Here is a 101,533-nt window from a genome sequence, read left to right as displayed (position 1 = left end):
TTTAAAATTATAAATTTAATACTTTTTTCAAATAAAAAATAATTTTAAAACACTTTAAAAAGCATAAAAAATACTTCATCAGAAGACGCATCTTTTCATTCATAATTGCTTGTAGACTTTACTCCTGTAGGCAAATATTTTAGTGTCTACATCGTGCATGTTAGGACTTGACGTGCCCTTGCATAATCGACTAATTTATCATAATGATTTTTAAATGCATGAAATGACACATATTTCACGTTCTCAAATCTTTTTTCTTTTTCTTTTTTTTATCTTTCTGATAATCATGTTATTAAATAACAGTCTTGAATTAAAAAAATTGCAAGTTACCGGATGAAATTTTAAAAATAGTTTAATTGTAAGAAAAATTAATTAGTTAAAATTAATTTAAGCTTTAATGGAAAGAAATTAAAGTCTAAAAATATTATTGTGATTTTAAAGAGTTAACTTGATCAATAGGAGCTTAATAGGATAAATATTAAAATTTAATGAGCAATTAAAAATTTGATTGAAGAATTCTAAAATCAATAACCAAACTGAAAAAAGATGCGTGAATGCAAGAGTTAAAATTAATTAAATCAGGAACCAAATTAAAAATAATTAAAAATTTAATGGTCAGTTGATAATTAAAATACACAAATAAGAAATCAAGAACCAAGATGAAAATGACACTAAACTTAAGGGTTGTTAATTTAGTTTGACAGGGATAAATTACATATAATTAAGAGTTTGATAGCAATTATGAGTGCAATTAAAAACAAATAAAAAAAATAACTAAATTGAAGTTTGTCAAATTCCAAATTAAAAAACCCTAATTTTAGGATCTAACTTAAACAATGCATCTTTAGGTCATTGTTTAGCTTTTATATATATATAATTTTGGTTGATCGGGTAAGCACTTTTAGATAACTGAATGCAGCGCTTTCGACTAGCTCTAAAGTTGTAATCACCACAATTCAACTAAGAAACACTTTCTTTATGAACTTAACAACATCTTGTTCTCTATCAATCATCACTATATTTTTAGATTTTGGGCTGACCGAGTTGACACTTACATACTAATGAATATGGAGCTACAAACCACTAAATTTAACAAGGTTGGATCCAAACAAAAGGTATACATGTCATCTACTAGCTTGATAGGATAACTTGATATCCTATGAATACTCCCTAAAAAATTAAAAAAAAAAAAGATACATAAAAGAAAGGAGAAAATCTTGATAATAAAACTAAATCTAAATGTTCATAAGTCTAACACAAAGATTTATTAAGTTTTGAAAAAGTAGTAAGTTGTTAGAGTCAAAAACTTTTCAAAGGGAAATAAGAAGGGAGTAGATGCTCTAAGTATATTTTTTAATCTAAAAGTAGTGTCCATACGGCATGCTTGAGGTGTTTTCAATTTTTTTTTTTTGTTCATATTTATGTTCACAAGCATGAAAATGAGGTTTAGAATATTTGACAAGTAGTGTTATGCTTACCTCTTTGTTTACTATAATTGTTTGATTATGTTTTCTAAAGCTTTTTTTGGATGTTTTAGATGTCTTCTGTTTTTTCAATAAAAAATAATATCGTTTTAGTTTTTGTTTAACTTAAACAATGCATGTTGAAGCAATGATGTTTTAACCTATATTTTCTAAGTCTATTCATGATCAAATTGGGTTTAAAAAACTAATTTTAAATCTAAATTTTGTGAAAATATAGGCTGTTTTAAGTTGATAGTTTTTGGATTTAAAACCCTTTACTTGATTTTAATGTTATTTGTTAGTTTTTTTTAATATTGAAACATGTTTGTTTAGGTAGTATAACTTCTTAGAATGAAGAAAGCATGTTTTAAATGTCGAAAATGCTAATTTTAAGGGCTTAACAGTATGTTGGGTTCTGGGCATTTTTCTAAATTGTTTGGCAATGTTCTTTGTGTTCTTAAAAAGATAATTGTCTTAGCTTTATGATTTAGACTAGTATTGATCCATTTCTTTACAAAGGACACTTTATTAGACTTGATTAGTCAATAATCTAGTGTTTATTTATATCAATAACAAGTTTTTTTTTTTTTTAGGTTTCAATCTTAAGATTTTGATTTTGAAATAAAGCTTACTTTGATAAAATTATATTGATTCATTCATTAATAATTAAAGTGAATACTGATCAAGTGTGTTTTAATTATACATAAGTTTTAGAAATTGAGGAATTGAGTGTAATTTATATAATGAATTATAATTCTAGACCTAGAAAAATCAAGTAGGGACTTTATTAAATAAATTTATAAAAATATCTTAAAATAATATGTGGGATATTATTCAGGGTACAAATTGATATTTTGTTATTTATAGAGTTTTTAAATTTTACTATAAATTGAATGTTATGCCTTTTATTTTCTATACAGAAATTACATAAGTTACATAACATTTAAAAAATGCATCAGAAAAAAAGTAAAAAGAAGTAGTAGTTAAAGAATATATCAATCTATTTTTTCTAAAAAAGTTTAAGAACTTTCTCACTAGTTGTTCATGTAGATTACTATTATGAGTTAAATACTTAGATGCCTAATGATTTGTAATAACATAATCTTAAAGCAATTATTTAAAGTTAAAAAAATATCTGATATTTAAATAATCTTTATATAAACCCAGAATAATATTAGATTTATCTAACAAAATCCTTGTAGTTCAAAAAAAAATTAAATTTATCATTTTTACTATATATATATATATATATATATATATAAATTTGACTCTAAATCTATTTTACGACTTCAATTAAACATGTACACTATGTTGTATCTCATGTTATAATCAAATGCTATCTTAAAATCATCCACTAATATACGTTTCAAATGTCTGTTCCTTCGATGACATTTCAGAGAAAAAAACAAAACAATTAAAGACTTTTTTTCTGGCCTAAAAGAGAAATTATACAAGTTCAATCACTTCACACAACATACATATCCACGTAGACATTATGTACCCCAACTAAGAAATTCTAATATTGAAATTTCAAACAAATAACACGTGTCCCGAGCCCCCCCATAGAGATAAGTGAAAGGTGTCGTTGCGTGACATGTGAAACAAGAGAATTTTGCCTGATCGAATATAGATTATTTCAATGTCAAAACAAAGACATCACTTCATGTGCAATGGACTCTTTTACCGTAACTCAGAAGAATTTAATATGAAATTAGAAATGATTTAATGTGTTTACAATAAATCCTTCCTTCTTAAAATGTTACGTTCATGTATAACGTGAAATGGCTTATATTCAAAGTAATCAAGTAAGGATTGATAGCATTCAATTATTATATAATTATACAAATAACTATATTTTTTTCATCTAACTCAACTAGTCATTTTATGTTTGTTTTTTAGAAATCATTAATTCAAATACTATAAATCTTAAAATTATTTAAAATTTATATAGTTATTAATTTTAAGACTTCAAAAAATTAGTTGAAATACACATAAATTAATTCAGATATCCACGATTATTAAAAAAAAACCCTATATTTTTTATATATATAAATAGATAAATTCATATACAAATAACTTATTTAAAAGATACTCAAAACTCTAAATAGCAAATAATCTACATTTAATTTATTTAACGTGAATAACCATTTTAAAATATAAAAGTAAATTTTATTTTTAATTAAATTATTTTTTATTTAAATTATGATTAGTTTTTATAACATGACTAGCACATGACATAAAAATCCATTTGAAAATAGGGTTATTGAGTATCATCAACCACTCATAATATAAATACAAACCTCAATTCAGACAAAACATAATTTATTTTTTTATAAAAAAACATTTTTTTTGTTGATTTTTCTTGGAATTCTTACCGGTTTAATAAAATTCTAACTATTTACTCTTTCAATAATAGCCCATGTCCTCCCTCATTTTACGCTGAAAAATACAGAGGAAGTTGTTTAAGGATATCTTTGACTTTTTCAAAAAAACATCTGCTGCTCCTTATTTTGTGGGATTTTGATCTCCCAGCACACATTGTATTAGACAAAGATTTATCTCCATCTAACATTATTTTTTTCTCTTGAACTACTCTGAAAATTAAATTAGATTTAATTAGTTTTAATAATTGGAGTCCTTTATCTGATGACTAATAAAAGAGCACATTTTTTCCAACCCACGTCAGGTCCCGTCCCTTACGACCCACTTCGAGCTCACGCTCCAAAGCAAATACGACCGTTGGTTATCTGACACGTGTATATTCATCTCCACTTACAACCTGAGGGTATGATTGGGAATGTGGTTGCTATTTAAAAAAATATGTGAATAATATTTTTTTATTTTTTAAAAATTATTTTTAAAATTAATATATCAAAATAATTTAAAAATATTAAAAATATATTAATTTAAAATAAAATAAAATAAAAAATTTCAAATTTTTAAAAAAATATTTTTAAAACGCAGTGCCAAACACCCTCTCAAGCTTATCCCATTTGAATCGGCAGCGATGCGTTTGACAGGTCATAGCTGAACTTTCCAGTGGAATAATTCCTGCATTATATTTGGTAAAGTAAGATTTTCATTAAAATCGATCTGACAGTTGTTTATGTTAGGAGCTGGAAATGTTAATTTATTTTTTAAAAAATTAAACATATATTGTTTTGAGAAAAATATTAATAATTTTTTTACCAAGTGATAATTTTTTTATCCATTTTTTTATAAAATTCAGATAGATTCTAAATAAATAAGGTCTCAGGTTCAGTTATTCAACTTATATGGTATGCGCTGTGCTTGATTTTCGATTTAATTATATTTTTAAAAAAATATATTTTTGTTTTATATTATCTTTTTAATATTTTTTATTATAAAAATTATACAATAACTCAAACATAAAGACAAATACAAACACACTCTTAATAAACATTATAAAAATCATGCTAAGCTTTTTATTTTCATATTGATCAATTAGGTCCACCCAATTAATCTAAGGCACTATTTGGTATAATAGTTGAACCATTATTTTTAAAAAAAAAATTACTTTAAATTAATTTTTTATATACGTTTTTAATCATATTAATATTAAAATAAATTTAAAAAATAAAAAATATATATTATTTTAATATATTTTAAAATAAAAACACCGATACTCTCCAGATTCACATAAAGTGGAATAGAGCATTCAGTATTATATTATATATCCTCTCCAGGATTCACGTGTGGACTAATGATAGTTATCATTATCATGGTGTCAGAAAGTTTAGTTGAAACATATTTTTAGGCATCCTTAACATATGCATGACTCATTTGTCCTCATCCTAATTGGCCGTGGTCAGTATAATGACCTCATTCCTTTTTGGTAGGAGGACCAGGTGGTGGTTTTTCTCAGCGTTTCGGCCAAGCAACCACCACCCTCTGAGTTATTTCATATTTCATCCCTGTATTTTTAATAAAATAACTGTTTAATATCTTCATCCCTGTATTTTTATGTTTTCATCCCTGTAATTTTCATAAAATAATATATATATATATATAGGTGGTAAATATTTTATATTAGAAAGATGAAAAAAATATATTTAAAGATAGTTTTCATCCTTGTACATGAGTGCTCATGTATGCTTGTACAAATACATGTAAGTAATTCTCCATTACAAATCCTCTCAATTATTAGGCAATTTCTTTGATTTAAAAAGATCATACTGAGTTTCCGAATATCCATATTTGATTGTGACATAATTGTTTTATTTTTTTTCATGACAATTTAATTTCTTCATCTAATATATTTTTTATTTCTAATTAAATTAGTCAAACTTTCATGCTATAAATAAAATTGGAAATGAAAGTAAAATGAGTGATCTAGAAATTTAAAAAATAATTAACAATCAATTTTAACCAAAAGAATAACTTATATTTTCAAAGTTAAAATGAGTATTTTTAAAGAATTTTTTGAATTAACTTTTTCGTCTACTGAAACTAATTTTTTTCTCTTATAAGGACTTTGATGATACATCTTCACATCGTGCATTAAAAAATATATTATTTAGATATTCTTTATCACCAAATCTATTTTTTAAGAAATATATTATTTAGATATTTTTTATCACCAAATCTATTTTTTAAGATTAAATGGTAGGGTGACAACTGACGAGATATACAGAGTCAGCACTCCAATTAATTAAACAAGAAATAGTAATCATCATATTAATTTGTATATATAATATTACTCATTGTTTTTTATATTTTATTAAACATTCCTTTTAATCACCAACATCACTTCCTTAATTTTTTCTTCCTCTTTCTGTACACCTCCTCGAGAACCATTGAATAAAGCTGCGGTTGTTTAACATCTGTTTTCATGTTTACAGTGCAATAAATACAGTAAAATGTTTTATAATAAATTAAATTATATTGTATATTGTGAAATTTATTAAAAAATTAAGTTTTAAATATAATTTTTGAGAAGTAGTTTTTATATATATATATATATAAACATTAACTATAATTTTTACAAAATATATATTTAAATCCAACTAATTATAATTAACCATATTTTTTTAATTCACAACCACAAAGCTACCTCAAAAATAAATATATTATAAATTAGTGAATAAAATATGTTGGTGGCACGTGATTCTTTATGGACAGTCAAATTTTTAACAATGTAAAAAAAATATTAAGAGATAAAAAAAATTAAGACACGAGTTACCTAACTAAATGTTAATTTAAATAATATAAATAACAATATAACAATAATAACAAAAAAATATAAATAAAAACAACAATATGAATTCATCTAGAATATAAAAAACCCAATATTTAATGTTAAAACTGAAAAAAATAGCAAAAAAAAAAAAGTTAAACTAAGTGAACTCACAAATTCTATATCAATGAATCCAACACATTAAAGCTTTACCATCCTTCATCTAGAATTATGAAATGCATGCATTTTAAATGAATATACAAAATGATGTACAAATCCCAAGAAATTAAAACTTTACCATCCTTAATCTACACCACATGGATTTAACATGATATATATTATTTACAATTTACTATTTTAAAGATTATATTAAGACTTAGCCCACATATTTTTAATTACATGACATAAACAGAAATTGCAAATTCTGCGTAAATACAAAAACAATGCATATTTAATTAACATTTTTTAGAACCAACAATTGCATTTTACACTCATACAATTTCATAAGATAGCAACCTTGAATACAATAACTTATCTTCTAGGAATCTCATACTTCTACAGTAAAATTCTTTATTACTCAAAGTAAACCATTTTCTTGTCATTTCATCATTATGATATGCTTAGTCACCAAAGTGGCTAATAATTTCCTTAGACCAATAATCTCAACTAAGGGACAATTTTGTAATATATATCCAAACCATCAATTCTAATATAGGTTTAACACTTTAATAATCTCTTGTGAAGGGCTTAATATCGTTACCATGCTGTGTATTTATTTCTTTAACTTTCACTCTTCAAATCATAAGTACATATAATTTTAAAATTATAATTAACTTCAAAATTATAATTATCAAATCTATTTGATAAGTACATATAGTTTTTAATTCAAGTTTAGAATCTTATCTTCCAGACTTTTATTACTTTCCTTGTTATAATTTTATTTCACTTACTAATACTTTACATTTATAATCTTAAATTTTTTAAAAATTACATATTTAATCACAATGGTTTACATATTTGTTTATATATATAATGTTTTTACTAGGTAACTAATTTAATTTTAAAGGATGAAATTATGAAAAAATATTACTTTTAAAAACTTGTAAAAGAAAAAAAAATAGCAATAAAAAATAAGGATCAAGCTTGATAGAAAAAAAAAACTTCATTAAGGATGAAATTATAAAATAAGCTAAAAATAATCACAAACAAAACAAATAACAATAAAACAAAAATAAAAAAAAAAGATGAAATTAAAAAATATTTATAATTTTAAGACCCAAGCGTGTTTTACTTTGTTTTTAAATGACTCGAGGCATAAATATCACGAGGAAAAAAATGTTGATATATGAAAAAAAATAAGGGAAATGACAAGAAATTTAGGGTTAAAAATATCATATAAAAGATAAATAAAAAAAGCCTAATTACTAATAATATAAAATGTTAAATGATAAAACTGAAAAAAAATCAACTTTAAAAAAGAGAAACGAACTAAAAAAAATTAGATGAACCATCTAAATCTAGATAAATGTCTAAAACTCACAACCCATTAAATTTTAGATCCAAGCCGAATCAAGAAGCTCATTTTCTAACCAATTTAATACTAATTATTTAAAGTAAATCTAACAAAAAGTAACAATTAAAAAAAACCCAAGAAAGTTCGGCCATTATTAAAATTAGTGGAAAATTCTAGAGAATAAATTAAATTAGAAAAATTATATCAAAAAAATAAATAGCATTAAAAAGAATGAGAACAAAACTTAAAAGAAAAACCCAATAAAGAACGATAAATAAAAAGACATAAGATAATCAAGTATTTTTTAAGATCAGTAAAAAATTCTACATAGAAAGAAAGCTAAAAAAAAAGGAACTCAATCTTTAATTGAATAAACACTATAGGATAAATTAGGAAAAAATTAGCTTAGAAAAAAAAAACTAAGAAAACCCGAAAAAATCATAAACTTAATTAAATCTTTAAAACTTGCAACCCATACAACCCTAGATCTGGGTTCAATTAAGAAGTTTATTATGAAACAATTTAAAAATAATAATTTTAAAAACTTGTCAAAACAAAAAATTTGGCAATCAAAAAAATTAGGATTAAATTTAATAGGAAAAAAAATACCAAAGTGTGAAATTATAAAACATGATTTCAAATAAAAAAATAAGAACCAAATTTAAAAGATTAAAATTTTTTAAGAGGGATAAAATTGAAAAGACATGTAAATTTTATAAATTATTCAAGATACAAAATTATAATAAAAAGAAAATAGACCAAATATGAAGAATCAACAAATTAAATGATTGTTATTAAATTTTTAAGAAACCATTACAAAAATCTAGATAAGAAGAGATAGAGAAAAAGAGGGAAAGAAATATCTGATGCCAAACTATTGTGAATCTTGAAATATATGCTACCTCATTGAGTTAGAGATGCCAAGATATTTCAAATGTAACCTCGAAAGGTAGCATTTGATCAAGCACTGCCTAAACAGAGCGGGGGTTATCCACATATTGACATGTGTATAACACATGTCAATTATTTTTTTAATAAAAAAAAAAATATTTAATAAATGTAATTGAAAAAAATGTTCATGATTACTCTTAAATTTTACAATAAAAACAATATAAAATGATAAATAAAAAAATTAGTCTTGGATGAAAATTTTGTTGGTTTTATTTTTAAAAGCATCAAAGTAATTACAATATTATATAAAATTAAAAATACAAAAATATACTTCAGTAATAGTAATAGACATTAAGTTGTTTTATTATAGGGTTAAATGAGTACTTTTACTATATAAAATAAAATAAAATAATTAATTTTACTTCATATAATTTATTAAAGATAATTGTATCATTTTGAAAAAATCATTTTGCTCCCATAACTAGTTCACAAGATTTTGCAAAGGACAATAATAAATTTTCATATAAGAGACTATTTATTTTTGTTTATAATTGTATTTATGTATGTTTTAAAAATACTTTTAGCTTAAAAAATATCAAATTAATATATTTTTAATATTTTAATTATTTTAATATATTAATATTAAAAATAAAAAAAATATTTTTAATATTTTTTTAAACAAAATGTATTTTTAAAAAACATACTTCATCAAAATATAAAAAAACACATCAATTAGAAAAAAAATTAGGTAAGGCGTCCAGATGCACCCCCCCTGGACACATTGAACAAAGGTATCAAAAGGAGGCTAAATTCAATTAAAAAAAAAAAATAGGACTGCCACCTCAGTTTCAGCAAAAATAAATAGAAACAGCAACGCGTTAGATGGGAGTTATGTTCTTCTAAAGTAAGATTGCATGACTTCCTATTTTGTGTAATATTACCAAAAAAAAAAAACTATTTTGTGTTATAAACTTTAAACTTCTTGGTTCTCGCTGCTCACCACCATCATCCACAGGGAGAGAGAGAGATGGCTACAGGGACAGAAGTGGTGAGTGATCATGGACATGGATGCTGCAAGAAAGGACCAGGTTATGCTAGCCCACTTGAAGCCATGTCTGGTCCAAGAGAGTCACTTATTTATGTCACTTGTGTTTACGCTGGTAATTGTTGTTGTTGTTAACTTTATTTATTTTCTTTCCCATTATTTGTTTTAGTTGTGGCCTTTGTGTGCTTGATTCTTTTTCTTTGGAGTTTCTTGAAATTTCCTTCTTGATGGATGAGAGTGGTTTTCTTGGTTTCTTTTTTCTGGGAAAATTTTGTTGTGACTTTAGATCTTGATAAGCAGTGTATATCTTCATACTGTCACCAAAATTTCTGTTCTTTGTGATTTTTCGCCCTTTAACTTTCTTGGATATGATCTCTGATCAAGTTAATTTATGGAGCTTTGTGCATATAATTGGTGAAACTTCAATTTTGGTGGGGTCAAAAGAATATTATTGTGAACCTTTCTTGTTCACAGTTGCTTTTGTTTATAGACATAGAAAGTGAGCTATAGGGATACTGGGAATTTATTTGCCTGTTCATTTTCATCAAAGATTTCCTCCAGTACCTGGGATATGCTGGTCCATCATATGATGTAGAAATACATTTCCTCCAGGGAATGCTCTGCTGCTGCTGCTTAAGTAAACATGATTATGGTTTGGACTTAAGTTTTTGGTCTAGGAAAGTAATATCTCCTATTAATGAAAATGATTTTGCTTAGTGCATGCTTACAACATTTTCTTTACAAGAAATATGGGAACACTATAATTCTATATGTTAATGGACTTTCTTTACAAGAAATATGGGAACACTATAATTCTATATGTTAATGCACTTTTATATATTACTTTTGAAAACACTACAAGTTTAGTTTTATACAATAAACCACAGATTTTAGCAGAATATTGTGAGATGTAGGCCTATATTCTTGATATGCATGACTTAACAACTTGATATTTACATTTCTAACGTATGCCTCTTAAAGCTGCTTCCTTTATTGATGGATCAATTTTAAATGAATTAATGTTCCCGAGTTATATCTTAACTCCTTGTCTAACGTATGCCTCTTAAAGCTGCTTCCTTTATTGATGGATCAATTTTAAATGAATTAATGTTCCCGAGTTATATCTTAACTCCTTAATATTATCATTCTTGACAAGCTCATGGAAAATAAGTGATGATAAGGAATATAATTTTTTAAATATCTATACAGGAACGGGAATAGAGAAGCCGGATTATCTAGCCACAGTGGATGTAGATCCCAACTCACCCAATTATTCGAAAGTTATCCACAGGCTACCTATGCCAAACTTAGGAGATGAACTACATCATTCAGGGTGGAATTCTTGCAGCTCTTGTCATGGAGATCCATCAGCAGCCAGGCGTTATCTGATCCTTCCTTCCTTGATGTAAGATACTGCAGTTTATTTTATATTTTCGAATTTTAATCTGGACAAGAAGAGAGTTGCATTGTAGAAAACTAGGAACTATGCACGTAGTTTTGGCATTGAACCAACAAACACAAGTACTAACATTGTTATTGGAGGGTGCTTTCACGGTATAAAATCAAAACAAATATAAGAATTGATTCTTAGGTTAAAAAATTAGCCATGCTGTTTAAGAATTACCAAAGCTAGAGTTGGGTCGTGAGCACTCATGAGTGCGTTGAAGTTTTGAAGATTTCATTTCAAAAATGTCATGTAAAAATCATCAATCATTTAACTTTTTAAACCAAACACTCAATAAGTTTCTTGTGCAATCTATTTCCAACAGATCTGGTCGCATATATGCAATTGACACACTAAAAGATCCAAGGGCTCCCTCATTGCATAAAGTTGTTGAGCCTGCGGATATTGTAAATAAGACAGGATTAGCGTATCCACACACATCTCATTGCCTTGCTTCTGGAGATGTCATGGTATCATGCCTTGGAGATAAAGATGGAAAGGCAGAGGGAAATGGATTTCTTCTACTTGATTCAGAATTCAACGTAAAGGGGAGGTATTTGTCCATGCCCCTAACCTAAGCAGCTTCCTCTTCAACTCTTTTGCTTTGGTTAACGCAGATGTTTGGTTTGATTCACTTAATTCACTCTACTGGTACTAAATAACTAAAAAAAATGTTTTCCAGACACATGAAATGGGGTTGATTATGTATCAACTTTACCTTTAATGTTCTTCAAAGCGTGCTGAGATGCAAATTTCACTGAAGAGTAAGAAAAATGTGATTTTTGTAACCTTTAAATCATCTTCATGATCATTAGGTGGGAGAAACCAGGGCACAGTCCGACATTTGGTTATGATTTCTGGTACCAACCTCGACACAACATAATGATTAGCTCATCATGGGGAGCTCCTGCAGCCTTCACTAAAGGCTTCAATCCGCAACATGTTTCAGATGGTCTTTATGGGAGGCATTTGCATGTCTACAGTTGGCCTAATGGTGAACTGAAACAGACATTGGATCTTGGCAGTACTGGACTCCTGCCCTTGGAGGTGATTTCTCTAGATCAATATGTTGATTCCTATGATTTAGATACGGCCAACGTTTCTTTGCTTATGATGCATGCACAGACTTTCTTTTGTTTATTTATTGTCATCATCGATGCAAGGCATCGTGACTCTTCAAATAAAATATCTGATATATCCCTGTTTGACTGATTTGCAGATAAGGTTCCTTCACAATCCTTCTAAAGATACAGGGTTTGTTGGGTGTGCCTTAACAAGTAACATGGTACGATTTTTCAAGACCCATGATGAATCATGGAGCCATGAGGTATGCAAATGGTAGATAAGATGCTTGTTTTCCTTGTGGATAGCATTGCTATTTGTTGGATAATGACATTCTAAAATGACTCCATTGCCAAAATACTTGGCGATCCCCATTTGTCTTTTCAGTTGGCAATATCAGTGAAACCATTGAAGGTGCAAAACTGGATTCTTCCAGAAATGCCAGGGCTTATAACTGATTTTCTCTTATCTCTTGACGATCGGTTTCTATATTTTGTCAACTGGCTGCATGGAGATGTCAGACAGTACAACATTGAGGACCCCAAAAATCCTGTCCTGAAAGGGCAAGTCTGGGTTGGGGGGCTGATCCAAAAAGGAAGCCCAGTAGTTGCTGAGGGTGAAGATGGAAAAACCTGGCAGTATGATGTTCCAGAAATCCAGGTTTGTATGATCATTGTAAATCTAAAGTACTAACAACACCTATATCTAAATTGTCCTACTAAAAAGTCTAAACTGCTTTACTATTATTTTTATATTTCAGCTGACAATACTGTAATAATGGATTCTAGTTTAAATGCATGTTAATCTGATTATCCTTCCATACTAGAATGCATTTGGCCCATCCCTCACGTATCACACAGCCCTTGGAATACTTTCCACACCAAGAGCTCATGTCAGATATGCGCATTTGCCAGGAAGCAAATAGTCATATCATCTGGTATGGAAAATTTAGAACCAACAAAGGCTGATATGCCTTTTAGGCATACTTTCTTGTCAAAGAGATGGAACTGCTACGTTTCTGGACATCAAGACGCACCAAGCCTACAACTACCGTGTCCATGCATTGATGATGCTACATTTTTCCACTGGACCAATTGTGCAGTGGGAGTTAATTAACTGGGAATGTGGAATGAAAAACAATTCCCCCCCCTCAATTTGTCGTGTATGATTCTGGCTCATAAAAACACTTACGAAATAATGTTTTAGTTTTGTATATCTTCCCTAGAGCTTGTTTGTATCTCTGCCAAAGAGTCAACCTTAACTTGCATTGTTGTACAGATTGATAAGTTTCATAATTTCTGTTCAGGGACATCGATTGAGAGGAGGGCCTCAAATGATTCAGCTGAGTCTAGACGGGAAGCGGCTTTATGTCACCAACTCACTTTTCAGTACCTGGGATCGTCAGTTTTATCCAGAAGTCGTGGAGAAAGGATCTCATATGTTACAGATAGATGTTGACACTGAGAAAGGTGGTCTTGCAATAAATCCAAACTATTTTGTAGACTTTGCATCTGAACCTGATGGACCTTCCCTAGCCCATGAGATGAGATACCCAGGAGGTGACTGCACATCAGATATATGGATCTAAGCATCCTGAATGGTTTGGCAGTGAGGGGTTACCTGAGAACAGACCTGAGGAAGTGATAATATCAATGAGTAAATTTCAATGGCATGTTGTGGCACAAAGAGATGGAACTGCTACGTTTCTGGACATCAAGACGCACCAAGCCTAACCGTGTCCATGCATTGATGATGCTACATTTTTCCACTGGACCAATTGTGCAGTGGGAGTTAATTAACTGGGAATGTGGAATGAAAAACAATTCCCCCCCCTCAATTTGTCGTGTATGATTCTGGCTCATAAAAACACTTACGAAATAATGTTTTAGTTTTGTATATCTTCCCTAGAGCTTGTTTGTATCTCTGCCAAAGAGTATTGTGGTATAGATTGATAAGTTTCATAATTTCTGTTCAGGGACATCGATTGAGAGGAGGGCCTCAAATGATTCAGCTGAGTCTAGACGGGAAGCGGCTTTATGTCACCAACTCACTTTTCAGTACCTGGGATCGTCAGTTTTATCCAGAAGTCGTGGAGAAAGGATCTCATATGTTACAGATAGATGTTGACACTGAGAAAGGTCGTCTTGCAATAAATCCAAACTATTTTGTAGACTTTGCATCTGAACCTGATGGACCTTCCCTAGCCCATGAGATGAGATACCCCGGAGGTGACTGCACATCAGATATATGGATCTAAGCATCCTGAATGGTTTGGCAGCGAGGGGTTACCTAAGAACAAACCTGAGGAAGTGATAATATCAATGTGTAAATCTCAATGGCATGTTGTGGCACTTACTCTTTGATGGATGAGTAACTTCGTTCCTTTTAATGCTTTAATCCATCGTTTAATATCAAATGATAATTGCAGATTCATAATCAACATGAACTTATGCCTGATCCGGCCAGCATGGCCCTTTTTGGGTTTGCTCCCCCTAGATTCTTTGCTAGTTTTTGTGCTTATAAATCTCATTGGTCTTTCTGCCCTTGGCTACTGGCCTCCATCTGCTGTACCCCTCAATATCGTCTAATAGAACTGTCTCTCATTCATCAGAAAACGGGTTCCATTTTATCAGCTAAGATTGTAATCAATTCTTTGATTATATACATGACCAATTAAACAGAAATCATAACGTCCATGGTCTTAGAACTTCATAATTTTCACATATTTGAGAGATTGAAATCCTGAAAATAATTTATTGATGATAAAGTTTGGAAATCAAGAATACTTTGATTTCCTGCAAGATTGCAGCACTTGCCTACTTGCTAGCATGTGGCTTCAAATCTTCCTTGGCTGGTTTCTTGAGTAAAAATATGTTGTTTTCTTTCTTTTATCAAAGTCAAGACTCAAGACATAAGTATCTGTAGGGATTTGAGACAAAACAAAAGAAAGATGACAGAAAGTTATTGGTGGGATCAGAATGCTTTAGGTTCACGCGAATTTGATTAGCAGCACCTAGATAAAATAAGTAGCGAGTACACAATAATTGAAAAATGTCTTGATAGAGACAGCTGAGCTAAGCAGCACCTAGATAAAATGGAAGCATAGTGGAAGAAAACTTGCGATCAAGGAATGGAAACAAAGAGGAACTGTAACATTTATTCCTTACAACTTTTTCTCGCAGCCTTCTTATTAGTTCTAGTCCGGGTAGAACCGAGCTCCCAGTTTAGACTTGCTGCTATGCAAGCAAGTACTGAAAAAGTGCAATACAGTGGTTCCATGGTAGAATGTAGTGATGAAATGGCAGAGGAAGAATTGTCAATGGAGTCAGAGACAAGTCGAAGAATTGTTAGAGCTGTCAGACTTACTCCTGGAGTTTTGAGGTCCGATTTACCATTCTGTGGCAAGGTTAAGAGAGGTGAACCCTATAAAGGCAGCTGCCTACCTCCACCATCAAACAATTACAACAGAGGGTGCAACAAGTACTACAAGTGTAGGTCATGATTAGTATTGCATAGTGTGTGATAATGTGGAGGGCAATTTCCTCTTCAGGAACTTTATTTTCTCAATAATTGCGTGTCATTAAGGTCTATTTTTATGTTCTTAAGATTTGCAATCAAAATAAAATTGATTCGCAGGACTGGATTCCTATGCATCATCACACCACTGTTGAAATCAAATACATCTTGTTCAACTGTTGCAATCATTGCTAGTGATAAAACTGCATCATTTTTATTTTTTTCTCCAATTCTCCTGTCCAAGGATATGATCTCTAGTGCTTAATAAATATTATCTGTTTGGGCCGGTCAAGCATGGATTGATGGTGGTTCGAACAGGAGTATACATTCTCCGATGACTCCACCTGGAAAATGACAGCCATTTACTTCAGCAATGAGTCTAACCTGGGCCATTTCTTCTTGAATACTCTACTGTTGGTCTTCAACACACACCTCACAAGCTGATCTTAGAACAAAAAAGTCTAAATTTGCTTAGCAATGAATGGTGGTAAATGTTCACCTCTTGATATTGACAGGAAATACAGGAGGCTGTTTCAACCTTTTTATCTACACTTTCCATTTTTATGGCCATTTTTCCAATTCAGAATTGATTTTCTTACACTTCTTCTTTGGCTCTCATCTGCGACCGATGATCATATGTGCTAGCTAGCTAGATTGAAAAGTTTCTCAATTTTCAGCCGAAGCATTTGGGGTGAGGAAAAAAAAAGAAGACGAACTACTAGAAAATGAAACCAAAAATAAAAAATAAAAAATAAAAAAACGGAATCAAGGAAAAAGACGGATTAAAAAACCCCAAAAGAAATTCTGATTCATCTCGGGTGGGTTTCAAACTTCTGAAATCATCCAACTCAATCGAACCGATTGTATTTGAACCCTAAACCAATATCAAGTATAAAAGGCCAATTTATCAGTATTTGATGATACAGTGAAAGCCTGCATAGAATCTGATGCACTCCATGCATACAGCATTCTTGCCGATAACTATATTTTTTTACAAGAGGAATCGTGGGTCTTGCATTGGTTTCTTTGCTGATTGGTTTTGGTACTGTATTTTGCCTATTGGTTTCTTTCCAGATTAATAATTGGAGGCATGACTTCCGAATTGGTGATGATTAAAATAAAAATAAATAGGGTGACTGTAATTTGTTTTTTACATAAATAAAAACCCGAAAAGGCCCATAAAAGGCACAAACAAGCCCAATCATTGAAACATAGTTGTAAGCTGTTCGTGGAGCAAATTATTCAGCGTGATTCCTTTATTGAAATAAGCAAGACTCGACATCGAATGAAACAAAAAGGTGGCTGACATTTTAACATTGAGGAGATTGGGTGTATTAATATTAATTCAGTATTAAGAATAAAACTAAAAGTTGTGCAGTAAACATCGATTCCCCATACTTAGTGTTTTTTTATATATATATATTTTGATTTTTTTCTTTGATTATTGATTTTTTTAAAATTTAGTTGTTATAAGATGTGTTTATAAAGATTTAAAATTCATAATTTATTTTAATTTATTTTTTATATAGTTATTATGATATCAAAAAAAATTATCCTTGCATCAAGTTAGTATCATAAAAAATATTACAGCCTCGTTGTATAATCTATTTTAAAATTAAAAAAATAATTTTAAAAAAACTAAATTATTAAACTTTGTAAAATCAATGACTCGATTTGTGAATTTGATGAGGTAACTCCAGTTGCCTCGATTCACTGGTTTAGTGGTGGTTTTTCTTTTAATTAATCGAACTTCATTGTGTTACCATCTATTTTTATTTTTATCATATAGTTAAAAAAATGATTTTGAAAAAAAAAATATATTATTAAATTTTAGAAAGTCTATGGGTCTATTGATGAGTTTTGCAAGTTTAACTTTTTTTTATTATAACGTTTGATATTAGATTGATTGATAATTAAGTTTTATAATTTGTTTCCTTTCGCTTTCTATGAGGTTATCATAGTCTTAAAAAAAAGTCTCAATATTGATTTGACGGTCGATTTTGTAATCGTTTATTTTCATTATCATATCTTTAAATAAAAAATAGTTTAGAAAAAAAACAAGTTATTAATTCTAATGGAGTCCATTACCCAATTTGTAGGTTTGACATGTTGACTCGGGTTACACAATTCACGGGTTTAACAAGTTTACTCGTGAAAATTGATGTTTTTTTTTTAATTTTTGGTCCTCTAATTTTATTAATTGATTTTTTTGTTTTTCTTTAATATTAGATTGGTTGGGAAATAAAGTTCACAGTTTATGTTTTACTACTTTCTATAAGGTTATCACAATCTCAAATAAATATTTTTCTTAGGGTTGATACTCGATTTTGCAAGCATTTAATTTTATCATGAAATTAAATAAAAATAATTTAAAAAAAATAAAATTATTAAATCCATTGAAGTCCATGACTCAGGTCATAAGGGGACTGAAGTAGATCTAATTTGGTACTATCTCAATATTAAAAAAAATTATTGTTTTAAAGTTTTTTTAAAAGCTATATCATATTTTTATAAGTCATCGAAGTTGTCTTTGGACCCATTAAATTGAATGATTTGCTTTGAATTAGCTTTTACACAGTTTAATTCAAAACTCGAGTTAGTTAAAGAGCCAAATTGATAGATTTCAAGATTGAATCACTTGATTGGATTTAATGATACTATCAAAAAAATCTTAATACTCTTAATATTTTTTTTGAAGTATATAAAAAGAATAGTCTGATCCATAACATGGAGCGCAGACGAACATGCTAGTAGAAACTATTTCATGTGGGAAAATTATTATACACTTGCCTTTGTGTGATGTAGATTATAATAGTTAAATTATGTTTTTCTCTCAATTAAAAAAGCATAGAACTAGTCATGAAGTGTAAAATAGTCTTTTCATGTGATCTATCTATTATTCTAGAATTTTTTAGGGGTTATCTTGATCTTTTCATAATTTTTTAAATAATTAAATTACTAAATTACCCTTAAAAGAAAAAAAAACATAACTTTGGCTTAAGAGATTCTTCTATTATTCATTTTTCTATACATAGTGTGTGAAACAAAAACTTAGACTTGATTTTAGGGGCATATTATTTATTTCACATTGTTTTTTTTTTTACAATAATCAAGTGATCTCCGAAGTGATTTAGTAATTTAATTAAAAAAAATTTAAAAAAATATTGAAACATTTCACAAACATGCCAATAAATAAGCCACCCTGTCATCTTCGAATGGCACTTGCAATGACTTATAAAGGTGAAAAATAAGTATTTTTAGTGTTTTTTATCATGATGGCTTAAATATTTTTAGACGATGCATGTTAGTATATGACATCCAGTTTTGCATTGAATGACATTTTTTTTCTCTTTCTGCCTTAGATTTTGTGTCTAATCTTGCAACATTTCACATTAGCCCTTTAGTTTGTTTGGTTCTTAGGATTTTATCCTTATTTCTTTTAAAAAAATTTTGTTCATTGTAATTAATTTATAAAATCGAATTTTATTTTTTATTTTATCCTCTATTTTTTTTTAATTTGATATTTGGTCTCCATTCTTATTATTTCTATTTATTTTATTTAGGATGGTTTTTAAATTATTTTTTTCAAATTTCATCCTCTTTTATTATATTTACATATCATATTTTATCTATATTTTTTTTATAATTTTTTTCCCTTGAAAAGTTTTTTAAATTGATATATATATTTTTAATTTCATTATTTAACATTAAATTAAACTTTTTGATTAACGTCAGGTCTAGGATTTATGAGATTATAAATTTGAAAGCTTGACTATGTTTAGGAGATTCATTATTAAGTACTTAATTCGATTAAAAATTATGTTTAGTAATTTATTTATTTATTTTGCTTTATATAGGATTTCTCATTGATTTTAAAGATTACTTGGGTTATACTGGTTCTTTTTATTCATTATTCTTTTTTAGATTTATTTAAAAAAAATTATTAAATTAAATTTATTATTCACTATATATAATGGTCTAGTATGTCACCATCTCCATTTTGTTTTTTATGGTTTTTTAAAGTTTAAACAAAAAATATCCAATCTACAGTGTAGTGCAAGGTAAAATTTTAATTTTTTTTGTTTGTAAGTTTATTTTTTTAGTTTTATTATAATATTTAATTTATTTGAAAAATGGAATATGTTAATTTTTTTGGCTTTTTATATTATTTTTTACTAATTTTAAAAATAAATCAGGTTATCTCATGTCTTTTTATTTTCTATTTTTTATTAAAATTTTTAATTATATCATTAAATTAACCCGATTTAATTGATTCAGCTAAATAAATAACTTGAGTCTCGGGTTTTCTTTTCTTCTTTGAATACATAGGCATCACCTAAGTTTTTTTTTTTGTTAATGTCAGAACCAATTTGATCCAAGTCGCGGCATATCATGTGTTATAAATTTAAGTTTGTTCAAGTTATTTGTTTATTAATTTGTTTTTATTTTAGACCTGGAATAATTAGTTAGATTTGGATTTTATAGGAATTATCATGAGTTCATATCCTAGATCATATATTTTAAAAATATTTCATCCATTAGACATTAAATTCTTAATGTTGTAACCCTTTTATTCTTTTTAAGGTTATAAAAAAAAATGCGAAACTATAGCATTATAAACAAGTCAGTTTGGCACAAAGGGCTAATCACAAGTTTCCGGTCAAATGTTATTATGGCCTTCCAAGATCGTTGGCAATACAGGTTCAATGGCCTCTGCTCTGATTTTACCAAGCTGAAGCTCCAATCCACACCTCATTTCAATGTCTCTCAACTTAACCAGCCTACGAAAATGATCGGCAGATTGTTCCTTTTTTCACCACCTTTCACTCCTGCAAAACCTAATCCCATATCCATGGCAGATAGAACTAAAGAGGGGAGATGCAGGCGACAGCTACTAAACTGAAGGCTTCTTCCTTCGCCATTTCTCCTCAACTCTTCTGATTTCCATCAACAAAGGATTCTGTTTTCTTTCCTTATTTCTTGATCATTATATCTCAATCTTCGCATCATTAGCCAGTAGTCATTTTGTGCTTATTTATTACTATTGGAGTTATTTATTTATTTGCCACTTGCAAGCGTCCAGGTTAGTGGCTTATCGATCTCGATAGAAACCAATTCCTTGTGGAATTTGGATGCATAATTAAGCCTAGCTTGTCCTAATCAGTCTCCTAACCTATTTTTTAATCCAATTCCCAACATGTTTCCAAAATAATAGAAAGAATAAAAAGATTAGAAAGTGAAACATGGGCGAGCTAATATAATAGAAGACTATATAAATGAAAAAAGAAAAATAAACAGAGATCAAATAAAAAATACAAAAAGAACCATCATTTCAAAGGAGATTACATAAAATATTTTAATTTTAATTTTAATTTTTTTCCTCAGAATTTACCCATAAGAGATAAACTAGACTATAATGTTATTTGTTATTATAATAACAGTTATTTTTTAAATATTTTATTTTAAAAATACATCAATAATATTTTTTTAAAAAATTATTTTTGATATCAATATATAAGATAATCTAAAATTACTTTAAAAAATAAATTTCAAAAAAACTATTTTTGCACTAAAAAATAAAGTTTATATTGTTTTTTTCCGCTTAGATTTTGCAGTCTGTGGTAAATAGAAAGAAAAACAAGACAAAGTGAAGAAGAAAGACTTTTCTAAAGATTTATTAACAGAAGCTCTTGTCGCGTGGCCCTACATCGTTTTCAGTTCTCTTCACAACTAAATTAAGGTGCAAAGAGTTTCTCAAGCAGCATTAGAGAAGTATATTTTCACAATCGAGAAATTCCCAGTTATTCGTTGGAGGATTAGCCACTGTGCCTCCTGTTTCTTGGACGTTTGTGTTGGGAATTCCGACCGATGATGTTCTGATACTTGTTCATAGGAGAGCCAAGCACACTGACACAATATTTAACGTGGTTCGGCAAAACCGCCTATATCCACGGGAGAAGTCAATATATTTAGAGATAGAGAAAGAATACAAAACAAATACATGGAGGAGGAGGATTACACCCTCTCATACTCAACTCTCAACTCTCTTTGCTGCACTTGCAGCTGCTGCAATGGCAGTAAGGTTGCTGCCATTGCAGCTCTCTCTTCCTCTCTACTATCTTCACATTTTCATAATTCTCTTCACTCATTTTGCTCTCTTGCATATGCCTCTATTTATAGGTATTCATGGAGGCTTTTCTTCAACAAAGATGGCTGCCAACCTTTGACATCTTGGATGAGTGCACATGGTTGGTGCAATAGCAAATGGTTGTTGTATATTAATGGCAACCAACCTAACAATCACCCCCTTTGCCATTCATGTGGGGCAACTGTCCTCATTCTTCTTCAACACAAGCTTGCATCTTGCAGCTCTTCCAAGCTTTCCATTTTGAGAGCTTTTGTAGCCAAGTTTACAGGTACTTGCCAAACCTTTCAATCATCAGAGTCACCTAAGCACACCTTTTCTCACACAAAAGGATCACTATAACCAGATAGTCTGCCACATCACATCTGAATAGTGTTAACGCTTGTCTCTGGAACAACATTCCCCTTCGAGCGTATCAACCACGCTCAGTCCGGAATGATTCCTCAAGCCTCACATCAAGGCTTACAACACCCCCTCAAACGGATATTTCAAGTGCGACAGTCATTATCTGAGTATCTCAATATGATTACAAGCTCACCACTCTTCCAAGAGTCTACTCATCCAGGAGTTGCGTCTGCCCTCTGTTCCACCCTAGGAACCACGCCTTACTTCTCCATGAGTCTCTCGCTCTTAGTCTCAAGAGTCCAGGTAGCTTTCCACCTTTAACCATGGGGGCAGCCCATAAAAGGTTGATCCATATCTGTCTTCATACTCTGAGTATTACAATGTCATTACCGAGCTCACCACCTTGACAAGAGTCAACTTGTTCCCGGAACCTGCGCATGCCCTCTGCTCCTTCATAGCAGCCACGTCTTAATGCTCCACAAGTCATCCACTTATTGTCCAAGGCAAATGTCTTCTAGCTCATTGATCTTTAGCATAGGGGCAATATCCATGAAAGTCAATCCTGTATTTGTCTCCATACTCATCATAGCCCTTTTATTGACTATCCATCTGTCCACTCATACCTAGCCATCACATTGGCTCTGGGGCGTTCTGAACTGGGCTCCTTCCACGGCCCTCACACCTTCTCCTGAGGTGTCTCCGCTCGTCGTCATACGGCGGTCTGATTATGGGCTCATCTCATAGCCCTCACACCTTCACTTTAAGGTGTCTTCGCCTTTTATAGGCATTCGCATCCTCCTTCAGCTAAGATGCTTCAAAGTGGCTCCATAAATTCTTTGCCACTAATTATATAGAGAGAGAAAGTTGCGGTATACTCCTCGCAATCCTCCACCTCAATTTCTATGTTTGGAGCTTCTACGCCTTTTCTGCTTAACAGCTCCACCCGCACCAACTCCCTTTGGTGTCTTCGCCTTTCATCATAGGCGGTCGCCTTTTATCACAGGCGTTTGCACCCCCTCAATTAGGTGCATCTGCAACAGCTCATCCTTCCATCCTTGCATGCATTGAAAGGTCCTCGCTTGTTGCCTTTATCAAGAGCACAAGAGACTTTTTGTTGTACAACTTTTTCATAGTCTCTGCTCTGAGCTTCATCTGGGAACTCTTCTTCTCCTTGCACCTGTTGTCTCATTATAGTACCTCGTTGGATCCTCCGGGTACTCCTACACAATCTTCATGTGCTCTCGTGCAATTTTGATTCTCCAGATTTCTCCTTATTCATTGCTTATTTTTGACAGTAGCTCATCCTATCACAACATCTATCCAAGTTTAAATAGGGTGCCAATCTTTATCCCTTTGCTGTATTTCTCTTCCATTATCAGGGTCTTCATCAATTCTCCCCTCGAGAAATTATAGTCACCGAATCTAACTTCCTTGGAGAAATCACCACTCCATCAGATCCTTGATCATACGGAACCCAACTGTTCCTTTGTGCCGTCATCCTGCTAGTCTTCAACAGTTTCATAACAAACTGTCACATATACGAAAATAGTATCGTATGGATAATCCTTCCACTAAGCAAGTTCCCAGGAAAGATTGGAGGGGTCACAACGGTCCCGCTTAAAACCCAATCTCCTAGCCAGAACTTCTTAGGCCATATCTAGCCATCGTATTATCTTTTCGTATATACAACCATTTGCTAGCTTTGTTGCGGCTTTCCTTTACAAGTGATCTGGGGTATCCTGGTTTTATACCTGATTTCTCAATATCTGGCGAGACTACCAGTGCTCAGATTCGTCAAGATTGGTCTTCATCAAATTTCACTCTCCACCTCAAATTGTTCAAATGATCGGGTGTCTAGAGTGTCCTAATTTTAACTTCCCTCAAGGCAATTAAAATTCCCCACATAATAGTTCAACACATGTAATTGGGCAAACATGTGTGATTTCTTCTTCTTCAGCTCCATCGACCACCATGATGACCATCAGATGCCTCCTAATCGGGCAATCTCTCTTTAATAATTCATCACTGCCTTTTATGATCTCAATCTCAACGATCGGACCATACCATTGCATCCGAAACGATCAAATTAGCTGGAAACAAGTTTGAAATCATCCAAATCGCACTTTAGACGGCTAAGATTTGATCAAAACAATTCTGGCCTGATAAACGACCCAGATTCAATCTCAAAACCGGTTGCATGTAGACTCTGCCACACAGGATCAAAATCCAGGGAGCTGACGTGGCTGTAATGACGTGTCATCCACGTAGGACATATATGTCAACCAAATCTGACATGGCAGTTTGACTGGTCAAAGTGCTGATATGCCTGATGACTGTGCAGGACTGCTGACGTGTCTAATGACGTGGCAGTTTGACTGGTCAGGGTGCTGATATGTCAGGTGACGTGTCTGATGACTGTGCAGAACTGCTGACGTGGCTGATGACATGGACAGTCACCCCGCCGGCGCGTGTGACGGTTTCCGACGTCCGATTTCGACGCGGTTTTCACCAGTGGCTTCGTCTCTTCCTCCTCTACACAGTGGTATGGTCAAAACACAATTTTGACAACTTTCATTTTTGAGCAAAATCAAACACCACTTTAAACCGAACGCTCTGATACCAATTGTTAGGAATTCTGACCGATGATGTTCTAATACTTGCTCATAGGAGAGCCAAGCACACTGACACAATATTTAACGTGGTTCGGCAAAATCGCCTACATCCACGGGAGAAGTCAATATATTTAGAGATAGAGAAAGAATACAAAACAAATACATGGAGGAGGAGGATTACACCCTCTCATACTCAACTCTCAACTCTCTTTGCTGCACTTGCAGCTGCTGCAATGGCAGCAAGGCTGCTGCCATTGCAGCTCTCTCTTCCTCTCTACTATCTTCACATTTACCACCTTTGTTGAAGAAAAGCCTCCATGAATGCCTATAAATAGAGGCATATGCAAGAGAGCAAAATGAGTGAAGAGACATTCATGGAGGCTTTTCTTCAACAAAGGTGGTTGCCAACCTTTGACATCTTGGATGAGTGCACATGGTTGGTGCAATAGCAAATGGTTGTTGCACATTAATGGCAACCAACCTAACAGTTTGCAAGGAGAATGGAAATCCTGAAACTTTATTTAGACAAGGAATGTTCGAGTTCTTTAGTTCCTAATCAAGACAATGGACAATTAAAGAGTGTAGAAACAAAATAAAAGGGATTCTTCAAAGCATGTGGATAGACAAAAGTGAAGGTGGTATTGGACCCAAGAACCATGGACGAACCTGCAACTGTAGCAAATTTACTGAGAGAGGATGGATTGATGAATCTTGTAGCATTCTAAGGACTAGAGGCTTTGGGGTATCATAATATTTGTATTCATCCCTAATCTTAGAGTAGATTGTTACTCTTTGCTTTTTACCGTAATCATAACAACGAATTCTTCCTATAAAAGCTTGGGTTGATTGAATTTTCTATATTAGATAATTCTTGATTGTCATGTAAAAGTGAGATAAAATCAGTTTAGTTATATGTCTAAAAAAAAATCATTTTATGGTCTTGTATTTAAGAATTGAAAGGTTCCACTTCAGTATAGACCCATTAAAAAACACAAAATAAGATTACGAGGTTCCTTATCATGTAAGAGAGAAAAACTAAATTAAACTAAACTAACCGATTTGGTTTGAATTAATTTTTAATTTAGTCTTAATCAAAAATTTTAGAAATTAAAAAGATATTTCTGTTGGGTTTTTAGTGCAAAATGAACCGAAACCAGTTTTGAACGCCCCTAAATATAATCACACTTGACTTCCACTAAGTAAATGTGAAACCAGAATGAGTTCAGATAGCTAAATTCAATGACATAGTAAAATATGTATACCAAGTTGAAACTAACACATGAAAAAATCGATAAAATGCGACACCATCATAGCTAGGTTTGGTGAAGTGCGGTCCCTCATTCCTTCGGCTTATCCCTAATGCGTCCTCCACTAACTAGCTTTACAGGAAGGAAAATTATTCCCATTTCAATGCATCACCCTATACTTAAGTGCTTGGAACTGCAAACAAAGACAAGCACTAGCACTAGACCAAAAAAAAAATGGAACGGAAGTGCTTCCCTCATTTCTGTTTCCTTCTTGTGATCTTGAGCCTCGTAATATTGCAGCTCGGCGACAAGGTGGCGTCGAAAACGAATGGATGCAATGGTTCGATAGCAGAATGCGATGAAGAATACGAGTTCTTGATGCCATCTCATATTAGTAAAAGGTATCTTGAAGAGAAGAGTAAGTATATATCACCTGGTACTTTAAAGCCAGACCAGCCAGTTTGTAATGGTGGTGGTAGTGGTCAGTCTTATAGTAGTAGTTGTCTTCCACCTCCATCTAATTCTCCTTCTCGCGGTTGTTCCAAGTACTATCGTTGCAGGTCTGATGATTGATGATCCAAAGCTTTTGTTTTCGTTTTCGTTTTTGTTTGATCTATCATAAACTTTAATGAAAATTTTAGACCCTATTTAAGATCCAATTAAACTTCATGTTTATATTGTTCATAGGGGCAAGAGGACTAATTAAATGCAACAACTTTCAGTTCTTAGAAAACAAGAAAGATGGCTCTTTATAGGATTTTTCGATCCTTCTGTTTTACTCTATCCCTGCGTATCAAGATTTATCTCTTTTAGCACAACACCCAAAATAGTTGTGGGCCCTTTTTCGAAGCCTATATCCAACGTCTTGTGGGCTCAGGCTAACACCCTGCTTAGAAGTTGAGGGCGCGCCCTGCCCCGAGCCCAGGTGCTGGGTGAACACCGAGCCCTTTTTTTGGATCCGAACGATGTTCTCGAGCCCAGTCTCAAGGGGTATGTTTGGTGCACTTGAACCGTTGCCTCTTTTTTACACCCGATATTTATTTGAAAACTTTTTTAGAGCTCACATGTAATATATATATTATTTTTAATAGAAAGTAACTCAAAATATTATAAAAATAAAATTATTATTTAGTTTTTTTATTTATAAAAGACAATATTCACGAGATATAAATACATTATAAATTTTTCAAACTCAAAATTTATAATTTCTTTATTCTCAACACTTTATAAAATTATTAACTTAAATATAAAAAAAAATTATATTTATCAAAAATAATTTTTTATATGTTCCAATCATGTTAACTCATTAGACATCACCTGTTACCGGTTAATTACCTGAGTTTTTTATATCATTTTATCAAACATATTAGCTAAAACAAAATAAATCAAATTATTTAAATTAAAAAATTAATCAATTATTAAATATAATAAATCACATTTCTAGGCCTATTGTAAAACTATCATTTGCGTTCAAAATGAAAATAAAAAATTAAGATTGAGTTTCTTTTTCATTTTAAACCCAGAGGATAGGATGAAACATAATTTATAATTTTTTTTTCATATATGAGTGGTGTATACACAAGCTAGTGATACCTAGAGTTCAATCTCGATAAGATTTATGAAAATTTTATATTTTTTTTTCTTGAACTTCCATAGGAAGATGGGGTAATATGTTGCTATTAAACTTAGTGAACTCGCCTCCTAGCTGAGGTTGTATTAAATAGAAGTTAATTTAGAGTTAATCTGATTAACTTTTTAAAAAGTCAACTTGGGTATTAAAAAGAAATCAATTTGATTAATTTGTGATGCTAGTAATCTAATTAATGATGCTACTAATCTAATTAAAGCTCTATTTAATTTTAAAAAAATAATATTATTTTGATATTTATATTAAAAAAAATTATTAATATAAGTTACCAATTAGTAATTGATTTCCATGTTGGGTTTATATATATATATATATATATAATTGGTAAGTCAGTTATTATTTTTGAAGCTAGAATAACAAATCAACTTGGTGGTGATATGGATAGAACAAGATGAACTAGCTTTCAAATGTTCAGCCGCAAAGCCTAAAACTAAGTCTCTTTTTGGTCCTTTGTCAATGAGAATGAGAGGTTTTCTGTAGCATTTTTATTAAAGAAAAAACTAAATGGGATCATGCTTTCACCATGGATGCTTAAAGAGTGCAATTATATTTCTACTCTCTATAATAACAACCAATAAAATGAAGATTGTGGAGTAAAATAGTCTTTTCATTAAATTAAATTAGTATTATCAAATTGGATGGAAGTAAATGTGTTTTTTATAATTTTGACTTGATTATCTTTAAAATAAAAAACAATAAAATAACACATAAAAGTGTTTTAGTCTTTTTACTTTTTTTCAAAGCAATAAAATGACTAAAGCATTTCTAAAAAAAGAATTTAGATATTTTTTTATATTTTGATCATCATGATATTTTTGTTATAATGAAGTGTATGGAGAAACAATTTAATATTTTAATTAATATTAATATTATTAAAATAAATAGTTGATATGTGCATTGCACGCCTTAACCACATGAGCAATGTTCGGTCACTTTAGATTGCGCGTGCTGCCCTTTCATACTTGGACAGTGTATATACATAATAGACCTCTAGTTTGGCATAAGAGACATTTATTCTTTCTATTTTGTTTTCTTTTTAGTTTATTTCTCACACCAAATTTTTTAATTTTTCAAATCAACCTTTTAATTTTATTTTTTTTGGATTTGATCTCTATTTTTTTTTATTATTATTTATTTTATATGGGATAATTTATAAATTTTTTATTATTTTATAATTTCATCATTCTTCAATTTCTTCATCTATCATATTTGATTTTTATTTTTTTAATTATAACTTTTATTTATTTATTTTGTTTTCACTTTCATCTCTTATTACTTTATTTCATTTAGTTTTTTATCTGATTTTTTTGTTATTCTTTTTATTATTATTTTTTTAATTTTATATAATTGAAAGTTTTTATTTTTTATTTTTATTGGTTTGTCTTCTATAAAGTAACCTGGTCTCATAAATCAGGTTACAAGTTTTAAAAATTAGCTTTAATTGATTTTGATTTTATTTTAGATTTTATTTTATATATAATTTCATCTTTTGACAATAAATTATTAAGTCTTTAGCTTTATGGTTTCTAATGTTATCTTTTTTATGGGGTCTTTAATCTTTTATCTAAGGTTTCTAAGTAGTCGAGTTAACTCCAATAAACTTAAGGTTCTTATTTAGTATTTTTTTAATTTATTTTTTTAATTTCATCTTTTTTTATTTAGTTTTATGAGATTTTACCTCTATTTTTTATTTATTTCTTTTGCATGGGATTGTTTTGAATAAATTCAGGGTTTTTGTTTTTTTTTTAAATTTATTTTTTTTCAACTTGTCATAGCTTTTTATTTGCTAATAATTAAAATTCAAATTTTTTATGAGATTATTTTTTTAATTCAATTTTTTACTTTGTTATCAAATAAAATGATTGAATATTTTTAATAATAAAGAATATATTTTTTAATATTAGCAAGCATTTTTTTTAATAATTATAGTTTGTTTTTATAATTATATTAGTAAATTAAGCAATCATATTTAACCTATTCAAATAAATAATATGGGTCCAATTTGTTTTCTCTTTTAAAAGCACTATCATCATTTGAATATTATTTTACATTAAAAAAATTTGACCTAATCGTAGTATAGTGTTTTAACTGTTATTTGTATTGAGTGCTATTATAATTCTTTGTTTTGTAATGTAACTTTATGTTTATGATGCAGTCTAACTGTTATTATTGATACACTATTAGGCAGTTTATGTTACGCTCCTGGCCTATATATTTTTTTATTATATAAAAATATAACGATGAAAGTTTTTTTTTTTAAAAAGTCATGAGGTTAATAAATTCAATTAATTTAATGAAATGATATTATAAAAATATATTTATATAATATTCATTAAATATATTTATACAATATTCATATGACATCTCAGCTTTAATTTTTAAACCAGAAAGGAGAAAGTTTAGGAAATGCTTATGTTTTTAAATAAGTAAGAGAAATTCAATAACCTAGTTAAATCTTGATTAATTTAATAATATCATAAAAATATAAGGCAATAATAATAAAACAATAATAAAAAAATGATGAATAACAAAATAAAAAACATAAAACAAAATAAATTTCTATTCCTATTAACTTTTCAAATTGCATGAATAAAATAAAATAAATATTATATAAGATTTCACATATTAAAAATCTTATAAGAAATCAATTTAAAAATAAATAAAAACAAATTCAATTTATGTCAAATGTTTTAAAAAAACTTATAAATGAATCGTATTAACTTCCTAAAAAATTTAAACACATCCTCTATCATAAAAAAAATAATTGCAATATAAAAAAGGTTAAATAAGCATAAAAAAATTATAGAGAAGGGCTATTAATTAAATAATATATCAAAAAAATTATTTTAAACAATTCATGTAAAATAAAGTATCAATTAAGAAAATTATTTTCTTAATAAAAAAATTAGATTAGATACCATTAAGCCTAGTGCCACCTATAAGCATCAATAAATTTATTTTTTATGTTATGATTCAGTCTTATGATTCTTGTCACAAATTCTAAAGGTCAAATCAAGTTGACTATAGTTATTATTATTTTTTTAATGATTCCAGCTATTATTATTGAGTTCATTAGAAATTGATATTTTATTTTTTAAATTCTTTTGTGAATATGAATTTTTTTTAATTTTTCCCTTCAAATCAATATTTGATTATATTTAAGATTTGGTTCTTAATGTTTTGATTCTAATTTAGTCTTTTAATCAAATTTTAATTTATTTTCAATTCATCCTTATATTGATTTTTTATTTTTTTTAAGATTCGGTCCACATTCTCTTGATTTTTATATTGGATTCATTTGTTAATTTGATTTGTTTTTTTAATTTTGCCCTTCAATTCAAAAAAATTGTTTATCCTCTCAAATTATTTTTCAAATGAAGTTTTTATTTTTTTAATTGCTATTTTTTATCCTTCATTTATTTATTTATATCTACATGATCCTACTAGGAGGTCTTGACAATCTTATTTTATTTTACTAGTGTTTTGTTTTTTAATATTTTTTTTCATTGTTTTTTTTTTTTAAGATTTCATCCTTCTATATTTTTATTCATGGGAATTGAAGATTATTATTTTTTATTATTTCTCTTTCTATGATGTCAAGCCATGAATTTGTTCTTTGTTCTTTAAAATATAATGACAATACTTTAACATCATATTTTACATTGTAATAAAATCAATTCAACAAAACACAGGTCATTTTTCTAGATTTGACTTCTAATCTGGGTACCAAGGCTAACTCTAATCGACGAAAGCCCAAGACTAAGGATGTCATCAGCAGGAAAACAGTGGCCTCTTCTAATTAACAGTATGTTTGTGACAACAACTCTTGGACATGAAGGATCAACCCTAAATTGGAATGGATTTCATAAATTGGCATAGCATTATCTCGATGTGCTTCAACCTAAATATTCAGCCAAAAAATTCAACATGCTCTAAAGATTATGCACCGATAACATTTAATGCTTTAAGAAATTATAGGAATAAACTACTACTTAATTCTCAAAAACCTAGATGGATGATAACAGATAAATGTATTCTCATATCCAGATGATCATGGCATCTCGATTGTTTGTAAATTCAATAATCTTTGTATGTTGAATATTCTTAATACATTTATATGGGTTGCTTCATCGTGAATTCCACAACTAGGTCGAATCTGAGACCTCTAGGAACAATACTCAAGCTATCATTTTTTGAATAACAACCAGGCTATCATTTGGAGGAACAATGCCCTTATTAATCCTCCATGACAAATTTTTCACTTTAAGAAGGATTAATAATTCCCAAATTTACTCCATTAGAAATCCTTGGGATCCTAATGGTTTTGAGTCCTTTTCTTTGAAGTTCTTCAAAAAAGTTATGTGATAAACACTTCGAGCTAAGCACATAATTTGTTGCCATCCCATGCAAGTTGATCTACAGTTCTTTTAAGACTCAAGTGGGATTCTAGGTCGCATCAAATGGTGTAACAAGGAGTTAAGTAAAGGAACATCTCATGCATGCAATATCCAATGCAACATATGATATATCTATTGCAATGCATGTAATTAATGGGAAAAAACTCATGAATGAATTGAAAGATATATATATCTTATGGGATAAATACAACACGAGACGAAAAAACCATTTAGAGAAACAGATGATCGATTGATGATCATCCTATTATTAGCATGAAAGTTTGAAAAAGTAAGAATTTATACAAGGAGGTTGGCCTTGAATTGGCATTGCCTTAGAACTAGCTTATAATATTATTCACTAGCTAGCTAGCTCCTCTCCCTAGCCGTGCCTGCATCGATTTTCTTCTTTGCAACCTCTTCCTGGAGCGACTGGATGGAGGCATTGGGGATTCTTTTCTGGGTCACAACGTGGAAGCCCTTCGTAACTTGTGTATTTTGGTTCGTTTGTAATGGTATTTGCTACATCTCCTGCAACAAACGTAGTCATCAAGAGCATTAAAACACCAAAAGCCATCAATCCTTTGGACATTGACATTGTTAAATTATGATGAGAGCAGACATACACAAATGTTGTTCTTTTAAGAATATTGATTCGGTGACAATAAAAAGCAAGGTCTGGCATATATATATATATATTGATTCGGTGACAATAAAAAGCAAGGTCTGGCATATATATATATATATATATATATATATATATATATATATAGCATATGCATGGAGTGTTTGCCATTTATGGCACAATTTCTTGCGGATACTAAAAATAGTTAATTCTCTTTGCCTTTCAGATAGTGTTATCCCTGATATCATGGAGAATTGAACAATATTTGGCAAACTTTCCTTAACTATCACTCAAATCACTTTGACCAAATTGGCCATATAATTTTAATATAATAAAAGTGAGCAGCTCAACAACAAGGGCATTTGGTCTAGTGGTATGATTCTCGCTTTGGGTGCGAGAGGTCCCGAGTTCGATTCTCGGAATGCCCCCTCTACCAGGTTTTCCTTTTTTATCCAGAAGGCAGTGAGATTTTAGATATACTATCCCAAGACTGTTAGTATACCGCTACCATCGCACGCACGTTGAGAGTTTTGACAAATTGCTATCTTTGGGTCTCAACTCGACCGATCTGCTCCCAGTCCCAGCAGTAAAGAATATATTTTAAATCTTAACACATTAAAATAATTATAAAACATAAAAAAAAATTAATTTGAAGCTAAAAAAAATTCAAAACATAATTAAACCGCAATATCAAATAAAAGTGAGCCCTGATATTAACTTCCTGGCCAGGGATCGGGAAACATAAGTACTTATATCCAAAATGTGAGTTCATTCAAAACGTCCAGTTTTAAACACTTGTATATAACCTCAAGATTTATCAGTATCATATTTTAGCACAAAGGACTCGTCAATAAAGCAGCATATAATCCCAAGCTGGAATACAAATGCTAAATTATAAGAGCAGCCCAAATATTGACAACCATGAAACAAAGATGTCCAGCCAGATTCCCAGTTCGTTAAATTTTAAGCAAAATAACTGCAATTCTTGGACAAAGTTCAGCAAAATTTCATTGCAACTATCTATGGTCAGCTATGCTAGACTTGACATACAATCTCAGAAGATTTAAATAAAAAGTTTGTGCAGTGCAGAGAGCAAATGTGATGGCCACATAATTTAGCATCGACAAATATCTCCAGCCATGTTCTTAGAATACCAGGTATCATTTATTGAATTTGATACCCACATATGGGAGCTCAAATGGCCACATCTTGCATTAGACATTGAGAGCTTAATTGGAGGTCTTGGTCTGCTAAATTGAGAGCTTCCACACTTCGCGGACATTAGACGATCCATCTGCAACTTCAGCAACAAGACTTGCAGCCATAGCACCTGATTAAAAAAGAATTGCTATCTACTGAGATATTGCCATATACAAAACCTCCATGGGTGTATCTTTACGTTAAAGCATGAGAGAACATGAGGCGACAAGAATGACAGACAACAAAGGCAACATGCATTTACATAATTCAGGGTTAAATTTTATGTAGAAACAATTTAAAATAAGGATGGTAGTACATGAAACAGCTAAAAAGGAGATACTGCATGAGCACAGAATTGGGGTGGAGCGACAGGGGGAGAATCAATCACAACTGCACGGACTCAACTATTGTACAATCATCTTGAAAGGACTAGCTCACCATCTTTTTCTACAATAGACAGAAATTGTCGTGTTCCTCCACCTACTCCAAAATAGTGCTTTTTGGCTGCCATATATACAACTCCATCAGGATGGCTCAAGCACTGCAAATGAACACTTTCAGAGCTCAAAACTATTAAGTTCGTGACAGAAAAGAGAGAATAACCAGTAACACGATCAAGCAATACCTTCTTTATAAGGCCGAAGAGATTGTGTTGAGCAGAGATTGAATAGATTGTCTCTGCCATCAAAACAATATCATAACCAGAATGTGGACTATGCCCTGAGCTGCAACTAAGGTCGTCCTCTTTTTTGTTAGCATGAGGAAGACATTGATGGACTTGGCTCCAGTCACCGGCAAAGAAACGTAGTTCTCCTTCAGTATCAGAACTTGCATCTTCTGATGTAGAAGGGCTCAATTTTTCTGAAAGATTGGCATTTACATTGGGAATGGTGAGACATTGAAGGACTTCAGCATTGAAATCCTGGAAATGTACAGCACTAGCACCCTGATTCAGCAGAACAAGAAGCTCAAGAACGACATCGATTTTTCAGATCAGGAACTTCATCTAAAATAGTGATGTAAAAGATGCAAAAACTTACCTCAAGGAACGCAAAGATCCCAGGAAGTCCATGGCCACACCCAAGCTGAAACAAGTGCAGAGACTCAGGAAGAAGAAACAAGTAAAGAGAGATGATGTAATAAAAGAAATATGTCTCATAACATTTCACAATCTTCGTTCATGATAACCAAAAAGTTCTCCCTTCATAATATTCTCAGCTAAATCTTGACAAGAACAACAGTAAATTCCCTTAAAATTGCAAGCTTACAGACTAAAACCTATAGTTTGAGGCGAAGTTCTGCAGCTCCCTGGCTTTGCATAGCTTTACAGTTCACATTTAAAACAAAAATAAGCCCTGGAACCATATCTCACTATTAAATTGATAGAATAGATGACACAAAAGATCAACAGCTAAAATCTACTGACAGGAACCCAAAATGCATAAAGTTCCAACAATAAAAGTAGCAGCAATTCGACTCATGCAGCGACAAGGGTTAGATTTAAAGCAGTCAACAACAACGAACTCTAGCCAAACCATAGTATCAGCATATTGAAGCAATGCAAAATAGCATAGAATCACCTGAAAATTATGTTCCCACCTCTAAAACTCGCTTTCCACTAAACGATAAATGGCCTTTTTGAACCTCTGCTTGAAGAGCTTTAATAAGGTCTAGTGAACCCTCCCAAAGCTTTAACCCCCCTGCATCCCAAAAAACAAAACGTATCATAAACAAAAGCAGAAAGCATAAAAACAAAAAAAGAATACAATAAATCAAGTAAATGCAACAAAAAAGAATCAATCTTTGCAAACCTTCATATACACCAGGTACTAAATCTGAGTTAGGCAACCCAAAAACCTCTTTGGTACTAACCCTTCCCTACAAAAAAAACAAAACCCAAAAATTAATTTGCTCACAACTCACTTTAATCAAATCAAAATCCAAACTTTCATTCTCTATCAAGCACACCTAACAATAAGCAGGTTTCGAAAAATAATAGAAGCTTTCCAACACGAGCAAAAAAACTGACCTTGAGTAAAGTAAGACCATCTTCTAAGTTAACCGGCTCCACAGAGCATTTAACATTCAAAGAAACCTGTAAAAATCATACTCAAGTCAATCAGTATGTATTAATGTATTGATGGATGGAAGGATGTACTTATGGATAGATGGGTGATACCTCAGAGGAGAGAACTTCGACTGGAGGAGGAGGGGGGGGGAGAGGAGGCTCTGTAGAAGAATCAAAGAACCCTGACACTGCGGATGATGAAGAGAATAACTGAAAGGTTGAGTTCGTGGCCATTTTTTCTTGGGATCTTCCTGCTTTTTGAGCTCTCCCTCACTAGGAGTTGCAGGGACCAGGGAAACTGCAAGCGTTGGGGTTTATGGTTTTGGACTTGCAGGCTGTTACTAAGCTCGTTTAATGGTTTGGGCTAGTGGACAAATCGTAGTTGTGGTCCATGGACTATAGTACGCCATTAAGGTTAATTATTAAATTGCCTAAATCTACTATATTTATATAGAAATATGTTCTTAGAGTTATTTAAAAATAAATTTAATATCTAAATTGGTTTGAGAAAAATTTTAAATCAAAATTAGATTTACTCTTATGATTCTTATTGCCATGAATTTACTTTCATCTTATTATTTCATATTTAAAATTAAAAAATATATAACAAAAAAATTACATAATATTTCAAATGGCCATAATAGAGAATTTAAGTATATCAAATTAAAGAATATCTTGATATGTATATATAATTGATATTTTCATGATTTTTTCTTCACAAAATCTTAACAAAATAGGACAGAATAATAAGAAAATAAAGAGTTTTAGTGATTAAAGGAAGATTTTGTGGTGTTTTTATGGGTTTAAGTTTGAAAAAAAGGAAGAGTGGGGTGGTAAAAAGAAATTGAAGAACAAAGAGGAATCAAAGCCTTCCATTGTTATATTTTCTTTTTTGTAGCATTACGAGGTAAAGAATTCTAATCTAAGCTAATTTAAAAGTTTTGTTATGTATTTGTGAGAATTTAGTACTGATGTTCATTATGGAAAACTTGAATTATAAGAAAAAAATTATTTGAATTGGTTATTTGATGCTTGAAACATGTTAACATGTGTGGAATGATGAGTAAAGTGTTGACCAAGAAATATAGAAGAGAAAACATGCATTCCTTAGGGAAGGAAGTTTCTGGTAAGGTTTAGAATATGGCTTTAAATTTGTTTGATTTAATTGTTATAAATTTTAGATAGAATTGTATTAGGATAGGTATAAAATAACTAGGTAATGCTTGGATTGTGAAAAATTTTAAAAAAGATGTCCTCCCCTTGTACTCTCATTCAGCCAAGAAAGATTATATAGGGAACTTGAATTGATTGGTTAAATTGACATGTTGAAATGTGTTATTTAGATGTTAAATAGATGAGTAATGTATTAATTGCAAAAAAAAAAAAGGAGAAAAAACGCATGCAGTCCTTAAGAAAAGAGGTTTTGGCCACATGCTAAGGAAGAAAAAAATGGAATGGAGTTTTTAATTTAATTGATGTTGAATTATGTTTAGATATACTAAAAATAAAGGGTAAAGTAGGAATGAAGTGTTAATTATGATAAATTTGAATTAAGCCATGTATCTTTTTCTTTTTTTCATAATAAGTTTGGGCAAGACTCAAAAGAAAAAAATAATAGATTGGAGGAATAAATTGTTGTATAGATTGTTATGAAATTTAGATAATAACGTGTGTGATTGATCAATTAATGATTTAATGATTGATTCATTAATGATTCAATGAAATTTAGATAATAATGTGTATGATGTGTGAGGAATTTAAGAAACTTGAAAGAATTTCTTTCTTTTTTAATTTTTGAAAGGGTAAAAAGAATGATGGATGGGATTCTTTTAGTTGTTGTAGAAAAAATTATATTATAATATGTTTAGTGAAATATACAATGTATAAATTATGTGCCAAATTGCTTGGAATTTGTAAATGAAAATATGTTTTCTTGGGAGGTGGATTCAACCTATGTAATATAAAGTCATAATATTTGATTTAACCAAATTAATGAGAACACTTTGCATAAATGTGTAAATTGATGAGTTTGTTTAGGGTAAGGGATTTTATTGTAAAGAAAATTCATATTTCTTTTATATGAGATGTGTAGCCAACTTTTAATAAAAGTAAAGAAAAGGAAGAGGAAGAGGGATTTGATTTAAGTGAAGAAAATATATGTAATCTTACCTACATGATTTAAAATAGTATATTAAATAACATGTTAATGAAGAATATTTAAGCAAGAAAACCATGTGTTTTCCTTATCATTGATTTGAGACTTGGGTTTGAAATGAAAATTGAAAATGAAATTGGATTTCTATAATAATTAAATTATATATGATGTATTACTTTTGTTGATATTGGAGAGGCCACAAGATCTAGTAAGTAGTAGGGGATTTTTGCTATCTTGCAATCATTTATTATGTTTAAATTCATGATGTTGAATAATTATAATTTATTTAATTAAATTATGTTATTATATTAACTCTAACATGAATATTGAAAAAGTAAAAATTGACTAGATATCTAAAATGAAACTAGTGGTATCAATAAGTCTAGCAACGGAGATTGATAATTGACTAAATTCTTGGAATATGACTAGTGATATCAATATGTCTAATAATCAAAATTAATACTTAACTAGTCATCTTGAATAAAACTATTAGTATTAGTATTAGTATATTTAATGACTAGGATTAATATTTAACTAGTTATCCTAGATAAAATTAATGACGTCTATATAGTTAACAACCATGAAATTAATTGATTGGTTATCTAAGTGGTGTCAATAATATTAGTACAACTGATAGCATGGTTATTAAATTTGAAAAAATTCTTTAGAGAAAATATAAGCAGTAATTTATAATTGTTTAGAAATAAAAAGTAAAAAGCAGGTTATATGAATTACATAAATTAATTGTGTGGGTTATTTAAAATATATATTATGTTAATTATTAGATATATCATAACTTCATGCAAAGTAGAAGATAATGTTAGTAAATCTTTTGTTTTGGGAGGTGAAGAAGTAAACTTATACCTTTAATCTATTTTGCAATGTAAAATTTGGGATTAATTTTGTCATATAAACTATAATAGGATTTATGATACATGTAATATTGTTATTAATATTTACTTATAAAACCCTTACAATATTATGGGTTTGTTTTTATATATACACACACGCATATATATATATATATATATATATATTTATATATATATATATATTTAAGAGTGCATAAATTTATTTATAATGAATTTTACAGACTATTTATTTTATTTATCTTAATTGTTACATTGTTGAGATTGCTATAAAAATACAAAGTGAGAATTGTTAGGATCGATATATTCTATTATGGTGACATGATGATATAAATGAAGTATGGGATAGTTAAATCTTATGGCTATAATGATTGCAATATTTTATTGGTTGTGTTGTTGATATCTTGATATTGATATTTTAGAGAAAGCTTATCAAAATCATGTTAGAATTATTTTTATTTTTTTGAGTTTTTCACGTAATTGAAATGCCAATTATGTTGAATTTATGTTCAAAATTTAGGATTGTTACATAAATCATATTTAATTTAAAAAATAAAATTATTAAACATAGTTTGATTCGGTCTAACTCGGTAAGTCGATTTAAAATTAAGTTTGAGTTGAATTTGAAAATAATTTAATAAAAATTGATCCAATTAAATTTTTAGTAATCTAGTAAGTTAACTTGCAACTTGATCAATCTAGTCAAAACTTGATTTGATTTTAAAAAAAATTAAAACAATATTCTTTAACCATGTTTCTTTTAAAGAGAGAAAATTGACTTTATTTTGAATTATCGGGACAAAACCATATAACCAGCAACCAAACGAGTGAAGAGTCATCGCCGGGTTTAATTACTTTGCTGACAGTAGAGAGTGAAAAGGGATTAGTGCAACTTCATTGTCGGATGCTTACATTGGTTGGAAGTTGGGACTTCAAATCCAGCCGTAGATTGGTGGTCGTAGTAGAATGTGCAGTCTCCTTACCAAGGACTCTTTGGTCCAAAAGGATCATAATGTTTGCAACAATCAGATTATTTTAATTTGAAGCAGTGAATTATACATCAATTACATGTGGATACATGAAAAATAGTTTGAAAATGGCCGAGTAACCTTACAAAACAAGAACGGCAGGAAGAGTCGTCTTTGTGGATAGATCTGTGTCTAGGATAGGTCTCGCAGAGCAGGGCTGGGCTCGTGTCCTTACTTTAGCTTTTAGCTGCTGGGTTCAATGCCTCTTGTTCTACACCTATAAGCTTCCTGGGCCCAGTAGCATCGGCCTGTGTCCGAATTAGACAAATCAATTTCATAAATTTTCTTAAAACATGCAAAAGGAGAATAATCCGCCTCAAATTACGGGAAGATGAAGGAAGAAAGACAAAGTCTCTTTCAATACACAAGTGCCCATTGGGAGAAAGTTCTTGTCCCAAAAACACCATGGTTTCCCCCAAATCTGCCATGTTACATGCTTCCAAGTTTAAGTCTTCGGCAAAACTTTCACCCATCGAGCTTTGAAAGTTACGATCCAAAAAAACAATCACGCCAATATCAAACTAAAAGTATTTGGGAGTATGATAGTATTTTTTTTCTTTCTAAATAACTATAATTACAAGGGAGCAAGCCATGGAGTCACTCGTTATAGACTACAATTACGATGCCTACCATTCTATTCTATTTTTTTGGTCAGGTTATTCAGGACCAGCTTTCACCTACACTATTAAATCTGGATTTTAGACCGATCATCTACTCTGTATTTACGGGGCACTGTATCTGGGAAAATTCTCACATGCACGGTTGAATTTTTTTTCCGGTTGATTTACAGCCTGCGGACCTACCTGTGTATTTGGGAAAATTCTCACGCGGGCGTACAATATTTACTTTGACCACACCATGACATTATTGAGTGGAGGAGGGTCTTGTGTACCAGACAATGGTCATTATTTATTTATTTTTTTTGGGGCCAATTCATTGCCTTGGTCGATGGAGATATCACATGACATGAAATATCATGGGTCCCTCACCTGGCGTCGGCAAGCCTTCATAAAAGAGACAAGTGAAAGTAGCATTAAATAATGATGATTAGTGATAAAGAAGATCAAGTCTGATCTGCTCAAGAGGGCAAAAAAGATCGTTCAATGGCAAGGCGGAGAAAATGCAAACAGTCCAATGACATTAAATAATGATTAATTATCATACCATATGCAAGAAACAGTGAGGAACCATATGGAATCTTGAGTAAATGAGTACGTATTTAAGCATGCTTGCTTGATAGCCATTGCTAAAGAACATGGACTAATAAATTCATATTACAATGAATTGAAACTCCTTCAAGTTTCTCCTTCATACCCAGAAAATGTATACTTGAAATCATCCCCATCTGCAAAACCAGCACTAGGATCACCCCCATCTCTAATTACCTTCCTAACTACATCTATTCTATCAAGAATTCCCTTAACTGCTAAATCAAATGCATCTTCAAAGGTCTCCAATCTTGACCTTGGATCTGCATATATTATGCTTGGAATGAGCCTTATAACCTCCTCCCTCATAGACATAACTCTTTCCTCAGGAATTCGGAGCAGCGTCTCATTGATGCCAGCTTTCCAATCTTTAACATCTTTCACTGGTATAAACACGGAGTATTTGCTGTAATTCTGTGGTAAATGCCATTTATATTGGGCGTAGGCAGTACCCGGATGGAAAAAAACTGGAATGCACCCTGCTAAAATGGCATCAAATATCGATCGCCTAGTGTATGAATCCCCTGCAGGTTGCAAGCAATAAACTGAATTTTGAAACAACCTCATCACATTGGCTGGATTATCACAAGTGATGGCACCATTAACACCGTAACTACACTCTAGCAATTTGCACAAATTCTTTGAAGCTTGGCATTCCTCAATGATCCTGCCCCGGACCGAATCTTGTAGATCAGGCCTTGGAGCGCCAGCAAATGAGAATAAGTAAGGCCTTTTTTGCCTTCTCATTTTGTCTTGCCATTGAAGTACCTCACTGTCTTTTGAGGGATGAAAACAAGTTGGATATGGTATAGCATAATCATTGTTCCAGGAACTAGACTCAATTGACAACATTGACATGTTGTTAGATTCCGGTAAGAACCTAAGCTTGCTGCCCCAGTCAGATTCGTTATCAGTTTGTCTCCTAAAATCCCATGAAATCCTCCCAACAACCAAGAAATGGTCTCTACCCCACATTTTTTTCCACTCAGGTTGTGAAACCATCCACTTGACAAAATCAAAAGAAGATTGATCTCTTATTGATGCTTTAACACCCCAAAGATATCTACCAACATCAAGACCAGCATAAAACGGTACATAAATAGCTGATGCAAGTGAAGAATCATTGGTTAAGCACTTGTACTGCTTCATTTTGTTGTGGAAAATAACTGCTAACAAGAACTGATTTGTTGCGTACCAACTTTTGTTTAACAAAACCCCTTCAAAATTCTCTACCTCGTGACCAAGACCAGAGTTAACCAGGTAAGGACACATATTACGCTCAGTCCCAACAGTGATTGACTCGCAATTCTCAATCAATTCTTGGTTGAACCGCCTAGGAAGATCATGAATATAAATGTACTCACCTGAACAAGAATCTGCAACTGGTTTCTCTTTCACACTTTGCTGATCTTTACTAGGTTGTCTGGTGATAAAATCTGTTCTGTTCGGTCTAATGAGGGTTTCATTGAGACTAGTAGTGAACTGAAGGGATTCTGATTTCTGGGTGGTGATTGAATTTTCATAATTACTGACCAAAACAGCAGTGACCCCATCTTGGTTTCCAGTTAAAGCTGAATAATCAAAGCAGAGCAAAACAAAGCATAAAACAAAGGAGATGAGAATGACCAACCAGAGTTGATTGTTGCAGCACTTTCTGATTATTGGCTTCTCCATCATCTTCACATAATGCATCAAACAATAGCAGAAAAAACTAGGTGGGAATCTAAGAAACTGGTGAAGAAAGTATCCCTTTTGTCAATCAAAGTGCATAATTTAAGCTAGTGAAGTGGACGAGAAGGCAAGAACATTGAGGTTAAAAGAAAGATCTCAGCTTGCGCGATGGCTGGTGGGTAGTCTCTTTGGATTTGTGCTTAACTCTTTTGATGGAGGGAGCAAACGTCCGTTACTTTGTAGGTGAATTAAAGACAAGAAATGGGGCACCGTTATATTTTTTTTATTGCCATTTGCCATGCAATAACTTTTGAAGCATCAAATTCAAGGCAGTGAATCAGAAGAGCTTCAAGTTCTTGGTTAACTGTTCTCCCAGAACTTCGTTCAAAGAATCAAGACAAAAACTCTGGTTTGCTCCTTTTCTTTTAAATTAAGCAATGGTAATTGGTAGGTTTGCTACATGAATCTTGTGATTGGAGAGGAGAAGAAGAGAAAGTGAACAGGGGATTCAACTTTAAGTTGTGACTGGCAATGCTTTGGCTTTCTATTTATTTCTTTATCCAGGGTTGTTGAGTTAACCAAATAGGACTCCAATCTATTTTATTTAATGTGCTTTGTTTTATTCTTTTATTTGGGGGAATTACGGGGCCCTATGTGCCGAGTGATTGTAGGTTCTTCCATTAATTTTTGCACAAAATCATAGATTGGTGGCACATGTAATCAGTTTATTATTTTTTTAATTTGACGGTTACATATTAGAATGTATTCTTGCGTACAATAAAATTAAATATACATGTATATTCCCACAAATATAAAGTGTTGGGAGAAAATTCTAAAATTAAATTAAATATAGATTTTATGAAAAACAAAATATAAAGCTTAAGTCTTAATTTATGCAATTATTTCATCTCCTAAATTTTTAGGATTTTACATTTTGATTCTAGATTTTAATTTCTTTATATTTTAATCCTTGAATGTTAAAATAAAATATATATAGAGAGAAAAAAGATCCATCAAGTACATTCCAATCATAAAAATAATTATTTTTTATATTAATATATTTGTTTTGCAAAGAGAAGTTTCATGGAGATAATTTGAATTTTTATTTTTATTGTCATAAAAATAGATAAAGGGCTGCAAATGTATTTTTATTTGATTTAATTGAGATTGAAGGGTTTTTTAAGTTTAAAATTTTAAAAGTAAAAATAAGTTAAAAATGAGTTTTTTAAATAGTTGAAAGTGAGTTTTTATGATAGAATAACTTGTAACTCACTTTCAATTTTAACTACAGTAAATAATTGAAATTTAAATTGAAAGGTGAATAGTGTGCTTAGACAAAAAACAAATCATCCCTGCTAATACAAAATTCAAGCAATTAAACTGTTTCCCACCAATATATATGTGTGTGTGTAAAAGAGAGAGAAAGAGAAAGTTAGGCACACGAATCTAGTAATCCAAACCCATATATAGGCATACTTTTTTTAAGCCACTGATGTGGGCATGTCTTTTTCGTACCTAAGTGAACATGACTTGTTTGTTGAACAATTTTTAAACGTTTTATTTCTCTTATTTTTTTAAATAGTATAAAATTAGTTTTGAATAGATTTACTAAAATAATATTTAAAAAATTATGTCATAGTTTTTAAGGATATTTTAAAAAATATGGTAATATTAATAATTATTTTGGAATAGTTATATATCAACTTAATATGCATAGCTTTTTTTTTTAAAAAAAAAATATGCATTAATATTTAACAAGAATAGGATATCCAAATTAAGAGAGAGAGTTCCTTCCAAGTTTATAAGAATTTAATTTTTATTTTTTTTGGTATAGTGAAAAGAAAAAAAAACTATAATCCTCTAAGATAAACAAAACCTAGAGAATCAGATAACAACAAATAACAAACTCCCAAATAAGAGTTCTTTTAAATACATAAATCAGAGTCACTTTTTGATGCAAACTTAGTCATATAATCAACACATGAATTAGCTTCGCACAAAATATGAAGTAAATGAATTTTTCAATTTCATGCCGAGAGTTTTTATGTCAAAAATAACAACTCAGAACAAGTGATACTTGTTAAAATTATATTGAATCAATCGAATAGAATATGTAGAATCAGAGTTGTATCTGACCTTTTTGAAACCTCTATCTCATGCCACCAATAAACCATATTTAATTCCTAATAGTTCTGGAAGTAGATTAAAACCAAAACTTTTATAACCCGTAAAACCCATTAATCATCTCTTTCCAAAATTTCGTAAGAGACCCTAAAATTCAGTCCTCCCCGGGTTCCTAAAAGAGTTGTCATCCACATCCAGTTTAATAAAAAAAATTTCAAGTTTAAGCCATGAGATAGTAGTGGAGTGCCTACTCACCATATTTGGATTATTCCAGGCATCACAACACACATCTTTTAAAATGTGAATTTAATATAACAAACAGTTATCCCCCAAATACTCCTTCCCAAAAGCTAAAATATTTCTCCTCCTTCAAATCCACTAGAGACCAGACAAGAATAGCAAGAAAATGTTCGATAAGACAAATCTTTGAACCCATTCTATCACATTTAAAACACCAAAACCCTTGCCGATTTATGAGATCTAATTCAAGCCAAATACTCATGGCAAACACATAATTTCTAATACAATGTAAAATATCCTCGTCCTCCTTGTTACAACCACCATAGATTGAAAATGAGAAAATATTGCGTTTAAACTACCATAAATTAGTGGAAAGGCTATTATAAAATAATTGCCAAATAAACGTCTTGATTTTTTCTAAAACCTTCAATTTCCAAATCCAAGTCCACCTTACACCTGAAAGAAGATTTCTAGCTTCGAACAAAAGCCAAGAATAAGTTGAAGTGAGATTATACATACAATTCATGTTGGCAGACCATACAATGCAATCCTCTAGCCTTGAACAAGATGGAATTAGTACCACCTTGATTTTCTATTTGACTAAATTTGGAATATGTGCAGCTAGTACATAAGAGTTCCACTTTCCACCATACCATAAATCTGAAACTTTAAAATCTGAATCAATAATATGTATTATATCCACTTCTGACCCTATTATGTCGTCCTGCATCCAAAGGTCAAACCATAAAGATAAATCCTCATTACCTTCTCTGTAAATGAACCCACCAAGAAGAAAATTAAATGCCTTATACAAAGACTGTTATGTAATAGAAACATTTCGAGACACAGTATAAATATTTAGCAAACTGGGATGTTGAAGATACTTATGCCTTAATATTGATATCCACGATTTCCTTCCTTCATTTATGATTTGTCAAGCTCACTTACCTAAAAAAGCCACATTAGCCAATCTTGCCTCCCTAATACCCAATCCACCATAATTTTCTTGTGAGGATACAATATTCTAATTCACCAAATGAATTCCCCGACTTGAAATATATCCTTCCCACATGAGATTTCACACCATTTTATCAATTTCCAAGCAAACCTATGGAAGCTAGATTTGTTGCATAGAGTAAGTAGGGATTGCCGCCAAAACCAATTTTACTAAGGTAACCTTTCTAGCCTTATTCAGTAAACAACATTTCCAAGCTGCAAGCTTAGATTGAATCCTCTATATAATGAAATTTAGATTTGACTTCTTAACCCTACCCTGAATTAGAAGGAAGCCAAGGTACTTACCAAGATTGTTAGCAAACTTAATATTAGAGATTTGTGAGAGGTCATGCTTCACCCTTATGCTAAAATTGTTGGAAAACATTACTCTTGATTTGTTAAAATTCACCCTTAGACCTGAAGCACTACAGAAAGTTGTGAGAACATTAACAAGCATACACATTTATACACTGGTACCTTTAGTAAATGAAAGGACATCATCCGTAAAAAGCAGATGAGAGATACCTGGGATGCCCTTAGAGACATGAATTGGCAACCAGGTTTTATCAGATACTTTTTTATTAATAAGACAAGCAAGCTTCTCCATACACATCACAAATAAGTAAGGCAAAAGTGGGTTTCATTGATATAATCCCTTTATTGGTGAAAACACTGGCAATTTCAAACCATTCCAAAGGAGAGAATTTGAAAAGGACTAAACACAAAACATTATCAACTTAATAGTACCTATCGGGAGTCCAAAGTCTTCTAGGATGGATTTTAAAAAAATCCTAATTAATCTTATCATATGCCTTTTCAAGATCAATTTTAGCTACCAAGATCCCATGTCTATTTTTAGTCTTGTGCATATGATGCAAAACTTTCTGATTGATTAAAACATTATCAATAGTACTATGATCTATTATGAAGCTGCTCTAAAGAGGGCCAATAAAATTATCAAGATAGGGTCGCAGACTATTTACCAAGACCTTGGTAATAAGCTTATAAATAACATTACATAAGCTTATAGGATGAAACTGCTTGAAGTTGGAAGGATTCTCCTATTTTGAAATCAGAACCATAAACATTTCTGAAATCTTTCTGCTAAAATTACCTTACTCAAAAGCAGTATGGATTAACCTCTAGATGTCGTCTCCTACTACATCCCAATGAGTTTTAAAGAAGAAAGGCTAGAAACCATCTATACTAGATGTTTTAAAAGGCTTCATACTAAAGAGAGCTACAAACACTTCATCTTTAGTAACCAGTTTCATTAAATCAGCCACTTCAAGATTACAAAGCTTTGGAACTGCAATCTCATCCAAAGCTGAAATATCCACTACATTATCATAACTAAAAAGATATTTGAAGAAATTAATGGCCTCAACCTGTAACTTAGCATCATCTGAACACCAAGAGCCATCAGGGAGAAAAAAGTCATAAAACATGTCTCTTTGCCTTCTAATATAAGTAAGCGTATGGAAATTAAGACTTGAAATTCTTACTCAAACCATAATATGATTAATAACAGCAGAGGAGGCAATGAAATCAGCAGTCCACTTTTGCACTGTCAGATGTTGGTCAAAGATCATCCATGGACCCCCGTTAATGACCCTCTCCTGATCCTCCACAATATCAAACTTGACCATGAAATAGTCGTTCCTAATATCTATGAGCTTAAACCCTCCTAACAATTTTCAAGTAGATTTTAATCGACTCTGCATTTGAAAGTAACCAACATCTTTTCCCAGCAATTTGATTACTAAAGAATCATGCCAAGGATAACAAAGATCGTTAAAGATGGAGTCATCTATCAAAATCTTAAGCAGCAATCTGTTGCGATTCTCATGCTCAATCCACACCAGCTTTCTATCTATCAAATTCATTCTTTCTCTCATAGGATGTGGAATCTTGTTACTCAAAACTTTATCTTTGAAAAAACTTTTTTTAAAATTATGAGGTTTGTATGGAATGGAGTCCGCTATGATATTACCCTCAGCAAACTTAGCATTCATGTTTGGTCAATTGTCTTAAGGATTTGATTTCGAGGATGCCTAATATAATACAATCTAAAAAAATTGAGTATATAATTTTAAGTTTCTACCCATTAATTATTTTTTCTATATAAATTTTTATATTTTTAAGTATGTAACAATTAATATAAAAAATCTAATCCTAAAAGAAAAACATATCTGTCTATTATTTTTTTTACCATTTATTCATTTTTTATGATGCTTTTTTTAGTTAGGTTCAAATGCATTTTTTTTAAATATTTTTTATATAGTAATTTTTTTATGATACATAATGAGTAATCAATAATATCTTATTAATTATTATTTTAGATTTATTTTGAAAAGAAATATACAAAAGAGAGAAAATAAAATGTAGAACCATAAAAAACAATAAAAATATCTATATCTAAACTTTCTCTCTTATAGATTTTTTTTAAGAATGGTTTTTTTATATAAAAAAAAATTGATATAATACAACTAGTTAATTCTCAAATATTATAATATTATTTGATGATTTTATAACTATGTATGATTTTAATTTTAATTTTATAACAATTTAAGATTTGAACTTTAGATATTGGGGTGGAGAGCAGATTGGTTTAACAAAACTAAACTGAAATTTTTTTTTCATTTTATTATCTGTTATAAGCTATTTATTACTTTTTATTTTTATTAAACTTGAAGTAGGTTTTTTTAAAAAAGAAAAAATTAATTAACATGGGTTGACTTATATGAATTTTTTATATATATAATCATGATCTTTTTCTTTGTTGTTTTTTAAAGGAAAAACAAAACTCATTTTATAATTTAATGGGGAGATGCTATTTAGAAAAGAAAAATTGATAATATAGTTTATTAAATAGTATAAATATTTTTTTTATTTATCTTTACTCAAATGATAAAAACCTTTTTAAAAAAGTTAATTGTATTTTAGTATATTTGATAAAAAACTTGATATGACTAGGTTGACTTGACATATTTAAAAACAATCTAAATGATTTTCAATCAACCTAATATTAAATCATAAAATTAAAAAAATAATTAAAAAATAACTTGATTCATTCAGAATCATGACATGACTAATAAAATCAGAATAATCTTATAAAAAATAAAAAAATATATAGATTTTTAAAAAAAATTAGTGAAAAAAATTGATATTCTTACTAGAACTATAGGAATTGTATTTTTATAAAATAAATAATAATAAAATAACATTTTGTTTAGTACAATGTTTGAAATGTATAAAATAAACATTAAAAAATTAAAATAATATATTTTTTAATTTTCCATTTAGCATCTTCAAAACAAAAATACTAAAATAAGTACTCAAAAAACTGACGTGTCACATTAAAAACATCTACTAACGAACTGGACAACAACAAGAATAACATAGGCTCCACTTTCTCCAAATACATTCCCAAAATTCAACACGTACTCGTCTTGTCTTCGACAGAACAATCAAAATGGAAGCAGGACCCTCGTCAGCTACCACAGGAGGTGGTGGTGGAGGAGGAGGACCGGCGCCGTTCTTGGTAAAGACATATGACATGGTGGATGATTCATCGACCGACGAGATCGTGTCTTGGAGTTCGAATAAAAACAGCTTTGTTGTTTGGAACCCTCCAGAATTCGCCAGATTGTTGCTCCCTACCTTTTTCAAGCACAATAATTTCTCTAGCTTTATCAGACAATTAAACACCTATGTGAGTGCTCTAAAGTTTGTTTCCTTTTTGGTTTTGTTGTTACAAGTTTGAATCTTTGTGGCAAATGAGTCGTCGAAGGGTTTTTTCTAAATTGAAATTCTTGATATCATGATAGAATGAATATTGGTAGTGAAGAAATTTTTTTCTTTAGAGCCTTTTTAAGTGTAGAAATGGTTGATCATTTTGTTGGGGAGTTGATCATTTTTAAGTGCAGGGTTTGGGTTTAGAGGCTGGCCGCGGATTGAGGAAATGGTTTGATGGGATGGGGAGATTTAGAAATGGAAGAATCAATAATCCTTATTGGAAGATAGATTAGTGAATACTTGTAATCTGAGTATAGATTAGTGACTACTTGTAGTCTGAGTATCTATTTTAGATGCAGGAGCCCTTGGCATAATCAAAGCGTCTGTGATCTGGTTTAATATTGAATGAATGTGTAACGACGGAATCAGCTCGTTTATCAGATGCTAAAATACTAGTTTGCTGTGTTGGCTCAGTCATTCCCAATATGGCTGGGTTTTGGTACAGAACATGTATTTGGAAAGAATGGTTGTGAATTATTTGATAAAAATAAGTAAATGACTGGCAGGAAATATTGGTGGGTAATGGATTAACTTAACGATGTTTGATTTTAGTGAAATTTGCAAATTTCTACATGTTATGCATTTTATAATTGTCAGTAATGAAGGAAGAGCCTTTATATTCAAAGATGGAATGCAATTTTGTTGTTGTAGGCAATGATGGTTGGGTCTCAAATGGATTGTCATAGAAAAGAATTCGTATTGTTTTCATGCTCTCTTTTATGTATGGGTTTGAAAGTTTAACGATGTTTGATTTTAGCGAAATTTGCAAATTTCTAGATGTTATGCATGTTCTAATTGTCAGCTATGAAGGAAGAGCCTTAATAATCGAAGATGGAATGCAAATTTGTCCTTGTAAGCAATGATAGTTGGGTCTGAAATGGATTGTCATAGTGAAGAATTCGTCTTGTTTTCATGCTCTCTATTTTACCTTTGGATTTAAAAGTTTCTCATCACTTGTTGCTTCACAAAACACTTCTCGGACTGTGTGCAAACTGCCTTATACATTGTTAACAGCTCTTCAGTTGGAATAACATCAATCGTGTATGCTTTTTGGTAAGAGAAATTTCCCATTTTCTAAGGTATTATCTAAATTAGAGGGGAGACTGTATTGGGTTTAATTAGCTTATTGTCTATATGTAGAGGATTTTGTTTTTTAAAGCCAACTTAACTTAGCATGGCATAATTTCTGTTGCCAGGGATTTAGAAAGATTGATCCTGAGAGATGGGAATTTGCCAATGAAGATTTTGTGAAAGATCAAAAGCACCTGCTTAAGAATATCCACCGAAGAAAACCAATCCACAGTCATAGTCAACCTCAAGGTTCTTTAGTGGATCCAGAAAGAGCTGCATATGAGGAAGAAATAGAAAAGCTTGCACGTGATAAAGCTAAACTCAAGGCAAGTATTCTAAGGTTTGAACAGCAGCGGTCATCTGCAAAGCTACAGGTGGAAGATCTAACACAGAAGATAGATACTATGCAGCAGAGGCAGGAAAAGCTGCTGTCGTTCTTAGAGAAGGCTGTTCAAAACCCTACTTTTGTTGAACACCTTGCTCGCAAGATTGAAGCTATGGATTTTTCAGCCTATAGCAAGAAGAGACGATTGCCCCAAGTTGATCACCCAATGCCAATTGCAGAAAATAGTCTTGTGGAAAACCACAGTAGTTCTAGACCTGAGTCGAATGTCATCCATCAAGATTTCCCAGATAAGTTGAGACTGGAATTGTCACCAGCTGTTTCAGATAGTAATTTGGTTTCACACAGCACACAGAGCTCCAATGAAGATGGGGGAAGCCCACAAAGAAAAATATCTGAAGGGAATCCAAAAGATGCACTGACTAGGACATCAGGTTTGCTATTGGCACCTGAAACATTAGAACTTTCAGACACAGGGGCATCGTATGCATTTAAAGTGAATCCAGCTGTCCCAAAAGACATACCAGCAAATGGGAGCCCAGCACTACATTCACTGCAGTCGAATTTGATTTCTAATGAAGAAGTTGACGGTCATATTTCCTGTCAGCTAAATCTTAGTCTGGCATCTTCTCCTTTGCAAGTCAACAAAAATCCTTATTTAACTAGGATACCTCAACTAGGCCAGGAAATTGGCAAATCTCCAGAATCAAGGTTTAATGAGAGTAACAAAGATTCTGATATCCGAGCTAGTCAGAACAACATAAATCTGGGTAACGAGGGCAGAGTTTTATCCTCCTCCCAGGAGACCCCAAGTAACAATCAAGCACCTCCATCAGCTCCAGTTAGAGTGAATGATGTTTTCTGGGAACAGTTCCTAACTGAAAGGCCCGGCTATTCTGATAATGAAGAGGCAAGTTCTAATTACAGAGCAAACCCATATGATGAGCGAGAAAGAAGGATAGGTTTCGGAGCGCCAAGAAATGCTAAAAACATGGAGCAGCTCTCTCTGTGAGCATCGCAATTGTCTTAGAGCCTAGCAAAAGGTTCGCAGAGGTTTCTCTCAGTACCTTTGGTGCTCTCATAAAATTACCATTGGCAACATCAGAATATAACTTGACATGAAACCATCTATTTGGTTTGAATAATATAATGTTGACGCTTGACATGCCACTAGTAATTTTAGATGCTATTACTGTTCACCGGTCCACCCTTCTAATAGATTGCTTTCATTTGGCGTGCTGATGTGGGAAAATTGAATTTTATGGGTGTAGCATGGTGCAGATTTAAATGGTGGGATGGTAGGCAATGGCTGATCCTTACTGTTGGTTTGAAATTGTCTTCTACTTCCATTAACCAATAGCACATTCCACATGTTCTTTCCCTTTTTCGTGCTTGATGCCCTAAAGCTATAATGACAATAACACGCTTGTTCTATGACTTTGGCGCCTGTGTTAGTTTTAAAAGCGATTTGGTATTGTACACTGTGTTGGTGGTCAAAACCTTACACTTTCAGTCACATGTTTTAAATTGTGCTGCTGATTACATCCTTCACGAAACAAAACTTTCTGAAATACAAGTATTGGTGGTCAAATTCAGTGAAAACTAACCATAATACCTGAAAAATAAGTCCATCCCTCCCTCCCTCCCTATATTGACTTCCAAAAACAGTGATACTCTGGTATTTACGATACTCTGGTATTTACAATCTCACATTTGCTTACGAATACTCTTTTATAGTTTGACAAAACCCTATTTCCCTTCAACTCTAAGCAAACAAGTTGCTGTTATATCCCTCTCAATTGATTTTCTTTTTCCCTTTTTCGTGAAAGGTGAGGCACCAAACACCTAATTTTTTTTCACTAATATCACATTGCAGGTTACACCTAACTTCGTTTTCTTCTCGGTCCTCTCCATTATTAAAGGCCTCTCTTTGTGAATCTAACACTTGTGCAGCGAAGCACTCCCACATTTACATTTTGCAAACAAAACAGGTCACCACTACTGGTAAACAACATTGAAAAAATGGAACGATTACAACACCTCTTGATCTCATTGTATCTGCTTATTCTCTCCATCAATTTAACCACAACCACAGCTCAATCACCTGCGCCCGCTCCTGCACCACCCGGCCCCACTAATGTCATCAAAATACTCAAAAAGGCTGGCCACTTCAAGACCTTCATCCGCCTCTTGAAATCCACTCAATTGGATAGCAATCTAAACTCCCAACTTGGCAACACAAACAATGGCTTGACCATCTTTGCTCCAAGCGATAGTGCATTTTCAGCCCTTAAAACAGGCACTCTCCGCACCTTAACTGATCAAGAGAAGGTCGAGTTGATGCAGTTTCACATTGTCCCTATGTTCATCTCATCTTCCCAATTTGATACCGTGAGTAGCCCTTTAAAAACACACGCTGGATCTGGTGCTAGGTTTCAGCTTAACGTTACCGCCAGTGGGAACTCCTTGAACATATCTACAGGACTTACCAACACCACCATTTCTGACACTGTATACACGGACACCAATCTTGCTATATATCAGGTTGACAAGGTGCTACTTCCTTTGGATATATTTACCCCTAAACCTCCACCACCGGCACCGGCACCGGCACCAAAGCTTAAAGCAGAGTCAGAGAGCCCTGATGATGGTGTTTCTAAGAAGGATATTTCTAGCGCTGTAAGTTTTATCATGTATCATGATACGGTGTTCTTTATAGTTGGTACTGTTGTTGCAATATCGTTTTCTTTGTGACCAGAAAAAGCCTAGGAACCATGTGATAAGGACAGCTTGTCCTGGATTTGGTCCTCGTAGTTGACATAAGAACTTGTTGCCTGAAAAAGAGTGAAAAAAAGAGCGGGAGTTCTCTATATGTTATTACAGGAAACCTTCGAAAGCTAGATGCCTCAAGTTGCTGCTTGTCATAAAGAAAGTTGGTATCACTTCTATAAGTTCATTGATTTATTCAAAATCTCTTTGTCTAGTACTTTCGTTGGTGGTGTGAACGTGGGTGCTGCCATTGCCATCTTCTAAACTTTTCTACAAATGTGATGATGTTACACGCTGAAAGATAAGTTCCATATACACTGTTAGGTACGTGTTCAATCCCCCAGCTGGGAATCCTTAATGGTATGCAATGATAGCCTCCCCAATGCAATTGCCCACCTAGAGAAACTAAATTTAGTGGGTTGTTGATCCTTCTGTTAAAGGTAGTGTCATGGCTTCACATGCACGCGCAAAAAAAAACAAGAAAACCCTAATATGGACGGCAAGTATTGAGGATATCGTTGAAGAAAAAGGCCCAAATTACATAATCCAATCATGCCACCTTAACAATTGCATTACAACTGTTTTGGATGTTCAGTTTTTTACTTCAACCTCTATAGAGAACCATCTATACCTCCTCTGTGCAGAACTCTTGTCATGGAGCAATCATATGAAGAAAAAAGACCAGAAAGGGGCCAATGAATTGAGTTGCCTCAATCCTATAAAGTGGGGCAGTTAACACATAAATTCATATATGTGGAAGCCCTAGAAACCATAGAAATTCTATATTGAATGTGACTTGTCACAATGATAGAACGTTGATCCATGTGAAGAAGCTAGTCCTATTCGTAAAATCCTGCATTGCCATAATCAATCGTATATATAACATACAAAGCTTGAGTATAAGCTCTTCAAATGTGCCTTTAGTTGGCTATAGGATGGACAAGATGCGGGCGAACTTCTTAAACCTTGCAGAGTGTACTTAAGAAAATCAGAATTTTAAACTCGTCGTCCTCTTCACGGTGGTATGTTCAAAAACACGTTTTGAGAACTTTGATTTTTGAGTTTGGATCAAACACCCTTTTTTTCAAGAACTTTCAAGAACAAGCTCTGATACCAGTTGTTAGGTGATCCAAACATTCAAACACACACAAATTTACGTGGTTCGGCAACTTGCCTACTTCACGGAGCTACTGGTTTGTATTAATCAAGCTCAAAAGCAATACAAACAAGAAAACAAGGAGGAGGAGAAAACTTATCTACTCAACTCAACTCTCACCCTTAGCTCTCTCTCTGTGTTTCTCTCTATCTCGTGGTGATCATCAGCTATCAAGCAAAGTATTAAAGAGTGAACAAGATAGCAAATATAAAACATGTTAGTATCAAACATTAAAGTCCATATTAAGTTTACATTATACTTATTCTTACACCATTAGTGTAACCTTTTCACCTTGACATAATTAACTTAGCTAGACATAATGAAAGAAAGCAAAATAGATAAACAAAATAAGAACATAAAAGTTAACTAAGTAAAGGAAAGGAAATGAAAGGCATAAACTTAATATTAATGAAAACAAAGCATAAAAAATACAAAGAGAGAAAGGAAGAGCATGATCTTGATCTGGAAATCAAGATGCCTAAATGCATGGCAAATGCCTCCTTTTATAGGCCAAAAATGGGAACTATTGATTTGATGACTAATTGATAAGTGGGTGACCAACTTTTGACTTGGTGACAATCCTTATCTTCTCTTGTCTGCCCAAAACGTCATTGATAACGTCAAAATTGGAGCCAGTTGTAAACATGAAAGTTGTAGGCAATTGTCTCAGCTTTCTTGTGTAAAAATTTCAGCTCATTTGGACTTCTAGAACTCCAGATATGGCCAAAATACCGAATAGTGCTCGGGCTGGAAGACAGATTCGGGCTTCTTTGTTGTTGCTACAATTTGGACTTGATAATGGCCTTTTTAGATCTTGGGCTCCATATGAAAGTTGTAGGCCTATGTCTTACCTTTCCATCCATATAAATTGGACCTAAATCTGAGATCTGTAGCTCCAGATATGACCCAATTACCGAACAGTGTTCCGGTTTGGATTGCACCGACATCTCTTTTCTAAGTTTGGCCATCTCTTTATCCTTGCAATTTAAGTTCTTCAAGTCATCAATCAATCCTTTCATTTATGTGATAGGCCTGCATTAAAAATAGACATTTACCATAAATTATAGGTATCTTATATTATTAGATACATTATTATAAAACATATTTTAGTTAAGGAGTTATTGATACTTCAAGTGCAAAATGATGATATAAAACCATGATAAAAATGCACTTTTAAGTACTAATCACACCCCCCAACCAGCTTATTACTAGTCCCTAGTAATCAAAGCGTTAAAATAGAAAACAAATTTGCAAATTTCACAAAGCAAGGTATTCATCATTTAACTTCCATTAGTCTATCCAGATAAACAAACTCTCATTAAATTTATATATCTGCTCAATACCTCTTAACAAGATATTAATAAACCTTTCTTTTGTGCTCAATGTATCAACACATAATTATGGGGCTTTTCTTGGAAGAAAACAAAATTTTTGTTCTAATGTTTAAGGTTAACTTCCTTGGGTTGGGATTACTATTTTTGTCTTTTTTTTTTTTTTTAACTCTATATACATATACTTTAAAAACATCATGCATCTTTAACCCATGTAATGAGCTTTCAGCTAATGACTCCCAGACCAGTTGGTCTTAGGGCATTAGGTGTTAAGACACCCCTACGAGCTTAGTAACTCGGGTCGCAGATACTGATATGTAGATAGTGCAATGTTTGATTCCCTTAAGCTTTTCTCCTCAACCCATGTAACAAGCGTTGGGCCAATAGCTCCCAAGTCAGTTGACTTTAGGGTATTAGGTGTTAAAACACCCCTTCGGGCTTAATTGCTTAGGTTAGGGAGGCTACGAAACCAAACTTATCTACATTTTTATTATCATCATTTTTTTTTCTTTTTTTCTTTTTTTTTTTTTTTTTTTTTTTTTTTTTTTTTTTTTTTTTTTTTTTTTTTTTTTTTTTCTTTTTAATTATATACAATCCCTTTCCCTTAGTTGTTACCTTTAACAAAAGAACATAAATAATGTAATAATCCAATATGCAACCCACAATCATATGTTAAAGTGTGTGTGTGTAAATTAAGGTTTAAAAATACATGTTAAATAAGTATATGAGCAGAATTAAGTGGTAACAATACGAGAGTTTGTAAACCTGAATATTTCAGGAAGTATTATAATAGACCTTGTTAAGAATGGTTACTAAGATGCGTCTCAAGAGTCACTTTAACAAAAGAACTCCTTTACTCTGCCATCCTAGTAACAACAATTATGCACATGCTTTATGAAATGAAAAACAATTTTTTTTTTATCAACTACTACCCTCTCCCCCCAACCAAAACGAGACATTGTCCTCAATGTTCTAAGGTAGAAAGATAGAGTATAGAAGATATCACCTGAAATAACGAACACTGACAAACCTGAAACACACTGAAACAAATATAAGAAACAACAAAACACAATAATAAAACCAAGCATGTGTATGTACAGGTAGTTGTGATTGTGGCTCACATCTTCCCTTGGTTTTACGTCCAAGAACGGCTTAAACGCCCTCTATGGGTCGGGGATAGGCTTCCCATCCAGTTTTCTTAAAAACTGGCAAACAGGGTCTTTTTTAGTCAGATTCCCAAGACTAAGTCTATCATGTTCTTTATGAAATAGTGGCCATAAATCATGAATTGCACGATGCACATCTCCACTAGGATGCGTCTCAAGAGTCAATAGAAGATTATCTAAAGACTCCTTACTCAGGCCATCCTTAATGAATTGTATTTTATCTTCACGGTTTATAGATACCATTCCTAAAGAACGACATTGTGTATTACAAGTCCATCTAGCACATCGATGACAGACTTCTAGTCGTTTTGCACGACGTTTCTTTGCAAAAGTGCTTTTACCTGTTCCAGGCATGTGTGAAATGAAGTTAGAGGACTCACCTGATAATCGGACCTTTGCTTCAATCAACCAACGAATATCTTCAGGAATTCCATGATTCATTAATAATCTCAATCTTGCACATCTAGCACGGTAAATTTTTGTAATCGCATTCTGAGGCAGAGCGGGAAAATACTTTTTCAATTTTTCAAGATTAGTGTCCATTTTCAAATGAGAATTGGAAGAGAGATTCAAAGAATTGCACAAATATATACACAAATATCAGTTATTGTGGGAAACTGAAAGAACCGACTTAAGTCACGGAGTACCGTTGTCTGCCATTTGACCGGGGTGAGAGAAACTAGCAAAAATCACTCGAAAAGAAACACAAAAAAGAAAATGTGAGAAAAACAAAATAATCAACCTTTATCTACAAGATCATTCAAACCAGCTGATTCATTTTCACTAGGAAAATTATCAAAGTAAGCTTTCAAACAATGTCCATTTTCCTTAAAATCATTGTCATTCATTGAATTCTCAATATCACAGGCCCCATAAGGATTGCTCCATCTTGATCTTAGCTCTTTAGGGAATGCATAGAGTTGAGAATCATAAAACAAAACTTTTTGACAAGTGTCAATTTTTTGACAATTTTCACAAGTTTTGCAGAATGCATGTGTGTCCTTGAACATGGTGGGCCAATAAAATCCATTTTGAAAGATTTTTGTAGCTGTCTTTTTTGACAAGAAATAACTTCCACATGCTTCACAATGACAAAGTTTAATGACACTACTTACCTCATTGTCGGGAATGAATCTTTGAAATATTTGATCAGGACAATATTTGAATAAGTTAGGGTCATCACAATAAAAGCTCTTCACTTCATTCAAAAACTTTTCTTTGTCTTGGGTACTCCAATCAGCTGGCAAATCTCCTAAAGCAAGAAAATTAATATTTTTATCATACCAAGGCATTGGACTAAGAGAAAGTAAGGATTCGTTAGGAAAGTAATCATCGATTGGTGTGATGTCAGATGTCGAATCTGTTGTCATTGTTGACAAAAGATTCGCATCAACATTTTCTATGCGTTTTTCATCCGTGATTTCTTCCTCAGAATAAATCATTTGCAAATCTTCAGTTTTATCCAATTCATTTTTACTTAAAGTAGATTCAAGTTGATCATAAACTAATTCCTCAATATGATCTACTTCTTGTAAATCATTATCATCTCCAGGTTGCTTGCAAATGTTGAAAATATTCATCTCCAATGTCATGTTTCCAAATGATAGCTTCATCAGTCCATTCCTACAATTAATCAATGCGTTAGAGGTTGCAAGAAACGGACGTCCTAAAATAACAGGAAATGAATTACATGTTTCAACAGGTTCTGTGTCCAAGACAATAAAATCCACAGGATAAATGAATTTATCGACTTGTACTAACACATCTTCAATTATTCCTCTAGGCACTTTTACAGATCTATCGGCAAGTAAAAGAGATATAGAAGTTGGTTTTAACTCACCTAGATTGAGACTCTGAAAAACTGAATATGGAAGTAAATTCACACTAGCACCAAGATCAAGTAAGGCTCTTTCAATTTTATGCTTTCCAATAAAGCAGGAAATTGTAGGACAGTCAGGGTCTTTATATTTCAAAGCATTGTTGTTTTGAAGAATAGCACTTACTTGTTCCGCTAGAAAGGCTTTCTTTTTCACATTCAGTTTCCTCTTCACAGTGCATAGATATTTCAAAAATTTAGCATAGGAAGGAACCTGTTTAATAGCATCCAGCAAAGGTATATTGATCCTTACCTGTTTGAAAATTTCATAAATTTCAGAATTGTGATTGACTTTCCTTTGTTTGGTCATGACTTGAGGAAATGGAAGTGCTGGCGGTGAGTCAGTCATTTCTTTGCAATTTTCAGATTCATCCCCTTCCTTACCCTCAGAGATTGACTCATCATCTTTCTCATAAGGTTCAAGAGCGGGTTTTCCAATAACCTTACCACTGCGCAGAGTAGTGACTGATTTGACTTGATCCATCTGTTGGCTTCCGGAACTACTTGCATTTGCATTGTATTGCCCTTTGGGATTTTGTTGTGTTTGAGATGGAAACTTACCTTTCTCTTGGAAACTAAGAGCAGATGTTAATTTAGCAAGAGTATCTTTAAAATCTGTCATGTTTTGAACAAGTTGAGTATTAATTGTCTCTTGCTTTTCAATGAATGCATGCAATGTTTCCTCAAGATTTCTTCTAGGAGGTGGAGCATAAGGAGGTGCATATCCATGAGAATTTTGGAAATTATAGTGTGCTTGAAACGGTGGTTGTGAAGTTTGTGCATTGTTGTTCTCACTCTTCCAATTGAAATTTGGGTGATTCCTCCAACCAGGGTTGTATGTTTGGGAGTATGGGTTATGGTTGGCCCTTTGAAAACTGTTTAAAGCATGGGCTTGTTCATGGAGACATTCCTTAAAAGAAGGCAAGGTTGGACAGTTACTGGTTGAGTGTTCATTTGTTTCACAGATTTGACACACAATATTTTCAACAGATTTTAATTGACCACTCTTTTTCAATTCTAGTGCCTCAACTTTTCTAGCTAAAGATGCAAACTTGGCTTGAAGGTCATGATCTTCCCTAAGGTTGTACATACCTCCATTAGATGTATGAGGTTGAGTTTTACTCGGTGCCTCACAAGTACCCGCGGTGTCCCAATTTTGAGCATTTTCAGCTAACAAGTCTAAGTACTCCATTGCTTCATCAGGGTCTTTATCTTTAAAAGTTCCATTATACATCAATTAGGTGTTAACCCTTCATAGAAATGTGAAACCAATCTCCATGTTTCAAAACCATGATGAGGGCAAGTACTAAGCAAGTCTCGATACCTATCCCAACATTGGTAAAATGTTTCTCCTGGTTTTTGAGTGAAAGTGGTGATTTGTCTCTTGAAAGAGTTTGTTCTATGAGATGGGAAAAACTTCTTTAAAAATTGTTGTTGCATTTCATCCCAAGCACGAATGGATCCTGGTCTTAAATTTTGTAGCCATGTTTTAGCTTTATCTTTTAATGAAAAAGGGAAAAGCTTTAATCTGATGGTGCTCATGCTACAATTTAAGTTATTATATGTGTTGCACACCTCCTCAAATTCCCTTAAATGCAAGTATGGATTTTCCAATTCCAAACCATGAAAAGAAGGTAAAAGTTGAATAATACCTGGTTTAAAATTAAAATGAGATGCATTAGGAGGAAAAACTATGCATGATGGTGCACTTGTTCTTGTGGGATTCATGTGGTCTCTAAGTGTTCTAGCACGGTTATTCTCATTATTTTCATTATGAAGTGATTGATTATCTTCTTCAGCCATATTTTCTGAAAATGATGAGGATACCCTACAAAGTCTACCACTTGATGTACGTGACCACACTCTCATGCACGTGTAGCAATAAAATAAAAAAGAAGAAGAAAGCAAAAGAAGGAGGAAGAAAACAAAATAAAAAGAAACAAAGTTATATACCAGAAAAGTGAAAAGAGAAAATAAAATAAATACTATAATTTATACAAGAACTTACCTCCCCGGCAACGGCGCCAAAAACTTGACACGACTAAAAGATTGATGTCTTCTCCCAAGTGCAGGAGTGTCGAAGTAATAAATAACCCGGCAAGACCGGGGTCGAACCACAGGGAGGTTATTTGTACAAATTATAAATAACAATAATACAACAACAATAACAATAACAATAACAACAATAACAATAATAACAATAATAATAATAATAATAATAATAATAATAATAATAATAATAATAATAACAATAGTAATAATAGTAATACTACTAATACTAATAATAATAATAGTAGTAGTAGTAGTAGTAGTAGTAGTAATAATAATAATAATAAAGAAAGAGAAGAAGAAGAAGATGACGAGAACTTGGAGATGGAAAATTAATGTAAGGATTAAACAATAATAATAACAAATGTCAAGGTTAGAGGTTCCACTAATGGTATATCAAACAAGTATAATATAAACTCTTATTATTGAATTGGAAGCCACACACAAAGGAGGTTCCAATCAGATTATATATTGTTAACATGATTACATTAGTCATCTTATTCAATTAATGCTAATACTTGTAAATCTCGTCAAGCATTCATGATTATAACTTATGTTAACAACAAATCAAGTTCCTTTCATAGCTCAGGTGTCGGTTATACCATACATTATGGGCTATGAAAGTGCCAAGCATTTGTTGTACCAAGTGTTATACAACATAAATCAAGATTAGTCATTTAACAAGCAAAGTATTAAAGAGTGAACAAGATAACAAATATAAAACATGTTAGCATCAAACATTAAAGTCCATATTAAGTTTACATTATACTTATTCTTACACCATTAGTGTAACCTTTTCACCTTGACATAACTAACTTAGCTAGACATAATGAAAGAAAGCAAAATAGATAAACAAAATAAGAACATAAAAGTTAACTAAGTAAAGGAAAGGAAATGAAAGGCATAAACTTGATATTAATGAAAGCAAAGCATAAACATTACAAAAAATACAAAGAGAGAAAGGAAGAGCATGATCTTGATCTGGAAACCAAGATGCCTAAATGCATGGCAAATGCCTCCTTTTATAGGCCAAAAATGGGAACTATTGATTTGATGACTAATTGATAAGTGGGTGGCCAACTTTTGACTTGGTGACAATCCTTATCTTCTCTTGTCTGCCCAAAACGTCATTGATAACGTCAAAATTGGAGCCAGTTGCAAACATGAAAGTTGTAGGCAATTGTCTCAGCTTTCTTGTGTAAACAATTCAGCTCATTTGGACTTCTAGAACTCTAGATATGGCCAAAATACCGAACAGTGCTCGGGCTGGAAGACAGATTCGGGCTTCTTTGTTGTTGCTACAATTTGGACTTGATAATGGCCTTTTTAGATCTTGGGCTCCATATGAAAGTTGTAGGCCTATGTCTTACCTTTCCATCCATATAAATTGGACCTAAATCTGAGATCTTTAACTCCAGATATGACCCAATTATCGAACAGTGTTCCGGTTTGGATTGCACCGATACCTCTTTTCTAAGTTTGGCCATCTCTTTATCCTTGCAATTTAAGTTCTTCAAGTCATCAATCAATCTTTTCATTTATGTGATAGGCCTGCATTAAAAATAGATATTTACCATAAATTATAGGTATCTTATATTATTAGATACATTATTATAAAACATATTTAAGTTAAGGAGTTATTGATACTTCAAGTGCAAAATGATGATATAAAACCATGATAAAAATGTCATTTTAAGTACTAATCACAACTCAACTCTCACCCTTAACTCTCTCTCTGTGTTTCTCTCTATCTCGTGGTGATCATCAGCTATCAATGACACTCTCTATTTATAGCTGATGTGGGAGACAAGCTTCTTCTTTAGTCAACAATGATGGGCAACAATTTCTTTGGTTAGGCACCCACCATGCAACCACCATTGATTTTAGCCATGTCTAACATGGCTGCCACCAACCATGTTGTGTCCACACCCAACAATCTCCCACTTGGACACAAATGGCGTTAGATCTGTCTTTTAATCTTTAAGACCAACTGAAGCTTTACACAGCTTCAGTTTATCAAGAGTGACTCCTTTGGTTAACATGTCGGCTGGATTCTTGCTTCCACAGATCTTTTCAAGTAACAGTTGTTCATCGTCGAGCAATTGCCTGATGAAGTGATATTTGATCTGTATGTGCTTTGTTCTGGAGTGAAATGCTGGATTCTTGGCAAGGAAGATTGCACTCTGACTGTCACTATACAAAGTACCTTTTCCATGCATCTTGCCCAATTCTTGCAAGAAACTCTGTAGCCATACTATCTCTTTTGCAGATTCTGAAACTGCAACATATTCAGCTTCTGTCGTTGAAAGAGCAACTATCTTTTGCAAGGTAGAACTCTAAGAAACAGCAGTGCCTCCTAGAGTGTATATATAACCTGTAGTACTCTTTCTGCTATCAACATCTCTTGCTAGATCAGCATCTACAAAGCCTTCAAGTTTCAAACCGCCAGCTGTGAAAGTAAGACATGTCTCCGATGAGCCTTTTAAGTACCTCATGATCCATTTCACTGCCTCCCAATGCTGCTTTCCAGGATTGCTCATATATCGGCTTACAACTCCCACTGCATGGGCAATATCTGGTCTAGTACAGACCATGGCATACATCAAGGAGCCGATAGCTGAGGCGTATGGAATCTGGTCCATGTATCCACGTTCTAGCTCAGTTTTTGGTGACTAGTCTCTACTGAGCTTGAAATGATTCCCCAGAGGTGTACATACTGGCTTAGCATTATCCATACTAAACCTGCTGAGAACCTTCTTGACATACTTTGCCTGTGAAAGCTTTAGTATGCCTTTGTCTTTGTCTCTAATGATTCTCATGCCAAGTATTTGTTTAGCAGCTCCCAGATCCTTCATTTCAAACTGTTTTGACAATTGTTGCTTTAGCTTGTCAATCTCTTCCATGCTGGATCCTGCAATTAACATATCATCCATATATAATAGTAAAATGATATAGGAGTTGTCAAAATGTTTGACATAGCAACAGTGATTAGCCTGACATTTTGTGTATCCCGTACTACACATGAAGTTATCAAACTTCTTGTACCACTGTCTTGGAGCTTGCTTCAAACCATATAGGCTCTTCTTTAGTTTGCAAACTTGACTCTCCTTTCCTGGTATTGCAAACCCCTCTGGTTGTTGCATGTAAATGTCTTCCTCCAATTCTCCATGAAGAAATGTTGTTTTTACATCTAATTGTTCAAGATGTAAATTTTTTGCAGCTACTATCCCTAGAACAACTCTGATTGTTGTAAGCTTCACAACTGGAGAAAATATCTCAGAATAGTCGATCCCCTTCTTTTGCTGAAACCCTTTTACAACAAGTCTTGCTTTGAACCGTTTGCTTCCGTCATGCTCGGTCTTTACTCTGTAAACCCACTTGTTTTGCAAGGCCTTCTTTCCTTCAGGCAGTTTGGTTAACTCCCAAGTCTTGTTCTTCAACAATGACTCCATCTCGTCCTTCATGGCGAACTCCCACTTGCTCGAGTTTCCATCTTGTAAGGATTCTTCATAAGTTAATGGTTCACCACCATCTGTCAGCAAGATATAATTCAGTAGAAGTGTGAACCGTTGTGGAGGCTTTATAGTCCTTGAAGACCTGCGAACAGCTGGTTCACTTGTCTCTGCACTATCTTGTGTAGAAGTGGTGGGTACTGAAGTGCTTGAACTGTCTTGTATGAACTCTTGAGTGGTAACATCAGGAAGCCCTTCTAATTGTATGAATTCAGATTTCTGTGGACTCGTATCTGAATCAGTTATCTCTAGTTCTGTACTTGATTTGTCTTTGTACAAAACTTTCTCGTTGAAGATCACGTTCCTGCTTCTGATAATCTTCCTGTTCTGATCATCCCAAAAACGAAATCCAAATTCTTCATCTCCATAGCCAATAAAGAAACATTTCTTTGATTTGGCATCCAGCTTGTTGCGAGCATCAGAGTCTACATGCACATAGGAAACACACCCAAAGACCTTTAGGTGAGAAAGCTGTACTTCTTTTCCTCTCCAGACTTCCTCGGGCAGTCTGAACTCCAAAGGAACTGATGGTCCACGGTTGATCAAGTAAACTGCAGTATGAACTGCATCAGCCCAGAATGTTTGAGGTAACCCAGAATGCAACCTCATGCTTCTAGCTCGTTCATTGATGGTCCTGTTCATCCGTTCAACAATGCCATTCTGTTGTGGTGTGCCTGGAACTGTCTTTTCCATTCTGATACCGTTGACAACGCAATACTCCTTGAAACCTCCATCAATGTATTCTCCTCCATTATCAGATCGTAAGCATTTCAACTTCAAACCTGATTCAATTTCAACCATAGCCTTCCATTTCTTGAATGTGTCAAACACATCAGATTTATTTTTCAGAAAGTAGACCCATACCTTTCTGCTGAAGTCGTCAATAAAAGTCACATAGTACCGAGAACCTCCAAGAGATGCTACAGGAGCTGGTCCCCATAAATCTGTGTGCACCAGTTCTAGCTTTCTTGGTCTTAAGATCCTGTCAACCTTTAAGAAACTGAGCTTATTCTGTTTTCCGAGAACACAACTTTCACAAATGTCTAGATCAACATTTTTTAACTCTGGCAGCTTTCCCTTTGACTGAAGTATCTTCATCCCCTTTTGACTCATATGGCCGAGTCTGCAATGCCATAGCTGTGCCTGATTTTCTGCTTCAGTAGAGGCAATTATATCTGCTGATCTTGTGGTCATATACAGGGTGCCTGTTTTCTTTCCACGAGCCAAAACCATTGCTCCCTTTGATACCTTCCACATTCCTCCACAAAAAAGGATTGAATGACCACTATCATCAAGTTGTCCGACCGAGATCAGCTTCTTCTTTAGTCCAGGAACATGCCTTACATTTTACAAGTTCCATATAGATCCATTCATTGTCTTGATTTGCACATCTCCTATACCCACAATATCCAATGGTTGTCCATCGGCCAGATAGACTACCCCGTGATCTCCAGCAATATAGTTTTGCATCATTTCATGGTGTGGTGTACAGTGAAATGAAGCTCCAGAATCAAGAACCCAATCATCAATAGGACTATGTACAGCAAGAATCAAAGCATCTTGTACCTCGTCTGTAGTGGCGTTTGCAGAATCAACTTCAGGTTTCTTCGGTTTTGTGCAACTCCTCATGAAATGACCAGGTTTGCCACAATTCCAACATTCAACCTGCTTCCTAGGTCCAAACTTGCTTTTGCTTCTGTACCTGGATTTTGATCTGCCTTTGGATAAGCCTCTATCTTGTCTCCTTCCTCGAGTGTTGATGTTGAAAGCTGAACCTGAACTTGAGCTTTCACCCGAGTCTTTCCTTCGTACTTCTTCAGCTAAAATCAGGTCTCGGATGTCATCATATTTTAATTTGGATTTTCCAGCTGAGTTGCTTACGACTGTTCTCATACCTTCCCAACTGCTTGGAAGTGAGCTAGCAAAATAAGTGCTCAGATCTCATCATCAAACTCAATTTCAACAGATGACAATTGATTTGTGATGGTGTTGAAATTATTAAGATGTTGTGTAACAGAGGTGCTTTCTGTCATCTTCAGGTTGAACAGCTTCTTCATCAAGTGCACTTTGTTATTTGCTGATGGCTTCTCATACATCCCAGACAAGGCTTCCATCAATCTTGCTGTGGATCTCTCTTTTGTAACATTATGAGCAACTCTTCTTGACAATGATAGCCGGATAATGCCCAAGACTTGTCTATCAAGTATTTGCCAATCTTCTTCTGACATGTTTTCTGGCTTGCTCCCCAACAGAGGAAGATGAAGTTTCTTCCCATATAGATAATCTTCAATTTGCATTTTCCAATATCCATAATCAGTTCCATCAAATTTTTCAATTCCTGCAGCCTTTATTTCATCAGCCATTTTTACTCTTTCTCGGATTTGAATCTCAAAAATTTGACCTTACAGATGTGTCCGGAATGGCCAAAAATGCTGGAAACGACACTAAGATCACCCAAATCGGACTTCGGATGGCTCCGATTTAAACAATCAAAAAATTGAGATAACTGGACGCTGCAGATGAAGCCACGTGGCAGGAGGAATAGTCGCTGCGCCACACCAGATCAAAACCCAGTTGTGCTGACGTGGCTAGATGACGTGTCAGACACGTAGGCAATGTGGGGTCCACCCAATCTGACGTGGCAGTGGTGACGTGTCTGGTGACGTGGCTGATGACCGTGTCGACCGGCTGATGTGGTAGGTGAGTTGGGCTACTGGCTGTGTCGAACGGCCGACGTGTCTGCTGACGTGGCAGAGTCGGGTTGCAGGAAACGGCAAGGAAGACGCGTGAAGCGTGTACGGCGCTTCTGTGCGCGTGGACAGTACTGGTGGTGGCGCGTGCGGGCATGCAGGACGTCGGATTTTCGCCGGGTTTTCACCAGTGGATTCCTCTCGTCGTCCTCTTCACGGTAGTATGTTCAAAAACACGTTTTGAGAACTTTTATTTTTGAGTTTGGATCAAACACCCTCTTTTTCAAGAACTTTCAAGAACAAGCTCTGATACCAGTTGTTAGGTGATCCAAACATTCAAACACACACAAATTTACGTGGTTCGGCAACTTGCCTACTTCACGGAGCTACTGGTTTGTATTAATCAAGCTCAAAAGCAATACAAACAAGAAAACAAGGAGGAGGAGAAAACTTATCTACTCAACTCAACTCTCACCCTTAGCTCTCTCTCTGTGTTTCTCTCTATCTCGTGGTGATCATCAGCTATCAATGGCACTCTCTATTTATAGCTGATGTGGGAGACAAGCTTCTTCTTTAGTCAACAATGGTGGGCAACAATTTCTTTGGTTAGGCACCCACCATGCAACCACCATTGACTTTAGCCATGTCTAACATGGCTGCCACCAACCATTTTGTGTCCACACCCAACAATCTCGACACTTGTAATAAAGAAGGGATGGAAAAAAATAATAATTAATACAATAACTTAATAACTCATGCTTTTTTTCAAATTAGTTGTTATTTTTTATATTAGATCATTAAAATTATAAAAAATATTAATTTAACATTAAAAAAAAAAACCTGTAGAATCTGCACATCCAGATACATTTTCCTAGAACTGAGATGCGCTGAGGCCCAAGCAAACATTTGACTCTACGGCAGTGCAAGGGCAGTTCCAGACAGTCTAAACTTGTTCCCAGAAGTAAAATAATATTTAAAAAATTATGCCATAGTTTTTAAGGATATTTTAAAAAATATGGTAATATTAATAATTATTTTGGAATAGTTATATATCAACTTAATATGCATAGCTTTTTTTTTTAAAAAAAAAAATATGCATTAATATTTAACAAGAATAGGATATCAAAATTAAGAGAGAGAGAGAGTTCCTTCCAAGTTTATAAGAATTTGATTTTCTTTTTGGTATAGTGAAAAGAAAAAAAAATTATAATCCTCTAAAATAAACAAAACCTAGAGAATCAGATAACAACAAATAGCAAACTCTCGAATAAGGGTTCTCCTAAATACATAAAGCAGAGTCACTTTTTGATGCAAACTTAGTCATATAGTTAACACATGAATTAGCTTCACACAAAATATGAAGTAAACAAATTTTTCAATTTCATGCCGGGAGTTTTTATGTCAAAAATAACAACTCAGAACAAGTGATACTTGTTAAAATCATATTGAATCAATCGAATAAAATATGTAGAATCAAAGTTGTATATGACCTTTTTGAAACCTCTATCTCATGCCACTAATAAACCATATTTAATTCCTAGTAGTTCTGGAAGTAGATTAAAACCAAAACTTCTATAACCCGTAAAACTCATTAATCATCACCTTTCAAAATTTCATAAAAGACCCTAAAATCCAGTCCTCCCCGGGTTCCTAAAAGAGTTGTCATCCACATCCAGTTTAATAAATTATTTTTCAAGCTTAAGCCATGAGATAGTAGTGGAGTGCCTACTCACCATATTTGGATTATTCCAAGCATCACAACACACATCTTTTAAAATGTGAATTTAATATAACAAACAGTTATCCCTCAAATACTCCTTCCCAAAAGCTAAAATATTTCTCCTCCTTCAAATCCACCAGAGACTAGACAAGAATAGCAAGAAAATGTTCGATAAGACAAATCTTTGAACCCATTCTATCACATTTAGAACACCAGAACCCTTGCCGATTTATGAGATCTAATTCAAGCTAAATACTCATGGCAAACACATAATTTCTAATACAATGTAAAATGTCCTCGTCCTCCTTGTTACAACCACCATAGATTGGAAATGAGAAAATATTGTGTTTAAACTACAATAAATTAGTGGTAAGGTTATTATAAAATAATTGCTAAATAAACATCTTGATTTTTTCTAAAACCTTCAATTTCCAAATCCAAGTCCACCTTACATCTAAAAGAAGATTTCTAGCTTCGAACAAAAGCCAAGAATAAGTTGAAGTGGGATTATACATACCATTCATATTGGCAGACCATACAATGCAATCCTCTAGCTTGGGACAAAATGGAATTGGTACCACCTTGATTTTCTATTTTACTAAATTTGAAATATGTGCATCTAGTACATAAGAGTTTCATTTTCCACCATACCATAAATCTGAAACTTTAAATCTGAATCAATAATATGTATTATATTCACTTCTGACCCTATTATGTCGTTCTGCATCCAAAGGTCAAACCATAAAGATAAATCCTCATTACCTTCTCTGTAAATGAACCCACCACGAAGAAAATTAAATGTCTTATACAAAGAGTGTCATGTAATAGAAACATTTCGAGACACAGTATAAGTATTTAGCAAACTGGGATGTTGAAGATACTTATGCCTTAATATTGATATCCACGATTTCCTTCCTTCATTTATGATTTGCCAAGCTCACTTACCCAAAAAAGCCACATTAGCCAATCTTGCCTCCCTAATACCCAATCCACCATAATTTCCTTGTGAGGATACAATATTCCAATTCACCAAATGAATTCCTCGACTTGAAATATATCATTCCCATACGAGATTTCACACCTTTTTATCAATTTCCAAGCAAACCTATGGAAGCTAGATTTGTTATATAGAGTAAGTAGGGATTGCTGCCAAAACCAATTTTACTAAGGTAACCTTTCTAGCCTTATTCAGTAAACAACATTTCCAAGCTGCAAACTTAGATTGAATACTCTATATAATGAAATTTAGATTTGACTTCTTAACCCTACCCTGAATTAAAGGGAAGCCAAGGTATTTACCAAGATTGCTAACAAACTTAATATTAGAGATTTGTGAGAGGTCATGCTTCACCCTTATGCTAACATTGTTGGAAAACATTACTCTTGATTTGTTAGAATTCACCCTTAGACCTGAAGCACTACAGAAAGTTGTGAGAACATTAACAAGCATACACATATATACACTGGTACCTTTAGTAAATGAAAGGACATCATCCGCAAAAAGCAGATGAAAGATACCTGGGATGCCTTTAGAGACATGAATTGGCAACCAAGTTTTATCATATACTTTTTTATTAATAAGGCAAGCAAGCTTCTCTATACACATCACAAATAAGTAAGGCAAAAGTGGATTTCATTGATATAATCCCCTTATTGGTGAAAACACTGGCAATTTCAAACCATTCCAAAGAAGAGAATTTGAAAAGGACTAAACACAAAATATTATCAACTTAATAGTACCTATCGGGAGTCCAAAGTCTTCTAAGATGGATTTTAAAAAATCCCAATTAATCTTATCATATGCCTTTTCAAGATCAATTTTAGCTACCAAGATCCCATGTTTATTTTTAGTCTTGTGCATATGATGCAGAACTTTCTGATTGATTAAAACATTATCAATAGTACTGCAATCTATTGTGAAGCTGCTCTAAAGAGGGCCAATAAGATCATCAAGATAGGATCGCAGACTGTTTACTAAGACCTTGATAATAAGCTTATAAATAACATTACATAAGCTTATAGGATGAAACTGCTTAAAGTCAGAAGGATTCTCCTATTTTGAAATCAGAACCATAAACATTTCTGAAATCTTTCTGTTAAAATTACCTTACTCAAAAGCAGTCTGGATTAACCTCTAGATGTCGTCTCCTGCTACATCCCAATGAGTTTTAAAGAAGAAAGGCTAGAAACCATCTATACTCGGTGTTTTAAAAGGCTTCATACTAAAGAGAGCTGCAAACACTTCATTTTTAGTAACCAGTTTCATTAAATTAGCCACTCCAAGATTACAAAGCTTTGGAACTTCAATCTCATCCAAAGCTGAAATATCCACTACATTATCATAACTAAAAAGATATTTGAAGAAATTAATGGCCTCAACCTGTAACTTAGCATCATCTGAACACCAAGAGCCATCAGGAAGAAAAAATCATAAAACATATTTCTTTGCCTTCTAATATAAGTAAGCGTATGGAAATTAAGGCTTGAAGAATTCTTACCAAATTAAGGCTTAAAATTCTTACCCGAACCATAATATGATTAATAATAGCAGAGGAGGCAATGAAATCAGTAGTCCATTTTTGCATTGTCAGATGGTGGTTAAAGATCATCCATGAACCCCCGTTATTGACCCTATCCCGATCCTCCACAATATCAAACTTGACCATGAAATAGTCGTTTCTAATATCCATGAGCTCAAACCCTCCTAACAATTTCCAAGCAGATTTTAATCGACTCTGCATTTGAAAGTAACCAACATCCTTTCCTAGCAATTTGATTACTAAAGAATCATGCCAAGAATAACAAAGATCGTTAAAGATGCAGTCATTTATCAAAATCTTAGGCAGCAATCTGTTTTGATTCTCATGCTGAATCTGCATCTGCTTTCTATCTATCAAATTCATTCTTTCTCTTATAGGATGTGGAATCTTGTTACTCAAAACTTTATCTTTGAAAAAATCTTTTTTAAGATTACGAGGTTTGTATGGAATGAAGTCCACTAGAATATTACCCTTCACAAACTTAGCATTAATGTTTGGTCAATTGTCTTAAGGATTTGATTTTGAGAATGCCTAATATAATACAATCTAAAAAAATTGAGTTTATAATTTTAAGTTTCTACCCATTAATTATTTTTTATATATAAATTTTTATATTTTTAAGTATGTAACAATTAATATAAAAAATCTAATCCTAAAAGAAAAACATATTAGTCTATTATTTTTTTTACCATTTATTCATTTTTTATTATGCTTTTTTTAGTTAGGTTCAAATGCATTTTTTTAAAATATTTTTTTATATAGTAATTTTTTTATGATACATAATGAGTAATCAATAATATCTTATTAATTATTATTTTAGATTTATTTTGAAAAGAAATATACAAAAGAGAGAAAATAAAATGTAGAACCATAAAAAACAATAAAAATATCTATATCTAAACTTTCTCTCTTATAGATTTTTTTTAAGAATGGTTTTTTTATAAAAAAATTGATATAATACAACTAGTTAATTCTTAAATATTATAATATTATTCGATGATTTTATAACTATGTATGATTTTAATTTTAATTTTATAACTATTTAAGATTTTAACTTTAGATATTGGGGTGGAGAGCAGATTGGTTTAACAAAACCAAACTGAAAATTATTATTATTTATTTTATCATCTATTATAAGTTATTTATTACTTTTTATTTTTATTAAACTTGAAGTAGGTTTTTTTGAAAAAGAAAAATTAATTAACATGGGTTGACTTATATGAATTTTATATATATATAATCATGATCTTTTTCTTTGTTGTTTTTTAAAGGAAAAACAAAACTCATTTTATAATTTAATGGGGAGATGCTATTTAGAAAAGAAAAATTGATAATATAGTTTATTAAATAGTATAAATATTTTTTTTATTTATCTTCACTCAAATGATAAAAACCTTTTTAAAAAAGTTAATTGTATTTTAGTATATTTGATAAAAAAAACTTGATATGATTCGATTGACTTGCCAGATTTAAAAACAATCTAAATGATTTTCAATCAACCTAATACTAAGTCATAAAATTAAAAAAATAATTAAAAAATAACTTGATTTAACCCCCAGTAAACTCGTCAGAATCATGACATGACTAATAAAATCAAAATAATTTTATAAAAAGTAAAAAAATATATAGGTTTTAAAAAAAATGAAAAAAACTAGTGAAAAAAATTGATATTCTTACTAGAACTATAGGAATTGTATTTTTATAAAATAAATAATAATAAAATAACATTTTGTTTAGTACAATGTTTGAAATGTATAAAATAAACATTAAAAAATTAAAATAATATATTTTTTAATTTTTCATTTAGCATCTTCAAAACAAAAATACTAAAATAAGTCCAAAAACTGACGTGTCACATTAAAAACATGTACTAACGAACTGGACAACAACAAGAATAACATAGGCTCCACTTTCTCCAAATACATTCCCAAAATTCAACACGTACTCGTCTTGTCTTCGACAGAACAATCAAAATGGAAGCAGGAACATCGTCAGCTACCACAGGAGGCGGTGGTGGAGGAGGAGGACCGGCGCCGTTCTTGGTAAAGACATATGACATGGTGGATGATTCATCGACCGACGAGATCGTGTCTTGGAGTTCGAATAAAAACAGCTTTGTTGTTTGGAACCCTCCAGAATTCGCCAGATTGTTGCTCCCTACCTTTTTCAAGCACAATAATTTCTCTAGCTTTATCAGACAATTAAACACCTATGTGAGTGCTCTAAAGTTTGTTTCCTTTTTGGTTTTGTTATTACAAGTTTGAATCTTTGTGGCAAATGAGTCGTCGAAGGGTTTTTTCTAAATTGAAATTCTTGATATCATGGTAGAATGAATTTTGGTAGTGAAGAAATTTTTTTCTTTAGAGCCTTTTTAAGTGTAGAAATGGTTGATCATTTTGTTGGGGAGTTGATCATTTTTAAGTGCAGGGTTTGGGTTTAGAGGCTGGCCGCGGATTGAGGAAATGGTTTGATGGGATGGTGAGATTTAGAAATGGAAGAATCAATAATCCTTATTGGAAGATAGATTAGTGAATACTTGTAATCTGAGTATAGATTAGTGACTACTTGTAGTCTGAGTATCTATTTTAGATGCAGGAGCCCTTGGCATAATCAAAGCGTCTCTGATCTGGTTTAATATTGAATGAATGAATGAATGTGTAACGACGGAATCAGCTCGTTTATCAGATGCTAAAATACTAGTTTGCTGTATTGGCTCAGTCATTCCCAATATGGCTGGGTTTTGGGACAGAACATGTATTTGGAAAGAATGGTTGTGAATTATTTGATAAAAATAAGTAAATGACTGGCAGGAAATATTGGTGGGTAATGGATTAACTTAACGATGTTTGATTTTAGTGAAATTTGCAAATTTCTACATGTTATGCATTTTATAATTGTCAGTAATGAAGGAAGAGCCTTTATATTCAAAGATGGAATGCAACTTTGTTGTTGTAGGCAATGATGGTTGGGTCTCAAATGGATTGTCATAGAAAAGAATTCGTATTGTTTTCTATGAAGGAAGAGCCTTAATAATCGAAGATGGAATGCAAATTTGTCCTTGTAAGCAATGATAGTTGGGTCTGAAATGGATTGTCATAGTGAAGAATTCGTATTGTTTTCATGCTCTCTATTTTACCTTTGGATTTAAAAGTTTCTCATCACTTGTTGCTTCACAAAACACTTCTCGGACTGTGTGCAAACTGCCTTATACATTGTTAACAGCTCTTCAGTTGGAATAACATCAATCGTGTATGCTTTTTGGTAAGAGAAATTTCCCATTTTCTAAGGTATTATCTAAATTAGAGGGGAGACTGTATTGGGTTTAATTAGCTTATTGTCTATATGTAGAGGATTTTGTTTTTTAAAGCCAACTTAACTTAGCATGGCATAATTTCTGTTGCCAGGGATTTAGAAAGATTGATCCTGAGAGATGGGAATTTGCCAATGAAGATTTTGTGAAAGATCAAAAGCACCTGCTTAAGAATATCCACCGAAGAAAACCAATCCACAGTCATAGTCAACCTCAAGGTTCTTTAGTGGATCCAGAAAGAGCTGCATATGAGGAAGAAATAGAAAAGCTTGCACGTGATAAAGCTAAACTCAAGGCAAGTATTCTAAGGTTTGAACAGCAGCGGTCATCTGCAAAGCTACAGGTGGAAGATCTAACACAGAAGATAGATACTATGCAGCAGAGGCAGGAAAAGCTGCTGTCGTTCTTAGAGAAGGCTGTTCAAAACCCTACTTTTGTTGAACACCTTGCTCGCAAGATTGAAGCTATGGATTTTTCAGCCTATAGCAAGAAGAGACGATTGCCCCAAGTTGATCACCCAATGCCAATTGCAGAAAATAGTCTTGTGGAAAACCACAGTAGTTCTAGACCTGAGTCGAATGTCATCCATCAAGATTTCCCAGATAAGTTGAGACTGGAATTGTCACCAGCTGTTTCAGATATTAATTTGGTTTCACACAGCACACAGAGCTCCAATGAAGATGGGGGAAGCCCACAAAGAAAAATATCTGAAGGGAATCCAAAAGATGCACTGACTAGGACATCAGGTTTGCTATTGGCACCTGAAACGTTAGAACTTTCAGACACAGGGGCATCGTATGCATTTAAAGTGAATCCAGCTGTCCCAAAAGACATACCAGCAAATGGGAGCCCAGCACTACATTCACTGCAGTCGAATTTGACTTCTAATGAAGAAGTTGACGGTCATATTTCCTGTCAGCTAAATCTTAGTCTGGCATCTTCTCCTTTGCAAGTCAACAAAAATCCTTATTTAACTAGGATACCTCAACTAGGCCAGGAAATTGGCAAATCTCCAGAATCAAGGTTTAATGAGAGTAACAAAGATTCTGATATCCGAGCTAGTCAGAACAACATAAATCTGGGTAACGAGGGCAGAGTTTTATCCTCCTCCCAGGAGACCCCAAGTAACAATCAAGCACCTCCATCAGCTCCAGTTAGAGTGAATGATGTTTTCTGGGAACAGTTCCTAACTGAAAGGCCCGGCTATTCTGATAATGAAGAGGCAAGTTCTAATTACAGAGCAAACCCATATGATGAGCGAGAAAGAAGGATAGGTTTCGGAGCGCCAAGAAATGCTAAAAACATGGAGCAGCTCTCTCTGTGAGCATCGCAATTGTCTTAGAGCCTAGCAAAAGGTTCGCAGAGGTTTCTCTCAGTACCTTTGGTGCTCTCATAAAATTACCATTGGCAACATGAGAATATAACTTGACATGAAACCATCTATTTGGTTTGAATAATATAATGTTGACGCTTGACATGCCACTAGTAATTTTAGATGCTATTACTGTTCATACCGCTCCACCCTTCTAATAGATTGCATTCATTTGGCGTGCTGATGTGGGAAAATTGAATTTTATGGGTGTAGCATGGTGCAGATTTAAATGGTGGGATAGTAGGCAATGGCTGATCCTTACTGTTGGTTTGAAATTGTCTTCTACTTCCATTAACCAGTAGCACATTCCACATGTTCTTTCCCCTTTTCGTGCTTGATGCCCTAAAGCTATAATGACAATAACACGCTTGTTCTATATGACTTTGGCGCCTGTGTTAGTTTTAAAAGCGATTTGGTATTGTACACTGTTGGTGGTCAAAACCTTACACTTTCAGTCACATGTTTTAAATTCTGCTGCTGATTACATACTTCATGAAACAAAACTTTCTGAAATACAAGTATTGGTGGTCAAATTCAATGAAAACTAACCATAATACCTGAAAAATAAACTTAGTCCATCCCTCCCTCCCTCCCTCCCTATATTGACTTCCAAAAACAGTGATACTCTGGTATTTACGATACTCTGGTATTTACAATCTCACATTTGCTTACGAATACTCTTTTATAGATTGACAAAACCCTATTTCCCTTCAACTCTAAGCAAACAAGTTGCTGTTATATCCCTCTCAATTGATTTTCTTTTTCCCTTTTTCGTGAAAGGTGAGGCACCAAACACCTAATTTTTTTTTACTAATATGACATTGCAGGTTACACCTAACTACGTTTTCTTCTCGGTCCTCTCCATTATTAAAGGCCTCTCTTTGTGAATCTAACACTTGTGCAGCGAAGCACTCCCACATTTACATTTTGCAAACAAAACAGGTCACCACTACTGGTAAACAACATTGAAAAAATGGAACGATTACAACACCTCTTGATCTCATTGTATCTGCTTATTCTCTCCATCAATTTAACCACAACCACAGCTCAATCACCTGCGCCCGCTCCTGCACCACCCGGCCCCACTAATGTCATCAAAATACTCAAAAAGGCTGGCCACTTCAAGACCTTCATCCGCCTCTTGAAATCCACTCAATTGGACAGCAATCTAAACTCCCAACTTGGCAACACAAACAATGGTTTGACCATCTTTGCTCCAAGCGATAGTGCATTTTCAGCCCTTAAAACAGGCACTCTCCGCACCTTAACTGATCAAGAGAAGGTCGAGTTGATGCAGTTTCACATTGTCCCTATGTTCATCTCATCTTCCCAATTTGATACCGTGAGTAGCCCTTTAAAAACACACGCTGGATCTGGTGCTAGGTTTCAGCTTAACGTTACCGCCAGTGGGAACTCCTTGAACATATCTACAGGACTTACCAACACCACCATTTCTGACACTGTATACACGGACACCAATCTTGCTATATATCAGGTTGACAAGGTGCTACTTCCTTTGGATATATTTACCCCTAAACCTCCACCACCGGCACCGGCACCGGCACCAAAGCTTAAAGCAGAGTCAGAGAGCCCTGATGATGGTGTTTCTAAGAAGGATATTTCTAGCGCTGTAAGTTTTATCATGTATCATGATACGGTGTTCTTTATAGTTGGTACTGTTGTTGCAATATCGTTTTCTTTGTGACCAGAAAAAGCCTAGGAACCATGTGATAAGGACAGCTTGTCCTGGATTTGGTCCTCGTAGTTGACATAAAAACTTGTTGCCTGAAAAAGAGTGAAAAAAAGAGCGGGAGTTCTCTATATGTTATTACAGGAAACCTTCGAAAGCTAGATGCCTCAAGTTGCTGCTTGTCATAAAGAAAGTTGGTATCACTTCTATAAGTTCATTGATTTATTCAAAATCTCTTTGTCTAGTACTTTCGTTGGTGGTGTGAACGTGGGTGCTGCCATTGCCATCTTCTAAACTTTTCTACAAATGTGATGATGTTACCCGCTGAAAGATAAGTTCCATATACACTGTTAGGTACGTGTTCAATCCCCCAGCTGGGAATCCTTAATGGTATGCAATGATAGCCTCCCCAATGCAATTGCCCACCTAGAGAAACTAAATTTAGTGGGTTGTTGATCCTTCTGTTAAAGGTAGTGTCATGGCTTCACATGCACGCGCAAAAAAAAACAAGAAAACCCTAATATGGACGGCAAGTATTGAGGATATCGTTGAAGAAAAAGGCCCAAATTACATAATCCAATCATGCCACCTTAACAATTGCATTACAACTGTTTTGGATGTTCAGTTTTTTACTCCAACCTCTATAGAGAACCATCTATACCTCCTCTGTGCAGAACTCTTGTCATGGAGCAATCATATGAAGAAAAATAGACCAGAAAGGGGCCAATGAATTGAGTTGCCTCAATCCTATAAAGTGGGGCAGTTAACACATAAATTCATATATATGGAAGCCCTAGAAACCATAGAAATTCTATATTGAATGTGACTTGTCACAATGATAGAACGTTGATCCATGTGAAGAAGCTAGTCCTATTCGTAAAATCCTGCATTGCCATAATCAATCGTATATATAACATACAAAGCTTGAGTATAAGCTCTTCAAATGTGCCTTTAGTTGGCTATAGGATGCGGGCGAACTTCTTAAACCTTGCAGAGTGTACTTAAGAAAATCAGAATTTTAAACTTTAACATGGTCGGGTTTTTAGTCGAAGTTAGTTATCTCGACACTTGTAATAAAGAAGGAAAAGAAAAAAATAATAATTAATGCAATAACTTAATAACTCATGCTTTTTTTCAATTCAGTTGTTATTTTTTATATTAGATCATTAAAACTATAAAAAAATATTAATTTAACATTAAAAAAAAAAAAACCTGTAGAATCTGCACATCCAGATACATTTTCCTAGAACTGAGATGCGCTGAGGCCCAAGCAAACATTTGACTCTACGGCAGTGCAAGGGCAGTTCCAGGCAGTCAAAACTTGTTCCCAGAAGAATTATAGCTGCTGAGAGGGTTCACTATATTGACTACAAACTTTTGCAATAAAGTTTACTGAAGGGGTGACGGTGGCTTGGTCCCTCTCATTATACCCTTTACCCCCACTAACTAAATAATAGCCAAGTAGCTGGCATCACAGAGGAATAATGTTTTTGATTTATGATAATGATTATTTTTTAATATATTTTTTATTTAAAAATATATTATAGTAATATATTTTTATTTTTTATTTTTTTAATATTAATATTAATATAACAAAAGCATTTGAAAATATAAAAAAACAAAAATAAAAATAATTTTTTTTTTTAAATACTTGTATGTCTGTGACCCTGAGTCATAGGCACATGTCTTGAATCAATCAAATCATCTACTCAGTAGAATTTACTGGGTTCATTTGCCTCATCAGAGCTTTGAACGAAACTACTTGAAACTTCACGAGTTATTTTTTTACTAACTCAGGCAAAAGAATATTTTAAAAAATTAAAGTTTAACAAATCACCAATAACAACAACACTTATAATTGGAAGTGGCATGTGCAATTTTATTAAATTGTTAAATGACCTAAGAGAAATTACAATGAAAAGAAAGTAAAAGGAAAGGAAGAGCAAAATCTAAAGACACATAAAGATTTTAATAATGATATTATGTTATTGTTTAAAACATTTTAATAAGATAAATTTAATAATATTAAAAAAATTATTAATAATAATCAAATATAAGAGCAGCTTAAGAATAAAGAAGCCCATCATCTTTGTGTAATTCATGTAATAAATTTTAGTTATAATTAATAATTATTTTATGCAATTAAATTTATTTTATTAAGATATTTTAATGTTAATGGTGGTGTATAATTGCTAGAACTTCAATGTGAAGCCTAGAGTTTTTTTCCCTTCTTACAGTGTATTGCTATATTTTTCTACTTGCTAGCCCTATTTGTTTTAAAATAAAATGTATATTTGTTTATGTATTTTAAAAGTGTTTTTAAAAAAATTTAAAGATTTTTTATTTTTAGTGTTTTCTAATCATTTTAATGTGCTAATATCAAAAATAATTTTTTTAAATAAAAAAATCATTGCAATGTATCTTGATATAAAAAATTATTTAAAAATGACCACAACAACACTACTAAACAAGTTTAAAGAGTTAGTCCAAGAATGTTGTTGTTAGTTTGATGCTCATCAAGGGCTCTCGTTTGATATTAATTCTTTAATTTGATTTTAATGGTAAGACATTCATAAGTTATCTCCGTTTAATAAAATGAAATGTTGTGGCTCAATCAACTCAAAGTTACGTTTGTAGATCAGTCCAATTTTTTAATCAAAACAACATCTATTCAAATTTAAATAAAAAAGAGAGCAACATTTCAGTTTTTTTCTAAAAGACAAACAACATTGTTTTTTTCTTTTTAAATTCAAATTGAAATAAAACTTGATCTAGATTAATCTCTAAATCAGTGAGTATCCGAATTAACTTACAAGATTGAATTTTATAATTATAATATTTTATGTATTAATATTATTCGGTATCGACTAAGTTTTTTGCCCGCACTACATGGCAATTTTTTTTTTTGTCTAAAAAATGTTAAGACATTAAAAAGTAAAAAACAAATAATGCATAATGGTCGAAATACTTTTAGAATATTTAAATTATAACATATTGAATGACATATTTTTTACATAAAATATTAAGATGGCAACACATTAAATCAATCCAAGACAACAATAGTTAACCTATAAAAATCATGATTAAGTGTGAGATCATGATAAAACAATGAAACTCACATCAAAACAAATTGAAAGGTCCAATTATAATAAATCAAATATTGAAGGCTGAAAGCAAAAGGAATTTAAAAAAATAACAAAAAAGTGACTCAGGTAAACTTATATCGATGATCGATATAACACTGCGACCAAGCCCAAATTTTTTTGGACTTAAGAAGAACAAAGTTAAAATGATGCTAGGATTTCTAAAAAAATAAAAGAAATTCAATTGACTGAGTTGAATAAAATAAGTTAACTTAATAGCATAAAAAACCCTAATTTAATATTTCAAAATTGGGACCATCGAATCTCAAATCCAAGTACAATCAAGAAGCTAAATTATCAACCCAAATAATAATAAATAAATAAAAACAATAACAACCCTTATTAAGCTCGTGACCCAAGTTATTTGACCAGAAGCACCAAATTTAGAAATCCTTAATGCTCAATTTTTAACTAATTAAATGTTGAACTATGAAATTGAAAAAGAAAAAATCATTCATACAAAAGGATAAATTTTTAGTAATTATAAACTAAAAAAGACTTGAGTCAACTCAGGTCAATACCCAAAACTCGCAAGTTAGTTTATGAGACCAGGTAACCCGAGAAAAAGGAAAACAAAGAAAACCATGAAGCTTACTTTGTTAAAAAAAAAAAAGAAGAAGAAAAAGAGAAATCAATGTTAAGCAATGAGATCAAAAAATAAAATAAGTAAAAAAAAATCGATATCAACCCATGTTAGTTTATAAAACTTGTGACTCGAGCTATTTGATCAGGAAATACCAAACCTTAAAAACCTACAAAGCTCAATATTCAATAAATCAAATGTTAAATGTTAAAATTATACACACACACAAAATGCCAAAAACAAATAGCAATTAAATGAATGAGGATGAATTTTAATGGGGAAAAAAAAACAAATGAGAGGATGGATAATTTCAGATTGAAGGGTTGAATTGAGAAGAAAAACTAAATTTACAAAATAATTAAAAGAAGAAATCACTAAAAGAATAAGAACTAAATTAAAAAAATAAAAATTAGTTTCTTTTTATCAAAATACAAGATTGAAAGTAATTGAATGTTCACTAAAGGGACAAGAAAAAAAACTAGGAAATAAAAAGGAATTATGACTAAAATTGAAGAAACAAAAAATAATAAATATAGATTGAATAATGAATGTTTTTTTTTTAAATGAAAACCTACAGAAGGGCCAAGGAAAAAATTACAAATAAAAAAATAAGGATCAACACTTAAATACATGTAACTAAAAAGACTACCCTGAAATTTTAAATGAGCAATGCAAATTTCAAGGAATGAGAGAGAAAGGAAAAAAAAAACATTATTAGTATTATCTTGCTGAAAAATAGCTTACACGCGTCATCGCATGAGTAAAAGGAAGCAGTAGGAAATGCAATGACATGGCAAAAAATGATTTTTAACCATCAGAATTAGTTGTATGTATCACCAGAAGATATCGGAGCAGCTAACACATGCATCAATAACTTTTTTATTTTTTTTATTTTAGTTATCAAATTAACACATTATCCCTAGCACCAAATAATTATTATGAAAAAACTTTTATGAAATGATGTAAAAGCCCCTAAAGCCATGCTTTGAGAATTTTGATTCTAAGTTCAATTGGATCATTACATTGTGCTTAGAAAAATCAAGAAATCAAGAAGCTCCTAGGGCATATGGAAGTGTTCTTTTTTTTTTTTGTACTTTTAAGGTTATCAAGTTATTTACAGTGAAAAAAAAGAGAAAAGACCAAGATGCCCCTTAACAAATGTAAAATTACAAATAAACCCTATGAAATATTATTTTACCTTCTAAGACCAGTTCTATTGATTCTTTTATCAAGGGTAAAATTATCAATTTACTATTATAATCCATAATAAATTTAAGTGTATATACAAAGGTTTTCTACATCTTTTAGTTTCTTGTAATTTACATGAAAATTTTAGCCTATTTTTTTTTCTTGAATTCAAAAAATCTAAAATACCAAGACTAGGAATAAACAAATTCACCACATAGGAAAGTATTTTTTTTAAAGTGTTTTTTATAAAAAAAAATATAAATTATTTTTTGATATTTGGTAGTGTAATAGAAAATAAATTGAAAAATACTTTCTAATGTTTAACTATGTCATGAAAAATAAGCTGAAAAATAACTTATTAATATTTTATTTTTTCAAGTTTATTAAAAGAATGGAGATCAAATTTAACAAATAAAAAAGTTAAAGAAGGATGAAATTAAAAAAATATAATTTCATAAATTATTTCAAATAGTAATCAAATTAATAAAAATCAAATTTGACAGACAAAAAATATTAAAGAGAATAAAATTAAAAAAATTCATAAATTATTTCAAATAAAATAAATAGCAATAAAATAAATAGGGATCAAATCCAATAAATAAAAAATCTCAATTAAAAAAATAATAAGAAAAAAATAAAATAGATTATATTCATAATGAAATTATAGTAGATTTAATGAAATAATAAAACTAGCATTGTAATTCACATGGTTTTTTTTACAATGCATTAATAATCAAATGCACATAAATATAATTGTAAAATAAAAAATTACTATATGTTCTTTTTAGTTTTTTTATTATCAACATTAATTTCAACTATATTTTTAACTAAATATATTGGATATTATTTTTTCTTAACAATAACTTCAACCACAATTTTAATCAAACCAATCATAACTAAAAATAATTTTTTTATCTTATTTTTTAAATCATAACTACAAAAATTATCATAATACTAGACATATATAAAATTACAATTCCAAACAAGCCCTCCTGAACTTTCAAGCTATCACAGCAACAATGGACCTTAATTGTCAAGTGGTCAGTGATGAAGATCTCCTATGCAGGATAAACTGACATCATATGTCAGTGGAAGCCCCATCAACTTTGCTCAACACTTGTGAAGGGAACTATTTGAATGTCTTGTCCTATGTAATGACCCATCCATCCACATGAAATCTCACTTTCACACGCCTCCACAGGAAAATTTAACCCAGAAGAAAACATTAACTCCAACCAATTCAAGAAAACCAAAAAGAAATGTCCGAACTCCAGCTTTTCCCTCATACTCCCACACTACTCTACCTTTCACTGCTTTTCCTCCTCGCCCTTTTCACAATTTGCAATGCTGATTCAGTTTCAGGCCTCAATTCACTGAAAACCAGTGAGATTGATGTCATTGTCGGTAAGGGTTGCTCAGAGAAAATTGGAGAGTGCTTTGAAGAGCCAGAAATGGAGTCAGAGATCAGCAGGCGAGCGTTGCTGATGCAAAAGAAGTACATAAGTTATGAGACACTGAGGAGGGACTTGGTTCCCTGTGATAAACCAGGAGCATCATACTATGACTGTAATGCTAGACAGGCTCATCCTTATAGCAGAGGCTGTGAGGTCATTACAAGGTGTGCAAGAAGCATCAAGGACATTAAAAATTAGAAGAAAATAGTATAATTGACATGATCTTGTGGAATTGGTAATGAGCTACTGCATTTCTTGATTTTGTATCCCTTTGGGATTTTCTAGTCTGTATATGTAAATTCAAGAGAATCATGTTTTGATCTGCTATATTAATGAAATTCTTAGCCTAGTTTTTGGCAGATCTGGGGTGTCTTTTTATACATTATTTAGTTGATGCCTATTTTGGGGAGTTTGAGGATGTCATGCCTTTGGAAATCTCAGCATTCTTCTACGGAAGATTTGAGGTTATCTTTCTTTTCATTAACTAGTCACTGGTTTACCCTTTTAGTGCATCATTTTTGTACCAATTAAAGAAATGAAAGGTTGTGAAGCAAAAGCTTAATATTGGAAATGATCATAAACCAGACCCTTCTTTTCTTTTTTCCAGATATGTTATTAGAGGCAAAGTAAATGGAATTTCTATATTTCTACCTCAATATCCATCCACCTTACTAGATGGATTGTGAGAAACCAAGGAATGAAAGGTTGAGTTTTGCCAAGATTCAAGGATTACCACAGGAAGATGATGTGTTGAGAAGTATTGCATCAATAGACGAGATGAAAAACTGATTTCAAACTTTAGGGCTTGTCAATCTTACATCCGCTGCAATCTCACCATGTTCTTCTGCCCAAACACTCAGGCTATGAGGAGACCCCACCCAACAACTTCTTATTTAGATGAAGTTCTATGCTTAGACGCATGTTTTGCCGTAATTGACCTCCTGAGGTGGAACTAGGATAACCTAATGACTAATGCAGATGCCATCATGCTATTCTCTACCATTCCAAACTACCTTAGCAGCAGCCCCCATAATCTTGCACTACATTTGCTAGTTACTGGCACCATAAATACTCCAAGAAAACTTTGATTTGAGAAAGCAATCACCATATGATGCCCTGCTGCTTTGTACTTTTTTTCCGTACCTTTTTCTCTTTCCTTCTTTGCACAGTGCATCTGCATAGCAGTCCATAGGCTTCATGTGTCCCAGGTGAGTGTTCTCTATAATTTATGTATTTTTGTCATATGTAATATGCGTGATAAAAAAAAATTGAAAAATCAATTAAACTAAAAAAATTAAAAAAAAATTAATTGAGAAAAAAAACTATATTAATAGATTAGAAAATAAAAAAATAAAATTGATTTGGTTTCAATTTCAAAAGTTTAAAAATCGAACCGAACCGATTTAGTTTCAAGTTTTAGCCCCACTTCAAATTTAGATATAAAAAGTTTATTTTTTTATTGAGTCCTTATTTTTTTAATTTTATTTTTTCCCACGGCCAACCATCCCCTCCCTCCTTGGTCTGCTTACCTTTCCCCCATATGCCCCTTCCCTCTCTTCCATCTTCTCTTTTATTTTTTAGTTCTATGTGGTTAGAGATGGAAAACCCAATTATTTTTTCATTGTTTACTTGCTCGTATTCATTGAGAAAATAGATCCATTGAGAAAATAGATCCAGGTTTTAAATGTTGTTTTTAATGGATTTTTTGAATTGTTTGTGAATAGATAAAAGAATACTCCAAAAATCTGCTTTGGTTTCACAACTTGGTTTAATATTGAATTTCTCATCAATATTGTGTGTATGAAGATGTTTGTTCATTGGACTCACAAATAAAGAACAACTTGGCTTTTAAGTAGGGAAAACATTTTCTTGTTATCTTTTGTTTTTTTTACTTGTTTTCTAACTAAAGTTTTACTTGGAAATTATTTATTTGTTTTGTTATAGTTTAACAATAAACTTTGTTTGAAATTCTAATTTAACCGTTGATAATTACCTAACTAGCAACTTAGCATTAGCTTTCTTTGGTAGTCTACTTCAATTTATTTAAGTAAGTGCATGCCAAATGAAGCAACAACAACAACAATTACAAAGTGATCAGCTTGAACCTAAAACATGCTGAGAAAAACTCAAGTCCATTAAAAAAAATTAATTAAATGGAAACAAGTTTAGTCAGTTTTGAAAAAAAAAACCAAACCGAACTGAAATGGTCAATTTAAACTGGTTAGTTGGTTCGGTTCGGTTTAAAAATTCAAAAATATAAATTTTGGTTTGGTTAATTTTTTTAGTTTAAAACTAAATCAGAAAAAAAAAATGATCACCCTTAAACTAAAAATCAAAGGATAAAACCAAAAAAAATAAAATAAAAATCATGATTAAAGAAATGAGAACTAAATTTTTTTGTTAAATTTCAAAATTCATTGATTTTATTTGTTATATATATATATATATATATATCGATCCAAATAACCCTAGTTAACTTACTCGACTTGTGACCCAAAAGCTGCTTGGGGTAAACTCCCAGGCCTAGTCTAAAAATCATAATCAAAAGAATAAGGATCTAATTTTTTCATTAAATTCTTTTTAATTTTTTAAAAAAACACATGGAATTTATTTTTTAAAACTTTTGACCAAAATAATGTCGTTTTTACATATTTTTAGAATAAAACATTTGTTGCCCCGATAATCATGGTCAACCCACCCGACCTATGACCCTGAACTTGCCCAAGGCCAACCTCAGAGCTAGGTTTAAAAACTGACACGACTAAAAGATTGATGTCTTCTCCCAAGTGTAGGAGTGTCGAAGTAATAAATAACCCGGCAAGACCGGGGTCGAACCACAGGGAGGTTAATTGTACAAATTATAGACAATAATTATAAAACAACAATAAAAACAACAGTAATAATAATAATAATAATAATAATAATAATAATAATACTAGTAGTAGTAGTAGTAGTAATAATAATAATAATAATAATAATAAAGAAAGAGAAGAAGAAGAGAAGATGATGATGAGAACTTGGAGATGGAATATTAATGTAAGGATTTAAACAATAATAATAACAAATGTCAAGGTTAGAGGTTCCACTAATGGTATATCAAACAAGTATAGTATAAACTCTTGTTATTGAATTGGAAACCACATACAAAGGAGGTTCCAATCAGATTATATATTGCTAACATGATTACATTAGTCATCTTATTCAATTAATGCTAATACTTGTAAATCTCGTCAAGCATTCATGATTATAACTTATGTTAACAACAAATCAAGTTCCTTTCATAGCTCAGGTGTCGGTTATACCATACATTATGGGCTATGAAAGTGCCAAGCATTTGTTGTACCAAGTGTTATACAACATAAATCAAGATTAGTCATTTAACAAGCAAAGTATTAAAGAGTGAATAAGATAACAAATATAAAACATGTTAGTATCAAACATTAAATTCCATATTAAGTTTACATTATACTTATTCTTACACCATTAGTGTAACCTTTTCACCTTGACATAATTAACTTAGCTAGACATAATGAAAGAAAGCAAAATAAATAAACAAAATAAGAACATAAAAGTTAACTAAGTAAATGAAAGGAAATGAAATGCATAAACTTGATATTAATGAAAGCAAAGCATAAACATTACAAAAAATACAAAGAGAGAAAGGAAGAGCATGATCTTGATCTGGAAACCAAGATGCCTAAATGCATGGCAAATGCCTCCTTTTATAGGCCAAAATTGGGAACTATTGATTTGATGACTAATTGATAAGTGGGTGGCCAACTTTTGACTTGGTGACAATCCTTATCTTCTCTTGTCTGCCCAAAATGTCATTGATAACGTCAAAACTGGAGCCAGTTGCAAACATGAAAGTTGTAGGCAATTCAGCTTATTTGGACTTCTAGAACTCCAGATATGGCCAAAATACCGAACAGTGCTCGGGCTGGAAGACAGATTCGGGCTTCTTTGTTGTTGCTACAATTTGGACTTGATAATGGTCTTTTTAGATCTTGGGCTCCATATGAAAGTTGTAGGCCTATGTCTTACCTTTCCATCCATATAAATTGGACCTAAATTTGAGATATATAGCTCTATATATGACCCAATTACCAAACAGTGTTCCGGTTTGGATTGCACCGACATCTCTTTTCTAAGTTTGGCCATCTCTTTATCCTTGCAATTTAAGTTCTTCAAGTCATCAATCAATCCTTTCATTTATGTGATAGGCCTGCATTAAAAATAGACATTTACCACAAATTAAAGGTATCTTATATTATTAGATATATTATTATAAAACATGCTTTGGTTAAGGAGTTATTGATACTTCAAGTGCAAAATGATGATATAAAACCATGATAAAAATACACTTTTAAGTACTAATCAAAAACCATAATTAAGAAAATAAGGAAACAACTTCTTTGTAATTTTTTAGGCTAAGTTGATCTAGGTAATCTTAATCAACCCACTTTATCTATGATCCAGGACTTGCCCGAGGTTAACCCCTGGGTCAAGTTTAAAAACTAGGATTGAAAAAAAAGGATCAAACTTGATATTAAAATCAAATAAAATCAAACAATGAGGGATGAATCTAGAAAAAAAATTCAATCAAGAAAATAAATGAAACCAAAAGAAATTATAATGAAAAGAATGGGGACCAAATTAAAAAAAAAAATCAAGTATGCAATTGGAAAGAAAATCAATTAAAAGAAGAATGAAAAGCAAAATAAATATCAATTAAAATAAAGATGACCAAATGTAGCATAAAAATAAAATAAAATAAAATGATAAATAATGAAATTGAAAAAAAATCATAAAAAGAATTTAAATCAAATACAGAACAATAAAAAATATGAGGATCCCAATTGAAATAATACAAAGATTAGGATATTTTTTAACTTTTAGTGGATAAAAAAGAGAGAAAACACGGTGTAGAAAAGGAAATTTAGCCACTACCTAACAACGACACTTATGACAACACGCATCGGTTAAGAAGAAGCTCCGCCCCAAGACCCTTCACCTAGGATGACGATTGGGTATTTTTGGATACTGGAAGTGTCATGCGCTGCCCAAATAGCATGGACAACCTCCACACGCCGGCATGTTCTTATCACACGCCAACAACCTTTTTTATATAAATATCAAAACACTTCTAACCCCGTATAAAATTTACAAAAAAAAAAATAGAGTGCAAAAGACACTAATACCTCTAAAGTTAAAAGAATTTTTTTAAAATTCAAGGATATTTTAGTAATCTCACTATGCTAAAAAAAGAAAACACTGAAAAAATCACTCTCCCAAAGCAAACTAAAATTATGCTTCTACTGGTATTTAGGATTTTATACAGTGCAATCAAAAAAGAAAAAGGCATACATGCCCCTTACCAATTCTACAATACCAAACATATCCCGTGTAAAAATTTAAAAATACCCTTTAAGTTAGCCTTCGTGTCTCTCTCTTCTAAGAACAATCTAGTAAATTTATTATGTGAATCCACAGTTAATTATGAGAAGGGCTACAAGAAAACACTTAAGTGTTTTTAGTATTGTTTTTGTAATAAATCCATCGATAGAAACTAGATTGATGGATCATGTAAAGCTGCAGGCCATACCAAATTCTTTTTATCATGTGAAAAAATATTTAGTCAATAGTAGCACTTTTAAATTAGTGAAATCTGAAAGTCAGGTTAAACCTCGATTAATTCGATAATATAATAAAAATAGGTATCAACAACAACAAAAAATAAAAATTGGGTCGAGTCACGTTAGGTTAACACACAAAACTTGTGATCTTGTACATGAGGTCGGGATGATCCCGTAGAGTAATCAAACTGGAAAAAAAAAAATCAATCATAAAAAAGATATGAAAAAAAAAATCTAAGCAAAGTCGGTCCAATTTTTTAAACTCATGACCTGAAAAGTTAACAAAATCTCGATAAATAAAATGATGAGGAATGAAATTGAAAAAAAAATTAAAAAAATAAAAACAAAACAAATAGCAATCAAAAGAATCTGAACTAAATCTAATATAAAATAAAAATGAACTAAGATATTAAGGAATGCAATTGAAGAAATAATTCAATTAAGAGAAAGATATAAAATATTAAGGGATGTAATAAAAAATTAATTTAATTAAAAAAATAATTAAAAAAAATTAATAATCAAAGGAATAAGGACTAAATCTAAAAGGCAAAAAAATCAAATGAGGGTTAAATTGAAAGAAAATTTCAATACAATTCAATAGGTTATTTAAAATTAAATGAAAAATGGTAATAAAAAATAGTGACTAAATCTGTTATAACTCATTTTTGGGTTATTTTTAAATTTATTTTTTTCATCCTGAAATAAAAAGGAACACAACACGGTACCGTTTTGAATGTCACTATGCTGCTGCTTCTTCCAACACACAAAGGCAAGGAAAGAAAAGGTTTTTTCCCCTGTATTTTCTAGCTCACTGACCTAAAAAAACCGACAAGACCCACATCCCTTGAACTGCCAAGATAAAAATGTAGAGGAGACAAGTCCTGCGGGCAACTCTAGGCTGCTGCCTAGTGGCCGCTAAGCCACCCTACCCCTGTGCCATGACTGGATAGGGGCAGTAACCTTTTATCCCTCTTTTCACCCTTATAAATAGTATAGGAGAGAGACAAAGAGGAGGGGGGTTTTGGATAGAAGATTTTGGACGAGGAGAGATTGTTTGAGAACTAGAATGGCAAAAATATAGAGAAAAAGTGGGAAGGAAGAATTGTTTGAGATACAGAGGAAGGAGAAAGAATAAATAAAAAGATAGAGAAGGGAAAGCATGACCGGGAAAAAGAGAGAAACAGAAGCAAAACATGAAAGAAATAACAAGGGAAAATAGAAAAGAGAAAACAGAGAAGAGAAAAAGAAAGACAACCATCATCTCCACCAGCACTGCCAGAGAACAGAAGGAGAAGAATAAAAAAACAGAGGGAAGGAGCAGAGATAACAGAAAGCAGCAAGGAAGAAGAAAAAAACAGAAACTAGGAGCAACTATTGTCTGCCACCACGAGAACACCATCGAGAACAGCCACCAACATCATTGTTAGCCACCAGCACCATTAGGTCAACTTCCTTCTTCTTTTTCTTTTTGTTCTTCTTATTTTTCTGCTCTCAATCTCTACTGTTCTGCAAAATGAATAGTGGGGAGTTGCCCCAATGTTCAATGTCCAACCCTATCCAAAAAAATTCAAAAAAAACCAAAAAATTCTTTCCAAAAAATTTTATGATTTTCCCGTATATTTTCTATCCATTTTGATTAATATCAGTTTGTATTTTTATACCATAAAGATACCATTCCAATTTAGAATACCTAATTTTCATCAAAACATTGCAAAAATTATAAAACAAAAAAATCTTGTTTTCATACATACAACCAAGTCTCTCAAAGATAAAAATAAAAAAAAAATTCATATTGTATTTTCATATAACAAAAATTCAAAAAATACATGTTTTAGGTTGCATTATCAGCTCTAATAACCAATTTATTAAAGTCATAAAAATTAGGCCAATATTTCAAAAATACCCAAAAAATATTTTGTTTTCTTTTAGTATTTGGAAATACAAATTTATAAGTAAAACGTATTCCCGATATTAAAAAGGTAATTCTTTTTTATTGATGTGAGAATGGTTAAGTTTTACCTGATAAGATAAAGATCTTCTTATCAAATAGAACTTTTCTTGAAACATAGACGAACTAACAATTAGAAATACATTACTACCTTGACTTCTTATCAGATATTCAAACAATGCAATTTATCTTGGGTAGGGTATATTTAGAGTGTTAATATTTTTTTTCACGCAACCAGTCTCCGTACTTAATTTTTGAGATTAGTTAAAATTTATAATAATCAAAATAGTAGGTGGTAATTTTTTATTTTTTTTACCAATAAAAAACAAGAATTTCTTGTTTTCTTTATATTTACCATATACATATATCAAGAGTGGATTTATCAGTATCATGCCATATACATGTAACAAAATCTGAAGAAAAAAAATAATTGAAAGGATGATTTGAAAATATAAAGGAAATGCCATGAAACCAAAAAAAAAATTCACCCGAACAAAACCCAACATAATTTTGGTGCATGTACCCCTAATTATTGGAGGCAATGTCACGAGGAATAAAACGATGTTGTAAAAGCTGTATTCTAATTGTCAGATGACGCCGTATGCATTGAAAAAAATATCATGGGAACATTCACGTGCAACCTACTTTATAGAATAAATTATTATTTTATATATGGTGAACTATTAAATTTGTCTTCATCATATTTTATAATCACAAAAAAAAAAAACAAATGGAAAAGATATAAAAACCCTTTGACGCAGGGCAAAGACAAATTTAATTCAAGGACATTGCTATAATTTTACCATGCAATTGATAAAAAAGGAGTCCCCTACCCGCCATCTCACTAATTTTTGCCTCTAAGATTGTGTAAGTCATTTTAATGCGCACAAAACAACAAAAAGATTACTTTACCCGCACTTCCAAGGTCATTTATGTTTTGTCGATAAGGTTAGAATCATCTGTCTCAATCTACAGTGACGATGGGAAACATTTCATTAATTCTACTTCCCTTTTTGGTTTCTTTTAATTTTATCCACCATCGTTTGCTCATAGAACTCAAGGAGGCGTGGCGAGCAGAATGTAGTTATTTCAACATTTGAGGAAAGATACGCGTGTAATGTGCCATCTTTCTTCACCGTTGACCTATACTTGTGCGTGTGTGTGTGTGTGTTTTGTTGTATAGTTGATTCAACACATCATGTGTTTCATGGCTCATATTCCTTTGCAATTGAAAGTGCTGCCTCCCTGCCATTGAAATCCTAATTGCATCAAAGATTTTGTATAGCAGCAAGTTCACTGTTATCAGGAATGTGAGAATTAGATTTAGAGCTCTCTGATAGTTTCTTATTTATTTTGTGTCCCCTTAACTTTAGTAATGGCAGATAAAATGTCCAGGCATGATAAATGGTGATCCCTTGATATCACCAGTATCCCTTTTGCACAGAAATGCTTTTCCTGGACTTAACTTTGTCCGTAAGCTTTATTGGGTTATGTTTGCCATGACTTTTGCATATTGATTTAAGTTTGTTTTTTACATTTGATTAAAAAAAAAAGTTATATTTTAGATTAGACTAGGTGGGCATTTTTCTAAGGATAACAACATGAAATGATTCTTGTAAGAGCATGACAGATCTAGAAGTTGAAATTGCAAGGCAAAAGACAGATGGAAGATCATTGGTGCATGTTGCAGCCACTTTGACAATTAGAAAGGAAATATTGACAACATGATTGTGTGTCCCTGCACAAAAAAAAAGGGCGAAAATGATAAAGTCATACACAAGGTCTCAACAAAAGCATATGCAAGTAAAGAAAGGAACTCTCAGCTTCTTTAGCAAAAGTGATGATAGAGCTGTCATCGATTGAGCAGTAGCTTGAACACATGGCGCAGGCTGTAATTATCATACACATGGTGGTATGGAATCGATTATCTCGCATCATAGAAACGGTCCAGGATACGCATAGAAAACCATCATCTAAAATCGAAAGGCCAAATATCTGAAGGCATACATATATTTATGAAATGTATGTTTGTGCTGGCAACATAGCATCTGAAGCATGAAGACTGCATTAAATGAACGCAGATCTGCTATTTTGACAATGGCAAAATGCCATCACCTAAAATTTGATGGAAATGAAAAAATTGATGCATAATAAGTTGTCTAAATGATGTTGTTGGTAAATTAATCTAATAAGAACGTAAATGTAATCATAATGTAAAGGTGTTAAGGGGAAGAAAAGATAGGTGAAAGGACAATACATGATCAAAACAAAGAAATTATGAGAGGAAAATTCATTTTTCTGCATTTGTAAAAAAGAAAAATGCTAATATTGACAGTATTAAAATATAAATATTAAAGGTTGCAAGGTCGTTAAAATCAAATAGCTTTAAAACAACGTGATCTGCCAAAAAAGTTAACAGTATGATGTTAATGTTAATGTAATTTAGCACAATAATCTCGCAGCGATTGGTTGTTGATCTGAAAGCCGCAAACCACAGCTGAAAAATATATGCCTTGTTGAGCTTACTTGCCATCGGAGGTGCAATAATCATGGGGTCATTAAATTCTCTACAGTAAACAGAACAACAGGAGCGAAAATGAAAAATGAGCAACAGGTATGGAAGAAAATCTAATCGACATGGTGAAAGCACATGATTAAAAATAGATGATAACTAAAACATGTCATGAATGCCACAACAAATGTAAAATAAATGCCCGAAATGAACATCACAGCAAGTCCACGAAGATGGCTAGTCCAGCAATGAGCATCGCGGTAAAAAGGGAAATAAAAAGAGCAAACAGAGGAATGTAAAACAACGTAAGGGCCGCAACAACAAAATGAGGATTACCTGCATATCAAGAAAGTTCATTTTATTCTGGCAGTAATCTCGAGCACAGGTCAGATCCAACCGAGACACTTGGTGATTGTACCGGAAAACGTGGAGAGAAAAAGGAAAGAAGAAGATCAGTCAACCTAAAAAGAAAAGGAATGGGAAATGTTGGAAGTGCTGTAATGCAACCCAAAGGACTGACAAAACTGGGTAAAGAGTTGAGAAGGCAACTAACCCATCTCCAAGCAACGTAACCTGCAGTAACTTTTTGTACTTTGTCTCCCACTGAAAGCACAGCATAGACAATAACACGATAAGAATAGAAATGTTGAAAAGCAAACACATCAAATCAAGCAGAAAAGGATAAAAAGGAAGAACAAACAAAGAAAAAATAATGGGTGGAAAGAACAACAAATAAAGCAGAAAGAGGAGCATAAAAAGCAGCAACCACGGGTCCGAAAGTTAGAGCAACAGAGGAGTTGAAGATAGAACATAAGCAAATGATCAAACGGGGGGTTAAACCAGAAAAAAAGGAGAGCCTAAAAAGAAAAGATTGGACAGAAACAATAGCCTAGGGCATTAATTATAACCAAACCAACACTACAGGCATGTCAAAAAAGAGAAGTAAAAGAGCAAAATAACATGAAGGGTCCATTACACGCTTAGCACAAAGCAAAAGAAGAAGAAAGAACTAAACAAAGCAAGCTACAAAAGAAAAAACAATGAGAGAAAAACTTAGTGCAAAATAGCGTGAAGGAGCTATTGCATTCTTAAAGCCACAAGTGTTCTCCTCGAACACCCATCAGTACATTAATATCCAACGCAAGAAAACACAAAAACTAAAAAGGGGCAAACTTCTAGAGTACAGAACATGACACTCGAAGAAGCCCCCTATCAGTTCCAGATCAGGTTTGTTTCCATATGTCATCATCTTTAAGGTCTGCGGACTTATTTCTACATGACAACATTGCTTAGAAAAAAAAGCTAAGCAGCTTCAGAAACCAAACTAATCCTAGAAAATGCCTAAAGACGATGCATTATATGCAGAAAAGACAGCGGTGAACCAAAATACAGACACCCAAAGACATCATAGACAACAGTTTCGAAGACAATTCTAATAATGTCTTTGCACAATAAAAGTCGAAGAAGAAAAGGGATCGAGGTTGTAAAAGTTTATAACTTTGCAAATTTTAATCAGTTTATTAAAATAAAATATCAAACATTTAGAAAAATAACATATAAACACTAAAATTATAGCTAAAATGAACAATTTAGTTTATAATCCACTAAATAAAATATCAAATAATAACTAAATCAAGCCCACCAAATAAATTTAAATAAAATCCAAAATAGCCCACTTAAATATAATATAGAATAACAAAATTAAACTCAATAAATAAACTCAAATAAAATTCAATATCGGATCTTCATCATCATATATTATATCCTGCGTCTGTTGTATCCATCACAGACAGATAAAGGCAGTTGTAACTCATGACCCTCGGCATGACCCGCTGCAATCTTCAGACCCTCTCCAGAGTAAATTCATGATTCCAGCAAAGATAAATATTCTACCTTAACCCCAGATGAAAAACAAAAACAAAAAGATTTTCTCACCTTAACATCATCAATCATGCAAGAATGTTCATCAAATTTAATGGCTACTCCTTAACATTGACTTCTTGGGACTCATCAATCATGGTTTATTTGTCAGAATGTGTCAAGACTTGTTTTGAGAGTAGACCATTAGATATCAGAAATTCGTTCGTATTTCCTTCCTAGATTGTTCAGACTTCAGATCCTTTGCCTTCATTGAACTTGAAGGTTCTCTCTGCAAATCCCTAATATAAGCTACCTATTTGCTTTACTGTGACCCATGTCATTGCTGTATCTTTAGGCTTTAGATCCCTGAATTGGTGGCTGCATAGCAATGGTTGAGCAACCCCTTTCAAGGCAGCAATTCTCCAGTTTCACTGTTTCTGCTGATCCCTTTCTAGCTGCACCATCTCTTGCTCATTCAGCCTTATTTCCCTGACCGGCTACCAGCCTACATAACCATGCTGCCTCAAACAGCCAGGCCCTCCCCATTCTCCCAATGTTATATGACTGTTCATCTTTGGAAACATCAAACATATCTCCGAACTCTTGTTCGAGCCCTATTCATTTTCAAGATCATAGTTTTAGGCCTGGGGACTAGATTCTGATGTGTATTTCAAAATGTAGCAGAATTTGAGGTAAATCCAGCACAATTTACTGTAACCAAAATGGTAGGTTTTATCTTGAAATGCAGGACCAATTACTTTTCAAGATAATTTTTTTTCCCTCTTCATCGTTTGCCTGCTATTGCTTCTCCAAATTTTCTTGAAAATCCACTTTGGCAACACCATGTCTGTGAATTAGTTTTCTTGAAGTTATTAAACTCGACACATCCTAGCTTGACGACGAGGCCACTAATCTATCTTAAACATAAACTATTTTTACATTGATTTGGCCATGTTCGGTGTTCTAATAGGGTGACCTGCTAACTTTTTTTAATCGAAACCATATTATTTAAAATTAACTTGATGATCTAATTACCTGTATCCTCAACCATGTAGAAGCCGCGTCTTACAACCTGCTCGACAGTGAAAAAAAAAAATGTTCAGCCCAAGAAACCATCCACTAGCAGAAGGACCTTCATCATTGCTTTCCGATTTCTGTGCCAAGGAACAGGCCATGGACATTATTAAAAGACAATTGAAGAATTGCCTTGAACCGTTTCGAGTCTCCACGACAGGTTTTGTCTCCATTGCCCTTCAGATACAAGGAAAACAGATCAGATTTTCATAATAAGCAGGAAGGCAGCTAATGGACCCTGAAAAGAATTCTGGCCGATGGTTAATTTCAGTAACCGGAAGATTAGTTGAGGTATACTTTAAATATTCTGGATATCATACTAAAAACACAAAAAAAAAATACTTGGAAGGATGCACGACTGACCTTTAATTTTGAAGCCAGCCTTGAAAACATCATTCGGTGTTTCAACCATTATTATGAAACTCAGTCTGAACTGTCTGGTTAATTTAGATTTCAGATGATCGAAGATCTTGACTGGTTTTCAAATCATAAAAATCAATCCAGGTTTATAATTAGTAGACTTGATTTTTTTTCACATGTTATTTTATTTTTTTAATAAATTTAAAAAAATATATAAAATGAATTTATAAATAGTTAGATTTACACATTGTTTTATAGGTTATATTTACATGAATTATTTATTTATTTTTTGATATATAATAACTATATATAGAGTTTACGTCAAATGGATTATTTCTTAATTTTTTAATATAAAATAATTAAATATATTTTTTTATAGTTTATATATGTTTTTAATTTATTGACGTGAGATAACTATATATAATTATAAAAAAGTACAGAATTAAATATGTTTTTAATCCTTGTCCCCTACTCCATTCTTCCTCCATCAGAGCATTCTCGACAAAGTTTTTACTGGAAAAGTACAGAATAACTACCTCTTGAGAGACCCACATTGCGTTGCACAGCTCATTTTGCCATTCATTATAACAGAAGTCAGAAAATATCTTATAATAAATAGCAGCAATACAGCCATTTGATTTCAGTGCTGTGATGTTGATCCGTTTGATTTTAGTTCCAGACTAGCAATTTTACCGGCGCTTTCTGCGGGTTATAATTTTAAAAGAAAAAACACATATAGTTTTAAAAATATCAAATATATAAATTATTTTGATATATTTTTTTTACATAAAAAATTCAAAGTATAAATCAAATATATATATATATAAATAAAAATATTTCATAATATAAAATGAGATATACATCTGATTATCTTTATCAAAATTATTTATTTAAATAAAAAATAAATAAATTGACACTCTACAAATTTAAAATATAAATATAGATGTAACTAACTAAATAAACTTATGTTATAAAAAATATTATGTAAAGCCAAAAATATTAGCAATATAATTTTAAAACAAAAAAAATATTATAAAAAATAAACTTCATAATTATAAAAAATTTATAGATGAATTAGAATAATACCTTAAAAAATAAAATAGAAACTCAACAACTAAAAAAAACTTAGATTCATAAAAGATATGCAAAAATCATGATCTAAAACATGAGATTATAATGAATTCATAAAAGAAAACTTGAAAATAATCATTATTAAAAAATAATATAAAATCATATCTGAGTATCTCACCTAATAGTTTAAGTTATTGGATTGAGATGGTTCTTTAACATGGTATCACAGTTATGATGACCAAGTAGTCACAAGTTCAAATCTTATCATTTTTATTTATTTAATAAAAATTCAGCACAAAATAATGTAAAATTAAGTATAAGGTAATATACGTTTGTGCAAGTTTCAAACTCAAAAAGTTTTCATTTGAAAAATGTATCAGTGAATAATATAAAATTATATTTTAAACCTCACCAAATAATAAAAAAAAAAATTATTGAATGATGAAATTAAAAAAAAAACTTAAACAAAAATACCAATCTCAAATTAAAAATTTTAAAAAATGAGGCTTGAAATAAAAAACCGAACATATTAGAAATTGAAATTGAATGAATACATTGAAAAGATTAAAACATTCTATAAATGGAAAATAAACAAAATAAAATAAAAAACAAAACATATTAGAAATTGCAATAGAATGAATAAATTGAAAAGATTAAAATATTCTATAAATGAAAAGGAAATGAAATTTAAAATTAATAAAATGAAGATTGATATTAAAAAATAAAAAGTATAGAGAACAATGATGTAGATTACCGCTCTATAGAGAGAGAAAAAAAAATCAAACAATCACAGAGATAATTTAATTATCATTGATTGTCACGTGACATTACGTGACATTTTAAATGAAAGATGATATGATGGCATAACTAGAAAGATAATAAAAAGTCGATTATATATATTGGGTGGTGTCATATGCACCGCCTGAATGACACGGACGCTACACACATGTTAAGATTTATCAAGTATCCTCCAACAGCTTTAAACATTAAAAGCTTTAAGAAACAAAAGTAAAAATATTAAACTCCACCCCCACTATAACAATTGTACAAGATACCTATATAAAAATACAAAAATATCTTCAAATATTAAATTTACGTTATCTTTTAAAGTTAAAAATATACTTGTAATGTATATTAAAATTTGAAAACCCCAAAACACTCTAGTCAAACAGAGTAAATGAGTATTTTTATTGTTAAAAAAATATTTATCAACAATTCTATATTTTATTAATTTTAAAAAAATATATATATATTTTTATTATGATAAAAAATAACTAAATAAAACCATCAACAACGCTTCCAAAAGGCTTAATTTATTTGGATCAAATGAAATAAATATAATTTTAATGTAGTTCAAGATATATTTTACTATAAATTAACAATAAAACACCTATGATGTTTATTTTTTAAGTAATATTGTTATTATTCAAGAGTATTTGAAATTGTATTTGGACCACACTTAAAAAAAATCAAATTAGATATTGTGTTTCTAAATAATTTTAATATGTTAATATAAAAATAATTATTTTTAAAAGAAAATTATTTTAATATTATTTTTTTAAAAAATAACACTTTAAAAAGTAGAATCTAACAAAAACATAAAAA

General features: G+C 32.0%; 8 protein-coding genes, 1 long non-coding RNA gene and 1 other non-coding gene across 10 annotated transcripts; 7 read left to right on the top strand and 3 right to left on the bottom strand.

Annotated features, from left to right (window-relative positions):
* The first annotated feature begins 9,952 nt into the window (after positions 1–9,952).
* Positions 9,953–15,074, top strand: LOC105110335 (selenium-binding protein 1-like). The gene is made up of 8 exons (XM_011005335.1): positions 9,953–10,224; positions 11,319–11,514; positions 11,879–12,106; positions 12,369–12,600; positions 12,773–12,880; positions 13,003–13,275; positions 13,922–14,298; positions 14,975–15,074. The coding sequence occupies exons 1-7, from the start codon at positions 10,092–10,094 to the stop codon at positions 14,201–14,203; spliced, it is 1,452 nt and encodes a 483-aa protein (XP_011003637.1). The 5' UTR covers positions 9,953–10,091; the 3' UTR covers positions 14,204–14,298; positions 14,975–15,074.
* Positions 15,075–33,503: 18,429 nt separating this feature from the next.
* TRNAP-UGG (transfer RNA proline (anticodon UGG)) lies at positions 33,504–33,575 on the top strand. The gene has a single exon. It is a non-coding gene; the product is annotated as a tRNA-Pro (tRNA).
* Positions 33,576–34,010: 435 nt separating this feature from the next.
* Positions 34,011–36,787, bottom strand: LOC105110334 (Putative methyltransferase family protein). Its single transcript, XM_011005334.1, has 8 exons — positions 36,527–36,787; positions 36,377–36,442; positions 36,159–36,225; positions 35,947–36,047; positions 35,388–35,432; positions 34,973–35,293; positions 34,786–34,888; positions 34,011–34,477 (listed from the first exon to the last, which is right to left on the bottom strand). The coding sequence occupies exons 1-8, from the start codon at positions 36,647–36,649 to the stop codon at positions 34,398–34,400; spliced, it is 906 nt and encodes a 301-aa protein (XP_011003636.1). The 5' UTR covers positions 36,650–36,787; the 3' UTR covers positions 34,011–34,397.
* Positions 36,788–41,580: 4,793 nt separating this feature from the next.
* LOC105110333 (Exostosin family protein) lies at positions 41,581–43,882 on the bottom strand. The gene has a single exon (XM_011005332.1). It carries the CDS (start codon positions 43,365–43,367, stop codon positions 41,763–41,765), a length of 1,605 nt encoding a protein of 534 aa, XP_011003634.1. The 5' UTR covers positions 43,368–43,882; the 3' UTR covers positions 41,581–41,762.
* A 6,203-nt stretch (positions 43,883–50,085) lies between these two features.
* Positions 50,086–53,353, top strand: LOC105110330 (heat stress transcription factor A-5-like). The gene is made up of 2 exons (XM_011005329.1): positions 50,086–50,421; positions 51,701–53,353. The coding sequence occupies exons 1-2, from the start codon at positions 50,182–50,184 to the stop codon at positions 52,928–52,930; spliced, it is 1,470 nt and encodes a 489-aa protein (XP_011003631.1). The 5' UTR covers positions 50,086–50,181; the 3' UTR covers positions 52,931–53,353.
* A 271-nt stretch (positions 53,354–53,624) lies between these two features.
* On the top strand, positions 53,625–55,200 carry LOC105110331 (fasciclin-like arabinogalactan protein 12). Its single transcript, XM_011005330.1, has one exon. The coding sequence runs from the start codon at positions 53,941–53,943 to the stop codon at positions 54,670–54,672; it is 732 nt and encodes a 243-aa protein (XP_011003632.1). The 5' UTR covers positions 53,625–53,940; the 3' UTR covers positions 54,673–55,200.
* Positions 55,201–74,592: 19,392 nt separating this feature from the next.
* On the top strand, positions 74,593–77,684 carry LOC105110332 (heat stress transcription factor A-5-like). Its single transcript, XM_011005331.1, has 2 exons — positions 74,593–74,940; positions 76,132–77,684. The coding sequence occupies exons 1-2, from the start codon at positions 74,701–74,703 to the stop codon at positions 77,359–77,361; spliced, it is 1,470 nt and encodes a 489-aa protein (XP_011003633.1). The 5' UTR covers positions 74,593–74,700; the 3' UTR covers positions 77,362–77,684.
* A 567-nt stretch (positions 77,685–78,251) lies between these two features.
* LOC105110329 (fasciclin-like arabinogalactan protein 12) lies at positions 78,252–79,406 on the top strand. Its single transcript, XM_011005328.1, has one exon. The coding sequence runs from the start codon at positions 78,383–78,385 to the stop codon at positions 79,112–79,114; it is 732 nt and encodes a 243-aa protein (XP_011003630.1). The 5' UTR covers positions 78,252–78,382; the 3' UTR covers positions 79,115–79,406.
* Positions 79,407–85,112: 5,706 nt separating this feature from the next.
* LOC105110328 (protein RALF-like 24) lies at positions 85,113–85,824 on the top strand. Its single transcript, XM_011005327.1, has one exon. It carries the CDS (start codon positions 85,273–85,275, stop codon positions 85,663–85,665), a length of 393 nt encoding a protein of 130 aa, XP_011003629.1. The 5' UTR covers positions 85,113–85,272; the 3' UTR covers positions 85,666–85,824.
* A 10,289-nt stretch (positions 85,825–96,113) lies between these two features.
* On the bottom strand, positions 96,114–98,958 carry LOC105110327 (uncharacterized). Its single transcript, XR_839450.1, has 3 exons — positions 98,861–98,958; positions 98,459–98,674; positions 96,114–96,166 (listed from the first exon to the last, which is right to left on the bottom strand). It is a non-coding gene; the product is annotated as an uncharacterized LOC105110327 (long non-coding RNA).
* Between the last annotated feature and the right edge of the window lie 2,575 nt (positions 98,959–101,533).

Source organism: Populus euphratica, unplaced genomic scaffold (genome assembly GCF_000495115.2).
Source record: "Populus euphratica unplaced genomic scaffold, PopEup_1.0 scaffold323.1, whole genome shotgun sequence".
NCBI lineage: Eukaryota > Viridiplantae > Streptophyta > Magnoliopsida > Malpighiales > Salicaceae > Populus > Populus euphratica.
This window is presented reverse-complemented; position numbering and strand designations above follow the sequence as displayed.

What these genes read in the sequence shown, in the direction of transcription:
- LOC105110335 (XM_011005335.1), top strand. Translation starts at nt 10,092, where the DNA reads ATGGCTACAGGGACAGAAGTGGTGAGTGATCATGGACATGGATGCTGC. An exon ending in TGTCACTTGTGTTTACGCTG is followed by an intron (nt 10,225 to 11,318) that starts GTAATTGTTGTT and finishes ATATCTATACAG; the next exon opens with GAACGGGAATAGAGAAGCCG. An exon ending in ATGATGTTCCAGAAATCCAG is followed by an intron (nt 13,276 to 13,921) that starts GTTTGTATGATC and finishes ATTTCTGTTCAG; the next exon opens with GGACATCGATTGAGAGGAGG.
- LOC105110334 (XM_011005334.1), bottom strand. Translation starts at nt 36,649, where the DNA reads ATGGCCACGAACTCAACCTTTCAGTTATTCTCTTCATCATCCGCAGTG. An exon ending in AGTACCTGGTGTATATGAAG is followed by an intron (nt 36,048 to 36,158) that starts GTTTGCAAAGAT and finishes TTTGGGATGCAG; the next exon opens with GGGGGTTAAAGCTTTGGGAG. An exon ending in GTCTATTGTAGAAAAAGATG is followed by an intron (nt 34,478 to 34,785) that starts GTGAGCTAGTCC and finishes TTTTTTAATCAG; the next exon opens with GTGCTATGGCTGCAAGTCTT.
- LOC105110333 (XM_011005332.1), bottom strand. Translation starts at nt 43,367, where the DNA reads ATGCATTATGTGAAGATGATGGAGAAGCCAATAATCAGAAAGTGCTGC.
- LOC105110330 (XM_011005329.1), top strand. Translation starts at nt 50,182, where the DNA reads ATGGAAGCAGGACCCTCGTCAGCTACCACAGGAGGTGGTGGTGGAGGA. An exon ending in TCAGACAATTAAACACCTAT is followed by an intron (nt 50,422 to 51,700) that starts GTGAGTGCTCTA and finishes TTCTGTTGCCAG; the next exon opens with GGATTTAGAAAGATTGATCC.
- LOC105110331 (XM_011005330.1), top strand. Translation starts at nt 53,941, where the DNA reads ATGGAACGATTACAACACCTCTTGATCTCATTGTATCTGCTTATTCTC.
- LOC105110332 (XM_011005331.1), top strand. Translation starts at nt 74,701, where the DNA reads ATGGAAGCAGGAACATCGTCAGCTACCACAGGAGGCGGTGGTGGAGGA. An exon ending in TCAGACAATTAAACACCTAT is followed by an intron (nt 74,941 to 76,131) that starts GTGAGTGCTCTA and finishes TTCTGTTGCCAG; the next exon opens with GGATTTAGAAAGATTGATCC.
- LOC105110329 (XM_011005328.1), top strand. Translation starts at nt 78,383, where the DNA reads ATGGAACGATTACAACACCTCTTGATCTCATTGTATCTGCTTATTCTC.
- LOC105110328 (XM_011005327.1), top strand. Translation starts at nt 85,273, where the DNA reads ATGTCCGAACTCCAGCTTTTCCCTCATACTCCCACACTACTCTACCTT.